At 31.6% G+C, this 134,833-nt stretch overlaps 9 protein-coding genes across 15 annotated transcripts; 2 read left to right on the forward strand and 7 right to left on the reverse strand.

Moving 5' to 3' along the window:
* Positions 1 to 220: 220 nt before the first annotated feature.
* LOC132729069 (deleted in malignant brain tumors 1 protein-like) lies at positions 221 to 3,597 on the reverse strand. Its single transcript, XM_060714814.1, has 3 exons — positions 3,298 to 3,597; positions 1,267 to 1,661; positions 221 to 609 (listed from the first exon to the last, which is right to left on the reverse strand). Exons 1-3 carry the CDS (start codon positions 3,556 to 3,558, stop codon positions 426 to 428), a joined length of 840 nt encoding a protein of 279 aa, XP_060570797.1. The 5' UTR covers positions 3,559 to 3,597; the 3' UTR covers positions 221 to 425.
* Positions 3,598 to 8,703: 5,106 nt separating this feature from the next.
* LOC132729066 (deleted in malignant brain tumors 1 protein-like) lies at positions 8,704 to 14,773 on the reverse strand. The gene is made up of 6 exons (XM_060714810.1): positions 14,650 to 14,773; positions 13,109 to 13,166; positions 11,135 to 11,391; positions 10,321 to 10,529; positions 9,634 to 10,028; positions 8,704 to 8,980 (listed from the first exon to the last, which is right to left on the reverse strand). The coding sequence occupies exons 1-6, from the start codon at positions 14,723 to 14,725 to the stop codon at positions 8,797 to 8,799; spliced, it is 1,179 nt and encodes a 392-aa protein (XP_060570793.1). The 5' UTR covers positions 14,726 to 14,773; the 3' UTR covers positions 8,704 to 8,796.
* Positions 14,774 to 20,947: 6,174 nt separating this feature from the next.
* LOC132729062 (neurogenic locus notch homolog protein 1-like) lies at positions 20,948 to 41,576 on the reverse strand. Of its 5 annotated transcripts, none has more exons than XM_060714801.1 (22): positions 41,306 to 41,571; positions 37,923 to 38,108; positions 36,751 to 36,977; positions 36,105 to 36,387; positions 35,609 to 35,761; positions 35,200 to 35,374; positions 34,771 to 34,958; positions 33,453 to 33,704; positions 32,832 to 32,934; positions 32,304 to 32,402; positions 31,900 to 32,013; positions 31,209 to 31,322; positions 30,579 to 30,692; positions 30,047 to 30,160; positions 29,522 to 29,629; positions 27,783 to 27,907; positions 27,330 to 27,394; positions 26,896 to 27,059; positions 26,176 to 26,290; positions 25,097 to 25,122; positions 24,626 to 24,755; positions 20,948 to 22,854 (listed from the first exon to the last, which is right to left on the reverse strand). In XM_060714801.1, the coding sequence occupies exons 1-22, from the start codon at positions 41,336 to 41,338 to the stop codon at positions 22,716 to 22,718; spliced, it is 3,027 nt and encodes a 1,008-aa protein (XP_060570784.1). In that variant the 5' UTR covers positions 41,339 to 41,571; the 3' UTR covers positions 20,948 to 22,715. The 5 variants fall into 5 exon arrangements, with proteins under 5 accessions (XP_060570784.1, XP_060570786.1, XP_060570785.1 ...); XM_060714803.1 differs by having other exon boundaries at positions 37,923 to 38,123; positions 41,306 to 41,323; XM_060714802.1 differs by lacking the exon at positions 30,047 to 30,160 and having other exon boundaries at positions 41,306 to 41,570.
* Positions 41,577 to 44,034: 2,458 nt separating this feature from the next.
* Positions 44,035 to 49,946, reverse strand: LOC132729047 (uncharacterized). Its single transcript, XM_060714784.1, has 5 exons — positions 49,841 to 49,946; positions 49,334 to 49,445; positions 49,027 to 49,113; positions 48,268 to 48,513; positions 44,035 to 44,298 (listed from the first exon to the last, which is right to left on the reverse strand). Exons 2-5 carry the CDS (start codon positions 49,412 to 49,414, stop codon positions 44,035 to 44,037), a joined length of 678 nt encoding a protein of 225 aa, XP_060570767.1. The 5' UTR covers positions 49,415 to 49,445; positions 49,841 to 49,946.
* Positions 49,946 to 56,183, reverse strand: LOC132729052 (uncharacterized). The gene is made up of 4 exons (XM_060714790.1): positions 55,677 to 56,183; positions 54,846 to 55,064; positions 54,154 to 54,333; positions 49,946 to 50,040 (listed from the first exon to the last, which is right to left on the reverse strand). The coding sequence occupies exons 1-4, from the start codon at positions 55,765 to 55,767 to the stop codon at positions 49,985 to 49,987; spliced, it is 546 nt and encodes a 181-aa protein (XP_060570773.1). The 5' UTR covers positions 55,768 to 56,183; the 3' UTR covers positions 49,946 to 49,984.
* Positions 56,184 to 66,885: 10,702 nt separating this feature from the next.
* LOC132729064 (uncharacterized) lies at positions 66,886 to 76,999 on the reverse strand. Of its 3 annotated transcripts, none has more exons than XM_060714807.1 (11): positions 76,780 to 76,999; positions 74,138 to 74,304; positions 73,440 to 73,643; positions 72,956 to 73,123; positions 72,426 to 72,566; positions 72,218 to 72,247; positions 71,758 to 71,961; positions 71,308 to 71,475; positions 70,969 to 71,085; positions 70,645 to 70,744; positions 66,886 to 70,097 (listed from the first exon to the last, which is right to left on the reverse strand). In XM_060714807.1, exons 1-11 carry the CDS (start codon positions 76,803 to 76,805, stop codon positions 69,899 to 69,901), a joined length of 1,524 nt encoding a protein of 507 aa, XP_060570790.1. In that variant the 5' UTR covers positions 76,806 to 76,999; the 3' UTR covers positions 66,886 to 69,898. The 3 variants fall into 3 exon arrangements, with proteins under 3 accessions (XP_060570790.1, XP_060570791.1, XP_060570792.1); XM_060714808.1 differs by having other exon boundaries at positions 74,138 to 74,173; positions 76,780 to 76,998; XM_060714809.1 differs by lacking the exon at positions 76,780 to 76,999 and adding an exon at positions 76,578 to 76,601 and having other exon boundaries at positions 74,138 to 74,173.
* Positions 77,000 to 88,862: 11,863 nt separating this feature from the next.
* Positions 88,863 to 93,686, forward strand: LOC132729048 (complement C1q tumor necrosis factor-related protein 3-like). The gene is made up of 2 exons (XM_060714785.1): positions 88,863 to 88,992; positions 93,262 to 93,686. Exons 1-2 carry the CDS (start codon positions 88,863 to 88,865, stop codon positions 93,684 to 93,686), a joined length of 555 nt encoding a protein of 184 aa, XP_060570768.1.
* Positions 93,687 to 95,624: 1,938 nt separating this feature from the next.
* LOC132729049 (complement C1q-like protein 4) lies at positions 95,625 to 96,888 on the reverse strand. The gene is made up of 2 exons (XM_060714787.1): positions 96,672 to 96,888; positions 95,625 to 96,040 (listed from the first exon to the last, which is right to left on the reverse strand). Exons 1-2 carry the CDS (start codon positions 96,832 to 96,834, stop codon positions 95,625 to 95,627), a joined length of 579 nt encoding a protein of 192 aa, XP_060570770.1. The 5' UTR covers positions 96,835 to 96,888.
* A 15,985-nt stretch (positions 96,889 to 112,873) lies between these two features.
* Positions 112,874 to 118,544, forward strand: LOC132729060 (ficolin-3-like). The gene is made up of 7 exons (XM_060714799.1): positions 112,874 to 113,030; positions 113,391 to 113,478; positions 113,714 to 113,881; positions 114,555 to 114,688; positions 115,290 to 115,386; positions 116,529 to 116,696; positions 117,223 to 118,544. The coding sequence occupies exons 1-7, from the start codon at positions 112,884 to 112,886 to the stop codon at positions 117,507 to 117,509; spliced, it is 1,089 nt and encodes a 362-aa protein (XP_060570782.1). The 5' UTR covers positions 112,874 to 112,883; the 3' UTR covers positions 117,510 to 118,544.
* The last annotated feature ends 16,289 nt before the right edge of the window (positions 118,545 to 134,833 follow it).

A 134,833-nucleotide genomic window follows, 5' to 3' on the forward strand; every position in this document is an offset into this window, starting at 1 on the left:
CGATCTCTCCAAAGGCTGAGTTTAAATATGTCCCGCAAGACTGAGATAAAATATCGGTAGGGTCTGGGATCAAAATAGCCATGGTCTGAGATCGAATACTTCTTATAAGGTCCGAGATCAAATATATGTAGGGCCTGAAATCACATATTCAAAAACAAATCAACACAAATCAACGTTGTTCACAAAATCTTTATATCAGTACAATTACATATAAAGTAAATTGACCGTCATAAAGAATGTTTCATATGTCTCTTATATAAATCTTAACAATAAATTAAAGCGTAAACAAAACAGTTTATGGAGCCGTATTTTGCAAAATACCTACATTTTTAACTTTGATATATATTTTGTCAAAAACTAAAAGTAATTTAAGTTTTCAGATTTAGAAATATACATTTCATATGGGGATTTTACTCTGATCCATTTCACGTGACTGTGTGAGTACAGGCTTGGGTACACCGTGCGGAAAAGTCGGAAGTGTGACAGAATGATGCGTTACAAAACATATCAAGTCCTCCATTGTTATTGAAATACTTGAAATCTTTGTACAAAAATCTTGTTTCGTGGGTAGACTGTGAGATGATATGTGTGTTTCTGTCAACTTCGCATCTACAACAAAATAGAACTATTGGCTTATTATAATAAGTTTACCTCTGTGAGTTCTCGATCTAAAACCAAGTAATTATAGAATGCATTTAATTAATAAAATGAGTTTACTTTGCATACGATAGAGGCCGAAAAAGGCCCCTTCCCATTAAATAAAAAACGTTGAATATTTTTTAATTATCTATATTTTTACCAATCAGCTGAAATATATATGAAGAAAGCACTATAAACATTTTATTTTTTCCAGAATGAAAAAGGTGAATGTTTCAATACATTTTGTTAAATCTTCCAAGTGTTCTATTGCAATTTGTGATAAATTCCCCAATATTAAAAGCATTGGCTGTTCCGATAAAAAGTAAATAGAAAATCACTAAAAATAAAGTACATGTTTTACAAATTAATTTTAATCAACAACGGTTAGTAACGGGGAATCGATGAATCCCCTTACTTTCGTTATTATCAAATCTTTGAGAGTGAAGGATTACAAGTCAAACAAATTAAAGCATTTCTTTTCTTTTACATACCACTGCAATTAAACATTTAGATTAAACCTATTTTGAAATGGTATCAATTTCAACTTTTTGCTTTTGGCGACCTTTGTGATTCTTATTTTATCTGGAACTGCCTAACTAATTTTTTTATATTACAATTTTTCCTTACCCTTGCTTTATCAACGTGACATCCATAGCTGATGTGTTTGTTCCTGATGGCCTCGTGTAACACGTGTCTAGTATCATTTTTGTATCCCAATCAGGCAATGTAGTGTATACTTTAACGAATACATTTTCTCCAAGTACCACCTTCAGGGGATTTCCGGATATACGGTGTAAAAAGTTAACGTCACTAAAATACGTCATAGATAATTGGTAGTAACTTGTAAACGAGGCATTATGTACTTCCGGAATATGTTCCACGTGCGATGACGTTACTTCATTGGCATTGACGTCACATTCCACAATAAAAGTCCACTCGTGTTTCAAAACCACATATGGACGAATAGGATCAAATACAATGTAGAATAGGTTGTTTTTGTAAATATTCATGTCTGTATTAAACTGAAATAGAATTGTGTGTATAGTATAAAACTTGTAACAAGCTGTTTGACGGTATTTTGTTCAAATGTGAATTGGGTACAAATGTGTAATGAAAAGAGTAAGAGATATCTACTTTTGATGTACAGAATAGTTATAATAAGTAAGATTAAAAAAAATACTTGGCTTCTTAACCCATTACGTCATATACACGCCTTTTAACGCCTTTTTCACCCCCCCCCTTTTTTTGTTGTCTCAAATGATGAAAAAATGCCTTATTTAGGCCCCAAACACTTGTTTTTGTTTGAGAAATGTTGTTTAAAAAGTGACCTCTTTTTCGGCGTGGCCCCCCAACCAAAAGATACATCAGGGGGTTGCCAGAAGGGGGATGTGCCCCCTTCTGTTTGGGGGGTTTAAAGGGGGGCGGAGTCCCCCTCATCGCCAAGAAAATTTTAGACTTGACCCCAGATTGATCATAAGGTAACGTGTAACCAACGCTGAAAAGCATTTGACTCTATCTCAATCCATTTAGAAGTTGCAGCACTTTGAAATCAATTTTGATGGAAAAAAATCAACGCAAAATAGTGATTTTTGGCAATTTTGAGATGTCCCCTCGTTGCCATGGTAACAGAAAATTTAAGCCTGCGCATGTTGTTGCAAGGGCAATGGTCCAGTCAACATTTGTGCAAAGTTTGATTAGTGTTGAAGCAGTTTTTATAGTATTATAGCAATTTGAACTTGTAACGGGAGACTTTTTCAATGAAAACAGCCATTTTTCACAAAATGCTCATGAAGTAATGGGTTAATGAAAAAAAAATCTACAAAACAACAATTTTTCTTCAAATTTATATGACAGGCCATCTTTAAACATGAAAAAACGCGATTTAGGGTAATTTCAAGTATTTTCATCATTTTCTGTTAAACAATTACGTCATACACACGCCTTTTAACGCCTTTTTCACCCCCCCCCCTTTTTGTTGTCTCAAATGATGGAAAAATGCCTTATTTAGGCCCCAAACACTTGTTTTTGTTTGAGAAATGTTGTTAAAAAAGTGACCTCTTTTTCGGCGCGGCCCCCCAACCGAAAGATACATCAGGGGGTTGCCAGAAGGGGGATGTGCCCCCCTTCTGTTTGGGGGGTTTAAAGGGGGGCAAAGTCCACCTCATCGCCAAGAAAATTTTGGACTTGTGAGAGGCTGTAAATGACCCCAGATTAATCATAAGGTAACGTGTAACCAACGCTGAAAAGCATTTGACTCTATCTCAATCCATTGAGAAGTTACAGCACTTTGAAAACAATTTTGGTGGAAAAAATCAACGCAAAATAGTGATTTTTGGCAATTTTGAGATGTCCCCTCGTTGCCATGGTAACAGAAAATTTAAGCCTGAGCATGTTGTTGCAAGGGCAATGGTCCAGTCAACAATTGTGCCAAGTTTGATTAGTGTTGAGGCAGTTTTTATAGTATTATAGCAATTTGAACTTGTAACGGGTGACTTTTCAATGAAAACAGCCATTTTTTCACAAAATGCTCATGAAGTAATGGGTTAAACGATATAAAAGTAATCAAAAATGTTGTAGTAGATTCTACACAAAAATGATTACACTGTAGACTAGATGACTGTCTTGTGAGAATGCCGGACTTTTTGTTTAGGTTCTTACTTTTTCAGAGGTGGAACACGTGTTGAAGCTTTGTTGAAAAAGCAAAAAGGAGTTATCAAGATGCCCTTGACATTTGCCCGAGCCTAAAATAAGATCAGTTGGTCTGACTGTATGGTACATCATCTGCAGGAGACTCATGTTGACAGATATATTCCAGTGCGATGCTGTACACTTGACCTCTATAGCATCTTCAAGTCGCAGATGACTTCCTGAAAAAAGATTATGATTCAAATGAAGCTCAGAAATGTCAGTGATGTTCATAATGTGTTTAATTGTTAAAATTCTTGTTTCAATGTAAAGACGATATATTACGCATTAATATAGTGTTTGTTGTATGACCGTTTTATAAATATTAATGAACTTATAGCTTATTTCAGGGTATTTCTGGTTCATTTCTAAATTGTTTGATAATAAGAGTATACGTTTAATAATATTATCATATTTCTACAAAAATATATTTTAACACTATTATTGTTCATATTTAATTCCTTACTACAATGATTTTTGTAGACCATTTTGTATAATAAAATATTTCATACTTAGTAGAACTACATTGGCTAATTAAAAATACAAAATATTTCATACTTAGTAGAACTACATTGGCTAATTAAAAATACAAAAGTCATAAACATTCATAATTTTTGTTGTTGTTGTTTTTCTTCTCCTTCTTCTTCTTTCTCTTCTTCTTCTTCTTCTTCTTCTTATTATTATTATTATTATTATTATTATTATCATCATTATTTTTATTTACTATTTTTATTATTATTATTATTGTTGTTGTTGTTGTTGTTGTTGTCGTCGTCATCATTATCTTTATTTCTATTATTATTTTTTTCTAATTATTATTGTTATATTAATGTTGTTGTTATTGTTGTTGTTGTTGTTTATTTGTTTGTTTATTTGTTTGTTTGCGATTTTTGGGCCAATTGGTTTCTTGTTGCTGCTGTTGTTATTTCTACTGTTTGTCTCAGATGAAGTATAGTTAGAATTTATAAATACGTTACACTGTTGCTGAAATTTGTTTGAAAACAACGATTTCAAAACAATAGTTTTCAACTTACTCACGGTCGTTGTTTCTGGTGGACACTGGCAACCGTATTGTATAGCAAAGTCTGGACAAAATGCCGTCGGAGAATTTGGATAGGGTTGACATATAAGCCCGTTTACATGATTGCACACTGCTGTATATTGAACAACTGAATTGTTCTGTATACCACTGATGGGCTCCCACTTTTCATCCCTGCACTGTGCCGCAATTACTTGACCGTTAGGACAAATCTTATTTAAGACACTTACTGATTGATGTTCATAATTTGATCTGAAAATAAAGTTAACATTCTCTTAATTTTTAGTACTAGACCGTGTTCAGTCAATGAAATGAATTAGGTAAAGAAAAAAATCATGATGTTGCGGATGTGAGATTCATTTGATTGCACTATTATTCTTATAAAAAGGCAATGTTAACAAGCAAAACATATATTTCAATCAACTGTGGTTTGGATTATTTTTCAAATTTCTGAATTCGTTTCTAACAATATTTTGTAAGTTGTGAAATTTTATTCCTGTTAATGGTCTTTTATGTTTTACTCGAGGTTAAAACTATTCTATTAATGAACAAAACAAATATTATGGAAAGTGAAAAAAAATGTTCTCATGAATTAATTCATATGTAGTTATTCTCCAAAAAAGAAGAGCTTTCAGATTACGGTGTTTCTCCTGTATATACTTCAACGTCATAAGAATAAAAATATATCAATTTATTTTAAAGATGAATATTTTTATCAATAAATATATAAGTACAACATGAATATATATATTTTCTTGACTTGAATCAATCAATGTAATATTTTATACTAAGAGGATATTTTTTCGTTTTATCATATTTCACGAAAAACGAAAAAATAACCCGTATATTTAATTTCATTATCAAAGAAAAATGGTTATGAACTCCCTTGCCTGCTACGCAACTGCAATTATACAGCGCGCAGAAATATAAGTATCGTCTTGTTTTGCACGCGATATTTAGCGCTAGATTGTGACGTCACGTAAACAAATTTTTAAACGTCTGTACAGCGTTAATGTCTGATTTAAAGATATTGGTGTTCGGATTTATTTTCTTAGTTAGACCATTTTCTATCATTCTACATAGTTTTCAAAACAAAATTCAACAAAAAGTTGTTTGTATTTATCAGATTTTTAAAACAAAATGGCCAAAGAAGTCCCTTAAAATAAATATGAGTTTTGACTCCGCCCACTTTCATATTTATATTTCATATTTATTTTTAAAAAATATGAAATACATTTGACTGATATAGCACCATATTTCATAGGTAAAATTAAATAAATTAACTTATTTCTGATGAACATATATTTATCACTGAGTGCAGTACGACTTGAAGAGCACCGAATACTTCCTTTGATCAGCAAAAACAAAAGAAATAATTCATAAACGGTTTAAGTTTTTAAATGGAAGCCCTTTTTGTCACTTATATTTATAATAACTTGGGTTATATTGATGTAGCAAAGCGTCAGGTAAGTTTGTTCGAGTTGGCTTAAACATAGAAAAAAATATTTCCTTACATATTTACTCGGTTATCTTTAAAATATCGAAACTGTTGTTTTTTTAAAGACTTGACAATAATTATTTTATCGCAGAATAATGCTACAATGTCATTATGCAATGTACACAAAAGATAAGTACCGACCCGTTTCTCAATCCAACAGATTCGTTGAACCATGTTGAGTCCCAGCAAATTTTCTGACCTAAAATAAAGAATAGCAACGAGAATTAAAGCAATTTCGAGCACGCTTTATTTACTTTTAAATGTTAAAGACGGCACCAAAAGTACTGTAGTACAAAGCCGAAGAAATAAGTAAAGTTTTGACGCAAACTTAAAAAAATATATATATATCTAACTCTAAGCCCATTTACCTTTCTGCTTGTCTCTGCGAGTTAATACTAAAAATTTGATGATTCCAAAATCCGCTTTTGGATTCTGGTTTCAACTGACTTGTTCAACATATCAATTAATGATAAAAAACAAACATTCATACCAATGCTAAATGTGTTGCAACAGTTTTATGTTCAGGTATACAAAACTGTATGATAAATGCCAATTATGAAAGAAAAACGGTTACTCAAAACCTTGATGTTTTATTGATTATAATTTTAACATTATTTTTATTTATTATAATTTTAACATTATAACATAAATTACAATCTCAGATTACTATGTAAGGTATAATTATTGTAATATTGATTGCGAGGCCATTTAACCTCTCGATATAACGTCTTACAATGCCTCTTTACTTTAAATACCACTATATCTTTATTGTCATTCACATGTAACTATTTCTTTGTTATTTTTAAGAGTATTTATAATGTAAAAAAAAAACCAATTTTAAATGGACTTTGCAAAAACCGCCCGAATGGCATATATCCGAGCGAACATATTATCCTAAGGATAACAGGGTAATATATGTGTCTTAATTTCAATTAATCCTCAAATCAAATATATATCTATTTTTTAAAGTTACTATGACACCTAAGTTTAAAAATCACTTAGCTGTGCAAGGATTTTACGGATATGAATACATAGTTTTAACGTTGTACATGTGACAACTTGTTGTTAACGTTAAAAAATTAGCTTATGGTAGACTATAGTCATCTCTTACCATTTACATCAACAATAAATAATAATCCAAATATAAATAATAAATTATTTACTTCCATCGTTATTAAACTTACATCAAGACTGGTTTGAAATATTCATTTCCTATCTAATACCATATGGTGTGTTGAGGCCATGGAAGTAGAAATTCAAATTATGATTTCTGAAAAACATCCAGACGACCTCGCCTCATGTGAATATATATAAATGTACTTTGGTTTGTGTAAGAAGAAGTAGCATTAACTGAGGGGGAGGGGTTAACTAACATATTTTACACAATGTAGAACGCTTTTAAATAAATGTCTATAGATTACTGATATTTTAATACAATTTATTTTAGAAACCCTTACATGTCTTCTTGCCTCATTACATGATGCTACACAGATACAAGGCTGGTTCAAAGGTATGATTATTAGATTTGTTAAGTGGCTCTCTTTGTTTGAATTAATCTTTCAGATAACGACTTTAAGTGTCCATCCACTCTACTTGTCACAAGAGATGCCTACTTATTATTCTAATCTAGGATTACATACTCAGGTTGAATCCATTATTTGTACTAATTTATTACATGCTAGTCTACAGTATTAATGTCAGTATAGACTAACACCGTGCGAAATGGCCCTTAAACCTACTTTAAAATAGAGTTCCTATGCTTAAGGTGCAATTGTTCAAAGAAAAATGAAAATTCCTGACTATTAAGAAATTGTTATAGGGGTCTAATTCATACTTGCACAGTTATCCTCTGGACAAGGGAATATACAGACCATGTAATCATAAACAAGCCCATTTATATATCCTCCGTTTTACTTCGAAAAGGCTGGGTACAAAAATAGCATCCTCATGCATTATTATTTGATTACATACAGTTATATTACGGTTTTACCAATCAACAATACTCTTGGTTATTTTTCTACTGCAAAACGTAAGGTGTCCAGTTGAAATGTTTATACAGTATGAACCTTATCTCAATGTTATTTATTACATGCATACATGTTTGCATTTGTAGAAACGTTTTTGTAAGCGATGATCACACGTTAATTACTCAGATTGTTTCCTGTATTGCATGCTTGCATTGATATTATAAATATGGTAATCAATATGGTAATTAATGAACAAATTTAGAATTTACCTAGTTTACCATTTTTAACGCTTGAGTGATTATTGCAGAAATGGTTTGTAAACAAAAACGTCCCGCATTTTCTTTTCATGTTTGCTTGTATGCAGCAAATGTAGGCATGATGTTCTTCCATTTCTATATATCTTAAGATACAGTCAACAAAATGAAATTACATTTTTTGCTGATCAAAAAGTGTATCTAAGAAACACTGAAATCATTATCATTGCTAAAAGCTCTGAAAGGAAAGATAATGAATATAACACTAAGGACTGAGATTAAAACATCTCTAATGCAATCTCTCCAAAGACTGATATCAAATAAGTCCCCAAAGTCTGAGATAAAATATCTGTAGGGTCAGGGCTAAATATATCCAAGGTCCGAGATCAAATATTTATTAGGTCCGATATCAAATATCTGCAGGTCCTGAGATAGAATATGACCAAGGACTGAGATATTTAAAAACAAATCTACACAAATCAACGTTCAAAAAATCTTTATATCAGTACAGTTACATATAAAGTAATTTAACCCTCATAAATAATGTTCCAAAGGTCTCTTATATAAATCTTAACAATAGATTAAAGCGTAAACAAATCAGTTTATGGAGCCGTATTTTGCAAATTACCTACATTTTTAACTTTGATATATATTAATTTAAGTTTTCAGATTTAGAAATATACATTTCAAATGGCGATTTTACTCTGATCCATTTCACGATACTGTGTGTTTACAGGCTTGGGTACACCGTGCGGAAAAGTCGGAAGTGTGACAGAATGTTGCGTTACAGAATATGTCAAGTCCTCCATTGTTGTTGAAATACTTGAAATCTTTGTACACAAATCTTGTCTCGTGGGTAGACTGTGAGATGATATGTGTGTTTCTGTCAACTTCGCATCTAGAACAAAATAGAGCTATGGGTTATTATAAAGTAAGTTTACCTAGTGAGATCTTGATCTAAAACCAAGTAATAATAGAGTGCATTTAATGAATAAAGTGAGTTTCTTTTGTAAAAGATTGAGGCCGAAAAAGGCCCTTTCCCATTAAAAAAACGTTGAATATTTTTTAATTATTTTTACTTTTACTAATCAGCTGAAATATATATGAAAAAAAGCACTAAAAACATTTTATTATTTCCAGAATGAAAAGGTGAATGTTTCAATAAATTTTGTTAAATCTTCAAAGTATTCTATTAGAATTTGTGATAATTTCCCCAATATTAAAAGCATTGGCTGTTCCGATAAAAAGTAAATAAAAAATCACTAAAACAACGTACATGTTTTACAAATTAATTTTAATCAACAACGGTTAGTAACGGGGAATCGATGAATCTCCTTACTTTCGTTATTATCAAATCTTTGAGAGTGAAGGAGTACAAGTCAAACAAATTAAAGTATTTCTTTTCTTTTACATACCACTGCAATTAAACATTTAGATTAAACCTATTCTGAAATGGTATCAATTTCAACGTTTTGCTTTTGGCGACCTTTGTGATTCTTATTTTATCTGGAACTGCCTAACTAATTTTTTTATATTACAATTTTTCCTTACCCTTGCTTTATCAACGTGACATCCATAGCTGATGTGTTTGTTCCTGATGGCCTCGTGTAACACGTGTCTAGTATCATTTTTGTATCCCAATCAGGCAATGTAGTGTATACTTTAACGAATACATTTTCTCCAAGTACCACCTTCAGGGGATTTCCGGATATACGGTGTAAAAAGTTAACGTCATTATAATACGTCATAGTTAATCGGTAGTGACTTGTAAACGAGGCATTATGTACTTCCGTAATATGTTCCACGTGCGATGACGTTACTTCATTGGCATTGACGTCACATTCTACATTAAAAGTCCACTCGTGTTTCAGAACCACATATGGACGAACAGGGTCGAAAACAATGTAGAATAGGTTGTTTTTGTAAATATTCATGTCCGTATTAAACTGAAATAGAATTGTAGGTATAAAGAAAACCGTTTTGTTACAAAACTTGTTATTCGCTATTTGTTAACTTTTTTACCAAATGTGAAAAGGGTAAATAAAAAAAGTGTGAGAGATCTACTTTGTTGTACAAAATATTTATAATGAGATATATTCTCATAAAATTCATTGCTTCTCAAATGATATAAATATAATCAAATAAGTTGTAGCAGATTCTACATTAACGTGATAACACTGTTAACAATGGAAGGTGATTATGGAGTGAGAATGCTGAACTTTCCGTTGATGTGCTTACTTTTTCAGAGGTGGAACAGGTGTTGAAGCTTTGTTGAAAAAGCAAAATGGAGTTATCAAGATGACCTTGACATTTCTCCGAGCCTAAAAATATATCGGTTGGTTTGACTGAATGGTACTTCATCTGCAAGCGACTCATGTTGACAGATATATTCCAGTGTGATGCTGTACACTTGACCTCTATAGCATCTTCAAGAAGAAGATGACTTCCTGCAAAAAGATTATGATTCAAATTAGGCTCAGATATGTCTGTGGTATTCATAATGTCTTAAATTATTAAAATTCTTGTTTCAATGTAAAAAGGATATATAAAGCATAAATATAGCGTTTTTTGTATGAACTTTTAATGAATATTTATTAACTTATAGCTTACTTTAGGGTTTTTCTGATTCATCCCTCCAAAATGTATCTAAATTGTTTGAAAATAAGAGTATGTTTCAGAATATTAATATATTTCTACACAAGAAAAATATGTTATATTTGAAAATGCTTCTTGGTCATGTTAAATAACGTTTTACAATAATTCTTGTAGTCAATTTTGATAAATAATATCACTCACATTGGCTTAAAGAAATACACAGTCATAAACAATCATTAGATTTTTATTTTATTTATTCATTTTAATTATTCATCTATATATTATTATTGTTATTTTAATTGTTGTTTATTTATTTGTTTGTTTGGGTTGTTGTTGTTGCCTCTGATATTTCTACTATTTGTCTCAGATGAAATACAGTAAGAACTCATTAACACGTTACTCTGTTTCTGAAAAAAATGTGAAAAAACAACGATTTCAGGACTAAATTACAACTTACCGACGGTCGATGTTATTGGTGGACACCGGCAACCGTATCTAATAGCATAGTCTAGACAAGTTGCGTACGGAATATGTGGATATGGATGACAGATAAGTCCGTTTATATGATCACAAACAACATAAATATGATTATTTGTATCATTGAAATTGACATTAAAAGGCTCTCCCTTAATATCCTTACACTGTGCAGCTATTACTGATCCTTGAGTGCAAATCTTATCTAATACACTTACTGGTTGATGTTCATAATTTGATCTGAAAAGAAAGGTTTGGTATTTACAATCTGTTGTTCATCCAAAGTAATTAAATCAACAACAAAGAAAACAAATGATGATGCGGCAGTGATATTATGTATTCTTATAAATGTGAAAAGTCACAAAGACAAACGTATATTTCAATTGATTACTTCTGTAAATTTCTGAACTCGTTTCTAGCATCATTTTGTAAGCAGTGGAGATATTCTGTTGTTATTTGTGTCCTTTTAAACGAGCTTAAAAGTTTAAAACATTTAAAATGCATGACATTTTTGAAAAATGTTTGTTTAAATCCGTGCACTTTTCATTTATTTATTTATTTTTATGTTGCTTTTCAAATATGTATATACAGATATATAAAAAAAAATTATAACGTGAACGGGCTAGCTGTTTTATACATATTTTTTCTTATGGCTACTTTGCCAGTTGATTTGTTACAAATGATTAAAATGATTTAATCAAGTTTAATTAACTAGTGTTTGTAACAGTAACGTTAAATTTGATAAGTTCTTATTGAACTTGATATAAAATTAAGGTGTCACTTCTTAGGCTATTTAATATATATATTATATATATCAACCACATGGATATCAAGTTTTCAATACTTTAGTATTTACAATTACACTCAACGCAATGTTAAATTGATGCAATTGATATACTTCGTAAATAGTGTGAGATTCCAAGTAATTTATCTAACATATTTATTATTTCTGTGATATTGAGACTGCAGAAGCTGGGCAGAGACTGACTGTCCTTTGAGTTTTTGCGTGTATTCATACTCGCCACCAGTTGCCCATATGGGCGAGTCCTCCATAAGAATATTAGTCATTTTAGATTTTGGAGGATAGTGCAATCACAAATAAAGAAAGACGCCCCAATTCAAGAAGCATTTCCCGGTTCTTTAGCATGCTAAGTGTTTAAGCACCCGTACATGGGACCTCGATTCAAATTCTCGTCCGTAAGACTGAATAGTAATTTTAGTTTGCCAGCCCGGGAATCGAACCCACAATGTCGGGATTACAAGTCTCGCGCTCTAACCGATTGACCTATGCGGGCTGGTTCTGTCCACAGCTTTGAGCTCTATTTATACCTAATAATGTAGTTATATTTAATAATCGTTTTCTGAATTTGAGGAAATCAAGCATCCAACAGGTACTGATATTGGGTCGAATATTGGTTAGGATGGTATTGAGTTCGAATGATTTTAAGGACAAATTTTTATATTTTATATCAAATAATAAAAATTTGTCAGTTTTATCAAATAATTGTTATGAATACATTTTCTAATCTAATACATTATTATTTATATATTTTTTTATTTATCTATAAAACATTCAACTATCCATTTAAATACAAGATTAAGTATATGTTTACAATAATAACTAACCGGTAATTTAGGTTTAAAACCACTACATATCATAATAGAATCATTATAGAATCTAGGCAGAAGAGAACAATCGTAACACAAGCAATGTAAGATTTTAATGGAATCCCTTTTTTGTCTTATGATATATTTATTATCACAAAGGTTATAGTGATGAAGCAAAGCGTCATGTAAGTTGTACAATTTGGCTTAAACATAGAAACAGTTATTTTTCTATATATTCCTCGGTCACCATTCAAAGGGCTGAACATCTTTTAATAGACTTGACAATTATATCTAAATATAGTAGTTATACATTGTCAATGTGTAATGTAGACACATGATAGGTACCTACCCATTTCTCAATGTAACAGATTCGTTGTACCATTTTGAGTCCCAACAAATTTTCTGACCTAAAATAAAAAGAGGATTTAAACAAATTTCAGTTTGATTAATGAACTTAAGTCAACGTGTTAAATTTCCTCTTATCCTTGAATACCAGTTTACCTAAATTTTCATTCACATGAAAAGATCTTTTTCGAACTGACTAGTCTGACTTGCATGTCGGATCGTAAAGCACTGAAATGGAACCAAAAGGCGTACTTGTGAGACAGTTAAATAAATGAGAGTTGTAAAATATAAATTGTGTTGTCAGAGCGCAAAAATGTTGCTGCCTAATTGTGAATATGTTAAGCCGACACAAGGAGATATTTTTCTTCTCCTTGACTTGATATTTTTTTCACTGTGGGAAATTTCCCTTATATAACTAGGTGTCATAGACACTTTGATCTACAAAGGAGATTTTTGCTACTCCATAATATTGTCACTGTGGGGAGATTCCCCTAAAATAACTGGGTTTCACAGAGTCACAGTCACTTGATAATCATGTTATAAGATTACCTTAGTCATTCTGTGGATGCTGCTATTCAAGCAAAGGCAAAGAGTAATAATAATGTAAAAGAAAAACAAACAATTTCAAATACACAAAGTAATGCTGGACAAATTTCCAGTTTGCCTTTACAAAAAAAGGCCAAATGGCATATATCCGTAATCCTATGTGTCACAGAGTGAGAAAAATGTGCAGCCTGACCGGGACTCGAACCCGGGACCCTCGGAATACCGTACCGCGGCTCTACCGACTGAGCTATCCGGCCGCTTACACATCTTCTCCCCTTAATAGTGAACAGTTCTGAACCATTACATACACCCCTGCTATATTGAAATTCGTCCTCGAATTTCACAGAGTTACAGAGCAATTTAAATAAAACTTTGAGCTATATCAGTCACGGCCCCCGTTAGGCGCCAAATGTCACAGGGTGAGAAAAATGTGCAGCCTGACCGGGACTCGAACCCGGGACCCTCGGAATACCGTCCCGCCGCTCTACCGACTGAGCTTTCCGGCCACTTACACATTTTCTCCCGTAATAAGTGAACAGTTCTGAACCGTGATCGAAATTCAAAAATGAAGTGAATGAGGCCCGTCAACGTGTTACAGGTCAAATGAAGTTATTAGTATGAAGTTGAATAATGATATGAATGATTGAAAAAGAGACGATAGGGGAATGATATAGAGTATGGGTATGAATTACAGAGTATCCTAACAAAGACAAAATGACCCTGTGACATATGGATTAAGGTGTCATAGTCACTTTGAAAATAAATGACAACATTTTTGGATTAATTAAAATTAAGACGGATATATTGGCCCTGTTGGCCATTGGATTACGGATATATGCCATTTGGCCGTTTTTTTTTTTGTAAAGGCAAATTGATTTGCTATGCAAAGATTTTCCGGGTGTGATATTAGTGGACATAACTCTAAAGTTTTGCATGTGCGAAAACCTGTTAATGGCATTAAAAAGTAGCTAATCGTATTTTTCTACAGTCATTTCTTACCATGTACACCAGTGAATAATAATCCAAATATTAATAAGAAATAACTAAATTCCATCTTTATTAGACTTGTGTACATTAAGACTGTTTTGAAATGCTCATTTCCTATCTAATATTATTTGATGTGATGAGGCCTTGGAAGTAAATATTCAAACTATGATTTCTGCAAAAACGTCTCGCCTTATTTAAATATAAGTGTAAATGTACTTTGGTTTGTGTAACAAAAGTACATTAGTCAATTGTTCATCTGGTAGCATGGTAACATAAAAAGAGGGATTTGGTAAAGATAACATAATGTATAACGCTTTTGAATAAATGTCTACAGATATCTGATATTTTAATACAATATTGTTAGAAACCCTTGCATGACTTCTTGCCTCTTAACTTGATGCTACACTGATTCAAGGCTGGTTCAAAGGTGAGAGTATTAGATACATTAAGTGGCTCTTTTGTTTAAATTAATCATTAATAGCAAATATTCCGATAACGAGTTAAGTGTCCATCCACTCCACTTGTCACAAGAGATGCCTATTGAAGAGTTTAATCTATGATAACCTACTCCTGCTTGTTTATTAGTTGTACTACTTGGTTACAGGTCAGATTGCTGCATACATTGTCTTATGAGAAATGGTCCCTAAACATACATAAAATTACAGTTACCATGCTTAAGATGTGACTTTTCAAGTAAAATAAAAATCCCTGACATTCAAATAAAATACTCATATGGGTCTCTTTTCTATACGTTCGAGATATTATCTAAATAAGGGGATATACAGACTAACGTAAACGAGTCCCTTTTTTCTTGAAAAGGCTATAAAAGAAACGCTGACTCATTCATTATTCTATTTGATTACACGCAGTCATATCAAGGTTAAATTAACTTGATTCAGGCTAATCTAATTATGACAATTTTGATAAATGTTAATTTAATAGTGGCAAATTTGAATGAAATACTATTAAAACAATTCTTTAAAAAACGCAAAAAAAACCGGCCAGTTTTGAAATGTTGCAAAGTCGGTTTAACGGATGAACGTAAGAAGCAAAAAGCTACCATTGACGTCCCAGTTCCTCCCCTACCCTTCTTGCACCGATTACAGCAGTGTTCCACATCTAAACATAGTCTTCATTATTACATCTGAATTGTCAATTTCATAATGGCTAAATTGTTAAAGGTCAATGTAATAACGCCACGCTGAATATCATACATTCTATTATGATAAACTTTCAAATTCAAATTTCTTTTGTTTTTTTGCACTTAAAACATTTAAAAAATGCTATGAATTTTAAAGAATGCAGATAAAAGTTTTGAGGCATCAGCAACAGTGTTACACGAGGCCAACAGAAGATATTATACCACATGACATATGGCACTGACATAGATTCACATTTACAGATGTTCATTTGTTAATGAGGACAATACATGGGAGGAAACTCGTATAATCTTTTGCTTGTCTTACATAAACAATTATCTTTCCTGTGTAATATGCGTTATTAGGTATCTTGTATGATGTCAATTCCAGATATATCAAAGTTGTTATTTGTAATTTGTTAATTGTAATGCATTAACTGTGCTCTATAAATATACTGTGTCTTATATTTATGCAATGCCAAGAAGCAATTAAACTTTGTCATTGTCATTATATTATTGGACATATTGAACTAAAAATATAAAACATTTCTATGTAGGAGAAAGAAATCATATTGATTGATGAGTAGATTAAAAAGAGGAGTATCAGTTTATCGGTGAAATATACACACTACGTGTTTATCATATTCATATTTTATTTGGCTTTAACTTGCTGATGACTCATACTAATTAATATGATTAATGCATGGTCATTAAATGTGATTTCCATTTTAAACAATGCATTAACTGTTTGTATCCCCTAAATATTATGTAAAATAACAAACAAATGGTTTCGATCTACATCCACATCAAATAACTTTAGCAGGAAGTTACATGTAAAATATTAGTTTACAGGTGTTCAATTTATATAACTGTGTCAAATAATTGAATGCTAAATTATGAATTTGAAAAAATACATAGAGCCAGTAATTAGAGACAAAGCTGACAGCTTATGATGTGCAATAAAAAATCAATACAATAACAACTCTCAAATAAACACAATATTTGTTTCATTTGTTAAACAATTTTCTGTACGCGACTTTGTCTGTTGACTTTATATCTAAATCCTAATTGATGGCGATAGTATTTGGTCTCTTGTAAAAATTAGCTTTCAAAATTCGTTTCATATATTTGAAAAAAGTATTGTAATTTTTTTTAAATATACTGAAGTCCACACTCTGTATCAAGACAAATAGGTTCATTTAAAGGAGTTCGATGAATGCTGTTTGCCTCTATATGTGTATTTATTGCCTTCAATTCCTGAATTTGACTGGCTGAAACAAATGTGTTGGTGATATTTATATTTAAACCTTTCAAATCAAGAGTAATCTTGATTCATCAAATTCAAGTTTTATATATCTTATTTGTGGAGCCAGTTTCTTAATTTGTGTTGTACTGTTTATTATTGTACTGTTACTTTTATCTATTTTGAATTGAAAAAAAATCACGAATGAAACCATGGTCAAACATTAATTTTTAGTGCCAAACCATGTAATATTTTCGGTCATGGACAGTATATGGATGAATCGGTTCGATAAGATACAATGTAAAGATACAATATAAATAAAAGGGATGTTTGGCATATACAGTGATAATTTTATTAGCTCGGAAATATATAATACTTGTCTTTAAATGTCTATAGATATTGAAAAGTTAAACACTTCTTTCACAGAAACAATTATGTTATTTTAATTTTAAATAAAAGTTTAGAAGAAAAAATTGGGCCCTTTCAGTGATATGTAAGTTGTGGGTAAACTGTATTAATAGAATCTATCATTAGGTTAGATAGAGGATAGAGAAATCCCAGATCGGTTCTGTCAAAAACGAGCCTTGGCGAGCTCCCGATGGAACAGATCGTCCGAGGTTGGGATTTCTCTATCCTCTATATCTAACTAAATGATTGATTAAATTTCTCACTCACCAGAAACAAAATATAAATAACAGTGAAACTACTTCCTATGCGCATTTCAACTTTGTTTGATATTTTATGTTAAATACAAAACAAGTTTGAAGGACCCTGAAACTGCAGATGTGATGTACAAGTAAATTGAGACTATGTACAGACAGAATAGAGTTTACATACATGTAACAACGTCGGGTATTTTCGTGGGAGGGGTACTTTCGTGGTTTCACCGTTTTTCCGGTATAAATAAGTTTTGAGCGCACACATGGTTCCGGTCACGTAATTTCTTGGAAGTTTGCATTTAATGTAAACACTGCCAAAGTTTTTTTTCAAAAATGGAATGTAGGAAGGTCAGTAGAAATACCATTTATGTAGATACAAATATTTTTACCTGTTTTCCTAAATCCCAAAAGTTTGACAATTTTCTAATCAGTCTTAAAATACACCAAAAATATTTGACAGTTCGGCTACAATTTGACTATTCTCCCAACCACAGGTCACGTGACTTTCATTGATGAAAAGTGGTCTCACATAGTAATTTTTTTTGACAAATGACTGATGGTACCTTATGACAAAAACCCGGAAGTGGTAAGTAAATTAATTTACATATCTATTCAGTATGGTCACCTCTTCTACCCACAAAACACAAACAAGTGCCCATATCTCACTATCAGGAAGTGTGGGAGATGTAATATATGTCATAGATGGGTATACTTGACATTTGCTCAGAAGTTAGAGTTTTGAGACTTGGGGACACTTTCCTATGCCACAATTGTAAAAAATTATTTATGTGAGACCTCCAAATGTAAATAGTGAACTGTTCCTTTTCCTGCCGTTTTTGTTATTTAGGTTTTCTGACATTTTAATCGTGTTGAAAACAATGATAATTGCTTGAAAAGGGATTTAATGCTAAAAAATATGGATTTTTCTTTCTTAAAAACTGTTTTATCAGTAATCACATGTTCCACGAAAATACCCATCGGAGAAAAATGCTAGCTCTGCTTTAGTACCGGAAAGTATGTACATTGTATTTTTATGTTAAAATTAGGTCATCTGTTAAAAGTTATTATTTTGTGTATGTAAATGAATGGTTTATTTAAACTTAATTGCATTTAATTAAATTTGTGAAAAATATCCGTTACGTCAACGACAGTGTCCTTATACCCACGAAAATACCCTACGCGGGGATATATTGAGTCATTTAGTATTAAGCTATACTGGCTTCTAGTTTAAACATATTTATTTCCCGAAAATAAACAAATACATATATACATATATTTATACATACAAATCAAACATATTTTAAATAAATTCATATTTCAAGAATAGGATAAGAACGTAAGACTAATCTTATTAAATTCTTCTCCTTTTTACACTAGAAAGGAGAAGAATTTTGTAGAACTCATCACTGTATGCTCCTTATTAATGACTTAATATTACTCGTTTGTACAAAAATAACGTATAAAGAGTTACTAGCATTTTTTATATATTTCTACATAAGTTAATATAATACTATAAATGTATGGTATGATAATATTGATAAATGTATGACATTGTTTTACCAGCCTTACTAAATGAAACTAAATTTTGGTTACTTAACACCGAAACTTCACACGTACATTGAAACATTAAATTTAATTACAAATTCAAGGGTTAAAAATAATGTTTTGAATTAACAACGTATGGTGTAAAACAATTAAACTCTTCATTCGAATTCATATTTTAGTTAAGAATAAAAGGAAAAAATGTAACCCAAAAGTAGAAACACTAAAATTTGAAGAATACTTTTTCCTGTTGTAAAGTAACTTTCCTTATTTATATAAACAAACAACACTAATTTAAATATATTTAACATTACTTTGTAATTATGTTGTCTCCAAAGCGCATAAAAATTCTTCATTTTGTGAAATAACCTATGCAAACCTCTAAATTGATATTTTCACAATGTAATGAAAATATTTGTGGCAAGTAAATGATATTATGTCTTTTATACACATTGGAAATCACACATGTCCTGTATAGGTATTCCGATTATTCATATTTATACAAGTTATGTAACCATTAGCTACTCTAACTGTTACTATGACAACCTATCTTGGACAACAATTGTAAACATCTACTGTTTGCCTTTGGTAATATGAGGTTGACATTTCATTTTATGTGTACACAAAAATATTCAACAATCGACTGAAAAGGTATTAAAACTGGTTTTAAAAATCGAATATATATACATAGCAACAATTTTGTCATAGTTTCGAGATTTTCAAAATGTATTCCTTTTCTTTTCTTTTTTTTTTGTTGTTGTTGTTGTTATTTTCTATATTTACATCAGATGTACATATATTGTCGAACATGTGTAGGTTTGTTATGTTGTTAAACTAATAAACTACATGTATATAAAATATACCAGCATGACTAATTACCATGCATAGTACAAATAGTATTAGTACCGTGCACACGTTTTTCATACCTTCAAATCTGAAGTTAATTTAAAGTGTGTACATTTATGCATATTGTTTCGGATATAGTTGCACAAACGTTCCAGATATTGACTTTTATAAGCGAAATCTATTGTAATTACCAGCATTGCTACGAATTGTAAATTCTTCATCGTGTAATAAATTTAAATGCATGGAAACAAACAAAATGTAATAAAATGATTTTTAAGAAAATAAAAGAGAAATAAGATAATTAAAAATGGTTTTAGAAATATGTATAAGATATATACAATATATACAGTTTGATGTTGTTTTTTATATTTGTAAGCTACATAACTGAACTGCTTGTTTGTTTGTTTGTTTGTTTGTTTCATTTTACGCCTTTTCCCAACAGTATTTAAGTCATATGGGCGGGTAGGTTCCTAACCATCGTTCCTGGAGAGTTAGACCGGTACTAGACTACCTTCCTCCGCGCTTAACTACCAAAGCATCTCCCGGGGATCGAACCCACGCCAGAGAGGTAACTGGATTAGAAGTCATAGACTCTAACCCCTCGACCACGGAGGCGATCCTAACTGAACTGCTTGACTATAGTAATATGATAACAGTTTTACACCGTAATAATGAACCTGACAGGTGCGTCACTCTATCGTTATCCTAACTGAGCAGAATTTATAATCTGAATTCATATTGTTTTGCTTTATGATTTTTATATCACTTTTTTTACTTCCATTATGTAAATTCGGTATGAATGGATGTGAATATTCAGTTTAACTTTATATATTATTTTGTATAAATATACATAATAAGTTCAATCAGTTAGTGATGGTAGTCTTTTTCATATTTAAGGCAGATTTATTTTTTTATAATTTATCAACTCTTAGACAGTTAACATAATAACAGTTTATAAACAATTCAGCACAACTTGACAATGAAAATATGAGCATAATATAACTATGAGATTTTTTAAAGCATTGACTACAAAATGAATAAAATTTGGTACCAGGCGAATATGAATAATCATAAGGCATGAAATTATCATGGATGCATACATTGTAGATATTTAAGAATCGATTAGATTTAAACAACTTCACGAATTGTAAAAGAAAATGAAATATAAACAAGAGGCCCATGATGGCTTGAAATCGCTCACCTGAATATAAAAAACTCTCCATGAACAAGAATTATATTAACTCAGGGCTTTTATTTGAACAAACTTGGCAAACACCTTTTAGAATATGTTTCATGCTAAATATCTAAGCTCTAGTTCTTTGGGTGCTTTAAAGAAGTTTTAAAGATTTCACTATATACATAAAGGGAAAATCAACGACGTGGCCAAATTTGGCCTTTTATTTTTTTTAAAAATGCTAGACACCCACTAGAAGATGTTTCATGCTTAATATCTAAGTTATAGCTCTTTGGTTTTCTTTTATTAAGATTTTTTAAGGTTTGCTTTAAACATTTAAGGACAGTCAATGACTCCCGGGGTGGGGCCAATTTTATCTCCAGTGATTGAATTTGTAGACAGTCACTAAAAGGCGTTTCATGCCAAATATCTAAGCTCTAGCTCTTTGGGTTTTTTTGAAAAAAGATTTTTTTTTTACTATAAACATATAAGGAAAATTAATGATCCACTTGAGTGGGGCTTATTTTGAACCCTGGGCTTATATTTGAACAAACTTTGTATACACTCACTAGAAGATGTTTCATCCTTAATATATAAGCCCTAGCTCTTTGGGTTTTTCAAAGAACACATTTTTTGTTTTTACTATATACATCAGGAAAGTTAATGACCCCCAGGGCGGGACCAATTTTAACACCAGGGCTTTCATTTGAACAACTTGGTAAACAATCACGAAACGGTTTTTATGTTTAATATCTAAGCTCTAACTCTTTGGGTTTTTTAAAGAGATGTTTTTTCTTCAGTTTTTACTATATACATATAAGGAAAATTATTGACCTCCCAGGACTGGACCAATTTTGAACAAACTTTGTAACACTTACTAGAAGATTTGACATGCCGAATATCTAAGCTCTAGCTTTTTGTTTTGTTTTGTTTCAAGTAAAGATTTTTAAAGTTTTTTTCTTTCGGGTGCCATTGCAACCAGAGTTCTGCATGGAATTACATTATTTGAAGAATTTTCAAAGGTTACTACCAAAGAAACATTCCTGTTAAGTTTGGATGAAATCTGCTCAGTGGTCTATGAGGAGATGTTGTTTAAAATAAAAGTTAACGGACGACGGACGGACGTCGGACGAAATGCAATCACAAAAGCTCACATTGTTATTGTGACAGGTGAGCTAAAATCGGCCTCGTCTTTTAAACTTCATCAATGATAAGTCTTGTGTTACGGTGAGAAGCCCAAAAGCCAATGTTGACCGTGCATCACAGCAATAAAATAGTTCCTCCGATAATGGCAACATACAAAAATTCTGGCAGCCTTAGATTACGATACAATGATAATGCTGAAAAGCGTTTTAAGATTTCGAGTCAACAGCTGCAGCGGCATTAAATTTGTCGCAGAGTTATTACCAACTTTGGTACATCATTATTATAGTGGTGTTGGTATACAACATATTGTTTCGATCCAAGGCTAAAATGTTATTCTTTTTGCTCCTCGGTTGGCATACTGGGATTGCTGTCTTGGAAATCTGGCATCAACTCAAACGAATCAGTGGTTAGACGGCTTTTATTACAGCCTCTCATTGTCGGGTTATTAACAACTATGTTTACGTCATATCTAAAACAACAACAACATAAACTGTTCTTTATAAAAATGTATTATCTATCAATTGTCCTTATCAATCCTTTTAAATGTTATCAATCTCATTTTAAATATGCATGACTTTAAGATCTAATTAAAAACACCTGACGTAAAAAATGTAACACATTATTTAAACGAGTGGTCATGAATTTCATTTATTGCTACAATAGCATTATTCAGGCTGTCCAGCAACTTCTGACAAAATATGACAATTTAGGACAATATTTAAGACGTTTTAGGGTAAGTAAAAAAGGGCTTAAATTTGAAATTTTGTAACTAAATTATGGCCCCAAAAGACCATGATGTGGACTCAACTTTGCATATTTGACACAAAGGTAACTCACAAATAATGGTCTGTTTCACTTATAACTACCAGTGTTCCATAGTCACCAGTGAATAAATGGATGTAACTTAAATGTAACTGCTACTCTGAATTAAAAGAGCTGAAAAACTACATTTAAACAAAACTAGAACAAAAACGTATTTAAAGTTAAATGTATCCTTGATCCACAAATATTCAATTAGTTAAGCTGTTATTAGCCAATAATAAATGGAAGAGGACATTATGCTTTAAATTTACATTGGTTATTAAATCATTTATCGTCATTATTTCATTCTAAGGTTGGTACATTTTCAACAAGTCTTGATCTGTCTTAGAAAAACAATAAAAACGATATGACCAACTCAGATCATTCCCATGAATATAAACCTAATTTCAAACAGCTGAAGAATTTGTTCAAGACACATCACGGCTTCTTAAAATTGTAAAACATTTTACAACTGTGTCAGTCTATTTAACGCTTTTCAATTGTTTTTTTTTTCCAGATTAAAAAAAAATACACTAAATATTATTACATATGTAGAGTACATTGCATTTGTATGACTATGCAAATGTGTATAAAAAGGGCAGCCCAATGTGTCATTTCTTAGTACGCTAACTGGGGTGCAAAATGGTAAAGCACCCAATCATTACAACCAGTTTACCTTACCCACTTTAAAATATTACCAAATATTGAAACATGTTGGTATCACTTACACAGTCCTCATTTGAAAAAACCTTGATTATAAATTAAGATTTTATTAGAAAGGACCCCTACATGAAGTCTGATGAATAATTAGTGGTACATCATATAAATAGTTGTTTTAATTACACCTAATACTGCGGTAAATGGTACAACTCTGTAGCCAATAAAATATAACTTGCTTGGGATTATTTTTATTTTTATCTCTATTTTAAACAAGTGACTATTTTGATATAGTCAAAGTCGGACAATTTTCATTGTTCCATTTAAAACAAACTGTTTCTTATTGTATTTCTGAAAACATCTGACAATTAATCAAGTATGGCATTTCTGCCGGAGTTGAAGTAAATACAACATGTGACTTTATGCAATTTAGTCAGACATGACATCAGCACCACAGATTGTGTTAGAATTTAGGTTGTGATTGGAAAATGGTTGTTTCGGGATATGTTTATCACAAAAGACAAAAAAGATAGGAATTTAAGTGAAAAATATGGCATTTTTTGGAATTCCCTTTAAATGTTTCAATTTTTGCATTTTAGCCAAACTGAAAAAAAATTTTTAGAGTCATTCGCTCAAATTTATTACATTATTAAAATATGTTAACTGCATAATATGTTGTTTTTTACCTAAATACACAATACTTATAGAATATGGAAGAAAAACACTGTTTAGTTGTTTGTTTCAAATATCTAAATCCAACTGTGACTTAACAAAATCTTTACCTAAAGGAGAATTTGTCTTTGGATTTTCTTTTGCGTATTATATGAAAACCTACGCATGCGCTTACTCCAGCAATAATGACGAAGACTAGCACAAAGCAAACGACAATCACGATCAGCAGGGTAAGGTCGCCTATAATTCAAAAATGTAAACGACACATCTCACAAAATAACAATACGATAATATCTCTTTGTCTTAAATCTTAAAATTAGATGAAGACGTACGCACATTTTTGGTGTGCTTATAGGATATCTTTTTAATCATAGCTTTTCAAGTCAAAATTTGTATTTATGCGAACTCTTCTGTAACATGTCTTAAATAAATTTTAAAAATACGTTATACGAATGTGATTCCTGAAAAAGGTTACGTAAATCTAAGGAGCAAAAAAAACCTTAAACGTTAATTCAGATGCACTCACAATTATGCTTATCAAATATAAATAAGATAATAAAGTTTTGTTATTCTCAACTTACTGTCATCCCCTTCCTTTAGTTCGGACCTGCAATTTTGAAAACTAGCAGTTATATTGCATTATATAGGCTTTAGAAACAACAAAAAGCAAATGTGATATTGCGATTATCAAAGGACAAAGGATCAATATCAATAATAAGCATGAAATCCACTGTAATATTTTAGCGTGAGGATAGCTTCACCAGTCATTTGATTCATGTCCAAAACATGTCGGTGCCTTGCGTAGCCCGATACTGGTCAAATGGAAAAGAAAAAAAAACTTTTATTAACATTCATACGCTGATTAAATTTTATGACTAATATCATATTCGTTGTTTTTATATCACAAATATTTAATACTATTTCATTGCAAATACATTGCACACATAGGTGTACTTTATATTCGAAATAAATTTAATATCTGTTCGCCTGTCAATCACTTGAATGGTAGAATTGTTCGGAAATTATCTCGTTTTGAAATGCAGACTTGTTTTTTGGATATAGGTGTACCAAATTCGCTCATCAATGGAGTTTATATGTTAAGTTAGAATCGTGACAGGAACAATGGCACAACGGTGAAATGACATCCCGAAAAGATGGTGTACAATGATTAAATTTATTATATAATATCAAAAACACATACGCAGATATTAGAAAGACGTGTAATTGCTGGGAGTTCTTTAACCGTTTTACTTTATTGCATCCTATATAATATATACTAGATATTGGTTAAAGTGAATTTGAATAAATGGAAATATTTTTGATGAAATAATATTAAAATTAGTTTTCAAACCATTATATTCTAACAAACTTAAAGTATTTTGTCATGATGTCGACAGCTTTTTTACATTGTATCATTTTTAATGTGACGTAATAATTATGCTGGCTCTAGGACATCTTAATTGCTTGCATAAAACGAACGCAAAAACGATTCACTAATTTAGACAGATAATATCGTAAAAATTGCACTTATTGGCAATTCATATACGTGATCCTGTGCATCATGTAAACAAAGCATAATAACTGTATGAAGTCCATATGTTATTTGAAGAAAGTTCAGGAGATTTTGTTAAAATGTTCTAATGATTCATTCAATACTTACCAACATGAAGGCCTGCCTTTCATGACAGAACATTTCAGGCTACCCTTACAATTTCCATTTAAGGCTGTGAAAAAGGCACACACATTTTCATCATCTACTATACTTGCATTCGTAACTGAAAGAGGCGATTAAAAGAAATAATATTCTGTTTTGTCAAAAGCAAGGACGTTAAGCAAAACTACGGAATCGTCCTGTTGGCAATTTATAATGTCCTATAAAAAGGATAACACCTACGTAGGAGATAAAACCATTTAAAACAAAATAATTAGATAAGCGATCTCTTGGTGTAAAACAAGTTAACATTATGGACAAGGAATAACTTTTTATCAATTTGGATTTCAGTATTTCAGCGTAAAAATACTTTAAATAACATGATATATTATATAGAACTAAATTCGTAACCAAACTAATGCTTAACTGTATCACACTTTAAGAATTTTATATTTGAATAACTTAATTATGCAAATAATTTCATATACTAACGCTTCTATAAAAACAAAACAAAAAGAACACAAAAAGAAAATCTCAATAAAGCCAAAGGATTATCTGGAAAAAGTGATCCCTCGGAAGCATTCATAACATCAAAATAACATGAAAATTGCAGACTCGCTTTAAATGAGTCTGTAAATGAGGGATAATGAAAAAGTTCAACATCCCTAACGTCCCCTAGTACCAGCTTTAGCGGTACTCGATTCTCAACGTATAAAAAGTCATACTCACCAGTAACGTTCCCTACGGATACAGATATTGCCCTAACTGTCTCATTGAAAACTTCGATTGTCTTTTCTCCCTTTATAAGATCTAGATTTGCATCAGTCAAGTCAGTGACAGATGAGGAGTCCTTTACATAGATTACTTCGAAATCAACAACAAGACTTCCTATTCTAGACAGTTGGAAAGAGAAATAACTGTTACTTTTTATCTGTAAATATCGTTTATACTGACATGTTCAGCTTTAGCATGCGGTTTTTATATAAAAACTACTAGGCAATATATTTATTAATCAAATCTATCTGCCATTAATAAAACAGTGGCCAACTAACATGAACATGCGTGTGAAGAGTACATTATGCATTATTTAAGGTAAAAATTATTTGTGCTACAATCGAATAATATAATATTTAAAAACATAAAATATCCGACTTTGAAGTTACCTCAAGTCAAGAATGACTACCTCTTTTAATTTGTTCCCCAAAGCTCTCTTGTAGATTCCAGTCAGCTTTCAAAAACAGATTCATATCAAATTATTGATAGTTAATGTTAACATATAAAATAATACATGTAACACGTATGTCTAAGCAATATAAAAATGAGCAGTTAGAGACTATGTAGAGCTGTATTGTCCTTATTTTACACAATGTTTGCTTTCAAGACATCTTGGTTCTACTCAAATAAAACATCTTGATTGAAAATGGAACATATAGAGTCTCAGTGATAAAACTAGAAACGTAACAAAGTGACATTTAAAACATTCATGCAAATTATAACACCAATCAAAAGAAAGTTAATTTGATTTCAATTTAACATGATTTTGATTATCAATATTTTATAAATACTTTTGAAATGTGAATTAACATATAATTATGCTTAATGCAAAAGTTTCATACCTGATATGTAATATCTTCTTTTAATATGGGATCCGTTACACTTATGACTGACTCTACATGAAATACGATCTTGATCTTTTTTTGTACAATGTCAGTGACAAGTGACCCAGATGCTGACTTGACAACTATGAAAAGCATTATATGATTAGCTTTTAACTACAAAAAAACTCCACAATTGTGAACACGCTGATTATGTGAAATTTCAATATTATTAATAGAACTTTTACTTTGTAGTCAATTTATAAACAAATAAATTGTAAAACAAAAAGGTGAAATTTGATAATGGGTTTTTAAACAATCGCCTATAAAGCATGATTTTAGCTAATCATAAAACATCATTCGGGCCCCACCCACCAAACAATGTTTTCCAGGATTATTCACGCACTACCGAATTTTTTTGTTGTTTTTTTTTACAGAAGATTGCATCAAATCTAGTGAATTATATTAATTACTATATTGAAAAGTCGTTTGATGAATAATACATAAACCGTTAATCGATTAAACATCTTTTATTTCAGAAACATCAGCACAATACACGAAAAGCATTAAGTGTGTTTTAAGATGTGAAGTTTACAGCCTATAACATTTGTAGGTGCTAGGGGGGCTTGTACGGATGTCTCCACTTGACAGTACGGTCCAGGAACAAGCTCAATCAAATTTAACCTGCAACATTTTCAATTTCGCCGTTTTGGACTTTCTTTAGATATGCCTATTTTTTATATTTTATCGCCACATCAGCATTGTTTGTACTGTGAGGAGGTGGTAACATGTCGTCCCGTGCATTCAATTAGCGAAAATATATATCCGATCCTTTAAGAAATTATTGTTGTGATTGTTATATTTATATTTTATTTTTACTTTTCGACATTTTTTTCTAGTTGGGTAGTTCCAATATTCCTACTTGAATAATGTTGAATAATCAGAAGGATATGTTTTGTTTGTTTGTTTTTTTTTTTGTTTTTTTTTTAATTAATTTACTTAATTTTGAAGGTTCAAGCTATCATAATTAGATAGTATTGATTCACACATTCACTGCAACTTTGTCACGCATCAAAGGATTTTAACATAACTTGGCATAATGTCTACTAGATCAGGACGATGTGTCGGGTCCAAGACCCATGTCTCTCCCTCTTAGGGCAAGGTCACACTTATAATTTGAAGGATGTACACATTACTGTTTGTACTGTAACTTTGTTATTCATTGACGGAATTTTAAAAACAAACTTGGCGCAAGTGCCTACGACATCCAAAATATGTGTCGCGACTAAAGCCCATATCACTACCTTTTAAGATTTAAGATACACATTAGTTTCCACACTGTAATATTGCCATGCATTGAAGTGTTTTAATATAACCTGGCATAAATGTCTTCCACATCAAGATGATGTGTCGCATCCAAGGTCCATGTACCGAGGTGGTACGTTTGCTATCGAAAGCACTTTATTTAACAAGAACAATATAAAACAATTAGTTACTTTCATTATCTGTTCTTTTCAAAATACCTTTTTGCAATGCTTAAGACACTTTTTCGGGGGCATTCGTTACGTTTGCGTGACAGCTCCTGTTTGACAGTTGTATGCTTCAAATTTGGTGTTGAAAACAAATCAGTATATCAAGTAAAAGGATATATTAAAAATAATTCTAATGTGGTTTAAATTATGACAAAAACTATACACAAATATAATAGAGTTATTTATAAATAAAAGCATGGCAATATTGTCAAGGTAATAGAAGTGTACCATTATCACAGTTTTGTCCATCATATCCGTCAACACACAAACACATGTAGCTGTTGCTTTCAAGTTTGCAAGTTCCTCCGTTATGACAGGGTTGAACGGTGCATGCATCTAATAAAGAACCAAGGACATAGTTGAAGTAGGATAGAAAACTGATAGCATTCAAGTTAATCTTAAATCAAACTTATATGATTTAATAACGTCTTTAAAGTTAAATACATGTATACAGTTAAATAAATACAAGATCCAGGTAAATTGATATCCGCCAATGAGTCGTTGGGAAAATGGCCTAGTTGTTCGGATTTCCTGTCGTATCAATAAATATATTCTTTCTTTGTTTTACTATGTATCTTAATGTATAAAACATCTGTTGAAAGCAGCAATTGCCGTTGAACAGATTTATCTACTAAATAAATTTAGTCTTATCTTTGAACATGAAAGATGGCCTGCCAAAAGGATACGGATATCTATCATCTCAAATGTATGTTAAAAGGAAACGTTTAAGAATATTGACATTAGTTTTCTTACCAATCTCACAGTTGCTACCCGTATATCCTTCAGCGCATGTACATTCATATTCGTTGACTAGATCGTTACATGTGCCCTCATTTTTACATGGATTTGATATGCATTCATTGATATCTCTGAGTGGTTTCAAAATTTAATGCCTAACACTTTTCATAAAATAACGTAACTTTTCTATGCAGATCTATTTAGCTGATTTCTAAACAATGTTTAATTATAATCTATTACTTTTCTTCAGTAGCTTTATAATTCATTTCCATATAATTTCTAAATACCATGTCCTCTTAAGATATTAGATACCGTTTTATAACAGGTTCATAATGTAAAAGATACATCTATGAAACGTCTATGTCAGTTTTCTTTCTTCACTAGTGTTTTACATTGCAACTAGTACGATAATTTATGAAAATACTACGTTATAATAACTTATTTCAAAACTATGCAGATTTAAATAAAACAACTGTCAATGTATTATTATTATTATTATGCTGTAACAGTATTGCTTATATAATACTTTAAAATCATAAATACGAACCAGTGTTGCATGTTATGCCTTCATATCCATCCACGCATTCGCATTCAAAGTTTGCGATCAAATCTCTACAAGTGCCGCCATTTTGACATGGATTTGATGCACATTCATCGATATCTTACATAAATTGATAAGCTTGTGTGATATTGACAAAATGTATGTTTGTATCATGACATACAATACAAATGAACTTTAATAAACACAACATGTTAATTATTTTTAATTAAGTGGCCGGCGCATGTTCAAAAACATCTCTAAAAATTAATAGCATTTGGATAGAAAGTAACGCAACGATTTCATTTTATTACGAAAAAGATCTAAAAAGATAACAGTGACTAGTTTTGTTTCAACTGTATCCAGACATGACCATGTGAATATGCGAGAGCTTGATTATACAGTTTTATTTCTCATTAAACCACTAACACAGCTTACTCCCTTTAAATAGAATCTTATCATATAGAACCATCGCCTGACTTTTGTAAAGTAATCATTTCTATTTATCACTGAAGTCATTGCGCTGGAAAGTGATGACAACAATATTAAAATAGTGTATTAACTACGCACATAAGCCGATAAACGTTTTAATAACAACCTCATAATAGGGTAAATACATTAATGTAAAGCTACTCTTACTTTGTTCACAATTTGTCCCTTCATATCCATCAGAGCAGTTACACTGATACATGTTGATGTCATTTATACACAATGCGCTATTTTTACACGGATTCGATGAACATTCATCTATATCTAAAGAAACAACATTATTGTCAGAATCTTTGAAATATGCAGTGTATATTGCTTGTAATACAATGTAGTAACTTTTTAACTACAATAAACGTATGTTGAGGATGAAAACTTTCACTATATGAGAATAAGAATAAGCAGAAAAAAGTGGAACCTATCAGTACATGTTATTGTCAAACTAAATTAATTCTTAAAATTTAGATATTGACAATGACTTGTGACTTGAAAGCTGTAACTGTATAAGGTAAGTACCAAAACAAAAGAAAAGGGGCATTAATTCACTTTGCGGTGTGGCTAAAAAAAGTGTGGGTTTCGGTTTGTGTTTTTATTAATTCCTTTTTTATGCTTTTTAACACCGGTTCAAAGTTTTGACACAAGGAAATTGTCAACGAATGCCATAAGCAATTTCATGCATCATATTAGAATTGTTTGATCCGGTATTTAGAGCAATATGAGAACTTGACTTTCAGCATACATTTCAAAGTCATGCTCGACGTATTTGGAGTTATTCAATACTTGTGACCAAAATAAGTGGGAGTGATATCGTATGCAGTGCAACACTAAGATACTTGCAACTTACCAGTTTGACAATTATAACCGATAAATCCGTCTGGACATTCACACGTATACTTATTTAACATATCAGTGCAAACACCTCCGTTTTGACATGGCGTCGATAAACACTCATTTATTTCTACTGAAAAAATAATTTTAATGATGAAAAGGGAAAATAAATTAAGCATGAATGTGATATATTTTAGAATCTTTAAGCTGTTTAATCATTTTATTTAATACCTGTCAATCAAAAATATCATGTCTGCGCTTTTATTACTTAAATACATTTACATCAATGCATCTTAACATTTTCAGAATATTCAGCTGTGAAACGCCTTATCATTAATTTACTATCCATAAAATAGACTAAAAAGAACATTATAGATAAATATAATTTTTGAAATTACTTTGTTATATCGACTTCCTTACCATATTCGCAATTGATGCCACGGTAACCTGGCATACAAGTGCAAGTGTACCCAGCAGTTTCATCAGAACATTTTCCTTCATTTTGACACGGATCATAATCTGAATGTCAATGAAAATTCCGATAAAATAGTCCCTGATACGAATTTGAGATGAGGATGTCACTCCAGAAGCAACGCTTAACTAATTGAAACATATGATGACTGACGCAAGCAACTCTTTTAAAATAGATACTAAAGTGCCAAGTGTTTGTGTATTTAAGCAAAGTGAAGGTCATAATTTCCAAAAAGGAGAACACTTTTAAAGCCCAATAAGTTAGAAAAGGTCTATGTTTTTGTCATCCATCATCTTGTATTCAAATCTAGTAAAAAACGATTCAGATGACTGATAGGTACAAAAGCTGGCATGAGCCAAATCCTAGCCATTATTTATTTCTTAGACATGAAAGTAATGGATGGAAGTATAAATTTGAATTAAAAATAATATCTTAATTATTTCAGCTTAAATGTGCAATCTAAATTCATTATATACCAGTCCAATTGTAAAGCGATTTTGATGATTGACAGGCACGACAGCCCACAGGTGCCATATCGTACTCCGAAAAGCAATATCCATCAATGAAGCAATGGTCGTCCTTAAATATATATAAATCACTTCATTCGAAAGACAAGAAAAGCCAACTTCATAAATAGACATTTTATCGTTACATTTCTTTTAGCATAAAACACTAACTGAAAATAAACATAATCAAAATATTAAATGCATGTCATGTTATTAGATACGTTTGCTGCAAGACATTACTTTTTATTCAGATTTATGGGATATATGGCTGAAATTTTGAACTTCAGTTTTTATCATTTGTAAATGTACATCCAGGTAGATTAAAACTAATTCAAATGTGCATATAAGATGAAAATGTATGTTTTATATTTTAATCGAGCTTCATGGGCAATGTAATTAATTCAAGCTATATACTAACTCAATTTTTAATTTTCAATATAATTTCCAATATAATCAATAATATATGAAAAACAAAGTTGATAAAAATCATATACAGTCAATCTGGAATGAAAATAGAATAATTCTTAAATTCATTACCATCTACCGCAGTGAATGTACAAAAAAGAATAAGAACCTTTTTTATTGACGTACCTTGAGACTAAATGTTTTACTTCCAGATTCACTTGTAGAGATACTCTGACATTCAGAATTGAAGACGTAAACACTTTCTGCGTTTCCAAAATTGATGCCATTGTTGCTAATTGAAACTGTGTATTGTGCAACAAACACATCTTTCTGTCCGCTTATACTATCCGGGGCACAGCATATACCTGTGAAAATGTCCTCGAAGCCACCCCTTAATGTCTTAGAGGAAATGGGCTCTACAGCTCCATTTTTCAAAATCTACAAATAGGAGCAAACAATACACAATTCATAGACCTCATTGAAATATTATATGAATTTTTACGATTCGTTTAAAAAGCAGCTGAAGTTGTAAAATCTGCGGATGTTTCAAAATTCAAAATTGTACAAATTCATGTTAAATGTTGAATTCTGCATAACCCGGTGCTAGGGGCGTGGGCGGTAGTTTGCACTGTTCATGAACAGGCTCAATCAAACCGAGCCTGCAACATTTTCAATTTTGTTGTGTTGGGCTTTGGGCTTTTTTTAGGGATTCTTATTTTCTCTATTTTATTTTCAGTAAATGTCATCATAATTCACCCAATGCTAAATTTGTTTTTTCTGTAATATAATGAGTACCAACAAATGAATCTAAAGATTTTACCACTCATTGTATGTGTTATCTGCATTGTAAACTTGAGCTAATTATATATAAAACATAACTCTGTGTTCAGCAATTTCCAAAATGGCCAGTGTGAAACATGGCTTGTTCTAAAAGAAAACTACGGGGAAAATGCCCGACCAAATCCGGACCAAATACATAAATCGTTGGTATTCAAAGTGGAAATTGCACTGTTCCATCCATGTGTTTACTGGCGAACGTTGGAAATAGAGCGAGAATGGTAGAGTGTAATAAAGTAAAAGCTAAACAGAAACGTCATAGCTAATGACTCGTTTCTTTTGATCTGACAGTTCTTTGGTAGATTTGAAGTTGTCAATCCGACTGTTTATCCTTCCATGCGTGCTTTTTGGTCAAATAATGTTATCGGGCAATATGGAATAGTTTAACTTCTTCGATACGTTTCATTCCGTTAAAATATAACACGGCTTATGTGGTTTTGTGTACATAAAATTTACAATCGGATACAAACCTGAAACCCGAAGACGGTATTAAGTATTAATAGATAATAAGTAAGGAAATCATTTATGACACGAACATCTATTCGCAAAGTTTGTTTCACAATTCTGAACCATACTTAAATAAGTTGTTGCATTGTAATATCTTTTAGAAATTACGATGGAATTTATAAAAGATCAAAGAAATTAAAATTAAAATGTTTTAATATACCTTTGAAGTATTCACATTACAAGTAAAGTTGTCCTGGATATTTTCAGACCGAACATAGAAACATTCACATTCTTCACCGTCTGCAAGATCACACTGCCCTCCACCTTCAATGTCCAAAATAGTGAGCCCGTCTCTCTCGTCTATTGAACAATCAGGTCCCATATAGTATGTAAAACAGGAGCAAATTCCTTAAATATATTGAAATAATATTTAACATTGCATGGATAACATCACAGAACAGAATCACAGGTTCCAAAGCTCGTTAATTTGTTTTTCCAGTCAAGTTAACATAAAGACAAAACTATCACATCAGTTATGTTATACTTTAAAAGGTATACTTATAAGACATCAGTATTTTATTTCGTGAATCAAAATCTCCTATATGATAGTTTCCAACGAAAATAAAAGTAGTAATTCATAAAGTTATACCCGATTCCACGCATTCGCCCTGGTTACTGCAATTCATTGGACATGTGTTCACATAGAATGTTTTCACTTTTTCTGAGTTGTTCTCAACAACTGTTGGTTGGAGATCTAACATATTTTTTACCCCATTATTTACAGCTTCGACATGTACATCAGCCCAAGATGTATCCTTAACGACCTTTCAGAAAGAAAACATAATCAGTAACATCAAAAATGTATTATTTTTTCTTCTGTGTATCCTTATAATAATTTTATTACAGCAGCACTTTTCCGAATGTGTAAAAATTAATCTTAGAGAAATGTTCTTTTAATTTTAGTAAAGTGTATAAGTAAGTTAGTAAGTGCAGTCGTACTATTCTCATTAATAAAAACAATGTAAATAGATGTCTCTGAATGAAATCGGTATAATTACAGAAAGGTCAAATTCACACTGTTGTATAATAATATGCTCATCGTCGTTTGAGCCCACGTTCGAAAAGTCTGTAAATGCTTGTATACCAGATATTTTGTTGCTACAAATTTTTTTAGATTCCTCTGTTATCACAATCTCCTCCACAACATCACGCTGAATGTAAACGAAAATGACTTATCATATTAATATAAATATCATACGAAAATCCTAAATCAAACATGAGGTAAAAATTGAAACACCACGAATTTATATACAGAAAGTATAAAGAAATACTTTTAAAATTCACACGTATGCAACGATATTCAAAACCCTGCATAATTGTAAAACTTGATAAAATCTTTGTACGGAATACATGAAACGGCACTTAAAACCCGACAAATAGTCGCACTTTCAACTCAAGATTAGATTTGATTTAATGAATAAAACATAAAATCAAACTCACGGCAATGAATCAATTTTGGAAACTACACACTTGACACAAAGAGAGAAAACCTACCTTTTTCCTACTACCAAACTGAACTGCAATTTTTGAGAGAATACGCTGAATTTCTTTACTTGAATGGTTTCCAACTTGTCTTTTCCGTCGGCCCTTAATGTGACATTTAGTTTTCGTAATAGACCCTGTTTTTTTACAATTAAGGTACTGAGTCGGTGAGCATAACGCTTCGTTGACCATTTTATCATGGTTACATACACAATATAAGCCATTCTTTTGAACCCAAGGAGTTAAAAATCTAAGTGTTGGTTGAAAAAGGTTTTCGTCAGAATTATCCTCTATCCTGTTGAACATTCAATGCATTGTAATATGTAAAAGTAACGCTCAATTGTAAAAAAAGACATTTTAAGAAAGAAATATGTTAATAAAGAAAAACAATAAAATTATAATACAAAAACAGGAAACATCAGAACAAATAAAAGTGACATTTCAGACACATTTAATACGATTTGATTTTGTAAGGATCTTAAGTAAAAATAGTTTTTATTGAATATTGAAAGAATATAAAAGTGTGCTACTTGACATTATAACAAAGGCCAATCATCAAACACACCAAATACCTCAATTTCTTGCTGAAACATATGAGATAATTTTTCAACACTAGTAAGAAATTCAATGATCTATTTCACACTTTTTTCATAATTACCTCCAAGATTTACTAAATTCAAGATGGTAATTGTATGTATCTTTTCCTAGAGGCGTGAACGCTTTGCTGTGTCTATGTGTCAAATCATTAGACTTGTCACCATCAACACGTCCGCATAGCCCATATACAGTTCCCATGTCTTTTGGTGCCATGGTTATATCTACGTTAAACCATATGCTATTGGAGTTGAGATTTATGCTTATCCGTGTGCCTATTGGCGTAAAAACCTACGATCATAAAAGAACATAGGTAGTAACTTATCACAGCATTGACAAAAAAAAATCCTTGATTTCAATGCAAGTTTCGATTATAAAACATTTCGTTTTCGAAATAGCAAAGTAAAAAAGAAATAGCAATGTTACCGTGTTCCGTTTCGACAATCGTGTTTTATTTAATTTCTTCCCTACCAACGATGCACGATGGTACGATGGTGAAAACGCGATAGTACGATGACACAATGATGAAAACACGATGGCATGATGGTGAAAACACGATGGTGCGATAACATCGCGTTTTCACCATCGTACCATCGCGCCATCGTGTTTTCACTATCGCGCCATCGTGTTTTCACCATCGTACCATCGCGTTTTCATCATCGTGCCATCGCGTTTTCACCATCGTACCTTTGCGCTTTCACATCGTACCATCGCGTTTTCACATCATACCATCGCGTTTTCATCATCGTGCCATTGCGTTTTCACCATCATACCATCGCGAGAATCGTAGACTCTGACTTTCTGTACGTGTACTGGTCATACTGACCGTAAGGCGGTGGTACAATGGCGATATGGCACGATGATGAAATCGCGATGGTACAATGATGAAAACACGATGGCGCGATGGTACGATGGCGCAAACGCGATGGTACGATGGTGAAATCGCGATTGTTCGATGGTAAAAAAGCGATGTCAGATCGCGTTTTAACCATTGTGCGGTCGAACCATCGCGATTTCACCATCGTACCATCGTGCCATCGCGTTTTCACCATCGCGCATCGCGGATACAGACTTAATAAAAAATAACGATTGTCCAAACGGAACACCGTACAATTTTAACTTTTACTTAATAGTATCTTAATTCCATAACAAGAGATAAAAATGCAACGTTGCTATTAATTATTTAAAGTAACTGTAAGTTTCAATATCATTGTTTTGGAAGATAAATGTAGTTACCTTATAAAATAGGTCATCTATTCTTTGGACATCTAAAATCCCTCCATCTCCACATTGTGTAAACCCAAAAAATGGAGTTTGTGCACATCGATTTATCATAAAAACATCTTGTCCAGCACTTATTGCTACCGCACATGTACATTTTGCATTTGGCAATCCTGCACACGGTTTTATAATTTGTTGTACCTTTATTTTTTAAAACTATAAAATGAATTATCAGTAGGATAATATCATGACGTTATTTAATAAATCAATCTGCAGTTTACAACTTCTTAAATGATGATAACACGTTATCATTGTGCAAACAATGTTGTAACACATAAGAAGAAAAAAAGATTATAAATAAAGATGTCACAAAAGCGTTTATTATTGAAGTCGCATGTAATATGCAAGGATATCGTCTTGTTTACAGCTTTATGCGAAACACCTAAAGGTACTTACAACTTTAAAATATATTTATTTAAGTAAATGTGCAAGTTAAAATGATGCGTTTTATAAATTTTAAATAGCTATGTTGTAGTTAGACAGATAATGTCATTTTATGATTTAAAATGTGGTTTTAATATGAAAATCATAACATTGTCGGAAAACAATATAGTTTAATTAAGACAATTTACTTCCCTTAATAGACCTTTCTATCAAATGGGCTTCGTTAACTGATTTTGTAATACGGAATAATTTGAAGGATTTTCTCAAAGCATACATGCACGGAAAATAAGATAAACTGATCAGTACCTTAAAACTGTAATACAGCGGTTTGTGTACATGTAAATGCTTGTAATAGTATTTCTATCAACATATTAAAGATGGAGACACTGTAACCATAATTTATATAACGACCAAAAAAAGCAAGTTTTTTTTAATTTATATACTATATTGTAGTGCTAATTTTTCAACCACTGATTAACAAAGGAGCGCCTATTCCTCCCGCGACGAGCCGCTTGACTGCGTTTACCTGCTGCAACATTAGAAACAGACTGCACTGGATGCTGAACTTGGTCTGGAACTGCTCTGTCATCGTTGTTGTTGTCAACATGTAATTCATTCTGACGTAGACTGTCTGTGGGCTATGGAGCTCTGCTACCTCCCGCAATTTCATCGTCGTATGTATATTTGTATAAATATTACTTTATTAAAGTATGTGTAAGATAAAGTAACGCTTAAGTGTGAAATTGCATGAAATTCTCGAGCGTAAGAATTATACAATAATAGTGCATATGCTATACAGGCATACATTAAACCCTAGGTCCTCAAAAGCCAATTTTCTCACAATAATACCTTTGAGTGGGAAAACCTGTTAATTGCTTTCATACATGTGTCGTTAATAATTTTGTTATGTTTGACAACAATTGTGCTATTTTTAACTGTAACACTATCCTGTTTGTATTTAGATTTTCAGAATGAACGCTAGCAGGCGAAGGCTACTTTTAGCATCACTTCCTGCTTAAGTTTAATCCCCGCCAGATATCAACCGTGCACGGTCATGTTTAGTTGCCGTAATGATGCAACCTCTAGACTCTGTTCTAGATATTCGCAACCGTTTATTTTCAAATGTTTCGATTATATATGAAAAAAAAAACATGTTTTCAAATTTTCTCAGAAAATATGTACACTTTCTTTAATCTAACTGGTAGATCAATGGCTTAGTAAACGTGGCGACTGGGGTTAACTCTATCGCGCAGTTTGTGCAATATATATAACATGAAATATTGCGACCAATAGACAAGCCACGAAAACAATTGTGTTATAGATACTGTCACTTCCTCGCTATCAACACACAAGGCTTTGTATATTCAGATGGCGGCATTTGTATAATTCTAACGTTCGATATTTCGTGCAACTGAAGCCTCACTACATAATTTACATATAAGTTATAGTAATGATGACATTGACGTTAGTCCTGCCTTCACATCATGAATCATCGCTTCTTGCTCACTGTCTGCTCAAAAATCCCTCAAGGGGCGTGCACGTTTGAGAAGCACACGGCAGGTCAAGGTCAAGTCATCTCAAGTACCAGAAATGAATGGCTGACCTGTCATGACTAACTCTGGAGGGTGGCGCTAACAAGGGTCGTTTTTGTTAGAGATGCCGTCTTAAAGCTGATGCCTTGGATAGTATTTTCGTCACCTTCAACTACCAAGGAGCGAAGAGCAGGTTCCGGGAACGCTCTGCATGACAAGTCGCCGCTGATGTGGGCTCTATGATCGGATCAGCAAGTGAGCAGATAATCTGAGTCATATGATTATTCCGTCGGCCATTATAAATAAACTTATATACATTGGTAATCGGATGAAAAAATAACACTACAAAAGAGTATATGAATGAAAAAAAAACGTGTATTTTTATTTTTGTTAATTGTGTCTTACATAAATTATGATAATATTGTCTCCATCTTTATTATAATGATTGTTCATAGAAATAATATCGCTGGCATATATATGTAAATAACCGATGTGTTACAGTTTTATCATATTGATATGTTAATCATTTATGTTTTGAAAAAATCTTATATTTATTCCTCATTACGAAGTCCGTTTACAAAGTTAGAAAGGTCTATTAATATCAAGTACATATCGTATATATAAATATCCTAAAGTTCAAATTAAACGACTTTTGCAATCAACATCGAATTTCGTTGTTATATTCTAACGTATCAAATACTTTACACGTGCCAGCTTATAGTAGAAGCGAATCATTTTAAGTATTTCTATCAATAAAGATACAATTATAAAAATGAGATTTACATTAAATGTATGTCTGTAGTTGGCAAATGGTGCAAACCGGCAAGGTCTACACAATAACCATAATGTTGGTATCAAATATTTAGCAGATTACAATGACAATAATAACATGCTATGACATGCTTTTTGGCCTTGTTTTAAATAGGCCTTTGCAAAATATACACTTTAACCGTTTATACACATACAATGTAACAGAGCAAAACGTAGGGTAAATTATTTCTTTACTTTTGAAAATTAAGCTGAATTTTTTCGGCATCGCACCCTCATTTATTTATTAGTTACAGGTTATTTGACTGTTGTCATCTCAATAAGCCGATTTAAACGTTTTAATTGTTCATCCATTGTTATTTATCGAAACATATACACTTATCAGAGATAATTTGTAATTTTCTCAAACTAATATGCCGATTTTTGCTGTGAAATATTTTTTAATTCTCTCTTTGCAAACAAAATTCTATTTTCTATTATACTATTATACCAAAATCCTATAAACTGAAATATACTTTTATTAACTTTTACAATGACAGAAATTTCTTTAATAATATTCATATTTAGAAAGTCAATGTATTTTTGCATTGTTTTCAAAATATTCTATTTTCTTTTAAATCGTAATTCTATATAAAACAATTTTATTTTACTCACTTCAATGTTGTATTCATTATTGATATAGAGCATGTATGTTCCCTCTACGTGATTCTCATAACGACTGGAGTGGAAAAAAATACATTGCAAAAATAGAGGATATTGAATGATGTTAAATACTGAATTTATCGACAGAGTTGAAAAAAACTAATTGATGTGCGAGCCTCTGGCCAGCATTATTTTATTTAATTCAACCTCGACTTCAATAAATGTACATGTAATATACGAATATAATATAAAATTTATCAGATATCCAAAATAAAAATAGTTTACAGTAAAAAATAATTTATTTTTTTAAATTGACAATGCTTAAAAAAGGTTATTTTTTTCCTTTTAAAGCGGCCCCTGTAGGCTGTTTTTTAGGCCAAAAAGATACCCCCATTTTAAAAAGTGAATTGGGGGTATGGTCCCGGCAAATTACAAAAGGCCGAAAAATCAACGACAAAGGGAAAAACCAGATTTTTTAGCTTTTTAATTTTTTATATTTTTCGAGTATTTAAAAAAGGTTTCCCAAAAAAAAAAATTTAAATAATAAAATGGTTTGGAAATAAAAAAAACTATGATACAAAAAAAATAAATTTAACGAGATTTGACAAAATTTTAAACATAAAAATAGTTTACAGTAAAAAACCCAAAGGGGAAAAGGTTTTTAAGTAAAATCAGCTTGTATTGACAAAAACGTGAAAACAGCATTTGTTTTCAAATAAAAAGCTTTAAAAAAGAAACCCTAAAACAAAAAGGGTATTTGTTTTTAAAAATAAAATTAAAAAAGGGGTGTCTTTGAATTCAAAAAAAATGAAAAAAGGGAAATGGTAAATTTTTAAAAGTATTTGGTAAAGTAAGTAAAAAGGATAAAACGAAAAGGGAAATTCTTTCTTCAAATAAAAAAGGAAAGGGCCCAAAATTGCAATTCTTTGGGGGGGTAGCAAATTATTCGCCCGAAAATGTTTTTCCTTTTCGGGCTTTAAAGGGTGGAAAAATAGCATTTCTCATTAAAAATTAAACTTTTAAATTTTTTCAACAAAAAAAAACATTTAAAAAATGTTTCCCCTGAAATTTGTCATCCCGTTTTTGGTTGAAAGGGTTTGTTAATGATTGAATAAATTAAAATTTTTTGGGAAAGGGAAATTGTTTTGCATTTTGTAAAAATTTTTGGGAATTTAATAAATTTTTAAAACTGTTTTTTTTAAATTGAATTTTTAAAATATTGTATCGGGCCTGACCCCCAAATTTTAACCCTGTCTGTTTCCGGGGATTACCCCAAATAAAAGGTGTAGCCTACATAAAAAAAAGGCAATTTAAACCCAACCACCAAAACTTGATCCTTGTGTACTAAAAACATTAAAACCGCTAGAATACAAAAGAAAGGAGGGGTACTAATGGGGTGTGTCATTGAAAGACAAAATATGGGAAAAAAATTACGGTTTTTAAACCTCCATAAATTTATAATTTACCTAAAGAATAAATTTCAACAAAAAATTAAAAATTTTAAAACCCAATAGACAAAAACCCAAATTTATTAAAAAGTTTTAAATCCTGGAAAAATTTTTGAAAAAATTAAACATTTGAACCATGGGGGTTTTATAAAGGGCAAAACTAAGTTTAAAAAAAATTTATGTTTTTAAACAATTCAAGATCAAAAGAAAAAAAAAGATTATCCCTTTTTCTTATTACATCATTTCAATAATTTCCTAAACATCTTTCCGCTGTGACAGATCCCCTGACTTTAAGGGGCCCTTTGGTAAACAACATCGTGTTTTTGCCGGAAAAATTGTCCAAGGGGAAACAAAAAATTGTCCATGTTCCTCCCCAAAAGGTCGGGGGTGGTGGAGAACCCTTATTTACAAGGAAACCCCTAAAACAACATGCTTGCACCCATTTTTCCCAATACTAATGGTAAAAACTGGGTTTGAAAAATATGGACTGCAAAAAATCATGTTAAAGAAACCCCAAACGTTTTAGCTGTGGTATATAGGCCCCCCTTCCAAACAAAAAAAATGGGCTTAAGTTAAAATTTTTGATGGATGAATGGCGCACTTTTTTTGCAAACTTTACAACTGCTAAAAGAACAATTTATAAATTTTGTGGGCTAGGGTAAATTTTTACCTGGACAATCTTACAAACCCTAACACCGCAAAATTCAAAAGTGTCTTTGGAGCGTGTGGCATGCGACAACACGTCACTGAACCAACACATGTAGCAGGCCACATAATAAATGTGCTCATTACCAGAGATACAGACTCAACGGTATCAAATGTAGAAATATCTGATCCTGGACTACCAGTCAATAATGGAAACACGTCTTGTGATCACTTCGCTGTTGAATTTCATGCTAGTGTGTTTAAACCACCACCAGTACGATAACTGTGACTTACAGAAAATTAAAATCAATAGATGTTAATGAGATTAAAACAGATATTTTGACATCAGATATTTTAAAAAGTGTTAAAGAAAGCCCCAATGTCAATGAACTAGTTGATGCCTTCAACAATGGCCTTTCTCGCCTCTTTGACAAACACGCACCCCTTAAGTCCAAGAGCATTGTTCTAAGACCAATGAATCCGTGGTATTCCCAAGAACTTCATGATGCTTAAAATTTAAGACGTCAGTTAGAGCGAAATTGGCACTTGACAGGATTGAAAATTGATCGCTCAATTTATAGAAACCAATGCGCTGTTACGAATAAGCTTCTAAGGTCCTAAGTCAAATACTTCACTGAGAAAGTAGAGTCATGTGGTCGATATATGAAAAACCTTACCAAAGTGACCCGGCATTTGAGGGGTGAAAACATGCTGCCATGTTTTTATGCTGCCATCTGGTAAACCTGCAAACGTTCTAGCACAAGACTTTAGTGACTTCTTTGTGGATAAGGTTGAAGGCATACGTAATGGTATAGCCAGGACCCAAGTCCCCAAAAACAAACAGCAATGTTTTTCCCTTGAAGCACTTTTCCCAAATGGAGACCCAATTTTCCCAAACGTTTCAGTAGTCTTCTAAATATGGAAATTTCAAAAAAATTTTCGCAATTCCCCAAAAACAAACCATTTTGAACTTGCCCCATTCCAATATTGCTGATGAAAGATTGTTTAAATGAACACATGATAAACCTTTTAAATCAAAAAAAATCATAAACACTTAAACTTGAAAGACCCTAAGAAACCCACCCCTTTTAAAAAAGTTGTAAAGACCTTTAAAAAAAAGGTCAAGGTAAAGATCAAGAGGTCTAAAAAAAAACAAACCGGGGCCTGCAATCTAATTTACCGTTTTTTCTCAAAATTCTTTCCAGAAAGATTGGGTTAAATTTCCCAAATTTAAAAGAAACCTATTTCCCACATCGACCTTAAATGGAAACCCGCCCATCTGTTTAAAAGCGGGTTTTCCCTTTTCAAAAGAATCTGCTCTTTTAAATGTGAAACAAAAATACATTTCCTTTTATAAAAAAAAATTTCAAAATACGGGCTCCCTCGTGTTATTACCTGGGACACCGCAAAAACGGGCCACTTTAAACCAAACGTTTTAAAAGGGCTACATTGGCTTCCTGGGGCAAAATCAGAGTCGAGTAAAAATCCTTACATTTTTGTTTTTTAAAGGGAAAATTCATGGACGGGCCCCCGGGGCTTTACATAAAACATCCCTAGCCCTTTTTAATAACCCCCCATCCCCCCTTTTTTAAAAGGGGTTCCCAAAAAATTATTAAAAATTTGTTTGTCCCGGCGAAAGTAGGACTGTGTTTTAAAGGGGTAAATCGTGTTAATGACGGAAACCCCCTAAACTCTGGAATGCCCTACCTAAAAAACTTAAAAAAACATGAAACTCTTAACCAGTGTATAAGAGAGCACTTAAAAAACTCACTATTGTTGAGAAGGTTTTTATTTGGAACTTGGTTATCTTTTTAGGTTTTCGCTTTTTCTTTTTTTCTTTTTTACCAAATTAATTAAGTCAAACCTGAAAATTTTTAATTAATTAAGTTGGTCTTTTTTTTACTTTTAAAACTACATTTAATTTGAATTTGTAACTTGAGAATATTGATGTTTTGTAATTTGTTTTTTTTAAATAGTGTATCCTTTATTTGGTATACTGAACAGTACTTTTGAACGTGTCAATGTGCATGAAAAAAGGTGGCTTAAGAAATTTGGGAATAAATAATTATATAATAATAATAATAAATAAATAATAATAAATAAATAATAATAATAATAATAATAATAATGGAATTAGTATTTGTATGGAAAAAACAAAATACTAAATTATTTTACATTTTGCTACCTTTACGACACATAAGCTGCACATTCTGCGCTATTTTTTCAGTTGTAAAATCATTTTACATGTTTATTAAACCCATTATTTAAAAACATTATTCAACCAAATGTTTGACGAATCTAAATAATTTTAAAAAAAGATTTTCTGAGGCATAATGTGCCTTTAATGAAAAAAAAAAACAGATATATGACGCATATGAATAAGGAATATTGTCATGAAGTTGTTTTATAAATACAATTTCAAATATAATATAATGACTTGAGTTTCAGAAAATAAAAATACATACTATCCGTTCGCAGTTTGTCATGATGTTGGATCGTTTCGGGACTTGCAGATTTTTCGATTTATTACTTTTCTGTATCTTCCCCTTTACAAACACCTAAAAAGTAAAATTTATTGTTAAGAAAACGACTTTCTATAAAAGGACACTGCATTAATAATTAACAATTCTGTGAATCAATTTTATTAAAAACTGTAAAGATCCTTTGTTATTTTGATAAATCCTTATTAAAGTAAATTCGGTGATTGGCAATGAAAATTTGAATAATGTCAACGGTTAAGTTTTTGTTTTTTCTCACAAGCAACTATTATCAATAGAAAAATGAATTTTAATATTATCTTTGTTTTGGTCCAATATAGTCAAATGTGGCTGTAATATAGAGAGCTTTTGTTTAAATCATGTGTTTTCTCAGAAAAGAGCAAACACAAACGAGTTTCATTGAGTTCCAAATCTACTGATTCAAATACATTTATTACTATAAAAACGATTATAGGGAAACCAGAAAGGGATGATTTTCCTTTTTATTGTCTTTCGTTAACATCCATAATCAAATCATCGTAATCGCAATGATCGTTTTTATTGATCAAACAAGCAAACAAAGATTTTGAAGAATTTTTATTTAATTCCAGATTTGTTTTAAAAGAAAACAGGTTTTTAAAAAAGAATCTTATTATTTTCAAAAAAATGGTTTTTGTTTTTGACAACGGGTGTGAATTTTTAAAAGGGGCACTTGGGGGTGATTAAGGGGGGGTGTGTGGCCATACGGGGGGGCTGTTTTAAATACTGGCGGAAATACGGCCCTTTTTTTAAAATATATCAATTTTGTATTATTCATTTGCCCACCCGAAAGTTTTAAAAAACCTCAGTGTCAAAATTAAAAAAAAAAAAATTAAAAAAAAAATTTAAAACATCCCCATCTGTCCTTAAAATTTTTAATCAGGGAAAAAAAGTTTTTTTTTTTTTTTCAAATTTGAAAGGGTTTATTTTAAGCATTTTAGGCCCTAAAGGGGAAATGTGGTTTTTTCCCATGACAGACTTGTGGAAACATTGGGAAAGGGAGGGCCCTGGGCGGAAAAATTAAAATTTTTTTTTTGTCTTTTGTTTTGAAAAATTTAAAAGGGTTTTTTTTTTTTTTTTAATTTTCCCAAAAAATCTCTATTGTAAATTTTGGGCCCTTTTTAACAGGAATGCGCGAAACCTCCCCAGAGAAGAACACATTCTACCAAAAAACTAAAACTTTCCAGTTGAATAGTTTTCCCCATATTGTTTGGGGTGTCTAAGGTGCTTTACTTTTTTGTAGAAGTTTTTTTTGGCAAAAAAAGGGGTGAGATGTTGAACAAATTTTGCTATCCAAAGTAACAAAAACTCTCCAGAAGGAAAATGCCGCCAAAAAGGTTCCCGAAAGGGGCTCACGATACATTCCGTCTGCCGTAAAAATCAGAAAAAAAAAACGGGGAAATTTCGAGCTTATCAAATTTTAAAAATCTTCAGTTAAAAGGAAAATTTAATTTTTTTTTCCGTGATAAACCAAAAATCCCCTGGGACAATTTTTATTTTTACCCCCCCGCGGAGTTCCATTTCACCAAAAAGTCACCCTTTCCTTCTCAGGGGTCTTCTAAAAAGAAACTTTGAAAATTTTCCCGAAAGGGTAGTAAAAGGGTGAAACCCAAAGGAAACCCCGGCGTATTGGGGTTCCAAAACAAAAACTTAAGGGGGAAAGGACCAATAAGGGTTCTTGTTTTGGGATGTAAACGAAAGAAAACTTTCCTTTATTTCTGGGAAGAAGGGATTTTCCAGATTTTTGTCTAATGTATTAGCAAAAAGGGCGGAGGCAAAGGTCGCTTTGGGATCGAAAAATTGTGATTTCCCCAAATTTACTATTGTAAAGTTTTTAATTGGGGGTAGAAGGGTTTCCCCTTTCTCTCCATAGGCCATGGTTTTTTTAAATATTTTTTATTGCCCAAATTTTTTTCAATATTTTAAATTATACAAGAAAATGGTATCGGAAAAAATTTAAAAAGCAAAAGAAATTTTTGGCTTTTAATTTTATTTATTGTATATATTGAATAAAGTTTTTACAGAAAAAAATTTTTCAAATTAAAAAAGGGATTTTTTTATTTGCAGTTTATACATCCCATGAAAAGAATTGACCACGCTTTGGCATATACGTATTATCTGTGATGGGTAAACTTTAACTATTTTTTATTAAAGGGAAAAATTTTGGGAAATAATTTAAGTCACAAATGTTTGTAAAAAGGGGAAATTCCCCCTCCCCCCAATGTAACGTAACTTAAACTGGTCACAAAAATAAGAGTTACATAAAACTGGAAATTTTATTAGGTTTTTCTAAAAATAAAAATTTCCCCAAAATTAAAAGGGTAATGCATGCCCGTAAAATTTTAGGGAATAGTGTAGTGCTTGCCTTTATGTCTTGTGCACATAAATGATTTCCATGTTCCTCAGGTACCTTGTTAAGTACTGATTCCCTTTCACATTGCAATGGTTTACCATCATTTACGAAAATGTTCATTCCTAACGTACAATACACCTTTGTATCTATTTTACCTTCTTGTTTGTTTCTGAAATACTGACAACCGATTGGAACCGTCGATTGCATTTGTACCACTGCCTCTCTTTCTTTATCAAGATATATATTAGAATCACGAATCTATTAAAAATAAGAATTGATCGAGAAATTCAGTTAGATGTTTTTTTTTTTGTTATTATCATTTTTATTATGTTTTTTTTTTTTGGGGGGGGGGGGGGGGTGGGGGGGTAATAAAATTACATCGTTGACTCATCAGTGTCGATTTTATTGCTATACAATATTTAACAGTTTGTAAAACTGTTTCAAAGTTGTCTATATAAAAGGCCTGCTGTAGGATATATATATTATAATAGTTTCCCTAATTGCCATCATTAATTTAATAAAGTAAATGCGCAGTATTATAAATTTATTAATTAAAAAGAATAAACATATTATATGGTGAGTGTAATCTTATTTTCATTTTGTGTATGATATGTTTGTAAAAATATATTTTACCTACATTTTTCTATTCACATTATACATACATACAAACTGCTTATTAAAAGTCATGCTTTATTTCAGTTTATGAATGTCAAATTATTATTATCAATTTACTTTAAAAATGATGCTTAAAATATTGTAGTAAAAAACAGCCTTGATTCCTGCGTAAAACGTTTCACCCTTTTTTATAGCGGAAAGCATACCATCTACACCAATAGAAGCGCTTACTCCACATCTTATCTAATAAAAAGGAAAAGTTAAAAATATTATATCTCATGAGCTATATTTATACATTACACTTTATAAGGTTAGTCCAGAAAAAAATTAAAGAAAATGAAAAACGATAAACGAGCAAGCATGTTTGTATGGATCGTTTCTCGTGCGTGTTATATCAATGAATCGTTAAACAAATGAGATTTACCTTAAAATGAATATTACAAAATAAACAGAAATGCCTTACATTAATTCCTAGAGAAATGTTTCTTGATGTCAGTTGTTCTTCTTTTAAGGTGAGATCAGCCATATCTTTGCTTGGACCCATCGTCTCGTTTAGGGGCGTTTCATCTATAAACCTGTATAAAACCAACTAGTTTGCAAAGTATATATATATATTTCATTTTGTAAGATGCTTTATATGAGCAAAAACTAAACCTATTGATAAATTCCTACTCTGGCCTTTTATTTGAATAACAAAACATTTGACCACAAACATTGACATGTGATATTTTCTTAACAAATATATTGTAGTGAAATTTTAATTGTATCCACTAGTCTGATAATTAAATTAAGGCTGGTCAAGAATCTATGCATCAAACGGTAAAAAACATTTTATTTCAAAGAATGAGAACCATTGAACAATAAAAGTATATATAAGTATTAATTTAAAATTGATGCTTTCACCAAAGGAAAACGTTAGTGCAGAAAAATATAAAATTGATTTAAAATGAAATATAAAATTATGCTTAACCATGTAACTGTATAAAATAAATCGGTTTTCACATCGAATTGACACCAAAATCTTAAAATATGGTTTGAACATTGAATCAATTTGATTTAGGAGGTTGCTCCGTAAAAAATTCAAATCCGGTCTTGAACTGTAATTGTTCCAAAGTCAACATTTTCTGGGGCTGGAAACGGTGTTAGTTCTGTTGAGCAACTTATGCTTTTCTGTGTAAAAGAAATATATAAGAAAATTTAAAAGTGATTATCTTTAGAATGCCTATTAAAAAGTTATATCCCAAAAAGCCTTTTTTGGGCAAGGGAACTAAATTTGGGGATTCCAGTTTTTTTGGGGTCTTTTTTTCCCTTTTTAAAAATAAATTTTACTGGGGAGGCAGGGGAGGAAAAAGGAATTTTTTTTTATATATTTTTAAAAACCCTAACGTTTTAGAAAAAAAAAAATTTTAAAATTCAACCCAAATATACCCAAAAGAATTTAAAAATTTTGATTTTTAAAATGTTGTTTAAAAAAAAAAACTTTAACAATTATAGGGGGGCCCAAAAATGAAATACATTGTATATAGTGTCCTTAAAAAAACTGGGCATTTTTTTAAAACTGATTGGGGTTTTTTTATTTTCCTTGGCCCCCCGACTAAGCTATCTCTAAGGGGCCCCGACTTTTGGTACTCGTTGCCAAAGGGGGCGGTTAGGGGCCCTGGCCACACAAAATAAAACCCTGGGCCCAAAGATATAGTATAAAGTTTGGGCCAAAAGACCTTAGTAAAATCGTGGCCCCCCCACATTTCTTTCTTTTCTTTCCAAAGACTTTTGGGTATTTTGTTATAACACTTTTTTAAAATCTGAAACCAAAGAAATAAGTATTCGTGTCCCCAAACCCAATAAATCGGGGGCACCGAGGGATAGGAACCCGTGGCCCCGGGGCCTAAAAAACTCGTGGGGCACCGGCCCAAGGGATTCGGGGCTACGACTTTTGCTAAAAAATGTTGGGTTTATAAAACGAGGGGGGGGTGTTTTTTTGGTTGAGAGAACCTAGAACCTGACAAACCGTCTTTCTCATGCTACTGATAATCCCGCATATGGCGTTTTGTGGGACTCGAACCCACTCCTCTATAAAGGCATGTCTAGGCTCCTTGTGAATCAAGAGTTACACTATCAGTTAACACACTAATCCGTAAAAAAGGACACGATATTTTCAAAATGAATGACAGTTTGTTGTTTAAAAATGAACAATAGAACATTATACAAAAAGTGATTGAAGAAAAAAAACGCTGTGATGTATACAAGTGCATTTAATATTACAATGTTTGAAGTAATGAAAGAAAATTTTAGAAACGATACTATCAAGTTTGCAAGTAAAGGTAAAAATATGTGAAAAAAAGGGGAAACAGATTTATTTATTCGATAATTAATTAAGAACAAAAACTTAAGGTTGATATCACAAAAATCATTCAAGTCAGACTCCGATATATATTTTCAGATCGATATGTTTAAGAATATTGCAACAGTGAATAAAGTCATGTCGATTCCTTCTAAATTGTTTAAAAAATACGTAATAAACACATATTTTTTAAGCGATATAGCAGAGGAGATTCTCTTAATAAAAAAACTTACTGAAAATGAATTAACAACAGCTCTTAAATATAGGAATGTCAAAAAAGACCAGGATCAGAAAGTTCACAATTCTATAAAATCTGTTGGAATTAAAGATTACTTCATTAACTCTCAAACAATCTTTTGATATTGAATATTGATCTGAATTTCAGGCACAAAGTGTTATAACTCTGTTACCAAAAAGAAACAGGATATTCTATTTTTAATAGAACATTGGCTTCCAATAGGTATTTTAAATGCTGATTATAAAATAATAGGAAAAAAAATATGGTAAATAGAATGAAAAAGGTTTTGATCCATACTCATCAATCTTCAATCCTAATAAAATCTGTGTCAATGGTAATTTCTAAAAAGATGAATAAACCACACCATCCTCCATCGTCTATGTCTAATGTAAGCATCCCTGTGGTTATATCTCACAAACATCTGGGCTGTTTTTCTTTCAGAAGATGCTTCCTGGCATGAACTTATTTCTTACATTAAAAACAAGCCTTGGTCCACGAATAAATGTTATGAGACGTCTTAAGTATTTGCTTGATCGTAGATCATTGGAGGTTATATATTTTGGCTTTTATTCGACCAGTTTTAGAATATTCTGATGTAGTTTGGGACAACTGTTCAAACTATGAAAAGGAAGAACTCGAAAAGATACAGCATGATGCTGCAAGAATTGTAAGTGGATGCACCAAACTTGTTTCCATATCGGAGCTCTATCACGAAATATGCTGGGAAGGAAAGTCTTGCTGAGCGCCGTCGTAAACATAAATTAATTTTATTCTTTAAGATGGTAAATGGGATTTCTCCTGAATATCTGTGTAATCTTGTTCCTAATACAGTAGGTGAAACAAGTCAGTATAATCTTCGTAACTCAACAAATCTCCAAATTATACCTACAAGAACTTCTTCTATACGCCCCAATTCCTTTTTTTTCTTTTTTCCCAAAATTTAAAAAAAATGGAAAGAGGGTTTCCACTTCCCCCTTAAAAAATGCCCCAAAAATCATTTAAACCCAACCCTTTTAAATCTCTCCTAATCAGGGAAGTAGCAAAAGCAATTCTTTATTTTAAATTTTTCGGTGAAAGGGAAAAATCCAAAAAAACTTTTCCGGAGAATTAGCTCTCCCCCCAAATCAAAAATTTTATTTTTTAAAAAAATATTGTTCAATCGCCCCTTTGTCAGTGTGGTGAAATTGAGCCAACCTACCACTATTTTTATAAATTTGATAACATAAGACGTATTCTGTTTAATACAGTATCAAATGTTATAGCTCCTTCATTAGAGATCATCTTGTTCGGAACGGAATCCAAATCAATTGAAGCAAATTAGATTATATTTTCTGCAGTTCATAAATATATCAAATTAAGTAAGAGATTCGAAACATGATTTATTGAAACATCTTGTACTCATTATCACAGTCGGTTTTTTTTTACCATTAAATTTGTATTCTCCAGAACCAGCCAAAGCATGTCAGTTCTTAATGTGCTAGGATAACGTTATAATTACAACTAATTCCCCCAATATATTATATATGTCTTAATATGTATGTATCCTTAACGTTTTGTTTTTCTCTAACATATGTATATCTAATATATGTATATGAATTCATACACATTGTCTCAGTAGATTGATGTTAATTCAAAATAGAGTCGGAGGAGAACTATATAACATTTTATATCTTTCGTTCTAATCCATTTCATCATTGTATATATTAAATGATTGTATATTATGTACTGTGTATGATTATGAATAAAATATGTTTAAACTTATCAAAATCAGTCTGAGCTCATGAAGGATTGAAATTGTACAGAAAATAGACGGACGATTATTAAAGTATTTGAACAGATGGGAAAAAGGGATAAAAGGGCAGTTTTGTTTTCTACGAATTGCAAAATAGCCTTTGGCAAAATTAATCATAACTTTATTTGTTAAGCTTTGTATTTATTTTAATTTTGGCATTACAATAACACTGAGAATAAATATTTTATATCAAGACCAACAAAGCTTGTATCAGATGTTTTAAGGTATATAAAAGTGTACGCCAAATATGTCCACTTATTAATATATTTATGATATTCAACGAACCCATCTCCATGAAAAGGGGGCATAAACATAAATGATATTGAGGTTAAAAATGCGTTATTTGCGATCGATGTTACCTTTGTAATAGATGGAACAAAATAAAACGTATATGTCAATACTCGATTCTATCAATTACATTTCAGTGCTACCATTCGAAATATGTACAGCTATACATGTTGCTGGATTTTATTTTTGTATGCGCGCGCGTATGTGTGTGCGTGTGTTCGTGCGTGCATGGCGCGCGCGTGTGTGTGTGTGCGCACATGCGAAAAAAATGAATTAGATATAAAAAAAAGATAGGAAAAGGTTATTTTATTTCATTTATATTATACATTTATAACTGTATTTTGAATAGTATAGTTGTTTGCTTCATGTTAATTTTCCCTAAGACGGGGCACGTTGGTGACTGTTTTTACAAATGTCAAAAGCACAGTTACAATTGCTGGCTATTGAACGACATCACTGAACTGTCACTTGAACAACCGTTAAAGATTATTTAAATTAATAAATTTTTAAGTGACTTACAAGAAGAATCAGAAAATAGTGGGGGGTTACGAGAAAGTCACAGCCTGTTCTTAAATTTGTATTCAAACAATGTTTTTCTGCTACAACATATTGTATCATACTTACCGAAACAAAAGCCACTCAGCCATGTAGTTGATTTCAATTTATATTGAATTTCATCGTTGCATTTTCTTATTTGAATGTTATACTTTGTTTTACATAGGCCAAGGGCATCGAGGGCACTAAGGACACAAGCAATAACATCAGTTGGATCCTCTCCAAGATCGTTCAATGGAACATGTTTTTCTGAAAGTTTAAGAATTACTTTAAATAAATATGAATACTAATTTTGTTCAGGACCAGGGACTTTGCTAGACTTACATTTCAGATGAATACCATTGTAATGCCATAATACTTTGCCGGCTCTTCGCAATGTGCTCTTTTTCAATAATAATACGTTTCTTGTTTATACTTTTTTGTTCGGTTGAGCTGGAAGCTATAACATGTAATCCGTGCCAGGATCCCTCATGTACTTAACATAATGTTTTGGTCAAGGACACAGATGTTTGATCATGACATAATTTAAAACCATGAAGTTTTTTATTTGATCTGAATGTTGATGACACATGTATCATCTTTGACAACTCCATTATTCGTTAACTGATACACTGGAATTAACAACTGCTTTATATAAGAAAGAATTAAGACTTTTCAACATACTACCGCTATCATAAAATCTAGTTTAATATTTTAACTTTATATATAAAACGTATAAAGATATTAAGAATTATATTCTACGTTTGGAATGAATGGTTCACCTTTTAAATAGATAGGCCAGTATGTAGAACATCCCAAGAAGCTTGGTTTATTGGTAGAGTCAGCCATAAGGTACTGCCAACCGTAAAGCGTTGCACTATACCATCTCGATGAAAGGCTGACATCATTTACCGTGCGACTTTTATCCATGAAGTTGAGAGGTACATCAGAACTCCGAAATTCTAAGTTGTCGAGAAGGCGGACATTTTCATCGCAACAATCTGTTTAGAATAAATAATATGTAGCAACAAATATTAGACAATATTCGTAAAGCATTTTTAAAGTTTCATATTATAAACCTTATATTCAAATATAGATTTATCAACAATGTAATTTTTCAATGATTCTTCTTATCAAGGAACACGTTCATTTTGTTCATTTTAGAATCAATCAAATAATGATTTTGGTTTTGGAAAATCATTATCTGAGTTGACAAAAATAGAAAAATATATGAAAAAATAGAACAAGAAAGGTTTGCTCCCTAGTGGGTTGAACCCCTGTTTCGTAAATAAATATTTTTCCGACAGAAAATGAATGCTCTAATAGTTCTTTGTTTGGCATATATTGTCAAATATAAATAATCAAAGCTGTAATTCCTATCATCTGACCATTATGTTACAGTATATATATCATTTTTGATTCACATAAAGTTGATTTGTAATTTGGAGGTTTAAAGAAGAAATGAAAAAAGTAATATGAATAAAAAATTAAATAAATCAATAAATTTAATTAAAAACTTGTTAAATCTACTGTTTTGTCATAACTTTTTATCACAGTTTAGGAAACATATAATATCTAGCTACAATCATTACATTGACAAATCAAAGACTTACAAACAGAATTGTGTATCGCAACTAAGACAACACATAAACACGCAAATCTTTTGCTATCCATCATGCGCATGAAAAACACTGCATGCGACATTTGAATAAAATGGTGATCCGGAAGTTTTTATTTTCCGACAGAATTAATCATGAATTGTACTGCTTCACTGCTTTTAAAACATCTACAAACATTGTGCTTATATCATGCTGTTTATTTTCCTCTTCTGGCGTCCTGATTAAAAAATCCCCGTCTATTCCGAAGGACCTAATTGTTTATGAACTTGAAATGATTATATAATAAGAAGTTTCCTCAAGACAAGTACAAAAATGCAAAAGGAAAACTGTAACTACTTCACTTGAAAGTGGTTCATACAAGTAGTTCAAGTGTTTTACAGCTTGAACAAATATGTTAAAGTTCTATCAATTTTAGAAATAATTTGTATAAAATACTGCCTTAAAAGAAATGTTGATAACGTTCCAAGTGATTTAGTATGAACATCTATAAAATAGGAACAATAATATTGTGTCGCAGGACAATTTAATATTTGCTATATAAATGTTACAACTACAATCACGAAACGGTTTGATTGCAAAATTCTTTCTTCATTTGATAAATTCATGACTCAAAAACCTATTTGAGAGGGAAGATAAATCTTGAGTGCTTCTTTTCCTTAAATTCGAATTTAAGGATAATTTTAGAAAACTAAGCTCTCGGGGGTTTTCTGTAAGCTACTCAAGTAACAGGAAGAACTGGATTTGTAAAATAATGTCAACAAATTATGAAAAAGATCTATTCTGTATGGCTTCATTCAAAGACGACACGGGGGACTGAATAAGTATCGTTCAAATCAATGGATGATATGAAAACATTTGCATTTTTATCCATATTTGATGTTTCTACTTATTTAGATTAACAATCAAACGTCTATCTTTTGTGTTCAGCATTTAGATTTTTTATCTAACAATGACAAAGAAATCGTTCAACGCTGCATATAGATTATACATATATATTGATGTTTATATTATATTGTTATTAAGAGACAATTAAACAGGAAATTATGTTTTATATTTAGACAACAGATCTTCACTTTAGTGCAGTGTGAGTAAATTGTCCGAGTTTAAATGCGTAATGTATTATAATTACGAAGTCCGTACTAAACATATGAACAATTAACAAGGTTTGTCTGTACTACTTTAACGCGAGAAACAATTACATGTAACATACTAGTACTACGTTTTATAGGGGAATAATTAAAAGCTTGTAACAGTTTATTTTAATAAAATTGTACATGGAACACAAGTTTACTTCTAAGGTTTGAAAAAAAACGTCCCATGGCAAATGTTGATAAACTTTGATTTGGCTTAGTGATTTCATTGCGTACTTAAACAGCATTTTATTGCCTTAGGAATAATAATAATAATGAAAAAAAACAGTTCACTGGTAACATATGATAAACAAGATGTCCGTTATAGTCAAAGTGCAATCATGTTATTGTTAAAGGCCGATTTCGGTAAATGACTAAAATGTAGAAGTAAGCCAATATTGTGTTTTTATTTGAATTACACATAAACAAACACCTGGCAAATAAATAAAATACGTAGTATTCTTCAAACGGAAAGTTTTTACTACATTATAATTATCCAATCATATATTTCTCTTCCTTGTATATTCATTTGCGATGTTTCACAGTGTTTTTGTAATCTTGTTTGATCCTTTTATCTAGTTGGCTGAAATAGAGATGTTTACTCTGAAATAAAGATGCCATGTTGACCTTAATATCTCTGCCACTTTACCTTGACTTTGAACCTGCATATATTACATATAGTGAGTATAATGTATAATGTCATGCAATGAAAGAATGATTTACTCGGAGACAGCTTTATACTTGATACAGTGTTGGAGAGGTACTTGTAGACGATTTCACATGTAGAAAGATACCATTATTTTCGAGGACTCTTACAATTTTCATTTATAATTGTATATGAATCTGTATATAAGATGAAATAATCGTCTTATTTAAGGTGCGTTCTGCCACTTGAAAGCAGTGACAGAATTTAATAATTCCAGACCTTGTCACGTATATATATACTGACATACGGTCTTGTATGGTGCTCCAACATTGTTTTAGTCTCGCTAGTTTAGGGATAACACAAATTATGACAGTTAAATGTCCTTGATTACTAAAATAGGAATACTCCTTCTGGTGTATCCGGACCATGGTCTTGCTTAAATTGATATATAGTGCGATGAATTGCATTTCGTAGCGTTTTCAATATTTATGTGTTTGGCAAACCAGTGATTTTTTTCCAATTTTCAAAACAACCTGTGGCTTTCTGAAGGGGAAAACATAGCGCGATAAATCTGAAAAGGGGAAACTCAAATTCCAACAATTGAGAATGGAATTTACCCACACATTTTATAGAAGATTCAATTTCAATTCAAATTAACGTGCTTGGTACATAGCACAGGCTATAGGGACAGCTTTCTGTCTTCTAGCTGATATAATAAGTCTGATGCTGTTAAGTCATGGCTCTGGAGGGCATTTCAGGTGAAAATATTAGGGTTTTTTTAGGGGAAAATATACCTATTTTGAGCTAGGGAAAACAGCCTTGATTCGGCTGTAAAAATCACTGCAAACTTAACGGTTGCATGTTTGACCATTCTACAGTAAATGTCCGGACATAAATACAGTAAACTTCTTTTATAACGAACACGGTTTTAGCCAACTTCCGTCTATAAGGAACAATTTATTTTGGCTCTTTATTTATATAAAAATATACGGTTATAGCGAACACAGTTATAAGGAATTATCGCTTATAAGGAACTCATTTCTTAGTTCCAATTTAGTTAAAAGTACAAAAAAATACACTTTTATAACGAACTCAAAAATATCGGCTATCCGTAAATAGATACCGCATTTTCAACTTTGTTTTCATTGACACATATTTAAACTCGGCCGGATGTACCGTTTATTGTTCCATGTACTTCAATACATCTATTAAAATTAATTTGAATAGCAGTACGTACTAGTTTTCTTTTTAGAATATTTTAGCATGAGTTCATGTCACCAAGATAAAAAAAGTTATTCCTTTAATTCTATTATTTCTATTCTTTAGTAAAATAATTATGATCATTTATAATCGGTTTTCAACATAATCACGCATGCTTGCAAGCAAAATCCTTTGAAAACTACAAAGTACGCTTGATGAAATAGAAAGAAAGCTATATCATTTATAAGTAAGCGTCACCCTTAAAATATAATAGAAGATACATGTATTCAATATAAAAGGATGGAAAAATAAAAAATCTTGTTTATTCTTATTCATGGAAAAAAACAAAAGGTACTTAGTTCAGAATCAAGCTATGAAATTTCATGAGAAATTGGGAAAGGGAGTAAAACTAAAACTGAAATAGCAAGGGATTTTCAAATTCCAAAAAGTACTGTTATGTATGCAACATATTACATGTATATAATTTATATCTGACCAGTTGGTATTTCCAATATTATCATTGTTCTATTTTTAGAACATAAACTACATGTATGTACTAGAAGGTTCTTAACTGTTGTAGAAAACTCATGCATTATATTTAGATAGAAACTTCTGGAATGATCTTTATTGTTGAAGTTGCTAGATTATGATTACTTGAGAACATAATAGACCTTTCTGGAAACTTCTTAGTTAATATATATAAGGAGACATTTTTCATTAATCTGATCTTTAAGTCATCAGTTACCTTTTAAGTCATCAGTGATCTTTAAGTCATCAGTTACCTTTTTAGTCATCAGTAATCTTTTAAGTCATCAATATATTTGGAGTATTATTCAACTTGGAAATTAAGTGATTTATTGGAGCTTGGATTATTAATTATTCTTGTGGATTTTATTGTGGGAATTTATTCTAAAGTGTTCTTGGATTTAACTTGGATTTAACTGTGCTATTCAAAAGGATCATTCCAGGATCAGACTAGACATTTGTAATTTACATTTTTATTTGGACTTCAGGTATTTGTAAACATAATTTGTTATTTTATTTTTCTTTAATAATTTTTCTGTAATAAATTTGTTATTGTTACAAGTTTGTTGCTGGCTTTTCTTTCTCGTTACGCCTGGCTCGTAACAGAAATTGGGGGCTCGTCCGGGATCGGAATATTTCTTTTTTGGCTACATTATTGGAAATTATTACCGTTTATTTTACATTTTGTTATTACCGTATTTACTCATCTGAGTTGATATCATAGTTGTTCTATTAAGTGTACCTTTCATTTTGAAATTTTTGAAAACACATCACTTTCTGAGTTTAAAACCAGCAACAAGCAGTCATGTCTTTTTAATTTAGAAAAGTTTGTAGCTGAACCTTCCCAGGAGGTATTAGATTTGGCTAAGAAAACTAATTTGCTCGATCTTGCAAAAAAGTATAATTTATCAGAAATTAAATCTTCAATGCGTAAACAAGAAATTAAAAATCTTCTGATTCATTATTTTGTGGATGAGGATATTTTTGGACAAGATGCACTTTCTCTGATTGTTGAAACAAACCAAGAAATTAAGATAAAAGAGCTTGAACTTCAATTTAAATTTGAACTAGAAAAAATGAAATTAGAGAAAGAAAGGGAAGAAAGGCAGTTACAGTTAGAAAAAGAAAGGGAAGAAAGGCAGTTACAGTTAGAAAAAGAAAGGGAAGAAAGACTGTTAGAAAAAGAAAGGGAAGAAAAAGAAAGGGAAAGGCAGTTTGAAAAAGAAAGAGAAGAGAGAGAATTTCAGTTAAAAATGAGAGAATTAGAAATTAAGAGAGAGAGCAAATCAGTTTGAACATAGAATCAATTCAAAATTTGATGTCACTAAAAATATAAGGCTTGTTCCCCCTTTCCAAGAAAAAGAAGTTGATAAGTATTTTCTTCATTTTGAAAAGGTTGCTGAAAATTTAAAATGGCCAAGAGAGCACTGGACATTACTTTTACAGAGTGTCTTAATTGGTAAAGCTCGTGAAATCTATACACAACTTACTGTTGAACAAAGCTCTAATTATGATAATGTAAAAGAATTAATTCTGAAAGGTTATGAGTTAGTACCAGAGGCCTACAGGCAAAAATTCAGAAATTCTAAGAAAGAAATTGGTCAAACCCATGTCGAATTTGCAAGGGAAAAAGAACAACTTTTTGATCGGTGGTGTCTATCTAAGAAAATTAATAAAAATCATGAAAAGCTCAGACAGCTCATGTTAGTTGAAGAGTTTAAACGTTGCATTCACTCTGATGTTAAATCTTTCTTAGATGAAAAACAGGTAAAAACTTTAGAAGACGCTGCCCGTCTAGCTGATGATTATTCTTTAACCCACAAAGTCTCATTTATAAATAAAGGGAAGTCCACACCCTCACATTTTAATTCCAAGTTCAGTTCTGGTATTTTATCTGGCTCATCTAGTCAGTCAAATACTCCCAAACCAAAGTCATCTGATGAACATAAAGGTCATAGTCCCTTATCTCGTCCTACATGCAATTATTGCAAGAAAACTGGACATCTTATTTCTGATTGCTTTACCTTAAAAAGGAGGCAACAACAACGTGATGAGGCCAAACCCACAGGTCTTACCACTTCAAGGTCTGAACCTCAGTCTTGTATTGATAACAATGCAATTTTGAAGGTCAAAGAACCCAAGTCTGATTCTATAATGGAGATTTATGAACCATTCCTTTCGGAAGGTTCCGTGTCACTTATCGGTGATACTTGCCCACCTACTCCTATTAAAATTTTAAGAGACACAGGAGCTTCTCAATCTCTTATTTTAGCAGATACACTGCCTTTTTCTGAGAAGACTTCTTCTGGATCTAGTGTCCTTATTCAGGGTGTAGAGTGTGGTTTTTCTAATGTCCCTCTCCATAATATTTATTTGTCCTCAGATTTGGTAACTGGGCCGGTGGCTGTAGGTATAAGATCTTTCTTACCCTTTAGAGGTGTTCATTTATTGCTAGGTAATGACTTAGCTGGAGATAAGGTAGTGGTTAATCCACTTGTAACTGACACTCCTTGTGTGGATCAGACACCTGACCCCATTGAGCAGGAAATTCCTGACCTTTACCCTTCATGTACAGTTACTCGAGCTATGGCTAAGAAGGCCATTCAAGAAGACATTTTTTGTTCAGATATTGACTTAGCTGATACTTTTATAGGTCAGTCTTTTGATAATGAAATGAATTTTTCTCTTACTCCTACTCTGCCTGAAACTCAGACAGATTTTTCAATATCTGACTTTTCTACACCAAGATCTAAAGATCAAGGTCATGACATGCTGTCAAGGTCACAGCTTATCCAGGAACAACAAAATGATCCTGAGATTTCTGTCCTTTTTCAAAAGGCTTTTAGTGAAGATGAAGCTTTACAAGTCCCTGTTTGTTATTATGAAAAGAATGGGATTTTAATGAGAAAATGGCGACCGCCCGATGTCCCTGCTGAAGAGGAGTGGACAGTTAATCACCAAATTGTGGTCCCTAAATCATATCGCCAGGAAATATTAAGCTTGGCTCATGAAACACCCATGGCAGGTCATTTAGGTGTTAATAAAACCTACCATAAAATTCTCAGTCATTTTTATTGGCCTGGCCTTAAAGCAGATGTATCTAGATACTGTAAATCTTGTCATTACTTGTCAGATGGTTGGAAAACCTAACCAGACAATACCTAAAGCTCATTTACAGCCTATTCCTGCATTTGATGAACCTTTTAGTAGAGTTATTATTGACTGTGTAGGTCCATTACCAAAACTAAATCAGGTTCTCAGTACTTATTAACTATTATGTGTGCTTCTACGCGCTTCCCTGAAGCTATTCCTTTAAGGAATATTAAAGCCAAAACTATTATTAAGTCTCTTGTGAAATTTTTCACTTTGTTGGTTTACCTAAATCAGTACAGTCTGATCAAGGGTCAAATTTTATGTCTGGTATTTTCCAGCAGGTCATGCATGAGTTAGGAATTACTCAATATAGGTCTTCAGCCTATCACCCTGAAAGTCAAGGTGCATTAGAAAGATTTCACCAGACTCTGAAAAATACGATAAGGTCATATTGTTTTGACACTGAAAAAGACTGGGATGAAGGCATCCATTTATTGTTATTTGCTGTAAGAGAATCTGTTCAGGAATCTCTTGGCTTCAGTCCTTTTGAATTAGTATTTGGTCACACTGTCCGAGGACCCTTAAAACTTCTAAAAGAGAAATTCCTGTCTGAAGATGACATATCTTTAAATTTGCTTCAGTATGTATCAGATTTTCGAAATAGGTTGACTAATGCATGTGAGTTAGCTAGACTTAATTTAAAATCAACACAAAGTAAAATGAAATCAAGGTATGATGAGAAATGCTCATGAAAGAAGTTTTAACACTGGTGATAGAGTACTTGCTCTTTTACCTATACCTGGAAAACCTTTACAGGCAAGATACTTTGGTCCGTATTACTATTGAAAAGAAAGTCAGTGACCTTAATTATATTATTAATACTCCTGGGAGGCGAAAGCAAAAACAAATGTGTCACATAAATATGTTAAAAGAATATTTTGACAGAGATAGCAAATTAGTAAACCTATATCTTTTGTAACTCTGTTCCACAAAATCAATGTTCAGTTGAATCTAATAGTTTCTGAAAATTTTTGAAAAGTCTGATCCTGGTTCAGCGAAGCTTGAAAAACTCTGAAATTCTGAAAAATCTGGATGAAAAACTTGCTCACTTAGAACCGTCGAAACGAGATGAACTGAAACAGCTTATTTATGAATATGAACACTTATTTCCTGATATTCCCACACGAACTGACAAAATACATCATGACGTCATTCTTGAAAACTCTGAACCAATAAAACAGCATCCATATAGAACAAATCCTGTAAAACAAAAGTACCTAAGACAAGAAGTTCAGTATTTATTGGATAATGACTTTATTGAACCAAGTCAAAGCAATTACAGCTCTCCATGTATTCTTGTACCGAAATCAAATGGAACATATAGAATGTGTACAGATTATCGTAAAGTGAACTCTGTAACAAAAACTGATTCATTTCCTATACCAAGAATTGATGACTGCATTGACAAAATTGGAAAAGCAAAGTATGTAACAAAGTTTGATCTTCTAAAAGGATTCTGGCAAGTTCCACTTACTGATAGAGCTAAAGAAATATCAGCCTTTGTAACACCAGATGGCTTATATCAATATAAAGTCATGCTATTTGGTATGAAAAACTCACCAGCAACTTTTCAGAGACTTATAAACATGGTAATATCTGATCTACACGGATGTGACGCATACATTGATGACGCAATCATCTACTCTGATGAATGGGAGGAACATCTCAAAACTATAAGAGCATTCTTCGACCGACTTAGTGATGCTAAATTGACAGTTAATCTTGCAAAAAGTGAATTTTGTCATGCAATTTTAACATTTTTTAGGACATGTAGTGGACAGGGTAAAGTAAAACCAATAGAAGCTAAGGTCAAAGCTATCTCTGAATTTCCTGTGCCAACTTGTAAAAAGAAACTGATGCGATTTCTTGGTATGGCAGGGTATTATTGTAAATTTTGCAATAATTTTTCGGTTATTGCAGAACCATTGACAAATTTGTTAAAGAAAAGAAACAAATTCATTTGGAATGACAAGTGTCAAATGGCATTTGACAGCCTTAAAGCCATACTTAAGAGTGCACCAGTTCTCTTGGCACCAGATTTTTAATAAAAACTTTAAGTTAGCTGTAGATGCTAGTGACATAGGTGCTGGAAGTGTATTGATCCAAGAAGACAACAATGGTGTTGACCATCCTGTTTGTTACTTTTCTAAAAAGTTTAATGAACATCAGAGAAAATTACTCTACTATAGATAAAGAGTGCCTTGCTCTTATTCTTGCTATTCAGCATTTTGAAGTTTATCTAACTTCTTCAAAGTTGCCTGTTGTTGTCTTTAGTGATCACAATCCCCTCACTTTCTTGCATAAACTTAAAAACAAAAATCAAAGGTTGTTGAGGTGGAGTTTATTTTTGCAAGAATATAGTCTTGACATTAGACACATTAAAGGGAAAGATAATTTGATCCCTGATGCACTTTCACGTGTCTAAAACTGTTATTTGCAGTATTTTAAATTTAACATTTATATGATATGATTGATTATTTTTTTTGTTGTTGTTTGCTATTGTTTGTAATAGCATTTATATGATATGATTGGTTATTTTTTTTGTTGTTGTTTGCTATTGTTTGTAATACACATATATATGAATGTATAAAATTGTTTAACATTTCTCCTATGTTATTTGTTAGTTACATTGTTTGAATTTATGTAAAAGAAATATTCATTTCATTCATATTTCTTTTTCTTGAAGAGGGGAAGTGTTATGTATGCAACATATTACATGTATATAATTTATATCTGACCAGTTGGTATTTCCAATATTATCATTGTTCTATTTTTAGAACATAAACTACATGTATGTACTAGAAGGTTCTTAACTGTTGTAGAAAACTCATGCATTATATTTAGATAGAAACTTCTGGAATGATCTTTATTGTTGAAGTTGCTAGATTATGATTACTTGAGAACATAATAGACCTTTCTGGAAACTTCTTAGTTAATATATATAAGGAGACATTTTTCATTAATCTTATCTTTAAGTCATCAGTTACCTTTTAAGTCATCAGTGATCTTTAAGTCATCAGTTACCTTTTTAGTCATCAGTAATCTTTTAAGTCATCAATATATTTGGAGTATTATTCAACTTGGAAATTAAGTGATTTATTGGAGCTTGGATTATTAATTATTCTTGTGGATTTTATTGTGGGAATTTATTCTAAAGTGTTCTTGGATTTAACTTGGATTTAACTGTGCTATTCAAAAGGATCATTCCAGGATCAGACTAGACATTTGTAATTTACATTTTTATTTGGACTTCAGGTATTTGTAAACATAATTTGTTATTTTATTTTTCTTTAATAATTTTTCTGTAATAAATTTGTTATTGTTACAAGTTTGTTGCTGGCTTTTCTTTCTCGTTACGCCTGGCTCGTAACAGTACGCTATCGGGTATTGTGTCTTAAATGGAAATAAATGACTATTTTTTCTTAATCAAAAGCTCTTCAAAATGGCGGACGATGGTAAACAATCAGTTCGCTATATGTAGATCTGTTTGCTATAAAAACTCCTAATAAAGGAAATAATTCGCTATATGCTTACAAGGAACTCCGGATATAAGGAACAGATTTTGAATGTCCCGATGAGTTCGTTATAAGCGGAGTTTACTGTACTTTAACATAAATTAAAATCAATAATATTCACAAATTAACATTATTGTTAGAGATTCGGTCTATTTACTTTTATACTTTCCTCGTAAATGAAATTTATTTCTTCATAAACTTGAAATGTATGTGACTTCAAATTATCTCGTAGTTTGTACCAAAATGCTCCGATAAAGCGGAGGTTTTGAGGAGTCAATTTTCTTTAAAAAATGCTGACTCCTGGTGTGCCAAACTATTCATTTTCTTTAATTTACGTTCTGAAACATCTTTGCTCGTTTCTGGCATACCTTTAGTATTTTTATCATAAAAATGTTAGCTTATGTTATAAAATACACATAATTTAAACCGCATTTAATGGTAAATTTTATCAATGAATGTATGCAAATAAATATTGATGAGATCGGCAGATATAACTTCTTAAATACTTAAATATTAACGTAATTTTCATATATCAAAACAATGTTAAACTAAATCAATTTGACCGTTCTCATGGCTGACCAAGTGACACCTTCAGAGTCAAGTGCTTATTTATGTAAGATCGTAAGCTTTCGAAAACTCTAGGCCCCTTCAACAAAAATGCATATAACCTGTAACCAGTCATATAACGGACATCGGAGCATTGCTTAAACACAAGAAGAGAATCAAGTTTCAAAAGTCTTCGATTCGCGATCAGCTAATTTAACTCCATTTCTGTCAAAGTATTATAAATTTCAATGTCATTTAGTTACTGTGCAAAAAAGTATATTCATAATGAAAACAATTTAATTATCAAAGTACAGAAATGAGCGTCCGACGTTATGTAGCTTGGTCAGTCTGTACTGTATGGCTCTATATTGCTTGCAAAGGCTTATAATTGTCGGTCATAGCATATCAAAGGTAAATGATGATGAGATTGTTTTGTGTAAATGCAACAATCGTACCGATTATACTTGTAAAAATAATGTAACTCAGTAAGAGCTCTAAAGAAGTATATTTTGTAGCATTTTATTAATATATGTTTATAGATGAACGGGTAAGCATATCACATTTATAAGTGTCATTTTGTGATTAGAAAATAGTTTTTGTATAACTGGGTATAACTTTAATTACTTTTATAATAGTAAATATTTTAATAACTGTTATATAAAATGAAAGGTAAACTAAAACATTCAGTCACAGAACCTTACTTTGAAGTGCACTATGTAATATATTTGTATATTTATTGAAAAAAGAAGAAAGTTAGCAAGAAATCATGTATGACATTGTGCGCAACATATTTCAATATAAAAGCAACATACATAATATATATATATATATTAAAACTTCTATTTCTTTTTAAATGTACTGACTAATTATTTTGATGATCCAATGTACATACACTTTGAATGAACCAAAACAAGCATGCATACATGTTTACAACTGGGAGTAAATTAAGCACACCCCGGAAATTAAAAATTGGTTGTGATTGAAAGCACTGTCATGAGATGACGACTAAATTAAGCTAAGAAGATTTAATGTGATCAGTAGCGATACCAATTTCATAAGCATAAACCAGTAAATTTATGAGTTTAGTTTACTTTATTATTAACCAAATTATTGACACAAAAGGAAATGTACCAAAAATGTAAGTGTTTATAAGTATGATGTTGGTGCATTTACAAACTATTTACTGGTTGATATTTTTTGGTAAATGTTGTAAACGTGCCCCGATGATAGCCTCATACCCGGCATTTTGCCTCAATTTTGACATGACCACAACAGAAATTTCAAATTTCATTTAGGCAAAGGTTCCAACCACCTGAAATGAGCCACTGGAACAAGGTCTACACCAGGAATGGCATAATCTACCTAACTAGAACTCCGCGAGTCGAATGTGTTCCCTTGTGAACAATATAGTTTAGGAAAAATGTCCAGGACAAAAAAACAAAGGGCAATAACTCAAAAAATAAAAAGTGCAGAGCAGCAGTGTCTGTGCACTGCACTTCCTATCAATAAGATATATCATCCTATAGTCCATAGCTTTTACAATGTATGAGAAATGGCCTGGACAAAAATAAACTATGACAATTAATAAAGGGTAACTCAAAAATAAGAAGTGCAGAGTAAAGGTTCTTGTACACTGCACTTTTTCTTGATGAGATCTATCATCATATGAAGTTTAAAGACCATTATAGCTTTTCAACTTTAGGAGAAATGGACCGGACAAAAATAAATTATGAAAATTAACAAGGGGCAATAACTCTAAAATTAAGAAAGAGTACCAGTTCTCGTGCACTGCACTTCTTCTTAATGAGATCTATCATCCTATGAAGTTTCATGTCCATAGCTTTTATACTTTAGGAGAAATGGCCCGGGCAAAAATTAAGTATGAAAATTAACAAAGGGCAATAACTCAAAAAATTAAGAAATGCAGAGTACCAATTCTTGTGAACTGTACTTTTTCTTAATAATATCTATCATTCTATAAAATTTCATGTCCATAGCTTTAATACTTCAGGAGAAATGGCCCGGACAAAAATAAAGTATGAAATTTAACAAAGGGCAATAACTCAAAAATTAAGACGTGCAGAGTACCGGTTCTTATGCACTGCACTCCGGGTCATTATAAGAAGAATGCATACCAAGTTTGAAGTCAATCCGACTTATGACTGTTTTATGCTCCGGACAAGCTTAAGGGGACGCGGATGACGCCGACACCGACAAAAGTAACTCCTATATGTCAAAAATCGCATAAGACGCCTTACTGTACTATGAGGAGAAGGGTTGAGGCTATTATCAGGTCACGACGTGGCGGTTACACACGCTATTTAATATTTGGCTACATAAGGTCATTTTAGGTTACGTAATTGTCAACATTTAACCAAGAAAACTCCACCAGTAAATGTATTGTAAACGCTCCAACACTATACTTATAAACGCTTACATTGTTCGTAAAAAAAAACACATTTGCTTATGCTTCAATTATTTGGTTAAGAATGAACTAAACACATAAATTTACTGGATTATGAAATATAATTTAGTATCGCTACTTATCACATTACTATTTCGTAGCTCAATAAAGTCATCATCTCATGACAGAGCTTTCAATCACAACGGGGATGTGCTTAACTTATTTCCAGGTGTATATTTTGAGTCGAGATGTAGTAGAATGTATACAAATATTTGATAAGCGTTTAGCGTGATAATACATTTACAACCGTTTAGTTGTTGTTGGTGCATACAAAATGTTCTAAAAGGATCAGAAAGTAAAACTGAAACCTAAATATATATACATGTACAATAGCCAACGGAAAACTGAATGAAGTAAACTGTATTTTAAAAAGCAAAGTGAAGAAATTTGATTATCTTCACAATAAGCAAACTAAGAATATTTACAATATCTTTTTTGAGATGTTTATGTACTTAAAAATTTTCTTTTTTCCTTATTCTTTATAAGAATATTAATAACTATAATTATCTAATGAAAAAAATATTTATAACTTCAAGATATACTATGCTCAAATTTAATACCAGAAAATATTTATAATTGCTACACATTCTTTTTGTAAATATAAATTTTGGTTTAACACAAAGTAGATATGTTATGTTCAAAATACTACACATTATAAAGGTCGTCACAATATTGTGTCATTAAAAATTGTAAGTTTTTTAAGACAATACCAACTTTATTTGACCGTTAATGGGGAACGCAGGGAACGCAGCTTCTTCCAATACATTGTATATCCTTTTTTTTCAATTAAACATATGCGGTAAGAATTTCATAGAATTAAATCAATTTCTGTGATTGAAATATTTTACTAGAGGATGAACATAGTATATCTTTGACAGATATCTACATTTTTCTGGAATTTATTACTGTATATTGTCTTAAGTATTAACTTAAGGTATACTTTAGTTCAAAACAGTTTTATTTAGTAGTTTTCTTCACGGTGTAGATCATTCTCGACGTTTGTAAATTTTTCATCAGTTCTGTCATCAACGGTGGTGTCATAAACCAAAGGCCGGTGTCAGATACTCTGATTCTTTGGGTTTGTCATTACTTTGTTCAAGCGGGACTGTTTTATCGCATTGAATAGTTTCATACATATGTCCAGCATCATCATCGTTAATAAAAGTATGGACCGGCTGCTTCAACGGGTCAGTATCAATGTTGATTTTACCAATCTTATCGTTCATCATCGGCACACTGTAAGAAACAAAAATGAATTCACTTTAGAGTACTAGTGAAAAAAGTAGTTTTATCATTGAAATCAGACCATACTGATCAGCTGAATGTTGTAATTCTTTGATGACAACATGTACAAAAGTTAACCATGTCTCTTTATTTTTAGGACAAACTCATTCCTTTACTTATGGACTATGTAACTTTTTCATTGAATGACCCTCACGTATCACATGGAGGTTCTATGAGCATATCTCATTCAAAAGTGTAACTATTTCATGTAAAATGTGAAAAACTGCTTGAGCCGGTGCTAGGAGGTAGCTTGCACTTTCCAGTACCGTCAATGAATAGGCTCAATCTACCGAGTCTGCAACCTTTTTAATTATGCCGTTTTAGCCTTTCTTTATGGTTTCTATTTCAGTTTATTTATGAAAAAAACTATAACAAATATGGCAATTTATAACATTGATGAACTTACTTTTCCCGGGAAATTTCATAAATGACTGCAACATTAAATTTACTACAAATACTGTTTGTAACAAAATGTTGATAAATGTTAATGTAAAATTACCTCTTACGTCGAATGATGAGCGTCAGTAACCCGATAACAGTCGCGGTCATAAGTCCAATTAATGCAACTGTTATGGTCAACAGCTCTTTGTCACTCAAAACTGAAAACAAAAATTATTTCTCTACATACAAAAGCGAAGGAGATTTCTAACAATTCGGGATTAATTTTAAACAGATTCTATTATGATGTCCTTAGAGTCACAATGAAATGAAGTTTCTGAGATTATATTCAGTTGATTGAATGTGCTTCATTGTTTTCAAATATCTGTATCTATATATAGAGCTAAACGCATATTGTTCTTGTAAACTTTTCAGCTGTACTTACCAAATGGTGTTTGACTCTCATCTGATACTTTGTGCGCATTTGTATTGCTACTACGGCTGTTTTTGTCCGTAAGTATTGACGTGTGTGGTGGTGTTGTCGTAGACATAAGAACATTATCTTCAAACAATAAGAATTTGAAATGATATCTTACATGTGTCTTAAATAATTTCATGGAACTTTAGAACGTAAGCGTATATCTAGAAAATAATTATTTTAACAGCGTAATTGCCTCATTTCCTTTGCTTTATACCTTATCTTTTTGTTTGTGTTACCTAACTAGCTCATGTTTGTTCTGCATTAAACGTATAATATAGCAAAACAGTGACAGTAAATACGAACCGAAGCAATATCTCTGAGGGCAACCGGAAGGCAAATCTATAAAACAGTAAGCCATGAACCACCCACAGTTAACAGCAGACACTCTGTAGGTGGTGAGACAACTATTGTCAAAGTTCCTTAAACATGACGTCCTGTTTACTAGCCCATCTTCCGGTTTTGGATTCTGACCTGGAAAACGGGAACATTTGGTACAATTTAGAAAACTGCAAAACAATAATGAAACATTTATAAAGAGATGACACACACTCGTGCAATAATAGATAACGTTTAAACTAAAGACAATCAAACAATCAAACACCAGTTTTGTTGTATAATATGTATTTAAATTTTAGTCTGAAGCCAACAAGATGTTTCTTATTCATGTATAATGAAGCAATTTTGTAAACATGATTTTCGTAATTGCTCTTGCGAAATAATGATAAAGTCACAATATGTAAAACATTTATTTACCGTACATCCAAATTGGAAACTTCGTTCCACACATGTACATTGAAGGACAACTCGTGCTCATTGGGCTTTGACTTCTGTACCATTTATTTGCGTGTATTTCATACATGTCACAAAATTTCAAGTTAGACGTTACGATGTTGATAGTGTAAGACGGACTTCTTGATTCTAAGTTAGGAACTTCTGACATCTCCAGTAAGCATATATCTAACACAATACAGTTTTGTGTTTATTCAAGCATTCAAACATGCCGTTGCTTAGTGGCAACCGATTGTAAATGTGTAATACAAACATTGGATCAGACATTTTGTACTATTCTACATTTTTAAATCTAATACTGTTAAATAATAACAATTACAATATAATATCAAAACTAGATGTAAAATAGGCTTGAATATAAATTATCGTTGTGTTGCTTTAAATTTTATGGAACACATTGTATAGAATACATGAATATATGTACCTGAAGATGTATCAAAGCATGTCGATGCAGCTAAAACATAAAACAAATATACTTGTAATTTCAAGTCATAAGCAATATGATAGTTTGTAATTTATAAATCTAAGAATCAAATATCATTTAATGTCTAATTCATGCGCGTTTGTTTGATTGTTTAAGATGCTAATTTAAAGTGTTTATCTGTTAAAGTTTTAATGAACAGTGCTCTTACCAGTTGTCGATGTTTGCTTTTCCTCGATATAAGAAACATATGTGCTTTTCTGTGAAATCGAAGTGCCCGAAAACTTCACTGTGTTCATGGCTGTAAGTGTCGATATCTGTGTTGGTCTAGATGTTGTCGTAAAGTCATTATCTTAAATGGGAAAACATCTTAAAGGGGTATAACCTGACAGTAATTAAGAGAAATTAACGAAAAAGCATATTCGGTCTGATTGAGGTTTTCCATGTGATACAATGGAAGAGGCGACTTCCATTGGCATGTGCATATCAAATTTTCTTACGTTATACGATGCGGGACATGATTTTCATGCTGTTAGGGTTTTTATAACCAAAGAAAGAGTGGGTATAAGACTTGAACATGGGCATTTAAGTAACTAGTACTGAAAAAAAATTACTTCTTGAATATAGATAATAAATGACATGATATTTTCAGTTCTTAGTATTTAGAACCAATTAAGCTTTGTATGTACTTTTCTTTAAGTACATGTACATATATTACGTAATGCTAATAATGTACTCTACCAAAACAATATCTCTGGTGACAACTGGTTGGTAAATGGACGAAACAGTAGGCCATGAACTGTCCACAGTTGACAGCGGACAGTCTGTAGGTACGAAAACAACAGCTTTCAAAGTGTCTTATGCAAGAGGTCCTGTTTACCAATCCTTCTTCTTGCCTTGGGTTCTGACCTGGGCAAATTAAAGACACAACAGTTAAAATTTGAAAGTTTGTTTTCTATTATTAATTTGAGTTAATGTAAAAATTATTAGAAGACGCATTAGCGGATATTCCGTTTTGTTTTATCAGATGTGCAAATAATAACTTCTTGAATTTCAATCTGGCTATAAACATTTAAGTCATATAAAGGACTGGAAAACTAGAAAATGATTAAAATCAAATTTCAATATAGCATGTTATTAACAATCACAAAAGAATCAATAATCATCTCCTCTGTCTACTTTTTTATTATCAAACAAAATTAAAATCATTTATTTCTATACTAACCATTCATCCAAATGGGAAACTTTGTTCCGCACATGTACATTGACGGACAGTGTGAGGTCATGGGGCTTTCACTTTTGTACCATTTATTTGTGTCAATCGCATACACGTCACAAAACTTCCAGTGAGACGTTTTGTTGGTGAAAATAATTGACGGGTCTCTCGAAACTAATTTTGGCATTTCAATAAACTTATTGCTACACAAATCTGAAATAAAAGGGTTTGTTCTGCTAATTACCAATGGAAGGAACTGTCACGACATATAAATGCAACTTTAGGATTTAATGTTAGTAATGTTGTTAAATAAATATTAGAAGCCAAACTTTAACGGAACATTTTCCTAAAACCACTACGTAACTAACAGAAATAATTGCATTCGGATACATGTACTATAGACGACTCAATTTAACATTAAGATGCATTGTCAATAAATGATTATCCTAATACTTTAATAACGTACATTGTACCAATTGCATCAATTTAATTGGTTGTTATTTCACCCCTTATATTTTTATTTGAATCAATAATACACACAACATAAAAGTTTGCATTTATGCGAGACCATATTGATGGATATGTTGAAATATTTTAACATTTTATGTATTAACAGTGTTAAGTCTTTTAAGTATTTATTCATCGATAAACAGCCTGAGTTAGCATAAACACGTGAACAATTATTATTTCAGAGAATCGAAACTTACCTGAAGGTGGATTGTAACAGCTCGATGCAACATAACCTATAATTAAACAATAATAATATTCGCTTAATTCATAGAAAACATCATTACGTAGGTGTGTAGTCTGGATGGGTCGTTCACCTGAAGTGGCTTGGTCTACAATGAGCTCTTTTTCCGCAAGTATTTCAAATCTTGATTGAAACAAAAGAAATTTAAAAATTTGTATATTCACATAAAATATTTTGACCTCACACTTAACAACAATATCCATGCATTATTCTAGCAAGACATATTGTCACGTATTGTACGAAATAAATATCAGAATATTCATGGTACTACAGACTTTCAATTAGGGACCATTTCGCTTTTTAATTGATTGCATTTAATTGCAACCCAAGCGAGCCAATAGAATGAATCAACGCTAATGATACAATCCGTCAAATGGATGCATTAATGTTCACATATCTGTAAAATGTGTGAAAGATTATTTGAAAAAATAAACCCCATACATTTGGGAACTTTTTTATTTACGGAAGGATGTATTAATTTAACATTTGTGATGTACACAAGAAATGCAAGGTATTCCTTTAGTTGAAAATGACTTGTTGTTCAAAAGAACAATTTATGGCATGTTACAATCATCCATAGCAGTTATTATTTCTTTTGACCGGATGTTATCAGCTGTTATTTACGGCATATAACAGTCACTCTGCATTGATAGTAACACATGCTTAGAACGAAGTAAAAAACTCGTAGACTTCTGACCGCTAGGTGTCACTATTGTTCAAAGAACATTGAGATCAGCCAATCATGCAAGGCCAAAGGATAAACATTTTGTTTTATTAACACGACGTCGTAAAGCTTTTAAAACATGGAAATTGGATTGTATGTTGTTAAACATTGATCTGAAATCCATGAAACGGTTAAATGTGACAAGGCAATGTCCAAGGCCACATAACAATAACAGCAGCATTAACATCATCATCGTCATCATTTAATCATAAACAACATCATCATCATAAAAAAGAACATGCATTGGTTTATACATTTATCACTTAAACTCGATTGTAAAGTAAACCTGTAGCTTGTTTATACAATTCTTGGCCAGCCTCTTAAACAATACAATAATTCAGTACGTTTGTCATTCAGGGCTCCACCCTCCACTCTTGCTCCGAAATAGGAAGAAATTAGTCAATGAGAGATTGATTACATCCGGGGCGACATTAATAATTTTCAGAAAGGTCTGTATTTATGACAAGAAAGTATTTCTATCTTTAAATTAATCTTTACATCATGGTAAGATATTGTTTGATGTAAAGAAAACTTTAATAAATCGCTAATTCACAATGAATGTTCCTGGTTATCAAATCTAATGCGCAAAATTAAAAAATGGGTTAGAATACTTATAAGGAACGGAGACAATCCTACTTAAAATGCAATTACATACACATGATACAGACAACTTGTACTTGACACCATGATAGGCAACATTAAATGACAATTCACTCAAACAATAAAAAGGCATATCATTCAGTTATTAAAGATTGCAAATCATGCTATAAAACTTCATTATTGTTAACTTGCATATTAATTCGAAGTTGTTGTTGTTGTTGTTGTTGTTGGTTGGTGGTGGTGGTGGTGGTGGTGTTTTAAAGCTACGCATTTTTTATTTATGAAATGCTATTATTTTTGTTGTTTTTGTTATTAATGTTTTTACTGTATTGTAGAACAGTTATAAATTACATTTCAGAATATGGTAAAATGTTCTAAAATCAATTTCAATGTAACGTTGAATAATCTCTTGTTTTGTCCCTAAACCATTAAATTCCAAAATTTATATTTCTAAATATTTCATGTGCTAGAACCCCCATCTGATTTCTATTATAGTGCAAACAATTGTCAATTGTTTTCATTAATTAACAACTTGTTACAAAGAAAAGTTGTTTTCTTTTAGAAACATACAAAAATGTGGTTAAAATTACTATTACTTTCTATTATATCATCCTTTTTACAAACATGGCACTTATTGATAATGGGTTGTGCCTTAGTTGACCCATTTTGTAAATGCAACATAGGGCTAAGTCAAGTATGACCAGTTTTGCTGACAATTTATCATTGAAACTTTGTGACATATAAATGGAAAACTGATCTAACTGAGATCATTTCAAATATATTTTTATTAAGTGATATTGATTTATAAACTCCTTCTTAATATAATTTAACTTTTATGAATAAAGAGATCTAAAAATAGTAACATAAAAATCAAATTTATAGAATTTGTAAAGTTTTTTTCATAGCCTCCTTTAAATTTTATAAAAAAATCAAGTTAGATCAGTTTTGCGTTCAGCCATACAAGATACACGAAACTTTATTTTAAGTCGGTTTTTAAATTACAAGAAACATAAACAAATAAGCTATTTACGACAATAACAAAGACATACAAACATATTTACTTACGGTATACGTAAAGGAAATCATCTCTTAAAAGTACTACGACCTCGCTTTTGAGATCATATGGCATGTTCACTATTAAATGCATGTTTATTATTAAAAATATATGGATGTGAAATTGATATTAATAATTCAAAGGCTTTCTTGGAAGTTATTTATGTTATCTATGTTACGTAGTAATTAAATGACTTAGAACACAAAAATACAAAACATACCCGGTAGGAATCCTAATAAACACCATATCATTGCGAAAAGGAAATACATTTCAACACCGTTTATGTCTATTTCTATAAAATTGTATTTCGTTTGCAAAACAAAATCAACATATGTAAAGTTTGCATTACAATCATAACCACCTTTTTCCGCTAAGAATATTATATTTAGAACACAAACGCACTTAAGATTGCATCCTTGTTAAAAGTACTGAAGTAAAATATGCAGTCGAGTGACATTTGAAGTTAGGTTAAAACATGTATAATGAAATCCTATTAAAGGCCAATTAAGCCCGCGAATTGCTATCATTTTTCATTTTTCTAAAAGGGTGTTTTTGGGGGTATCTTATAACAGTTTCAAAAAGAAATGATATATTGGCTATATTATATAACTAATGTTTTAGTGAATAGTTTATGGAGCTATTAATGGCATACATGAACAAAAAAATTAAAAGATAACAGAAAAAGCATGCATACACGTGCAAACACAGACATGCACATACTCGGATATTCACACGCATGCGCGCACGCACACACACACACGCGCGCATGCACGCACGCACGCACACACACACGCACGCTCACATTGCACACACATGCGTACAAAAACACAAAGCAGACAAGACCATCTATAACGGCCACGATACGGAAAACTAATATACCAAGAAAACATTTAGTGCACCTAGCAGATTTTGTTCAGACGAGTGCTGCAAGTAGATTTTGTTAAGTGTATCCAAGTGTATTTGGTATTTTCCTCAGTGCTCTGTTTACATCTCATTCTTTACTTCATCTTTAAACTGGATGATTAATGTAAGCAAACATCTTATGATCTTAAGAACTAATTAAATGTTTCGTTTGTGTTTTTTAGTTGTTGTTGTTGTTGTTTTGTTGTTTTTGTTGTTTGTGCCGGCGTCGATGGTCTTTGCTACACAGGTTTAAAGTTCAAAATCATGAAATTGTTCGGCACTTAAATCATCTTTTTTATCCAATTCTTTCACATTACGACATTTTGAAATATTTTAATTGCAACAAAACAAAAGCGACATTGAAAAACATAATTACATCTATGAAGAAACTGGTTTGACTTAGTGAGTCATTAACTCGTGAGATTCCGTCCCTATTGCTATAACTGTTTACATTAAATTGGGGATAAAACATATGTAAGTAGCGTGTCAAATTTATTCAGTCCATTGTAATTGTATCCGTATTTAAGATATTACATTAATTAATATGCCTACCAATTTATACATATGCCTTCACATGAAAAACAAGAAATAGGCAAAACTACAAAAGTAGTGAAATACTGGAAAGAAGCTCTAGGCTTGAATATTGTATAATAATTATAATTCAATATCCAAATCTGCAAAATAGCTCTTGACGAATAAATATTTCATTCTTTATAAAGGAAGGTAATGCTTAAGAGCAAGTTATATGTCCTGATGTTTAGAACCTTGTCATGTCATGAACGTTTCCGCTTTTTTCAAGCCCTAGTTTGTACTTTACTATCGAGTCAGACAATAATAGGGGCTTCAGAAAAAAAAGAAATTTAAAGGGTATATATAAAATAGATTAAAACAAGGTGGATACAAAGCTAATAGATAAACACATGTGCAACGGAATTAGATAAACTAAAATGCATCGTTTCATTGTTAGCGGTTGGAATTGTTCGCAAATTTCGAGTACTTTATCCGATGCGGTTGAACGTAATATTCTACGACCAATGCAACCTTGGTAATAAACCTATTACTTTTATTGTTTGTTTTTTACTTTTATACATCAATACAAAAACATTTCGAACATATAAATAAAAAAAAACAAAAACAGAAATTACCTTATATTTTATGCGACCTTAGTTGTTATTTAAAAGCTGTCGTGCTGGTATTCAAATTGTATTATGTATAGGGTACTTGAAATTCGGTGCTAAGGAAAGTACTTTAAATAATATCTCACGAACGTATTCAATTAAACGGAGACTCCATTTTTCACTTTTACGCTTTGAGTGATCTCCCTTTTTTCCAGATTTTGATAATGATTTCGGCCATTGTGTTTATCAAACCTGTTAAAATTTTGACTTTATTTTCAAAATGTAAGAATAGAATACCACATAATATGAATAGATAAATTAGATAAAGCAAAATAGCTGAAAATAGCATGAAAACAAAAGTTAACAATGATAATTTGTAGGATAATTCATGAATACCAGATCAAAATATTTGAAATAGGTTTAACAATATTAAGACTTGTAAGACTGATTGTCGTTGTCTCTAATGATTGAAGAATTAAAGTAAATTTTGAATTAAAGACATGACAGATAAAAGCTGTTTCAACTGATACCATTTTTCATTTCTTGTATTTACTTTCTTGTTAAATTTTGTTGCAACTGCCTCTTTGATTGGTAAAATGCTACAGTTATGGATCCCGGTCAATTTTATAAGCACAGTGGCTTGAGAAAAATACAGATAAATTGACATACAAAAACGTCCAGATTGAGCATTTTCTGGGGTAAATGATGAGATATAACCCAAGAGTGTAGACATACTTTTAAATAGACATGAATACTTGAACATTATTAAACCTGTCATATTCCTACTTTCAAACTATGCAAACGTCTATCATAGCAAACTGTTAAGTCATTATGTAAAAACACGCTAGAATACGTTCAAACCGAGCAGATAAAACTAGTGGATGGCACTGACATTTCGCTGAATCTTTAACACAGGTTAGTTAACACATGTGACTTTTCAAGTAAAATGAAAATTCCTGACATTCGATTAAAAATGGCTTTATGGGTCTCTGGGGTTATTATCAGAACAAGGGTGATATTCAGACTATGTAAAACGTACACGAGCCCCTTTTTGTAAAGGCTGGAAAAGAAACACGACCTCGTGCTTTATTTTATTAAATTACACGCAGTTATATCAATGTTTAATAAAGTTGATTCAGGCTAATCTAATTATGACAAATTTGATAAATGTTAATTTAATAACGGCAAATTTGAATTAAGTATAAAAAAAATGATTTCATAAAAAGCGCTGAAAACGACCAATTTTAAATGTTGCAAAGCCGGTTTAATTGAGCTTGTTTATAGAAGAATGTAGGAAGCAATATCTACCATTGACGTCCCGTTCCACCCCACCCTTCTTGCACCGATAACAGCAATGTTCCGCATGTATATGTAAGTGTTTAATAATACCTATTAACAAAAATAATTGGTCAAGCCTGACGCAGGCAGGCAACCAATTATTTTTGTTAATGCGTAATATTAAACATTAACCTATTTAATGATCAACATTATTTTTTCAACCAAAAACAAGGCATTTCTCAAAATCACAGATAGCTCCGCCCTTTCGCTCTACAAGATGTCTACACCTTGTCAAATTTCTAATATGTCACATTTAGATAAGTTAAATAAATGGTCCTTTCAATAAATAATCAGGAACATTTTCTACTGAAATGTCACAAAATTTAAACCTTTATCTACAGTAAGACTATCATGTTTCTATAAAATATGTCAAAATTCAGCGAGGAAAATGATGCAATTAGGTAAAAACAATGGAGTTAATGAAATGTGTACATCCTTTTAAAATAAATGGAAAATGGGAGAAAAATACATAGAGATTATTAATTGATACAAATTTGTTATTGGCTTCAAGTTATTCACTTAACATTTAAAATTCCTATTGATTTTCTCATTTGAAAAACATTTCACTTTTTTATTTTTCTGTGTATCAATTTAGGTTAACAGGTGAAGGGGGTTCATTTACAATGCATTTTCCTGCCAAAAATGTAACCATTGTATTCTTAATATCTTATTATTAATGTAGTTCATTCCTGTCAACTGAATGAAAAAAATGTTTTGGTTACTTATTCTAGAAAATATAAAGTTTAAAACAGTCAGCAATTTATTACAGACATTTTTCTTAGAGTTAAAGCATATAAAAATGTTACTATATAATTATTTGTCTCTGTGTGCCTCATTTGTATATTCTATGTTATAAAGTTGACTGTGACCTCACATTGAGAAACACCTGACCTCGCCTTTTTTTTTACGTTGACATTGTTTTGAAGCCAAAGTGTTGAGTTAAAATTCCGCCTAAGCTAGGTATGTTACATTTCAGAGTGCAAAACACACCTCCCTAATATAATGCACTATTGAAATCAGTTCGACTGGTTAGACGGCCGATTAAGTAAATTTTATTTATTTAATACACATAAACAAAAGTTAGACTTAGCAGAAATTTGAAACATACTACAATGTGATAGGACAAAAAATAATGTTGATCATAAATTAAACATTGTCTTTATCATAACAACTTAATGGTCCATTTTTATAATAGCTAAAGTGTTAAAGGTCAATGTAATAACGCCACTCAGAATACCATACATATTAAAATGATAAACTTTCAAATTCAAATTTCTTTTGTTTTTACTTAAATCAGGTATAAAACATGATATTATGAGGTTTTAAGAATACAAATAAAAATTGTTGAGGCATCTTCAACAGCATTGTAGATAAAATACCATATGACATACGGTACTGCCATAGATTCAGATTTACACGTGTTCATTTGCTCAAGAGGACAATGCATGGGAGGAAACTCGTATAACCTTTAACTTGTCTTACATAAACAATTATCTTTACCGTGTAATCTGCGTTATCAAGTATGATGATGTCTTTTCCAATCCTATCAAAGTTGATATTTGTTTGGGTTTTTTTTTTTGTTAATTGTAATGCACTAAATGTGCTTTATAGAGAATAACATGCTACTGTCTTTTGATATCAATTTTATCAGGCGAGGCTGATATGGGCTAGAAAGGGCGAGGCTTGCCTAAATAATAATCCGGCGAAATAAAGTAAACATTTACAAGTTCTCAAAGAAAATCGTCAGCCTGTTTGTTATGATTACATGTATATTATCGCATGACCGCCACAACTTTCCTTTGAAGATCGGCGTTCTCTAAATTGCGGTATTGGAAATCTTTGGGGGTGCTCTAAATGAGGTATCAGTACGCTTTGGGGTGCTTTAAATGAGGTATCAGTACACTTTCTCGCGCATGCCCAGTTTATTATTTTATTTTTAATCATAAAGTGAGTATACCCGAAAAAGAGCATAACAAAACATTACACATTTGACAGAACTCTTTTTTTTAAATATTTACATATTGTCTCGATCTTTTTTTTCAAAACTTGAAAATGCAGTTATTATAAAGATGTCTCAAGTGGAAAGTAATTACCATTTTCTGCATCCTGACCTCGAGGACAAACTAGTCTGAAACAATGATCAAATTATTCATTTTTCAGTAAAGCACTACACGTATTCTAGCGTAATTATTAATAAATGGAAGTAGTGTTAAGAAAAAAATCACTACATTGTCGTTAGTTTCAAAAAATACGCGAACAAGATATACCTCTAAATATACACCGGGACTCTTATTGACAATATTTCCTAGATTATATTTTGAAAATGAGCTGGAAAGATGATTAATAATTGGCATTCAGAAAAATGCATCAACTTACCTCGTCCAATGGTTATTTCATTCCAGTTCCTTCAACGGCCTCTAATGGGTATATTTCTGCGGGCATTTATTAAAATATTTATATGTTTAAATAAAGCAAATATAACGAGAGAGCGTAAATCTCCAAGAAAATAGTCGTGATGGTCATGCGATAAAACAGTTACAGAATAAATACTCGGACTTCACCGGCTGGTATCAGCGCATGGGGCGACAAAAGGGTCAATCATGGAAATAAATCTCGACGTTCCGTCTCGATTAATTTCCTATGATTGACCCTTGTTGTCGCCCCATGCGCTGATACCAGCCGGTAAAGTCCTCGTATATATTCTATAACTATTACGTATGACGTGAACATCGATGATGTCATTTGCAATATAAATTATGACGTCACTTCATTTAGTTGGTGCTAAAACTATTCGCTATCTAATTTATTCGTAATTGAAATTCAAATAATAAATAAATAAATAATTTTCGCATATTGATTCAAGACTTGTAAGGGTATGAGATTACATTGTAGAATTCACATGCTGATGAAAATGCTCGAATATAAGCAATTGAAAAAAGTCCGTTAAAATGGGCGGGGCTAATTTTTGATATCAGGCTACTGACGTGATATCAAAAATAATTATCAGACAAGTGTTATCGGGCAGTTACCATAGCAGTTGCATGATAAATAAATATACTGTGTCTTATAGTTTTGCAATGTCAAGAAGCAAGTAAATTTTGTCATTGTCATTGTATTATTGAGACAAAAAATAAAACAGAAAAAGAAATCATACTGACTGATGGGTAGATAAAAAAGAGGAGTATCAGTTCATCGGTGAAATATACAAAATACATGTTTATAAAATTCATATTTAATTTGGCTTTACTTTGCTGTATACTCGTTATACTCATATACTATGATGATTTATACAAATAAGATTAATGCATGGCCGTTAAATGTGAGAAGATTTAAAACATTCGGAAATACATTAACATTTTGTATCCCCTAAATAGATTTCTATGATGTAAAATAACAAACACATGGTTTCGATCTACATCCACATCAAATTACTTTAGCAGTAAGTAACATGTAAAATATTTATTACCACGATTACAATTTATATAAGCGTCCGAAAAAACCTACCGAACCAGTTTATATGTCGAAATATTCAATGAAAATAAATTCAGATGAGACTCGTAATCAAAAGCAAGGTCATCATGATAAATACATCAACATTAAAAGTGGAAAATGTCTAAATATTAGTGTTTATAAGGAATTCAGTCCATACTCCAATGGTTGAAAAAAGGCGTTTTAACAATTGCGAAGATTTAGTAATTTTGGCAAAATGAATTTAATATAAGATTTGTCAATTAAGAAGCATCGTTACCATAACAGAAAACATGGATGTTTTCCAGGCAAAATGTCATAAAATCCGATTTTACGAATGTTTGTGTGCTATTTTAGTAACAGATCGATAAGGAAAAAGTCGGACCTAGGTTGAGTAGGACTCATTGAAGCGCAAAAGTTATTATTAATTTAATTCCATTTCGTGGACAATTTATAAGAAAAGCTCAAATTTTTTATGCATGTTTTTTTTTCCTCGTAACGTTTCATTTTTGTCAAAATAGGAGTATGTGTAGGAATACGTAAAGAAGTGCTGCACGTGAAGTGTGAGATAAGCCCATGTAAGATAAGATTTTTCAACACCACCATTTATAGTAACATTTACGGATTTTTCTATCTGGTTTTGAGAAAATGGTTGATTTAATGAAGGTAAACTGGTAAGAATACTCTATCAAATAAATAAACACTAGATAAACAGAGCAAGAGTTCTCTTCCGTTTAATCTCAATTTGCTAGTATATATATATTTCATACTAAATAATATTTTTTTGGAACGGTTAACTGTCAATTGAACATACATTTATGGAATTCCACTGTTTTTATCTTAAGTCATAAAAAGTATACATCCTTTTTCGTTCTCAGAAGAACGAATTAAATCTTCTTTTGAAAAACCCTTGTCAATAACATATTGATTTGCCGCTTAAAATTGCTAAAATGATTACAAATTGATTCAATAAAGTTATTTTCAACATTTGATAAATTAATCTCCTTTAACTTAATCTTTCACCAGGAAGTGAAGTGAAAACGTACACTGCAACGTCATACCAGGTGCTTAAAATTAATACTTTAACAATATTTAATCCTTCTAATTGTATAGTCTTTTTACATTTGATACGATTTAAAAACACATTTTACCTGGGTAAAAGTAATGCGAAGGACGCCGATTTTCACTTTTCTTAGACAAGGGGGTTTTGAAATTTAAAGAAAAATCATTTCGTTCTAAATTGACGGGACACCAACTTTCCATGAATAGGGAATAATTGACATTACGCCAGAGAAGGGATCGCTATACGTTAAAACGAAAAAAAATCCATATCTTCCAGATATTCTGGGACATTATAAAATATAATGTGATTATGAATAGATAGAATGGTTATGAAATAAGTGGATTTGTATAAGCCTTTTCCTTTTTCAATGCATTATGTTAAAAAAAAATCTGGAAACAAAGTGATCCCTCGGAAGCATTTATCACAACAAAATTCAGGAGAACTGCAGACTCGGTTTGATTGAGTCTGTACATGAGGGATAATGAAAATGTGCAACATCCCTCACGCCCCCTAGCACCGGCTTGAGCGGTACTCAATTCTCAACACTTAATAGTGCTGGCATCAATGATCCCGAAGGACCAGAAAAATATAACAACACTGAAGTGAAGTACGGGGCAACTTTTTACAGCTGCCACACAGCACTTGACACCTGCTGTTGTGAAGTATAAAAATCTGGAAACAAAGTGATCCCTCGGAAGCATTAATCACAACAAAATTACAAGAGAATTGCAGACTCGGTTTGATTGAGTCTGTACATGAGGGATAATGAAAATGTGCAACATCCCTCACGCCCCCTAGCACCGGCTTGAGCGGTACTCAATTCTCAACACTTAATAGTGCTGGCATCAATGATCCCGAAGGACCAGAAAAATATAACAACACTGAAGTGAAGTACGGGGCAACTTTTTACAGCTGCCACACAGCACTTGACACCTGCTGTTGTGAAGTATAAAAATCTGGAAACAAAGTGATCCCTCGGAAGAATTAATCACAACAAAATTCAGGAGAACTGCAGACTCGGTTTGATTGAGTCTGTACATGAGGGATAATGAAAATGTAAAGCCAGGTTAAATGTTTCGTAACTGCTACAAAACTTATTATTTCCATATGTACACATTTTTTTTACTTTTGTATAATAAACCAACTTACTTGATCTGTCAATATGTCAGTATATTTGGTTACTTAATTAATATACCGATTAAACAGCTTTAAATTGTCAGAAAAATTAAATAATTGAAATCCATATTATTTCTGCACCATTGTCTAATACAAGTAGCTTGTCTGAGGAAAATGGTGGACTTCGCAGCATTTAAGCGTGAAACTTTTAAAATCACCAACATCTTATTCTATGTCTACATAGTGATAATTTCATTCAAATATTATATCCATATTTTCTTTGACTTTCAGATCTCTCTTCAGCCGGCTTTTTTTCATTTGTGAGTTTCTATTTATGTTAAAACTTATAAAACCGACTTTATTACCCAGAATGTATATTATAAAACAAAGCAGATCATATGTCTAACAAAATAAGATTAAAATTGAAGGCAAATTGCCGTATAAAATTCTTTTACTACATTTGTATATCGGTCATCTGGTTCAGCTTAAACGTTTGTTTTCGTCTTTACTAATAGCTTTTTACTCTTAATTCTTTAGCTATTCAGTCACATATATTTTTTATTAGTTTCGTTTAGAATTTTCTTATAGTGTTTACTGCTTTTGGTTGAATTTTGTCCGTTTTGTCAGAAGTCTATTGTGAAGCATAATGACCAAAGTTTTTTTTTATTTATTTATTTTGGACATAAGAATTTTTATGCCACTTAAAAAAATTTATTTATAATTTCTATCTGAAATTACAATTTTCAATTTAGTATATTTAAATAGTTTCGGTTTCCTCAATTTAAAATCATGTTACCAGTTGTGTCCGTCTGCTTACTGGTGTTTAGGTGTGTTCTGGGCAAATGATTCTTTGGTCCGCCAAAGGTTTGTAAAACCAGTCCTTGCTTATTTAGTTAATAAAGGTCACCGTGCCATAAAGGTCACTTAAACTAAGTCAAAGCAAGATGTATAATTGCATATACAGACATGCAGTTTTGAAAAAGGGTATATTCTAAATGATATATCCGGCGTAACACTTTCAAAGAATTACACTGTGTAAACAACTGTTTTTCATGCAGATGAATATAACCTTGAACAAAATCATTCGGGTTTGTGTTATTTTTTCTACATGTCAAATGCTTTCAATAATGCTGCTCATGGCTTTGATCAAATTAATGCATGTGTACCCTTTAAGGCCAAACTTTTCTCAAGTAAGAAAGATAAAATAAAAAAAGAAAAATCTATATATACAATTTTCAAAGAATAATATAAATATAGAAAATAATCAAAACCACATGTATTATCAACGATATCTTGTGACAAGATAGCTGTTGTATTAAAAGATTGTATTGAAAGACAGATTATAATAAAAAAAAGCTCATCAATCACTTCGTTATAATGGGTATTGTGGTTTTAATCGATATAAACAGTCGATGAGGGTATTTGTTTTACCTGCAAGTGTTTGATAATTTCTATAGCTACGTACCTTGTTTAAGGGAAACAGTAAGATAAGGGCGACATTTACATAGGACGATTTATTCTGTGAATTAATGTAAAAATCAGAAAATATAATAATCTTTTTAAACTCATTATATTTTCATGAAAGACAAAACTAAAAAAATATAAAAGTAGAACCGTTAGCTATTGTGCATTAATTTATTTCTGGAATTTGAACTTTGTTAATATGGCTGACAATGTAAGTGGACGACGAAAAGGAAAAGACGTAATAATAAAACCTACACCACAGGGAAAGGTGAAAATACAGGGATGCTCTGATACATCTGTTCCTGTCATCTCTGAGGGTGACAAACAATGTGACAAGAAATCAGAGGGAATGCGAACAAAAAGCTCTGATGCATCAGTGTATGTCAGCTCTAAGGCAGACAAACAACTTGATAAGAAATCAGAGGGAACGCGAACAAAAAGCTCTGATGCCTCAGTGTATGTCAGTTCTGAGGAAGACAAACAACGTGACAAGAAACCAGAGGGAACACGAACAAAAAGCTCTGATGCCTCAGTGTATGTCAGCTTTGAGGAAGACAAACAACGTGACAAGAAACCAGAGGGAACACGAACAAAAAGCTCTGATGCCTCAGTGTATGTCAGCTCTGAGGAAGACAAACAACGTGACAAGAAACCAGAGGGAACACGAACAAAAAGCTCTGATGCATCAGTGTATGTCAGTTCTGAGGAATACATACTAAGTGACAAGAAATCAGTAGCATCAGGTTACAAAAGTCCAGAAGAATACCACAAGTGTGATCCTTGTAAAAGTGTCGGAGATGATGCCATGGCTGAGTGGTTCTGTTCAGGTTGCAAAATATATCTTTGCAGCATGTGCTTTGAGAGTCATTTAAGTAGAAATTCATCAAAGAATCACGCTAAGGTTGGAAAAGATGGCATGTCACCGAGAAAATCCCCTACATTCTGTACTCCGTGTAAAATAGTTGGAGCAGAAGTAAAACCAGCTGGATACTGTGAAGATTGTTGCTGTTATCTTTGCGATGAATGTTGCAAGTGCCACTCTAGAGATGAAATAACTAAGCACCACGTTATAAAAATGAACAAAGCAGCAAATGAAGGAATCCGTCGTGATGGAACCGCTTCAGTTTCTAAGATAAATATCGGAGACGAAATGACCGGTGAAGAAACCACAAATGAAGAGTTTACTTACGTCCGCGACATCAACGTTGCATCACATAATGACAAAAAAGAGGAATGTCTTATCATAGACATGGCGTTAGTCTCAGATAACGAGCTTGTCCTATTTGATGCTTTCAATAAATGCTTGAAACTCGTGGATATCTCAAAAGACAGAATTAAAGACGTTCTACCATTACAATCTAAGCCACTTGCAGTAACAGCGATGTCGAATGACCAGATAGCTGTTGTATTAAAAGACTGTTATCTGATACAGACTTTAGACATACGAGAAACACTGGTTATAGACCGCACAATTAAAACCAACGGCATCACGGCAAGGGTGAGGATGGTGAACAAATATCTGTATGTGTCATTTTGGAAGCCTGTTAAGTTTCAGAAACTCCAGCCGACAGGTTCAATAATCAAGACGATCAAACCGGATGATGAAGTAAGAAAACGTTGTTTTTTTCCTCATAATTTCGCTGTGAATACTGACGAGACTGCAATATACGTGTCTGATGGGGAGTTGGACAAAGTCTTGTCCATTGATATGAATGGTAATCTATTGAACTTGTATCACGGTGAGTTAGAATGCCCGTATGGTATTAACGTATTATCATTGTTCCATCTGGGTCAGTCTACGTCTGTAACAGGCATCAGGACATTGTTTACAAAATGAGGTCAGACCTGAGTGAGGCTATTGTGTTACTAGGACCAGGAGATGGAGTAACAGGCCCACAAGCAATGCATTTGAATGCTAACGATCAACATCTTTACATCAGCAGTGGAAGTTTTGGAAACAAACGTAAACATTTCTTAAAAGTATATAAGTGTTAAAGACATGCTTACATGTATACATGTGAATGTGCATAAATATTCTTGCGTGGACAGTAAGGGTGTCATTAAGAGATTTACAATAATAATTATAACACTCAGTAGGTTCAAAACTGTCTTTTAGACAATAAGTACAAAAAAGAATGTTTCATAGAAACTTGTTTTTGTGTAGGAAATAACTGTATACGTAATGCATGCCAACAATCATTTGTAATGCATGTAATAAGTATTATTTATTATATAATTTATAGACATTATAGAAAAGGATAACAAATGGGTATTGGTGAGGTATAATTTTTTTAAAGACACCATGCACATGGCGTTTATATCAATAATTTTGGCCAAAGTATGTCAGACAAGCATGCTGTTTGTTTAAATATGTTTATGCTAACGTAAAATATGTGACGAAAATATTTATAGGTAACAAATTTATGTAAACCATCGATAAATGAATCAGCTGCGTAAATTGTCAAATTGATAACTGTGGAATTCAACATTTATTTAACACGCCTAAATATTGGACTATTTAGGACTTTAACATTTGTTATTTTAGGATTAAATTGAATCCCGGGAGCGCACTAAATCATTCTTATGTAGTTATTCATTACACTAAAACGTATTTTAATGAAGGAAAATGTAAAGTTATACACAAGTACTACAAGTACACACTTTAAAAAATAACATTTTCAGTTTGTAATTTGATATATAAACGTAATATTTTACATGTAATTTTATAGTATTTGATTGTAGAAGGAAAGGAAAGATGTCAATTTCTTAAAACAGTTGAATAATATATTTGGAATATTATGTATGATTGTACATGTACTTTATGTTAACTTCTGTAGAAATGCTTGTAATTTTAATTAAATCGTCGTTATTTCAAATGGGATATTTGAAATTTGTTTATATGTTTCTCAAACAATTTTACTGTTGTTCGCAAGTCGTTGACAGTTCCTAAACATAACAGATACGAAACTAATAAAATTATAAATACTATAGTGATATCGTCACGGTATTGAGTTCCTATTACTATTCTGGTATTGGTTGCCTTAACTGTCAATTTTGCTACAGAGCTTAATTATAAGACAGCAACTACAAACTCGCGAAGTAATAATATTCTTTTTATCAGATAAATAAAATCAAAAAACTGTTTATAGTAATATGAATACGCTTATTGTGTAACATTTATCGCGTCTTAAAGCTACATTTGTATAACGCAAGTAACAACTCGACAAAATATATGCACGGCCGTGCCATATCTTTTTGAAGGAGTCTCAAAAACGACACGGGTATGTGATAAACGTTTTAAACACTGCAATGCAAGCAACACAATCAGTATCAGCTGTAACAAAGAATGAAAACTACATAATAACAAATGAGGCACAGTTCTAGGAACAAAATGGTCAGATTAAACGAAGAGCGGCATAAATCATAAATACTTTCTTGAGAAGTAGTAGCCAGTGCAAGAATGAAGATAATATGATAACAATTGATGCACTAAATGGACAGATAGAGAGAGTGTCTATAAAATATTTTAGTATTAATTGCCAAGAATAGCAGTACGAAAAATAGTTTTGGCAATCTGAAAGCTTTGCACTTACCATTTTTTTAACGCTGCGAATGGTAATTAAGACGTTCATAAATCATTTTTTATTATGAATTGGTTTGTGTAACTGTTTTTGGTCATCGCTAATCATCTAACTATACACCACATATACAAGACATTTCGTTATTTGTTATTTGTAATAACCAATCAAAAATGCAGGTCAGTAATACTATTTCAAATGTCTATTTTTATTATTTACGAAAAAAATCTTTCGGTCGTGTCTAAAATTATGCAAGCGCCTTTTCTTCACCAGTAAACCTGGAACTTCGTCAGAAGAATGATCATTATAGTGTCGACCCAGCATGAAAAAAACAAACAAAACTCTAATATTCATCGTAATGTAAGTTTATCATCGCCGTTCTTCGGCATTCATTTTATCCGAATATAATTTAAATCATATCTTTATTCACCCTCCGCTACCTCTGGCAGCGTATGTATCGGACTGAAAACTATTATTAATTTTGATAATAATGATTTCAACTTATTTTATTATTATTATTGCGTTATCTAAGGTGGAACAAATGTGACATGTATGTGTGTGTGTTTATTTATCTCGTGCGCACGAGAAACTATGTCGTGGCCACGAGTTACTAAGTCGTGGCCACGAGATAGTTAAGTCGTAGGAACGAGATACTATGTCGTAGCCACGAGTTTGCCACGAGATATAAGGTCGTGGCCACGAGATACTAAGTCATGGCTACGAGATAGTTAGGTCATTGGAAGAGATACTATGTCGTGGCCACTAGTTACTAAGTCGTGGCTACGAGATAATCAAGTCGTGGGAACGAGATACTATGTCGTGGCCATGACTTAGTAACGTGTGGCCACGACATAGTATCTCGTTCCGACGACTTAATTATCCCGTGCCCACGACTTAATAACTCGTAGCCACGACATAGTATCTCATAGCCCCGACATAGTATCTCGTTCTCACGACTTAACTATCTCGTGGCCACGACTTAGTAACTCGTGCGCACGAGATAAATAAAACACACACATGTCACATGTGTGCAACCATAGTTATCCAACATATAACGCACTAAATACAAATGTTGGTATTTATAGTTTTCTATGAAATTTACTGTTATTTTCCGTTAATTGCCCCTTAACTATGTGGGTTTGAATCACGTTAAAGACTTTGGATTCTATTATGTGAGGAAGTTATCCAGCTACAAGTACCTTACGGAGCGTCGAGAGTTCTAATCAGGTGTCCGTATAATGCAGGGGGTGGAACTGAGGTTTCCTTTAACCAATTAAGTTGAAAAATCGAAATATTGCCTTTTAGTCTTGGTGCCCCGTTAACCCCAACCAAAATTCAGTCTTCAATATTGCTTTTACCTCAACATGCCCCTTCAAACGTATGTAAAATAAAACGTTAGTCAAATGATTTTAAGCGTTATAAAAATAAATTTCATTGTTTCAATGTTATGTGTTGTATCAGATTGAATGTGACTTGCATTACTATAAGAAAATTGTAAGAAACAATATGTTACTATGCAGGTTAAACGGTTTAAATTAGATAAACTTTATATCAAATAAATAATTGAATTATCTTATCATAAAATGAAGTTACTCTGCCTCTCTTTATACTTAAGACTGTATGCCACAGTTCCTAGGCTACCGATTTATTTCGTCTCACTCATGTTTCCGCATATTTGCATCATTATGATAATTTGAAGCCAATTCGACATCACTTATAAAAATGATATCGTTAAAAAATGTCGTGTTCGTATGTCTTTTTATTATTTCGAACGCGTTTGTTAATGTACAAGAAAGTGCTGTAGAAACAAAGTTAAGGATATTGACACACGAAGTGGACAAGTTAAAAGAAACAGTTGCATCGCTACAGAAACAAGTTAATATCCAAAATGGTGAATCAAAATATTTTTCTTTTATCACAAGATAATTAAAGGCCCGGTAATACAATATTGTTATAGTTTTGTATCATACATATACCTCTCAAATGAAGATTTATCTTTATTTTATGTTCCAAAAAACATTATTTGTAAAGATATAACCGAATTTACATTTTAAGTTAATAACCCTTAGGTAATTAGAAATTTATTTTCTGTAAGGTCTAAGTCAATTTTTTCAATAAGAAATGAATGCATATATTTTAATGATTACAAAAATTTGCAGTTCATATCTTCGATGTTTGAAAATTGTTTTAGAAACATAATTAAATACATATATAAAATTTCACTTAAGTGTGGTAACAACACTAATTACAACATACAGGATCTTGAATGAGTGTATCCAATAGATTTATGATCGGTACAATTGTAACTTAACATTAATGACTAATATAAGTTAGAAAAAAAAACAGTAAAATAATGAGCGCCAGAGGCTCGCATAATATGATTTTGTCAACTCGTTCGATAAATTCAATATTAAATCTACACGCATTCAATATTATTTATTTATACATTTATACATTCATTACCGCATTGACCCCATTATATTATACTCATGAAAATGAAAAAGAAATAAAACCCGTGCCGCATTTAAAATCTATCGATTTTATCGTGCATTTATTATGATGTGGCATTCATAAGTGATATAAAACATTATTAAATTCAAGACCACAATGTTTATTTTATGAGTATTTTAGTACTTATTCTCTTAATTTTGCAGTGTCACAAAATGAGTCGGTAGCATTTTTAGCCTACTTATCGGAACCAATAACAAATCTGCAGTCAACTCAACATGTAGTCTTCGACAAAGTTATCACAAACGTCGGAAATGCCTACAACAAATTCAGCGGTCATTTCATTGCGCCTGTCGATGGGGTTTACGTTTTCTTTGTGATGCTGTCAAATGTTGCTGGCAAATCTGTTACAGTTATTGTTTTGAGAAATGGTTTATGGATTGGCAAGGTAGCTGCCTATGGAAGCATTACTGATAAGGGGTTACTGGTCACGTCAACGAGCGCGATCCCTGTTGAGTTACAGTATGGTGATGAAGTTTGGGTGCAAAATGAATATACATATTTAGCACATGAGGAGGTGGCTGGCTACAAACAGTCATCATTCTCAGGACATCTTATAACCTCATTTTAAAGTTAGTTTGTTTGTTTGATTGGGTTTCAGTCACACCCGACACAGTTTAGTTCATATGTTGATGTTCCAGCTTTCCTGGTAAAGGAAGACGACATGTTCTCATTTTTATTTTCCATGACATGAATAGTCAAATTGAATGAACATATATTAGTAATAAAGCATATTTCTTGTCAACATGAAGCCTCTGTCGCACTACATAAAGGTTATTAAAAGGAATTATGATCTTGGTGGGGGCAGATAATCGATACAATTAACGGCCCAGGTTTTACATTCTGCCATAATTGTCTTTAATATTTCATTAGTATTTATTGGATAAAGTTTAAATCTGGCAAGGAACCCATGAAAAGAACGTTTTAGGGTGAACATATTTTTCGTAAAGTAAAGCATTGTGAATATTTGACTTTTCAATAACGCCGTTTTACCTGACGTTAAATACTGATTTTCCCCTAAAACATTCTGTGTATATATAACTCACAAGAATGAGAAGGTTCTTCACATTTTCTGCAAAACAATAAAGAAATATATAAAAGTTATGGAAGAAAATAATATTTAATGTATTGGCTTTTTGGTCCACGCAAATTATAAAATGCCGCGTGGCTGAGGCAGGGCAATATTCGTATGATGGCAAATTTTCGGGAAGATATCATGTTAAAGACAAATTTATTTCTTCAGTGTCGTTATATTTTTCTTGTCCTTCGGGATCATCGATGCTAGCTTTATTAAGTGTTGAGAACTGAGTACGTTCTCAAGCCGGCGTGAGGGATGTTGCTCTTATTCATTATCCCTCATGTGGCAGACTCAATCAAACCAAGTCTGCAATTTTCATGTAATTTTGTTGTGATTAATGCTTCCGAGGCATCACTTTGTTTCCAGATTTTTTATTATTGTTAATGGCTTATATCATGACTTTTCCATCAAATGTGAAAAAAAGGATACAGTTTCTTGTTTTAGGTAATAAGTTAACCAATTATAGTAAAGTATAAAAAATTATTACTTGATTTCAATTTGATTAAAAATCAATTAAATCAACGTTGCGATTAGTTGATTACAAATTAAATCAAACCTCAATTCTGTTTTGATATTATATACTTGCATTCAAAATACAGTGAACTCCCTTGAAATTATTATGTAGAAACCAATAAAATGCGGACACCACGCTCCCAGTATTTCAATCAAATCTTATAAAACTTGTGTTTTGATACAGCATGCTTGCGAGCCAAATATAAACAGAATACTTTAAATCCTTCAAAAACGATTCTGCAGAAACCAATAATGCAACAATTGCTTAAAAGGGGTTAATTCCTATAAAGTGCTGATTGCAATAAAAATAAACTTAACATAAAATTGGATATAATATATTTACATATCAAGTATGTATTCACTAAGCTCCTTAAAGTTATTCTCAATAAACTCCAGTTATTCTGTGGAAATCGATAATTTCACCCAAAATACGTAATAACACTTTTAATAATGGATTGATTGCAGAAAAAATTGAAATTTACCTATGTTTTTATATAATATGACAAAAAGACACACAATCTCAGAAATCATTTAAAGTGACCTGGCCAAAACCAAAAATTGAACTCAAAATGCTTAAGGGGGGCACTTTTTCAATTATGAATTGATTGCAGAGTAAGTCAATTTTAACGTGTGTTTCCGGTATAAAGTACTTATGTCGAGCTGAATATCTTGCTAGCAGACCAGTTCAGGTGGACATTTTGAAAGTATATTATGCTGAATTGTAAATGCCGATCTGATGGCAAATGTTATCCTCATAAAATTGTACAAGAACCAGCCATGTAAATGCAAATACTGAATGGGGTAAAGGGAAAATAAGATTAGACTAAATGTGATTTTTTAATGTAGAAAAACATGTATACAAGACTTTTTATTATAGGAAAAGAGTATGCAAACAATATCTTAAATTTTTACATGGTATCAATAAAGATGTCCTGAAAAAGTAGACCAATTGCCACCATAAAGCTCTTCGACTGATGTAAAGGCATACTCATTTTGAACCCAGACTTCATCCCCCTGCTGTAATTCAATTGTTACGGCTATTGTTGACGTTACATACAGATTGTTGTTTTGACTTCCTCCATGAGCTAACGCATACCCAATCCATCCTCCATTTCTTAAAAGCGTCACACTGGAGGAATATCCTGGGGTATTTGTTATAACTACGAAAAACACATAGACTCCTTTTATTGGTGCCGTAAAATGACCGTGAGACGGACTATAGCCGTTGCCAACGTTTGTGATCACGTGGTCGAAAACAATCTGCTGATGTGAGCCCATGTTTGTTATGGTTCTTGAAAGGCCTGCTGTAAACGCCACCGACATATACTCATTACCTGAAAAAGGCAAAAATTACTGAAAAGAAAATCTATCACCAAACATTCATAATCCATTAACAACTGAAAATCCAAATTTTCTTTACTCTTTACTGGTATTAAGATTATGTTTTCTGCTAGCTCGTGCAGTTTTTATCTACCATTACCATTTTTACAATTCATATCTTTAGTTCACATTAAGTCATTTAAAAAAGTCATCTCATAACAAAAAGTATCAAAAACATGTAGAAATACATTGCTTACAACCCAATAATTCCCGATACAATAATTGTTGTTGTGCTTATTATTTGTTTTTTTCTCTTTCTCTTTTCTTCATTTCCTTTATTCTAGTATACATTTCACAATTAACCATTTTAAGCTAACTTAAAGCATATTTCACAGATAAAAGAATATTTGATCGGCATTAACCCTATACCTGCTGGAACCGACCGTGTGTAGCCTTTTGTACCAGTATAGATATAAGCCAGTCCGCTCAATCAAATCTATACTGCTACACATCTATACTGTTGGTAAGTTAATGATCTTGATTTTGATATTGCAGTTTCTTAATTTTCAAATGGATAATTCAAAAAGTAAACCATGATAAATTCATTCCTCAAATTTTTACAGGTTAAAGGTTAGCAATACATACCATCATTTTGTTCATCAACCTGTCTCTGTAAATCAACCACTGTGTTCTGTAACTTGACGATTTCTTGTTCCAGCTTTTGAAATCTCGCATCAACTGTGTCTCCCTGATCACCGCGAACACAAGCAACAAATAGAAATATTACAACTTTACAGAAATAAATCATTTTCAATCGTTTATTTGCAACAAGGCGAACTATTAACTATTAAAGTTTATAGATGATACAAAGATTAGAGTTATTATAAAAATTATCTCTAAGTGGCGTATGATATGTACTGAGTTTATCAGGCATGACACATCTAAACGGAAATTACATATGACGTGAATCCCAGTTCTCAGATAATCATGTCAAATTTAAGATATTATGAGTGACTTAGATTGGATAATGTTTGAAATTTATATGAGAATAACATTTTACAATGGGAAACATTTGAAAATGTGTCTTATGAAATCTTAAGTACGTATAGGATATCGACCGAGTACGAGGTCTTTCTGTTTAGGAAAGACCTGGTCACGAATTTCATGTGACACCGAGAGCGCGTAGCGCTCGAGGTGTTTCATGAAATTCGTGACCAGGTCTTTCCTAAACAGAAAGATCGATGTACGAGGCCGATATCCAACTTACACACCGTCAAACAATTGGCTTCAGCAATGGCTGATCCGAAACATTTGATGTAATGCACAAAGATTTTTTTAACGCAGCGCATAAACAGGCAAGCTTTTTTTTTAATTTTATTAATTTATGGATGCTATTTTGTGTGTACAAAGTTGCGCGTTAGTTTTTAATTATTCAAACACAATGGAATTTCGACAAAAGGCGATGCATTTTTGTAACAAACAATTCAACAATTAAATATTTTAACATTTTAAAAACAGGGGAGAGGGGAGAGCGGCAAATGTCCGCACCTTACAAAGATATAAGGGGTAAATGTCCCCCACTGCAAAAAGGTGGCAAACTTCCGAGAAGCAGCTGTCTGAGGGGCATATCTCCGGATACCCAGCAGACCACGAAAGACTTACATATGTACATTGAATATTGTTGGCAAGTGTAAGATACATGATCCGAAATAGTATTTCATATAGCAGATATTATAACGTGTTCTACAATAACATATGATCGCTCATCATATATATGGTTATGTTAAATCACTTATAACTTTACTAACATTTCTTTTTTTTAAAGACTTTTTTTTTTAAAAAAAGAATCCGAATAATACATTTCTATCGTTTCTATCGGTATTTGAAATACTAATGGGAGATGTGCCCTTTGTAGACCAATCCACTTTAAGTACTTTTATATGCATGTCACTATAAGCAAGTCTTTGATTATATCTTTAACGTTGTTGTGTAGCATTCTTTGAAACTAAACCCTGGATGCGAAGGTTTTCAAGGGAAATCAGTTTTGATTTTTCACCGGTTGAATAGTACGACAGGATAAAGCACTCAAAGAGAGAGGGGCGAGATGAACGGGGATTTAACAATCCTATTGATTCCGCGGGTGGGAATGTTACCAGGGACTTGACTATTAACTGTGGGTAGCTGCAGTTTCCTAGGCAAATCACAAATGCGTTTGAAACGGACATATTTTTGTTAAAGTTTTCGACATGACTGTTTGGTACAATTTGTATATACTATGAATTTTCTAGAACGTTTAAGATGTTATGGATTAGGTGATTTAAATTGTAATAAGTATGCTGTGACAACTGTTATAGTTTCATAGAAATGAACTTTAAGCGTCCATATATTTGTTATATTCTACTTTGGAAAAAAGACGCGATTTAATAAATGTTAAATGTGTCCTAACTTTTGAAATGCTATCCATTGATTTAATAAAGGAATGTTGGGATAATTGCTAAGTGCATTCAATAAACATTATCTTGTTTAAAAAATGTATCCAGATTTTGTAACACAGGAATATTTAGACAATCATATACATTTATTTTCATGAACATTTCATGTTTTCCTTTTCTGCGCATAGGCAGGTCTTTTTTTCCACGTGTTTTTCATGACCGGGTCTGTCCGACTAGAACAGACCTGTGCACGTGCAAAATATATACCTCATAACGGACTTTCTTTTGTTTAAACAGGTCTATCTGAAACGTATAGACCTGTCACAAACAATAGAGGAGGTGTGTAATTCCAATTAAAGTTTATTTGTTTTTGTCAGACAATTCTTGGATATGTCACAGGACAACTGAATTAATTTTCCATAAACTTACATTTAAAGGAATAGCCGAAAAGAAAATACTTTGATAACTTGAGAAAGAATGTGAGAATGATATGCATGCTAAACATTGTTAAAGGACGCGAAGAACCAAATTTATCCTCAAAAACGACTTCAAAATATACCTCTTTCCAATAATATTCTCAAATGATCTTAGTCACATGAACGTTTGCGGTTTTCCCTACACCTCTTCAGCATCACTTACCGTATAACAATGCACTATCTTCTTAAATTTATATATCAAATATTTCTCCACAGTGAATAATAGAGAAAAAGGGCTAAACATATACAGAAATGGGTACAAGAATATATATGATTAAATCGTTTTACTATCTTCACATTAAAGCATGTAAAGGTTTCACGTTAATGACACTTTTCAAATGTTACAACAGAACAGAACAGAACCTCATCAAACGGCAGTGGAACACACAAGTATCCAATAATCAAGAATCACAAAATAAGTATTTTATTTAATTTTTTTTTCTTCAGAATTGCCGTTGTTTGTATTCACTACCATATAGCATTTAATACAATGTATACGTTAATGTGCAACCAAAATATTACAGCTCATCCTTCATTGTAAAGCGAATGATGTTTTGAATGTCGTGCAAGTATCACATTTTTGCTCGTCATTCGTAGTCATTATATAATTGGAACTTTATGCTGATGGCCTTACCAAGTTCACATTCGAACTGGTCATTCTATAAAGAGTTGGCGTGTTTTATGACAGCAACACATCTTAAAGACTATACTTTCCTGACTTACCGAAAAGCAAATGCTAGTAGATCATTCAAGATCGACATATTGAAAACATTGGTGACTGTTGTTTTGTGTTATACAGCGACAGTATATAAATAACACATGGGTTTGTTGGTAACAGTAAAAATATCATCCCGAGGAAAATACTGTTATCCGAGGCGTAGCCGAGGGTAACAGTATTTTTAAGAGGGATGGTATTTTTGCTGTAACTCACAAAAAAATGTGTTATTTATTTTATTACCCCGAACAAAAATACTGTGATGATCTGAAATTGTCAACTAAATCTAACTGAAACAAAAATAAACCAAGAGTAACAATAACTAAAAACTGTCCTTACTTTTTAAGTTTTAGTGTACTTTAGGCCTACTTGAGAAGATTTCTTTTTTCTTTTATCTTTAAGCAAGAGATGATATCTAACAAATCATAAACATACAATAAGCTAGGTTTTATTTTGAATACAAAACACTAACCCATTTACACGGTTATGATCTGTGAAATCTGATCCTTCTGCATCCAGAATATTCTTCGCAATGGTTTTTGACAAAGTGCATTTAGAAAATAACGATGATATCCTACAGATGTCTGTCCACCAACTATATTCTGTAACGTTTTCACTGGTTAAAATTGTTAAATTATCCTATGTTACATGCTTTAAACTGTCTGCATGTTCCAGTTTGACACAAAATTCTTTACATTACAATTACTTCCGTTGAAAACGGATTGTTTCCTGTTGACTATTTAAACAAAAAGATTTTTTTAATACGGGGGAAATGAATCTGGGGTTGCAAAGAAAAAATTTTGGTTTACTTCGGTAAATTCCCCTATCGTCGAAAATAAGAAGGGAATGAGAAAAAAATGGCGGGCCATTTTTTTCATTTTATTTAAAAAAAAGCCCAAACGGGGAAAAAGATTTTATACTGAAAAAATTTTGTTCCCTTGTAACAGTCCCAAAATTTTTAAATTTTCCCCCGGGGTTAAACCTTTTCCCCAAATTTAAACCTTTTAAAAATAAACTCCGGGCCAGGGGGGCCTTTTTTTGGGAAATTGCCATTACTAAATTTTTTTAAAAAGGGGTAATAAAAAATAAAAAATTTATTAACAAGTTTTTTACAAACTTTACTGGGTTGGAAAAAATTTAAAAAGGTTTTTTTTTAAAAAGGGCATTCGATTAGACGGCCCTTGAAAAATAAATTAAAAAAAACCATAGCCATAAGGGTTTCCCTTTTTCAGTTTGAAAAAGCATACTCATTTTTAAAAACCCCAAAATTTTTTTTTCCCAATCTTCCCGGTTTTTAAATTTTTCCCCACTTTTTTTAAAGGGTTTGGTTTTTTCAAAATTTTAAAAAAAAGAGGTCACTTTTTTTGATTATTTTTCCCTTTTTGCGGCCTTTAAACGAACTGGCATTTTTCCCCCCATTTTTTTTTAAAAAAGTTTGAAAAAGGGGGCTTTTAAAAGGAAAATACCCCCGGAACATTTGTTTAAAAACAAAAAAAAAGGGTAGATTCCTTTTCCAAATTTTTTGGTTGGGGTTTTTAAAATGCCCTTTGAGAGGGGGCTATGACCAATTGCCAACGTTTGTGTTCAACGTTTACCCAAAAGGACAATTTCTGCTGATTTTTTGCCGGGCCCAATTTTTTTGGGAAAAATATTTGGTTTTTGGTAGGCTTTGGCCCGGTTTAAAATTTGTTTTTTGGGGCCATTAAAATTTCTCGTTTTTCCTGGAAAAAAAGAAAAAAATCCCTTAAATTGAAAAAAATTAAATTTTGCGTTTTATTGAATGAAAAGAAGGGCCTAAGGGTAAAAAGAAACGGGAAATATGCATATTTTGTGTAAAACCAATTTTCAAATGGGGGGTTTTCCAAATGCGTTGGGGATTTTTTTTTTGGCGAATTAAAAAAACTGTTTTTTCCCTTGGGGCCTTACCCTTTTAAAAATCGGCGCAAACCACTTTAGGGGCTTTTTATTTTTTTTAAGTTCAAAAACAATTAGACTTTATTTTTTTTCCAAGTTTTTGAAAATTTTTATTTTTTGGGTTTTCAAAATCAGCGGGTTTAAAATTTATGCCCAAATTTCAAATTTTGGGAAAAGAAAAAAAGGTTTTTGGGAATTAAAAAAAACTTAACGGGTTTTTTTTGACCTGAAAAGGAACAAACCAAACCTTAAAAACCAGTTTTTTATTTCTTTTAGCATGGGGAAATATTAACCAAAGGGAAAAAGTATCAAATGAAAACTTTTCCAAATTTTGGGAGGGATAAAATTGGGCGAATTGGAAAATTTTTTCCCATAAAAAATCCCCCCTACAATGAAGGGGGGAAAGATCCCTTACAAAGGGAAATTTAAATTTCAAAATGTAAAACAGAAACGATGTTAAAAACAAGTGATAAATACAAAGGTGTTACAAAGCAATATAAATACAACAAAAGGACGGCCCATTTTGGAAGAAAAACCACCCCAAAAAAATGGGAAGGCGCTAAAAATTTTCTTATTTGGCGAAAATGATAATAACTGGGGAGTTTTTGGGGTGTTTTTCCTTCCCTTTTTTAAAGTCAAAATGGGTGAGGTCATATTTTTTAAGCTGGGGCAAGCGCCCTTTTTCAAATTTGCTAGATTTTGAAATTCTTTCAGTTGGGTTTAAAAACACTTTGGGTTTTAAGCTAAAGCAAAAAAGACAAAAATGAAAATCGAAAAAGCCGGGGGATTAATACCCAAAAAATTTTTTTTAAATTTTGTCGAAAAAAAAGGAAATTTTAAAAAATCGGGAACCGCCCGGTTTTGAGTCCCCTTTCCCAAAAAATTTTGAAAAATAAAATTTTTTCGAAAATTTGACGTCCAAATTTGTTTTTTATTTTCCGGGGCAGGGCCTGGGGTTGGTGAAAAAGAGTGATTTGGTTTCAAAACCGGAAAAAAATTAAAAATTTAAAACGTACTTTTTCCTTTTTTTAAAAATTTTTTTAACATGTGCTGTAAAAAAGCCCCTAGATGGTTTCCGGGTTTTTAAACCAAATGAAAGGAAAAATTTCTTTCGGGAAAAATTTTGGGGGGTTCCCAAAGTTTGATTTAATTTGTGCTATACAAAATTGGTTTTCATTTAAGGCGCATTTTATGGGACGAACCTGGGGAAAACTTTAAACGTAAAATTTTTGGGTTTTTAAGGGAAATTAAAAAAATGACTTTAATTTTCCCCAAAATTTTAAAAAAATAAAACCCGAAAATTTTCCTTTCCCGCTGGGGAAAAAAAATAGCTACGGGTGTAATAAACCCTTTAAACATTTCCCTTTGGGAAAAAATTTATTTTTTGGGGGGGAAAAGTTTTTTAAAAAAAATATGGAATTTTAAACATATGCAAGAAAGGGAATCTTGAATATTTTTTTTGGGGGTTGGGGAATAGGAAAAATTTTTTTGGGCCCCTTTCGTTAGGCAATCGGGCGAGCCCCTTTCCCGGGCGGATATTCCGACCCAAAAACCGCAAAAATTATGACAGTTTATTTATTTTTTCCCCCGGGGCATGTAAAAGGGGCCCCTTTGGAAAACAAAAAAAAAAACCCCAACATTCCGGGTATTTTAAAACGGGACAAAATATATTGAAAGGGTCAAATTTTTGTACATTGATCATTGAAGGATTTCGAATTGGTGTTAATTTGAAAAAGGGAAACTAAAAAGGCAACTTTTAAAAGAAATATAAAAAAATTTTTCCAAATCTTTTTTATCATCAACCTGACTTTTGGTAATTTGGGCAATTTCTTGTTCAAAGGGACCCTTAAAAACCCCTCGACCCAAAATGTGCCCCCCTGATCTCCGAGAACACACCCCGGACAAACAGGAATATGCCAGTTTATAAAGAAAACCACGGGGGAATAAAAAACGAAAACAAACGTTTTATTGGTATATTTTCTACAACAGCATACTTAAAATTATTCATAGGGTAGAAGTGTAAAATTATTTTTATCTAACATATCTCAAAATTAAAGTATAAAGTGCAAAGATTGAAGAGATAACGACAGGGTAATCATAAATAGTTATACATCACTTAATTTTAGCGGTTCTATAAAGAACAAAAGTGACCGCTGATGCGGTCAACCCGCCCGGTTTGCTCAATAGGTAAAGTGTTGGACTGTGCATCAAGCGACCCAGGATCGATTCCCCGAAAGTGAAGGTCACTTACGTTGTGATTAATCATGAAATCCTTTTCTACGGTTAATCGCGCAATACCTCTGGTCGCCCATGTACAGAAGTTTCAGTTCCTACAACAAGTGCTGGTAATTGCTTGACAGCCTGCCCATAAACGATGTGGTGGCTGAATTGTGCTCTGGTTAATTCAAAGTGGCTTACTGCCGTGATCCGGAGTAAAAATCAATACCACCGCCACTCATGCGGTCACTAAATTTTGTTTCGTCGACCCACCTGACACAATATGAAATAGAAGCTTATTACAGTGCCTCCTGAATCTTACATAAAGAAGGAACATATTTACGTACATTAAATTAACTGAAATTCATTTTGATAAAATCGTATTATCAATGTGTTGTATTTTTTTCAAAATCAGAGACCGTCAAAGACCGTAAAAACCGAACAGACTGTCGAATCACAGGCACACAAAGAAAAAAATAGTACAAGAATGATAAAAAATGTGTCCATCTTAAATGTGTCAAAAACCAAACAAATTGTGAAATATGAGACCCTTAAAATATACTATAAGTTAAAGATTCGAGTCTACGAGCAAGGGGTTCATTTCCCGGGCAGTTGTGAAAACAATTGCCCAGACAATAAAAACATTTATCACTATTTCACGTTTGTATTTAGCTTCCAAATGAGACGACCACAAGTCTCTAACTCTTTCCATTCATGACATATTTATCAGGAAACAAGCGCATTCGTGCAACAAAAATTGCGACACAACGAAATTCGGGTACTCTAAGCATTGAGACAAATACATGTTTGTCAGCCAAGTACGGGTCAAAAACACTTGAATTTACTAAATAATATTACTAAATACATTAAGTGGGATCACTCATAACCGTTAGTAGCATCTGATACAAGCGATATTCGAGTTTCAAACCTCTCTACGGTTTTTCGATTGCTTTCTACGTCATTGTTAATCAGCTGTTTGGTATTTTGTAAAGAGTCTTCTGATTGGCCATTAGCAACGACACCGCATTGTTTCGCACAAGGATGCTTGGTTCCTAGAAAAGCAATCGAAATACCGCTGAGAGGTTATAAATTATATATTACAAGTGTATATATACTATTTAATTTGATAGTCACGTTAAAATAATCAAAGTATCATATCCGCATCATGGGGTGTGAATACGGCACTTGTACGTGTTACTGGTATTGCTCAGAGTAGAGACCTTCATTAATAAGAATAGCAAAGACAACAAAACCTATTAAACATTGCAAAAACATTGCAAAAAACAGAGGTATTACACATGGCAAAAGAAAAACAAAAATATCAAACGTTGCAAGAAAACAAAGGTATTAAACATCAGAAAAAGACAAACAAACATATTAATTATTGCCAGAAAATAAAGGTATTAAACATTGCAAAAGAAAAACAAACATATTAAACATTGCAAATACAACTCAAAACACTAAACAAACTAATTGTAAAAAAACTTTACAGACAGTTTGCTATCACTAATTATTCCAACATAATATAAATAATATCAAACCAAAAGTCTCCACAGACCTACCCGTACAAGGATGAATTGTATTTCATCAACTTCTATTTAATTATTAAAATTCACAGTATCGTTTTGATAAATTGAATTTTCTGTGTTTTACAAGCTTTTTACTCTTATCATACATAATGATTAATGCAATTAAATTACCATAAAACTCTAGATAATCAGTAATATCTCAAACCCGATACAACCCGGAGGAAAAATTGATATATTGTTTCAATTTTACCCTTAGAATAAAAACCTAAATTAAGCAGTTGGCATCGGGATCAGTAAATCAAGTGGTCGATGGTTAGATCTTCTGACGAGGCGCAATTTTTCAGTGGCAAATTATCAAGGATATTGATTCTATTTGTTAATTTCTCTCGTCGCTGGTTCAGAAATCATGTAGGATAAGTAGCCGTAACAGAAAACCAGAACTCTATTAATGCTGTTATGCAACTCATCTCACTAACTTATCAGACTGCTTTCACATTTTCTCCCCTTTAATATAGTGAATAGTACTGTACTTTGACACACTTCTGCACTTGAAATTTGTCCATTCCTATTAACATTTCTAATTGACTTTTGAGCTGCACACATAATATAAAGTCACAGTCCCCCTTTGGGTGTGAAAAGTCTCGGGTTGAATAAAATGTGCCGGACCGGACTCGAACCAAGAACTCTTGGAATACCATTTAGCAGCTCTAATGCCTGAGAAAGCTAATAAGTAAAGGTTAATTTAATATAAGTAACTATTCAATACCATGACACCATCAACAAAAGCTTTGCTCATCACCATTTTGAGTTTTGACCAAGGATTTTAAATGATGTCTTAAATTATTGACCAATTGACAAAGTATTAGTTTTGTTTACAAAACAACTTTGCATGTACATGTAATTCAAAATGAATACTCTCTCATAATATGATGATCATATGACAAAGTAAGAGTAGGAAGAATATTTTAAAGCAGAGAGCTGCATTATAAAAAAATAGCAAATGACAAGGTCTGACTATCAATCCAAGAAGGCATAATTTATTCATCGCAGGATTGCAATAGAATTATTCGATTAACAATTTCACGGAAAATTCACTGAATTATTTATAAAAATTGTTTTATCTATTATTATACTGGCACCACGAGTATTGTTTAAGTTAAAATATCATATGCATTCATACAATAAACATATTGTTGGCAATCTCTTATTGCATTGAAAATCCCTGGTGAAAATGATATTTAGATAAATGGTACTGCCTCTTATTATTAAATAAATATTTGACATTACAATTACACCTTTTTTCGTTAAATTATTGAAATTGGATGGTTAATCGAGCAGAAATTTTCTAAAGGGTGGCTTTATGTGGGGAACATGTCTCAGTGGGCGAAATGTCGAATTTCAAAGAACAAGACAAATGATTTAAACATGTTGGCAATTTTATTATTGCACCCTGGTGGGTTTGTAAATTATACCACGACACGTAATCAAAATGCATTCAGAGAAGTGAAACAAAATTATTTTGTTATTTTTTAAAAGACTTGCCAGTATATGATGCATGAGAAGAACAAAAAACAATTTCCTATTCTGTATCTAGATATATCAAACAAATAGCCTGAATAGCAAATGTTGAGGTCTGCAAACTTTAACGTTAAGCCATAAAGTGCAAAGTGTGAAGAATCAAGGATCCTTGGAAGATTTCATTTTTAATTTATAAAATTAATCTTGCATTTACTTCTTAATGATAAATTTTGGACTAAAACAACACAAAATATGCTGTTAATAAAGCGTTAAGAATTAGAAACAGTTGTAATCATTACTGATTCGTTTTATCCAAGCAGGTGAAAAACAAATATCCACTATGTACTGAATGCTATTTTGTATTTTAAACGAATTGCTTCAACAATTATAGTTAATAAAAACGAAATTTTAAAAGGAAATGTATGAATTAGAACGTTTTGTTGGTATAATTTACCCATAGATTTGCAACAAGTACAGAGGAAAATAATGCAAAACAATTGAATAGTAAATCCGTGATAAACGTAACATTTCCAATGTTAAATGCTTTTATAACAGTTGAAAGAATAATCAACAGTAGGATAACAACGGTTATCAACATTTCAAAACAGAACAACGAAAGATGTATGTGTAAATGAAACTGTCGTGTTTCTGTAAGAGAACTCAATGTTTAACACCAACATCTACGTAGTCGGCAGATAATTATCTTTAATAAACCTTTATTGATATGCCAAAATATGTGAAAGTTATAAACATTATATCAATTGAACATTTCAATCATCATATTATATATTGGACACTTATTGTGGGTACCTGGTGAAGTTCGGATTTTTGGTGTGTTTATTGATATATTCATGTACATGAGTAAACTTACAGGATTTTGAACGTTACACTTGCTCTCGTTATTTTGGACAAAATTTAAAACTCAGTAAATTCTTGTGTAATAGAAACTCAGACAGTTCTTATGTAAATTAAAAGTTCACCAGAACATGTAATGAAATCTAAACGCACGGGGAAATAATTTCTTTGCGAGAAAGTATGGTAAGTATGGTAAAAAAGAGCTTAAATAACTTAACAATATTCTGGATAGTTAAAGACCTATCCTATACATATAATTTTAAAGCTATCTTTAAACTTTTATTTTAGGATGGCATAACTATCCTTTATATTTTATATAAGAATGACCAATGACATTCATATTTCAGTTGTAATTTTAAAATGACCAATAACATTTGTTTTTTTTTTTGTTTTTTTTTTTTGTTTTTTTTTTGTGAATACTATCGGAAGTAAAAATGTTTTATTTTAGGATTACTATCCTTTATATTGTATATAAGAATGACCAATGACATTCATATTTCAGTTTGTAATTTTAAAATGACCAATAACATTTGTTTATTTTTTTGTTTTTTTTTTTTTTTTTTGTTTTTTTTAAACATATCTTTCCTGTGAATACTATAGGACGTCAAACTGATTTAAGACGGCCTTCAGCTAAATAAATCACAAAAGTAGTTACCCATGTCACCTTCCACACAATCATTAAATTTAGCAACGCATTTACGATAAAGATGTTATCGATGTATATTGCATTTGATACAGCTTATCGGAATTTGTAGATGCTTATGATTAGTACTAAAATGCGATCGAAAAATGCAGCCTTAATAGAATTGTATTACATTTCCATTTTAATGACCTCTGCTTTTGACTTAAGTTGTAAACAAGAAATGTTGTTGGACGTTATTACCTAGCACATAATTAAAATAGTTTAACCAATATTCAGCCTGCAATGAAAATACAACTGCGTCGTATCATATTTTATTTTCAACTGCGTCGTATCATTTCGTAAAAATAATTATTTTCTTGGAAAATAAACATCTCTTTTAAATGAAAGTTTAGTAAATGATGCAAAATTATGTTTTGAAGTTTATGGTGAACTCTGAAAACGACTATATAATTGATTTGAAGGAAAAAACGATGGATAAAGCAATATGAACTGCGTCGTATCCACACATTTTCATAAAAATTATGCCCCGCTTCGATTTGCAATTTCGCTATAACTTTTGTTTTACAAAATAGTTGTGTAAGTAACATATACCGAACGAAGCGGACAATAGTGTAGCGTGTTAATACATATATCTTGTTTTCAGTAATTTCCAACAATAAAAGTTATAAACAAAAACATACGTTTTTCGTTCCAAGATGGCGGCATTTGTTTACATTTTGTAGGATACGACGCAGTTTTGATTCCCAGCCCTGGTTACGCAATATTTTTATGGTTTTATATCATAATTATGATGCTCAAATTAAGATTTATTAATAATTGTTAGTTCCAAAAATCATTATTTATAAAAGGATATAACCGAATTTACATTTCATGTTAATAAAGGAGGTAACTAGAAATTTATTTTCTATAAAGTCCAAGTCAAATGTTTTCATCAGAAATAAATGCATATATTTTAATTATTACATATAATGTATACAACTTTGGAGTACATATTTAACATATTATTCGATGTTTGAAAATTGTTTTAGAAGCATAATTATTTACTTATATAAAAAAGTGTGGTAAAAACCTTGTTTACAACATACAGGATTTTTAAATAATTGTTGCTAAATTGTTTTAAAGCATTGTTAAGTATCCAAATGAAATTGAGTGCATTTGTTTATTTTTGTGGGTGGTTGATGCTCACATCTGAATGCCAGTCATTTTTTAGCTTGAAAGATATCGGCAAATATATCAAGGTGGCTATTGCTTTATTCTGTTTAATGAATTGTCTTCATTCTCGAACACAATATTTCTTCAAGTTTGATTAGACTGACCTTGACATTGAGTCATAAATGACCTTGAGCTTTATGGTCAAATTGTTAAATGTTTTCTATTTTTTGTTGCTGTGACTGTTTAATTAATTTGTTATTTATTTTGTTATTTATGAATGGAGTGTCTTAACTCTAAAAGTTGACTAAGCATCCATCCTTTTGAACAAGACCTATATGAAAATCAGACTTTATTTTCGGAATGAATGAATGACACTACGACATCTCTGTCCCTTGACTTGTCAACCCCTAGACAACCAACCCCTAAGACACATAGACCCAAGACACTTAAACCCCTTTAATTGACTGCACATTTGGACCTATTATTCTATAGTGTACATAGAGATGTTGGAGAATTTAATTGTCAAAAATACCATATAAGAAATAGATGTAACAATTTTTCAGTTAATATAACTACAATTCTACAAAATTATCATTATATACACTGAAGTGGTAAAATATACATGATCTTCCCGAAACACGTTTAGAGGTAAGTATAAACTAAGATTTGTTTTCAAATTACCGCCCATTATTGATCGATTGGTATTTGGTTTCTTTTTTTTTTTTTTTTTTTTCATAATGTCAATGTAAAAATCGCAACACTCCGAACTAAGGACAAGTCAATTCAATATATAACATTAATGAAGTAGAAATGTGTAATTATTCATGGCCGATATTACATGTGTTCCTTGCGGGAAAAAACTCAATCGCTACAAACTTATAAATATCTTAAATATGAATAAACAGATAATGCTTAAATCAGGAATTATTGATATAAATGATTATTGTTATGAATACTGCACTTTATGTCTGGAACCTGGAATCAATAGTTTCGAAGCTTAAAAAACACACACACATGAAAAGTTTATAACTGCTTTGTAACACAACATTACATAAATTGAAAATAACGTAAGTATTTTGCTTTACCTTTAAAATATTTTGTCGGATATTGTAATGAAAATAATTAAACATTAACTATTTGCTTTAAGTTATTCCTCAAAGAATCAAAATGACAATCTAAAGTACAACATTGATTTAGGGGTCGACGTGTCTACCCAACTAGGGGTCGAAAAGTCATGTGAAAATGGGTCTAATAGTCAAGGGGTCTAGTATCATCTTAATAGCCTAAGGGGGTGAGATGTCAAGGGGTCTTTATATCTTACTTGAGAATAAATTGTCATCATACTTTTACACAACAACCCTTGAAGATTGATAGCCAAGTATATAACTTTCATTGATGTTGAGTCAAAAGCGGCCTTGACTTTCAAGGTCAAGTTATTGATTTTTTTTTTTTTTTGCTATTATTTCATTATTATATGCCCGATCCTATCTCAGGACCTGGTGCAGATACATCAACTTCAAATTGAAATATCAGTGCAATATAAAAATGCAACTATGTATTTTAAGTTTGATAACTCTGTTAGAGGGTTTGATATAATCATGTCCCTTTTTATTTAAATTGGCTTCAAAAGTTAGATATCTATCTTTTGTTACAAAGTGGTTTATCTTTGTTATTTATAGATGAATTGTCCTTGAATGGAAAATTCCATTTTGATGTAACTATAATTTTATAACTCATATGCCCTGTCCGTTCTCAGGAACCAGTAGAGTTTTTAATTTGATTATCAATGCCATATCACTGTACAAGTGTGTTTTGTGTGTGTTACCTCCCATAGATAGTATAACAAAATTTAAATCCTTTCTTATTAAAATGGTCTTCGGAATATTATTTCTTTTCATTAAGTTATTTCCCTTTTCCTTTTTTTAAATGAAAATAATGGTAAAAAGATTATCATATTCTTTTAAACAAGTCACTTAATTGTAATTATTAAAGGTACACAGACGAGACATCATAGAAAATAGGTCAGGTTCAAATTAGGCTTCGGAACACTTTTTCAAATAGGGGTGGGAGTATGAATCATCGTAAATGATAGTTTTAGTTTTGTTTTGTCGTACGTGTCATTGCATATCGAATGAAATAAAAGCATCTTAACAAACAATGCGGCCATTGAATTAAAACAAAATCTTATTTCCAAAGAAAACAAACACTCTCTTGCGCAATTTAGGACAATTGTCGTCTGTTTCATATTATTAACAATCGTAATTGAAATCTCGGTAGATTGGACTGATTTACAAACGGCACATTTTTTTTAAACACTGATAAAAAACAATTAGGATTTTATTATGAACCGTTTCTTGACAAAAAAAAGTTATATTTAAATTTACTGTGACTATTTATATGGTGAATTAAGTACAAATTTATATCGTCTATATGTAAATATGTTATATCAGATTATGCATGTATCTCATACTTACGAATGACTTTAATATACATTTCGTGCATGGTGTTTTTTTGTTTTTTTGGGGGGGATTTTACGTCACATCGACACAGTTTATGTCATATCGAGACGTTCCAGCTTTACTGGTAGAGGAAGACCTCTGGTGCCCTTCCGTAAATTATGTCAGGCACGAACGGGCACCTGAATAGAACCACCTACGCTCCGTAAGCTAGCTGGATATCTTTTTCTTTCATGCTGTTGTCTTGTATGATAGCACATACTTTCAACATACTTATTTGTAGAGTTGCAGACCTTCGAATATAGGCAAATTAACTTTAATCAACATACAGCCTATCGGGGTCTTTATCTCATGGGGTCAGACTCCGTTTTGTCACCATAATATTTAGAATGGAAGGTACTGGTAAGTCAATGTTGTTTTGAAAATAATGAACAGTTGTCATAACATTATATGTGTCATTTTACTTCGTATCTACTCTTTGTGTTTACAACAACAAGACTGAGTTAGATGTGTTGCGAAAGTTCTGGTGTATGTAAACCAATCAAAATACTTGGTTGTTTGCATTGCTGAATAATAAACAATGACTGTTTTCTAATTGGATGATTCAACAAAGATCAATAACAAGGGCATATTTTATACTTCTGTTGTTAAATAGCTTTTTACTCGTTCATATGGCGTACATTTAACATAACAAACAGACGGACTTTCTGTGTCTTAGGAACGATTGCTGTTTTCTGTATATTTTGGCTAGTAACAATGTTGTTTCCAGTTAGTACAATGACTGTGACTGCCGGAATTGTTCATTATTAACGCTGTTTTATTCGAAAAGTTTATTCAAGTAAATGCAATGCTTTTTGAAATAAGCAAGAACAATCTTAATAAAGCCTTGGTCGGTCATTCCGTGCTTAGAAGTTAATGATTAAACCATAAACGATTGTGCGCGAACATGTATGTCCATGTCTGTTTGCAAATCTATTGACTTTGACAGAAACGAACACGTGTGTAAATTAAACGATGTTGACCAGTCGTCTGTTGATGTATCGGAGTTTGAAACAAAAGGAGGCTCTATTTTCTCTGATATCAGCGAATGGCCTAGCGTAAGTTTCTCAATTTATTAATTGTTATAATATGTACAACTTTTCAAAACGGGAACGATAAATTCTTTGTATACCTTGGAGAAAACAAATTATTTGTAAAATGTATCCAAAATAGATAAATACAGAATCCCTAAAGAAAGCCCAACACGCAAAATTGTAATTTTTTTCATATTTGTTGCATGTGCAATAATTTACTGTGAAAAATGTTGATTTTTAGGGATCATCTCTGGCTTATCCTAATTGCATAAAAAATATCTTACAGAAGTATGTCTCTTTTAGCAGATACGCAGGGGAAATTATTCTGTTAAGCAAAACAATTGATAAGGATGTAAATATTTACTTCGATTTTTCCTCATACAGGCTATGGTTGGAAGTTGTAGCTCAAGGCCATGTAAAGCGAACCAAAGGTGTTTTCAAAAAGGTGCTTCACATGTTTGCAAAGACTTAAGTACGTCCAAAATTATATAGTATAGTTTCTTAAAGAAATTAAATGTTGTATAATTTTCAATTGATGTTTTCTCTTTTTGTTATAGATTATAGAAATTGGCCTTTGTAAAGAATAAATTATTGCTTAAATAGTACCTTTTAATTATTATTATTATTATTATTATTATTATTATTATTATTATTATTATTATTATTATTATTATTATTATTATTATTATTATTATTATACTTTCAAGCTTGTGCTCTTGATCAAAGAATTGAAAACGGAAAAGTACAGATTAGTGCGCCTGGCGAAAACAAGTTCCTTGACTTAGCTCTAGTAAAATGTGACAAAGGATATTTTCCTAGTCAACAAAAGGTGAAATGTGAGGCTTCAGGAAAATGGCAGCTTGCAACGTGTAAATGTAACGTATTTAAATATTGCTGGTTTTTTTCTTGTCTTAACACTTAATCCAAATTAGCCATGAGGGCAAAATTAAAGTTGTCTTACTGGCAACATTTACCTTTTAATCAATGTATGTACATTCTTGTTTATCGATCAAGCTACTGATAATATTTTTCGGAAATTGATAATATTTCAAAACAGACAAATAAAATGGCAATATAATTGCTTTAGAAAACAGTATCTTTGAAACGGCAAATCATTATTTAACATATTATAGATATCATAAAAATAGCATTATAAGATGATAAGTTTCTTTCCTTTTTGCCCATTTAAGCATATATTTACTAAAATTATATTTTATATAAAACAATGTTTTATTGTTTCGAAATGAAATAAAAACTTTGAAGACAATTTATCTGGCGGTTCTCTTTATTCACTTTAAGAAAATATTGAAAAACTCTTTCATTTCTTTTAAGCAAGAATTTGGGAGTTTCGTCATATCATGCTACATCATAAATAATCTTTTCTATTGAAATATTAATCAACTATGTACAAACATTATTACACAAATATAATAATAGATACACGTTACTTTTGTCGTTTTTATTTACACAATTTATGGAATTATTAGTGAAAACAGTTTCTTGCATCATTCCCTCATGTTAGAAATACATTTTTCCCTCTTTGCTTAGTACCAAGTGACTGTAAAGAAGTCCTTGATAAGTTTCCTGAGGCTAAAAGTGGAAACTATAAGATAGAACTTTGGACATCTGGGAAAATTCTGACTGTGAATTGTGACATGGAAACCGAAGGCGGTGGTTGGACGGTATGTAGATTCTTTTATTCCAATGTTTGATAAGCATATTGTTCTTTCCTGGTTCACATACTCACATGAGAAATGGTTGATTTTAAAACATTTCCATTTTTAACATTCATTTAACTCATGATGTACTTTTCTTTTGTTCAGTACGACAACAAGTGAAATGGTGCCAAATAGACGTCAATATCAAATTACATTTTATTCTTATTGCAGGCATATTTTCCCTGTAAAATTACATAGAGTTTGTTTCTCGTATAACAACACTTACGTCAGAGAATATTTCTGAGGATATTTCGACTAATTTATGATACATACTTTTCATCCGCATTCAAATATAGTCCGGTCCTGGGTAAAATATATTCTATCATTTCACTGTGAAATTATCAAAACATGATTTCACTGATCAACAAAGGCACACACTGACAAACAGTCAATTTTGCATTTTAAAAATTTTAAACAATCATTTATTTCAAAGTAGTTATAATAATACAAAAATCAAGGTCATTGTGAAGTGACCTGTTACCTTAGCTGTATTAAACTGATGTTAAACAGATACAAACTAAGTATGATGTTTAAAGCAATAAGTTTAAACATAATTTCCTTGTAGATATTTCACAGGCGAATGGATGGGTCGGTGGAATTTTATCGCAACTTTACAGAATATGAAAATGGCTTTGGGAACGTTGAGGGAGAATTGTGGCTTGGTATGTAAAAAATCTTTCATTTCTTGTAGCATTGGAGTTTTAAAACAAACGTAGTTAACAGATATTGTGTAGTCACCTAGTGTACAACTTAGGCGCAATTGAATAAAACACTTGATATTTATTTTATGGGTAATATGAAGATAATTCTTTTTACCATGGAGCAACAAATATTTTGCTTACAGTAATTTATTGATTTAGAAATCGATACATCGAATATTTCTAGCTGATCGTAATGTATTGTTTATATAAGTTTTTGAAGTATAAGTCTAACACGATAACGTTTACATTATTCGGTCAGACCATTATGATATAATGGGTTGTTCAGTTCTTCAATTATTACATTTTGCATTTTTATTGCAATATAGAAGAATAAATGTGGAAATAGACACGTAAATCTGAGTAGCGCAGTGGTTAGAGAGTTCTGATTATGAAGATCTCAGGTTATGAACATGGTTTTTCGAGTTCATATCTGCAACTGTGCATATTTCTTAAGAGTGTCACGTAATTTTTCATTTTCTCTTCATAATGTTTGCATAATTTAAAGTTAAACTAATGAGGGTTAAGCAAAATTGAATGTATCTGATTTTAATTGTCATTGAATAGATTGAATTTTATTATGTTTGAAACTCTGAATTCTATTCGCCACATTTTTAACAATTATATTTCATTTTTATATTTCATTTTTTGTTTCATATTTATATAAATATTTTTCTTCCATTGCTCATTTATCACCCTAATCATGACTGTGTTGTCTTATACTTCACCTGTTGAATGCGAATGTGTGTATAACTAAATGTTCTCAAATAACATTGTGTGAATTGACGTTTGACGTTTCCATGATTCGAAATAGGGTCTTCACTCTTGAAGGGCGAACAATCTACCACTACACTATTATGTTAAACGCTGAAAATATTAGTGATTGATTAGATGGTAAAAGATGTAGGCGATAGATAGAATGTTTTTATATAAGAATTTGTCAATATTTATGTTAACAGATAATGAAAGGAAGATATAGCGAATTCAAGCTATATATTGTTGAAGTTACATGCAAAAGCTAACCGATCAGCTTGGTGGAAACAATATTTTATTTCAATCAAACACATATACACAAATATATATTAACATTTGATATATTTTCGCAGGTTTAAAATATATACAAGAACTAGCTGAACAAGGTTCTACAGAGATTCGTCTTGACATAACAAGAAGTGATAGTACAACAGAACGTGAAACTTGTCCAGACTTTAAGTTAACAGAAGGAACAAAATATAAACTAAACATTGGGGCATGCACACGTGTTGGAATGAAATGTAAAATATTTATGTTGATATAACCGTTTTTGTCTTCTTTTCTATTTTATTTTGTTCATTTACTTTTTATCTACTTAGCTAAATGAAAGCACAGCAGCATAAACACCAGTATATGAGATATTATTACAATAACAAAAGAATAGTATAATGAACAGATAAATATAGCTTATATAACTTGTAAGTAGCAGAACCAAAACATGACTGAAACTTAATGTTTTTCTATTATGCCTGATATGAAATATTAAATTTTTCTATCGACAGTTCAGAGATCGTCTTTTGAGTGTTTGTGAATACATATCATTTGATACATTAAATGCATTTGTGAAGAAAGCAGAACAATATAATACTTATGACAACGTTCTACATTTGAATGTAGAACGCTGTCATAAGTATTATATTGTTCTGATGGGGTGTTTTGTATCATACTGAAGACAGTAAGTCGTTGTTTATAAAATTTAGGTTCGCCAATATGCAAACTGACAATTACAGTGTCAAAACTAATTAATATCTTTTTATTCCTATACAGATCCTTCACATAATTTTAATAATAACAATCAAAGGCCATTTTCAACTTACGACCGTGATCTCGACATGGCATCAAATAAGAACTGTGCTGTAGATAAACATGGAGCCTGGTGGCATTACGCATGTTCTGCTGTCAACCTCAATGGATTATATGTGACCCCAGGCACAATATGTACTTTACCTAATTCCGACAAACTGTATAATTGTGGACACACGCATCATGGGTTTGATGGCAAGCATGCATTGAAGATGTCATCGATGATGATAAGAAGAAAAGAAGATAAATAATCAAAAGAAGAGCTCATCAATTCTAAGAGTTACATGATCGTCCTAAAACAACATTTTTATAATTAGCAGTTACATTTTTCATCAAACATGGTGTGTGTGTAGAAGTCTTATCTATAACTGACATCTGCTGTAAAACATTGGCATAATCAGTTATAAGATTGGTGACTAAGAATCACGTGACAGCATATTATCACGTGACAGTATAGTATCACTAGACAACATATTATCGCGAAACAACATTAAATCACCTCACAGTATATTGCCTTTTCTCACAGTATATTGTCTTTTGACACCATGTAATTTCTTTAAATCATTATCAGTTGAAATATGTTTATTACTTGACAATATTGAACCATTTATTAGCAGATAATCACATAAAAACACAAAAATGACAAACATATCGTTTCATTGTTGTTGTTGTTTTATTATTTTTATTATTTTTATATAATTACTGTCTGTGTGTTTGTTAGGGCTTGTTAAAATCAAAATGATGTTCAAAGAAAAGCTGGAGGCATTGTCATACTGGTATTCTATTTTAGTTTACACCATTTTTTTGTCTTTTGTCATTGTGGGATTTTTATCTTTTTTAAAAACGTTTTGTTTACGAGGGACGTGTTCTGATTTCCGTGCACTTTTCGAAGTCTAGTAGTTTTCCGTACGTTTATCATAGTCGTCCTGTACAGTCTATTTTAAACGATAATGCATCTATGTAATGACATCAAATCAGTAAAACGTTTGTTTCTATGCAACGCAGCAATTTAAAGAGTACTGTGGTTTATATGACTTAAAGATAAGATACCTTACAAAACCTGCTACAGTTTTAAATTTCCATGCGTAATAAGAGAGGTCTAATTCAAGGAACGGCAGTCCTTTTCAGCGACATACTTGCAGACAATACGGAAAAGGTTTGAAAATTATATTTTCTTTGATAAAATCACCTTCACAATGCTAACTGGTCCCGAATAAATTTTCAAAATAAAAAATGTCTGAAATACTGTCATAACATTTTGAATTAAAGCGAAAAAATGTGTTTCATTTTTTGCAGGCCATACTTTAATTTAAAACCAACATCGAAAACAAAGTTATGGTGGGCAGGTGTCCATCCTTGTTATGTCAATGTTTTGTACTAATCCATAAGCAAGTTATTCATAGCGTAACTTGATTGTTTTCTATAAAATTAAAAAAAACACATTTCTGTTTGAGATATAATCATATAAATTTACCATTATGATTAAATGAATTGAAATCAATTAATTCTTAAAGTGCAAGTTTTGTCATCCTAATAAACCTGCATATCACTGAAGATACGCTTTAAATATCACTAGTGAAAAATATACCTAACACGCCTTGTATCTAAACTACATGTATCACGATTGTTTCAAACAACGTGATATTTTTCACTTCCATAGTGGATATAAATTAACTGTTCAGTTGACCAAAAGGTGTTAGTCCACCAACGATTATACATCTAGTATTTTAGTCTATGGTCTACTATACCGTATATGGCTAGTGTCGGAAATTAGAAAAAAATAAGGTTTGAAATTAAGGAAAAAACAGTTATTTTATCATTCTGCCAGATTTTATGTCGTATTTTAGTTGGCATAAGACATTTGACAAATAGTAGTCCAATCACTGATACAAGCAGTTTAGATATTATACATTATCATTCAATATCAGTCAATTACATATATATTGTTATAAATTTTTCACATATTTTTATTGTATTTTGTATGGTTTTTACATAAAACGCAAAAACAAATATTTATATGTATGTAAAACAATGTATAATGTATGGTTATGTTGTAAATGTCTAAACAACTATATACGAGTATATGTACTTATACAGTGAATGGTTTTAGTGTGGAAAATGTAAAATACGTAATAGCACATTATACATTAAACGCATAGAAAAATATAAACGTTCATAGTAAATGATTGTTTATGAGAATTGTAAAACATTTGTATATTGTATGTGTCTACATTACCTGCATACTATTAGACAGACGATTTTTGTGTGAAAAATGTAAAATAATAGCATATTGTACATTAAATGCATAAAAAATATAAACGTTCATAGTAAACGATTGATGTGTGAAAAATTGTAAAATAAAAGCATATTGTGTGGTTCTACATTAAACGAATAGAAAAATATAAACGTTTATAGTAAACGATTGATGTGTGAAAAATTGTAAAATAAAAGCATATTGTGTGGTTCTACATTAAACGAATAGAAAAATATAAACGTTCATAGTAAACGATTGATGTGTGAAAAATTGTAAAATAAAAGCATATTGTATGGTTCTACATTAAACGAATAGAAAAATATAAACGTTTATAGTAGTAAATGATTGTTTATAAGAATTGTATATTGTATGGTTCTACATTTAACGCATACTTGTAGACAAATATATACTTTCATAGTAAACTATTAGTGTGTAAGAATTAAAAAAAAAAAATTATAATGCATGGTTGTACATTAAACGCATCTATATAGACAAATATACACTTTTTAGTAAATTATTGTTGTGTTTAAATTTAAAAAAAAGACAATTGTATATTGTATGGTTCTACATTTAACGCATACTTGTAGACAAATATATACTTTCATAGTAAACTATTAGTGTGTAAGAATTAAAAAAAAATATATAATGTATGGTTCTACATTAAACGCATCTATATAGACAATTATACACTTTTTAATGAATAATTGTTGTGTGCGAATTGTAAAATAATTGAATATAGTATGGTCATAGAAAAGTATATACCTTCATCGTCTATTGTTAGTATGTGAAAATTTTAAAACAATTGTGTTTTGTATGGTTCTACATTATATGCATTGAAAAATATATACTTTCAACGTCTATTGTTAGTATGCGAAAACATTCAAACACTTGTGTTTTGTATGGTTCTACATTATATGCATAGAAAAATATATACTTTCAACGTCTATTGTAAGTATGTGAAAACTTTAAAACAATTGTGGTGTGTATGGTTCTACATTAAATGCATAGAAAAGTATATACCTTCATCGTCTATTATTAGTATGTGAAAATTTTAAAACAATTGTGTTTATATGGTTCTACATTACATGCATAGAAAGATATATGCTTTCAACGTCTATAGTTAGTATGTGAAAATTTTAAAACAATTGTGTTTTGTATGGTTCTACATTATATGCATAGAAAAATATATACTTTCAACGTCTATTGTTAGTATGTGAAAACTTTAAAACACTTGTGTTTTGTATGGTTCTATATCACATGTATTGACAAACATATACTTTCATAGTATTTGGTTAGTATGTAAAAACTGTAAAGCAATTATATATTTTATGGTTCTATATCAAATGTATTGACAAATATATACTTCCGTCGTTCATGGTGTACAAGGATTGTGTGAAAACTGTAAATCAAATGTATATTGTATGCTTCTTCATTAAAAGTCTAGAAAAAAATATATTGTCTATGTATTTGTTTGATTGTTGTGTGGGAAATGATAACGATAATGTATAACTTCTACAAAATAAAGCTGTTGAAAAACATGTTATTTGACAGACTAGGGATTGCAATAGCCCGCTAATTTAGATGTCGTTGATAATAATTTACAGCAGATAGCACATATTTCTTCTGCAAAATGCCAACGTAGTTTATAAAAAGACAATGAGATAGCGGATTTAAGTTGATCACTGAAAATTCTACATTCATTAATTTATTATCCAAGGCGTCAGGCTTCAACTACCTAGATATTACAGGCGAAGCAATGCAATAAATGATTTTACTAATTTTCATCTATATACATGTAAGAAAGATAATCAGCAAGAAGTATTGTATGTATACCATTTGAAAAATTTCCTTTTCCAATAGCGTCTATTTACCAGCAGAAGAAGACTACAAACGAGATAAAATTATTTCATAAAAAATATTATACAAATATCTCTGTGTGTTGCCTCCGGCAAATAAAAGAGGTAGCTTACAATGAACGTTTTTTTGTGTGTTATAGTTTGCTCCGATGTGATGTCATCTACAAATATCAAACGATCAAATTAAGACGGTCATAATTTCTTTAAATTTAAACTACTAGTAATCTTATAAAGACTGTAATTGCATCCTGAAATATTACCTGACTGTGATGACGGCTTCGTTTATATCAGCCGACCTTATTAAGACTGTGATATTTATGTGACTATTTATCAATTTAATTAAGACTGTGATATTTTCTTTAACTATCAAACAATCTTATTCAAACTGAGATATAATCTTCAAGCACTACATGTACTAGTATCAGACCATCTTATTGATAAGTCGTACTTTCTTTAAATTTAAAACTTATCTAATTCAGACTTTGATCTCAACCTGAAATATTAACCGATACGATAAAATCTGTGATATTATCTTAAAATATCAACAAATCTTATCAATACTGTGAAATCAATTTCAAATATCAACCAATGTAATGATATCGTCGTTCAATTTAAACCAATATAAGTCTGTGATATTTTCTTCGAGTATCAGCCGATCTAATTAAGACAATACTATCGTCTTTCAATTATAAAGACTGTGGGTCTTTCCTTGAAGACCAACCAATCTTATTAGGAATTTGGTATCGTCTTTAATTATCAACCGATCTTATTAAGACCGTGTTAACTCCTTTTGAATACCGTCGGATTTACATAAATCGTTTTATTGTCTTCAATAAACATAAATCTAAGTTAGTAACATCATTTTCATCAATTTCAAATGGTATAATTTAGACTGTGATGTCATCAGAACATTTTAAATCATATGCAATGTTTACTTAATAAATCTTTTCACTACCATGATAGGACCATTAATGACCATGGGCCATGATTGAAACAAATATTTGACAATCATGACCAAAACTTGTAATGTATAGCTATAACTAATCCTGCTTCAACAATATGATCCTGCTTTTCTATAGGTCAGATGTCTTGATTCAGCGTTATCAATAAGAGCATTATGTAATATAAATCAGATGTTCTATTCTCAAACCGTAACTATGATAATGCTGTTCTAAAGGCCAGATACCCTAATCATGAGTCTTAGACTTGCCTTGGAGCCAAGTCAGGTGTCCAAATCCTGGGCCATTTATTTCCCAACCGAACTTCAATCGAACAAATCCAAATTGAAAGATGAAACTAATGGATCGGCATATTTTCGAACATAATGAATGTAAAGCCACTATGTGCGTAAAAGGATAGGCAATTGATTAAAAATATTTTTCCAATAAGTGTATTTCTAATACATGAATTTGTCTTTTTCCATAGAGACTCTTCTGGTCATTTTGCAGATATTACCCAGGTCTTAAGTCTGCCTCTCGATGTGCTTTCACCAATTTTATGTGATTTAATTCGATATTGTTCAAATGTAAGCGTTATTTGTACAAGCACAACTTTGTTGATACTGGATTATAGTGGACTTTGACAGCCATTATAAGTTGAAATGATAAGCAATTTTGTTAATATAAAATGTAGCAAGTGCTGATAATCGTTTTTCTATATACATTTGTTCTTTGGTTGTTTGCTATTGTTGATGAAATACAAATGTGACCTTTCACAAAAATATTTTAAGTACGGGTCTCAAAAAATGCCAATCACCATTTCTATAAAAGTTCATAAAATGCAAGTACAGATAACAGTTTACATCTACATGAAGAGAAAATAAGATGGAGTTATATTTCAGTTTTTTCACTGTCCTTCTGTGTTCTGAGTTTACCTGGGGCCTTGGTTCAGGTCCTACTTGGGGCCACTTTTTTGTACTTTTGTTGTTTTTGTTGTTGTTTAAGAAATTATGAAATAATAGCGAATCATAATGAGGTTTTAAGTGTTAAATAAGTGAAAATAGCATTAAATCTCAAATGTTTATGCTTCAAAATCTTGAAAATATATATATTTTCCTTATTACAAATTTTCAGATTTCGATAACGATTTCAAATAGGTATCCTCTCGTTTAAGAATTTAAATTAAATTGCTGACACAATTAAGGTATTCACAGTTATTGATTCATAAAATTTTGGAATTGTACGTATTAAGATTAAAAAAGTCTTGCGAAAATAAGCTTTTTTATTTCATTTATTTATCTATTCACATTCATTTGTTCATTCTATTTAAATACAAGCTTTCAACCAACTAAAATTGGAGCTCTTCAATGATTGCCTGCTTTTAATTCGTCAAAAAAAGACTAAAACGCGTATTTTATTTCTAAAAATAGGTAAATTGTCATCTTTAAGAATTATGCGTTAAATTTTCGCCCCCCACTTACGCTTACTTACTTTTTATACTGCAGTCATTTGCTTTTGTACGGCCATGTAGTGAAAACAAAACCTCTTATATATCACGATTTGGTATGGTGGCTGATTTACGCCAAGTCGTATTTTCGCTTCTTCGCCTCTAAATGCAGAACAAAAAACGCAAAAACACTAAGGGACAACAAAGCTTCGTCTCTTCGTGTTTTCGCTTTTTCGGATGTTCGAAACAAAAAAGCGAAAATCAGACAAAAGGAGGGCAATAATAAGAGTCATATAATCTGTCCTATTATCGCTTTTTCACGTTCAAAATACAAAAATGCGAAAAACACAAAGAGACGACAAAGTCGTCTCTTCGTATTTTCGCTTTTTCGCATTCTTTCATTTTCGTACTGTTACATTTTCGTACTGTTGCATTTGCCTCAAACACGCAACAGAGAAATTTTTCGGTATATACTTGTATTATTTACACGCAATCCTTGAGTGTGCAATACATTTTTGTTGCATATTAAAGCGGCGTTCAGTATTTACTTTTTTATAGAAAAACAATCACGTCTTGTTTAATACTAAGTATTGCAGTAATTTTATCTTGGAAAAATCATATCACTGTAAAGATTTATTCAAATCAGCGTCCTATTGATCAGCTATTGATAGAGTGCTAGTGACGTTTATTTCTAAAAAAAAGAAAGAAAATCGGGAAACGTATCGTCCGCTTTACTTATTTACATTTATAGTTTTGATCATGATGATGGTCGATTTTAAACTTCAACATCAATATAAACAATGCTTGAATATGATCTGAATCGCAACATATGGCAGATATTATTACTATTTGCCGCAAGTACAGAGTCTGACAAGACTGCACAATCCTACAGTTTGACGGGACCATAAACTTTTGGTATGTCAATTTTTTACTTTGATATTGAATGATTTCGAAATCCCTTATTTTGCAAAAGAACGCTGCAACGTTTTGCAAGTAAATGGTAAGAAAGCGTTCCATCATAAATACATTTTAAAAATTGTGCAGGTATAGGTAAGTATACGTACTATCATTTTAATCATTAACCTGTAAATTAACCATGGTGTTCTGTAACTTGACGACTTTCGCTCTAACTTCAAAACTCTCGCATCTATCGTGTCTCCTTGATCTCCGAGAACACATCCGACAAACAGGAATATTGCCAGTTTAAAGAAACAAACCATTTTGAATAAAAGCAAAAACAAATTTGTTGCTTGGTATGTTTTCTACAACAGCATAGTAGACATTATTCATAGGGTAGAAGTGTAAAATTATTGTTATCAAAGATATCTCAAGTTTAGGGTTCATGTATAAAAATGCAAATATTGAAGATATGATAACAGGGTTATCATAAACAGTTGTATTATAGTTTGCAGACCTTTTGTTGAAAATGTGTCAGAGTTAAATCGTAAACATATACATGCAAAGTGCTTTAACTGGAGTGCAGGGATTAGTTACCCGCACTCCAGAGCATGCCAATTCATTGGCTCATTTTGCAGGGGTTACCTTATTGTGACGGCACAGAAAGGGAATACGATAGAAATATTATATTAAGATGCTCATTCATTAGGTTTATTTCTGTAGATTCATATTGTGACGACCGACAGGAGACGCACTTTTATATTTCATTATGATACAAATTAGAAAGAACATTAAAACACTCGGCAATCTGATTTATACCCGAGGGCTATGCCCGTCATATAAATCAGATAGCTTCGTGTTTCGATGCTCCGTCTATTACTTATACAACCCTTAAAATTAAGCGTTAATAAAAAGCAAAATAGTACCCGCTAATGCGGTCAATCCGCCCGGTTAATTCAATAGGTAGAGTGTTGGACTGTTAATCGGACGACCGGGGTTCGATTCACCGAAAGTGCATGTCAATTACGTTGTGATTATCATGAAATTCTTCCTACGGTTGATTGCACAATACCTCTGGTCGCGGATGTACAGAATTTTCAGTTTCAGCTATCAAATTAAATAGTATATAATTAAACAATTGTAATATATATACTTTATAACCTCTCCACGGTATTTCGATTGCTTTCTTCACAATTGTATATCAGCTGTTCGGTATTTTGTAACGAGTCTACTGATTGGCCATTAGCAACAAAACGCAACTTTCTCCACAAGGATACAAGGATGCTTGGTTCCTAGAAAAGCAATCGAAAGACCATGGAGAGGTTATAAAGTATATATAACACTTGTATAAATACTATGAAATTTGATAGTCACGTAAGAATAAACTAATTATCATATCTGCATCGTAGGATGTGGATACGGCACTTGTGTTACTGATATTGCTCATTGAGTCCCTCATACATAATAATTGCAAAGACAACACAAACCTACTAAACATTGTAAAAAACATATATTAAACATTTCAAGAAAACTATTAAACATTGCAAAAGAAAAGCAAACATATCAAACATTGCAAATACAACAAAAAACAAAAAACTAATTTAAAAAACCAGTTTGCTAACACTAATTATTCCAACATAATATAAATAATATAAAACCAAAAGTCTCCACAGACCTACCCGTACAAGGATAAATTGTATTTCATCAACTTCTATTTAATTATTAAATTACAGTGTGCGTTGATAAATTGAATATTCTGTTTTACATCTTTACTCTTATCATACAAAAATAATAATTACTGTAAAATACCATAAACAACATACTATAAACTAGATACAGGTCACCGATACAACCCGAGAAAATTGTTGTTCAATGTTACCTTCGAATAACCCTGACACAATAAGCAGTGTATCGATAGTAATCAAATGGTCGTTGGTCCGATGATCTGACGAGGCGCAATTTTTACGTGTCAAATTATCAAGGACATTCATTCTATGTGTCACTTTCTCTCACCGCTGATTCAGAAATCATGTAGGTTAAGTAGTCGGTACAAAAAAACCAGGGACTTTGTGGGTAAAATGTCTTGGGTTGACTAATATGTGCCGGACAGGACTCGAACCAAGAACCCTTGGAATACCATTTAGCAGCTATGCTGTCCGACAAAGCTAATAAGTATGGGTTCATTTAATATCGGTAACTGTTCAATACCATGAACAAAAAGTTTGCTCATCACCATTTTGAGTTTTGACAAAGTGTTTAATGATGTCTTAAATTATTGACCAATTGACAAAGAATAGTTTTGTTTATAAAACAACTTGACGTGCAATTAAAAATAAATACTCAGTTATCTTATGATCGTATGACAAAGTATGAATACGAAGAAGATTTTAAAGCAGAGAGCTGTCTGATAGAAAAGCATGTGATAAGGACTGACTATCCATCCAAGGAGGCATAACTAATTTAGCGCAGTTTTGCAATAAAATTATTCGATTAACTATTTCACGGAAAATTCACTGAATTATTTATCAAAAATGTTTTAACTATGATAATACTGGCTCCACGAGTATTGTTTTAGTTAAAATATCATATGCATTCATACAATAAACATTGCATTGTAAATCCCTGATTACATTGAAAATCCCTGGTGAAAATGATATTGAGATAAATTAGTACGCCTTTTATTATTGAATAAATATTTGACATTACACATTAATAAATTATTGAAATTTGATGGGAAATCGAACAGAACTTTTCCAAAAGGTGGCTTTGTGTGAGAACATGTCTCAATGGGCGAACACTCGTATTTCAAAAAACAAAACAAACGATTAAAACAGGTTGGCATTTTTTATTGCACCCTGGTGGGTTTGTAAATGGTACCACAACACTTAATCAAAATGCATTCAGAGAAGTGAAACAAAATTATTTTGTTATTTTATTGTCCCCCAGTAATTAAGTATTAAAATTTTAAATCGAATCATGTGCCTAGATTCTTATTAACAACAGCAAATGTAATGCTGTAAACAGTGACAAACCAAAGGTTGGTTATTTCTTCGTTGTTTAAAAAGGGGTCAATAGCACATTCGGGCATAGTGAGTGCTGAAAATGGAATCTGTAAATAGCAATTACAGCGAATGATGTGGAAAATAGCTTCTACGATATGTTTTTAACAAAGTGCAGATAGCACTTAGTATTCGGCCACGCCTTTTAAAAAGACTTGCTAGTAGAAGAACAAACGTCTGTATCTAGATATATCGAACATATAGCCTGAAGAGCAAATGTTGAGGTCTGCAAACTTTTAGCCAAAAAGTGCAAAGTGTAGAGAATCAAGAATCCTTGGATGATTTCATTTTTAATTTATAAAATTAATCTTGCATTTACTTCTTAATGATAAATTTTGGACTAAAACAACACAAAATATGCTATCAATCAAGCTTTAAGAATTATAAACTGTGGTTATCATTTCTGTAATGATATACTGATTCGTTTTATCCAAGCAGATGCAAAACAAATATCCACTATATATTGAATGAAATTTAAAACGAATTGCTTCAACAATTATAGTGAATTAAAACGAAATTCTAAAAGGACATGTATAAATGAGAACGTTTTGTTGGTATAATTTACCTATTGATTTGCAACAAGTACAGAGGAAAATGTTGCAAAACAATTGCATTGAAAATACGGGAAAACCTAACATTTTCTATGTTAAATGCTTTTATAACAGTTGAAGGAATAATCAACAGTAGGATAACAAAGGTTATCAACATTTCAAAACAGAATACCGAAAGATGTATGTGTAAATGAAACTGTCGTGTTTCTGTAAGAGAACTCAATTTTTACCACCAACATCTACGTAGTCGGCAGATAATTATCTTTAATAAACATTTATTGATAAGCCAAAATATGTGAAAGTTATTAACATTATATCAATTGAACATTTCAATCATCATATTATATATTGGACACTTATTGTGTGTACCTGATTAAGTTCGGATTTTTGGTGTGTTTATTGATATATTCATGTACATGAGTAAACTTACAGGATTGTGAACGTTACTCGTAGTCTCGTAATTTTGGACAAAATTTAAAACTCAGTAAATTCTTGTGTAATAGAAACTCAGTAAGTTCTTATGTAAATTAAACGTTCACTAGAACATGTAATGAAATCAAAACGCAGGGTAAATATTCTTTTCGAGAAAGTATGGTAAGTATGGAAAAAAAGAGCTTAAATATCTTTGCAATATTCTAGAAAGTTAAAAAACTATCCTGTACATATAACTTTAAAACTATAGGATGACATAACTATCATTTACATTTTATATAAGAATGGCCAATAGCATTCATTTTTCAGTTTGTTATTTTCAAATGACCAATAACAATTGTTTTTTTATAATAGGATCTTCCCTGTGAATATTATAGGAAGTCAGACTGATTTAAGACGGTCTTCAGCTAAATAAATCACAAAAGTAGTTACACATGTCACCTACCACACAATCATGAAATTTAGCAACGCATTAACGATAAAGAAGTTATATCATACATTTGTTTTTCATGTGGCATCATCTATAATTTGCATTTATCAATTCAATACTCGAAGAAAAACAACAGTAAGAGGTAAGTCTTAAAATTACATTTGTTATCCCTCCTGTGACCCATGCCAGCTTAAGAAAGATTGGTAGATAGGTAGGAAACAAGCAAATAATTTATTTTAGACCGGAACGTTTATGGACAAAAAAAATCTTCTTTTTTTTCAGTCACCATCTTCCAAATTTCACGTGACACTGATCCATGTCAAACCAGGTTTAAGTTAGGTCGGACCAATTTGTTTTCAAATTTTAACATCATTCAAGTTTATTTTACACAAATGGGGCACACACAAAGTTTTTAAGGGTCGGGAAGAAGAAAATATCAAAAGAGTCGTCAATTTGGGGTTCAGTTCAACATTTGTATACGATTGGCATATGTCCTATATTACCCTGTATCATAAATATAAATTATAATGTTGTTAATATATAATGACCCTTAAATTGTCTTGTTTTTAAAATCAACAATATGAGGACAGAACGATGTCGACCATCCATTGAAACTTAAAATATAAGAATGAAACAAGGGACATTTTTCATTCAGATATGTACCTTGTGACCTTCTCTCCGTACTGGTAGTATTTATTGTGTGGATTTTCATGTATTATTTCTGCTAACCGTTCATTTCCGGGTTGAATTTCTCAAGTTTCGAAGCATAAGCAAATGCCACTAGGACAACAACTACAGCCAATCAAAGCACCAATTGCTTGCTAAATTATTTTAAAGCATTGTTAAGTATCCAAATGAGATTGAGTGTACATGTATTTGTTCATTTTATGTGGGTGGTTGATGCTCACATCTAAATGCCAGCCATTTTTAACTTGAAAAATATCGGAAAGTGTATTAAAATGATCTATATAGCTTTAATCTGTAAAATGAATTGTCTTCATTCATGAGCACAATTTTCCTTCAAGTTTGATTAAACTGTCATTGACATTGAGTCATAAATGACCTTGAGCTTTATGGTCAAATAAGTGAATGTTTCCTATTTTTCGTTGCTGTGACTGGTTAATTAATTTGTTAATTGTTTTGTTATTTATGAATGGAGTGTCTTAACTCTAAAAATTGACTCAGGCATTCATCCTTTCGAACAAGACCTTTATGAAAATCAAATTAACTTTGACCATTTCTTTAAAATGATATTGGTCTTAAAGGTTTAACTTTAGAATATTCACTGTCCTTTGCTATGATTGGTGGTAAATCTTTGTTATTAGGATAGAGAAATTGTTTAGGTTCCATGATAACCGCCGTATGAACACATCTGCGGATGTTTCTAAATTCAAAATTTTACTATTTCACGTTTAAATGTTGAATTCTGCTTAAATCGGTGCTAGGGGGCGTGGACGGTAACTTGCACTTTCCAGTACCGTCCATGAACAGGCTCAATCAAACCGAGCCTGCAACATTTTAAATTTTGCCGTGTTGGGCTTTCTTTAGGGATTCTGTATTTATCTATCTTAGACAAATATTAAATACCAATGCAAAACAAAATGACAATGCGTGTGTGTGTGGTGTGTGTGCATACGCGTGCCTGCGTGTGTGCATTTGTGGGTGAAGTTTCATAACCCTGACAGTTTGACATCATTGTACATCTCTTTTAACAAAGAAAATGTCCCAAACATATACCAATGTGCTACAGCTTTGTTTTCGGAATGGATGAATGACACTATGACATCTCTGTCCCTTGACACCTCGACACCTAGACTACCGACCCCTAAGACACCTAGACCCAAGACACTTAGACCCATTTAATTGACTGGACATTTGGACCTCTTATTCTAAAATGTACGTAGAGATGGTCGATTGAATTGTAAAAATACCATATAAGAAATAGATGAAACTATATTATTTTCCAGCTAATATAACAACAATTCTACAAAATTATCATAATATACACTGAAGTAGTAGAATATACGTGAGCGTTCCGAAACAGTATAAGAGGAAAACATTAACTAAGATTTTTTTGTTTTTCAAATTGCCACCAAATTTTATTGATCGAATGGTTTTTTGTTGTTGTTGATTTTTTTTTTTTTTTTTTTGATTTTTTTTTTTTTTTTTTTTTTTTTTTGGGGGGTTGTTTGTTTTTTCTTTCTTTTCTTCTTTTTTCATAATGTTAATGTTAAAAACGCATCACTCCGAACTAAGGACAAGTGAATTCAATATATAACATTAATGAAGTAGAAATGTGTAATTATTCATGGCTGATATAACATGTGTTTCTCGCGGGGAAAAAATAAATCGCTACAAACTTATAAATATTGTAAATATGAAATAAACAGACAATGCACAAATCAGGAAATTATTGATATAAATGATTATTGTTATGATAACTGCACTTTATGTCTGGAACCTGGAATCAATAATGTCCCAGCTTAAAAAAACAAACACACATGAAAAGTTTTATGACTGCTTTGTTAACACAAGATAAAATAAATTGTTAATAATAATAATAATAATGTTGATATTTTGCTTTACCTTTAAACTTTTTTGTTGGATATTGTAATGAAAATAATTAAAACATTAACTTTTTGCTTTAAATTATGTCTCAAAGTATCTAAATGACCATCTAAAGTACAACATTGATTTAGAATGTCGTCATGTCTAACTAAACTAGGGGTCGAAAAGTCATGTAAAAATGTGTCGAATGTCAAGGGGTCTAGAATAATCTTAATATCCTTGTTTGTTTGTTTATTTGTTTGTTTGTTTTTTTTATTATTATTTTACACCTTTTCCCAACAGCATTTCAGTCATATAGGCATGTAGTTTCCTAACCATCGTTCCTGGAGAGTTACACCAGAACAAGACTGCCATCCTCCGCGCTAAACTACAAAAGTATCTCCCGGGCATCAAACACACGCCCGAGAGGTAAATGGATTAGAAGTCATCGATTCTAACCCCTCTACCACGAAGGCGGTCTCTTAATATCCTAAGGGGTCGAAATGTCAAGGGGTCTTAATATCTTACTTGAGAATGAATTGTCATCATACTTTGACACAATAATCCTTGAAGATTGACATCCAAGTAAATGAAATTTTCATTGATATTGAGTCTAAAATGACCATGACTTTGAAGGTCAAGTTGACCTTGACTTTCATGGTTAAATTATTGATGCTTTTGCTATTAGTTTATCATCATATACCCAATTCTATCTAAGGAACTTGAAATTGAAATATCAGTGCAATATAAAAATGGAAATTCGTGTTTTAAGTTTAATAACTCTGTTAGAGCGTTTGACACAATCTAGTCTCTTTTTTATTTAAATTGGCTTCAGCGGACTATGTTATACATTAGATTTCTACCTTTTGTTAAAAATTTGCTTCATCTTTGATATTTATGGATGAATTGTCCTCAGACATGGACCCAACAGTCTTTGTGGGTAGCCCTTCTGGTTTGATTAGACTTACATTGACTTTTAGAAAAATTCATCTTGATGTAACTGGCTATAATTTTCTAACTCTTATGTCCTGTTCATTATCAAGAACCAGTAGAGCTTTTAATTTGATTATCAATGCCAAATCACTGCACAAGTGTGTTATAATTGTGTTACCTCCCAAAGATAGTTTTCTTCAGTGTTGTTATATTCTTCTGGTTCTTCGGGATCATTGATGTCAGCACTATTAAGTGTTGAGAATTGAGTACCGCTCAAGCCGGTGCTAGGGGGCGTGAGGGATGTTGCATATATTCAGTATTCCTCATGTACAGACTCAATCAAACAGAGTCTGCAATTCTCTTGTAATTTTGCTGTGATTAATGCTTCCGAAGGACCACTTTGTTTTCAGATCTTTTACATAATTTAATTCCTTTTTTATTAAAATGGTATTCGGAATTTTTATTTTTTTTAATTTAATTAATTTCCTTTTTTCTTTTTTTTAAATGAAAATAATGGTAAAAGGATTATCATATTCTTTTAAACAAGTCACTTGATTGTAATTATTATAGGAACACAGACGAAATATCATAGAAAATAGGTCAGGTTCAAATTAGGCTTCGGAACACTTTTTCAAATAGGGGTGGGAGTATGAATCCTCGTTAAAGATAGTTTTAGTTTTGTTTTGTCGTACGTGTCATTGTATATCGAATGAAATAAAAGTATCTTAACAGACAATGCGGCCGTTGAAAAACATAATCTTATTTATCTTATTTATAAGAAAACAAACACTCTCTTGCGCAATTTAGAACAATTATCGTCTGTTTCATATTATTAACAAATCGTAATTGAAATCTCGGTAGATTGGATTGATTTACAATCGGTACATTTTTTTAAACATTGATAAAAAACAATTAGGATTTTTTATGAACCGTTTCTTGACAAAAATAGTTATATTTAAATTTAGTGTGACTATTTATATGGTGAATTAAGTACAAATTTATATCGTCTATATGTAAATATGTTATATCAGATTATGCATGTATCTCATACTTACGAATAGCTTTAATATACATTTCGTTCATGGTGTTTGTTTGTTTTTTTGGGGTTTTACGTCACATTTACACAGTTTATGTCATATCGCGACGTTCCAGCTTTACTGTTGGAGGAAGACATCTGGTGCCCTTCCGTGAATTATGTCAGGCACGAACGGGCACGTGAATAGAACCACCTACGCTCCGTAAGCTAGCTGGATATCTTTTCTTTCATGGTGTTGTCTTGTATGATAGCAAATACTTTCAACATACTTTATTTTGTAGTGTTGCAGACCTTCGAATATAGGCAAATTAACTTTAATTAACATACAGCCTATCGGGGTCGTTTATCTCATGGGGTCAGACTCCGTTTTTGTCATCATAATATTTAGCATGGAAGGTACTGGGTAAGTCAATGTTGTTTTGAAAAATAATGAACAGTTGTCATAACATTATATTGTGTCATTTTACTTCGTATCTACTCTTTTGTGTTTACAACAACAGACTGATTAGATGTGTGCGAAAGTTTCTGGGATGTAAACCAATCAAAATACTTGGTTGTTTTGCATTTGCTGAATAATAAACAGTTGACTGTTTTTTCTAATTGGATGATCAACAAAGATCAATAATAAGGGCATATTTTATACTTCTGTTGTTAAAAGCTTTACTCGTTCATATGGCATTACATTTAACATAACAAAACAGACGGGACTTTTTTCGTGTGTCTTGAACGATTGATGTTTTCTGTATATTTTTGGCTAGTAAACAATTTTGTTTCCAGTTAAATACAATGACTGTGACTGCTGGAATTGTCATTATTAACGCTTTTTTTTTATTTCGGAAATGTTTATTCAAATAAATGCAATGCTTTTGAAAAATAAACAAGAACAATCTTAATAAAGCCTTGGTCGGTCATTCCGTTGCTAGAATGAATGATATAAAACCATAAACGATTGTGCGCGAACATGTATGTCCATATCCGTTTGCAAATCTATTGACTTTGACAGAAACGGAACACGTGTGTAAATTTAAACGATGTTGATCAGTTGGGGGGGGTTTTGGTTGTTTGTTTTCGTTTCTGTTATGTATCGGAGTTTGAAACAAAAGGTGGATCTATTTTCTCTGATATCAGCGAATGGCCTAGCGTAAGTTTCGCAATTTATAAATTGGTTATAATATGTAAATTTTTACAAAAAATT

The sequence above is a fragment of the Ruditapes philippinarum genome, unplaced genomic scaffold (genome assembly GCF_026571515.1).
Source record: "Ruditapes philippinarum isolate M1 unplaced genomic scaffold, ASM2657151v2 ctg1638_1_1_1_1, whole genome shotgun sequence".
Taxonomy (NCBI): Eukaryota; Metazoa; Mollusca; class Bivalvia; order Venerida; family Veneridae; genus Ruditapes; species Ruditapes philippinarum.

Excerpts from the sequence above, each read along its gene's own strand:
- LOC132729069 (XM_060714814.1), bottom strand. The coding sequence starts at position 3,558 with ATGAACATCACTGACATTTCTGAGCTTCATTTGAATCATAATCTTTTT. Across the intron at positions 1,662-3,297 it reads CGTGTTCCACCTCTGAAAAA|TTTAATACAGACATGAATAT; the intron begins GTAAGAACCTAA and ends ATTCTATTTCAG. Across the intron at positions 610-1,266 it reads GTCACGTTGATAAAGCAAGG|ATGCGAAGTTGACAGAAACA; the intron begins GTAAGGAAAAAT and ends ATTTTGTTGTAG.
- LOC132729066 (XM_060714810.1), bottom strand. The coding sequence starts at position 14,725 with ATGTACACAAGTCTAATAAAGATGGAATTTAGTTATTTCTTATTAATA. Across the intron at positions 11,392-13,108 it reads TCTGTTACATTGAGAAATGG|ATCAAATTATGAACATCAAC; the intron begins GTAGGTACCTAT and ends CTTTCTTTTCAG. Across the intron at positions 10,029-10,320 it reads CCTGTTCCACCTCTGAAAAA|TTTAATACGGACATGAATAT; the intron begins GTAAGCACATCA and ends ATTCTATTTCAG.
- LOC132729062 (XM_060714801.1), bottom strand. The coding sequence starts at position 41,338 with ATGCTCTATATCAATAATGAATACAACATTGAA. Across the intron at positions 36,388-36,750 it reads GAATTTAGTAAATCTTGGAG|GATAGAGGATAATTCTGACG; the intron begins GTAATTATGAAA and ends AATGTTCAACAG. Across the intron at positions 35,375-35,608 it reads AGTGTGAATTTGACCTTTCT|GTCGTTAAGGATACATCTTG; the intron begins GTAATTATACCG and ends TCTTTCTGAAAG.
- LOC132729047 (XM_060714784.1), bottom strand. The coding sequence starts at position 49,414 with ATGGGTCCAAGCAAAGATATGGCTGATCTCACCTTAAAAGAAGAACAA. Across the intron at positions 48,514-49,026 it reads CGTTTTACGCAGGAATCAAG|ATTCGTGATTCTAATATATA; the intron begins GCTGTTTTTTAC and ends TATTTTTAATAG. Across the intron at positions 44,299-48,267 it reads TATGTGCACAAGACATAAAG|AAGACTACTGAAACGTTTGG; the intron begins GCAAGCACTACA and ends TTCCATATTTAG.
- LOC132729052 (XM_060714790.1), bottom strand. The coding sequence starts at position 55,767 with ATGTCGCATGCAGTGTTTTTCATGCGCATGATGGATAGCAAAAGATTT. Across the intron at positions 54,334-54,845 it reads CTGGCCTATCTATTTAAAAG|AAAAACATGTTCCATTGAAC; the intron begins GTGAACCATTCA and ends TTAAACTTTCAG. Across the intron at positions 50,041-54,153 it reads GCTGAGTGGCTTTTGTTTCG|AAAAGCATAAGTTGCTCAAC; the intron begins GTAAGTATGATA and ends TCTTTTACACAG.
- LOC132729064 (XM_060714807.1), bottom strand. The coding sequence starts at position 76,805 with ATGGTGTTTATTAGGATTCCTACCGG. Across the intron at positions 73,124-73,439 it reads GTTTCCCATTTGGATGAATG|GTCAGAACCCAAGGCAAGAA; the intron begins GTTAGTATAGAA and ends TAATTTGCCCAG. Across the intron at positions 71,086-71,307 it reads CCCTCAGAGATATTGCTTCG|ATAATGTTCTTATGTCTACG; the intron begins GTTCGTATTTAC and ends TATTGTTTGAAG.
- LOC132729048 (XM_060714785.1), top strand. The coding sequence starts at position 88,863 with ATGAGGTCAGACCTGAGTGAGGCTATTGTGTTACTAGGACCAGGAGAT. Across the intron at positions 88,993-93,261 it reads TGGAAGTTTTGGAAACAAAC|TGTCACAAAATGAGTCGGTA; the intron begins GTAAACATTTCT and ends TTAATTTTGCAG.
- LOC132729049 (XM_060714787.1), bottom strand. The coding sequence starts at position 96,834 with ATGATTTATTTCTGTAAAGTTGTAATATTTCTATTTGTTGCTTGTGTT. Across the intron at positions 96,041-96,671 it reads GGTTGATGAACAAAATGATG|GTAATGAGTATATGTCGGTG; the intron begins GTATGTATTGCT and ends TGCCTTTTTCAG.
- LOC132729060 (XM_060714799.1), top strand. The coding sequence starts at position 112,884 with ATGTCCATGTCTGTTTGCAAATCTATTGACTTTGACAGAAACGAACAC. Across the intron at positions 113,882-114,554 it reads GCAGCTTGCAACGTGTAAAT|TACCAAGTGACTGTAAAGAA; the intron begins GTAACGTATTTA and ends CTCTTTGCTTAG. Across the intron at positions 116,697-117,222 it reads CACACGTGTTGGAATGAAAT|ATCCTTCACATAATTTTAAT; the intron begins GTAAAATATTTA and ends ATTCCTATACAG.